Below are 114,401 nucleotides of genomic sequence, written 5' to 3'. Positions count from 1 at the left end.
ATTTGGTCACTCACTTCCTGTCTTTAACTTCCACCCCACACCAGTTGTCACTTGTCCTGATTAGCATCCCATCATATCTCTCCCTCGTCCCTATTTAAGCACTCTGTTTCCTTGGCATGGTGCTAGTTTGTTGCCTTGTCGCATTCTAAACCCTCTTGTCACAGCCTTGTCTACGTGTACCAAAACTTTGCATGCCCTTTCCAATCACTTTTACCAAATGTTGCCTTCGCTGAGTGAGTTAACCAGACCTTGGAACCCTTGCTTGCATCTCAGACCCAGATTGTTGACTGACTTTTTGTGTACCAAACCCTGTCTGAATAAAAACTAATCAAATGTTTTATTTATTTTTTTTTTATTTTATTTTTTTTTTTTTTTGGGGGGGGGGTCAGCGGTTATTTGCATCGTGAGAGTGCCTATTGCTGTGTTTAATAAAGGATATGATTTTACGTTTTCTAATAATTGATCTGATTTAAACAAACCAAAAGAATACACGACATGTAAAACAATCAAGGCTTGATAGAAAACTATGTAACACTTCGTATAGAACACATTTGCAGGATATTCAATTCTAAAACGACAACTGACAGAACGTAGGAAAATTGTTGAGTCTGAAATGCTAGCATACAAAGACCCAATAAATATTCCATTTTATACTGAGAGAGAGTGATAGAGAGAAAAAACAAAAGAGATGGGGCCCATCTCTCGTTATTAACAAATAAGCCAACTTTCATAAAATAAAAACATTAAACAAATCTAACAAAAAGACTGATAAAATCTTTCTAATTTTACCTGACTATATCATGACTAAAATGATATTTTACGTCTCACAGGGCAATTTAAGGACATAATTGCTAAATCCAGTTCACTAAAACTTGACTATGAGAAAAAAATATGTGAACACAACCAGACCTAATCCATAGTAATATGAGAGTTTAAATGCGGATTAAGGTTAAAACAGATTGTCAAGTATAACACAAGTACCATTCACTGTCGATACCAAAAAATGAGACTTCCAGAAACTGAAAATGACTCTCATACAATTTAATCCACTCATATACCCTCAGTCTATCCGATTTTGTCGTATTCTCAGTAGCCTAGATGGTAGTGTGCCCGCTTTGAGTCTGGGAGGTCGCTAGTTCGCGCCTCGGCCGAGTCATACTTAATTGGTAAAATGGCGGCGCCCTCGGCTGCATCTGCTCGCTACAACGGGTCAGGTGTATCGACATTTCGGTCTGTGTACATTGTTACAAAGAATGACAATACAAAGGAAATTATTATTATTAATATCATTATCCTTTAACCTATTTTTTCCTTGTGCGGGATTCCTTGTTCTTAAACATGCTGTGCCTTAAAGAGACTCGATGTTACTATTGTTCCTTTAGACATGCGTATTCTATGTTGAAATTTTAAGTCTTTCGGAAGTCATTTAACAAGTAATACAGCATGTCACTGACTCTTTAGTTCTGTGTGAATTGTTTTATTAAAAAGAAAAAAAAATAATTTAGTCTTTAAGGCGCCCTTGTGGACATTCTGTGTAAAAGCTTTATGCAGATATAATCTGGTGTAATTCATAGATCTCAAACTTAGTTTGGCTCTGGGGCCAGATTCAAACTCCCTGTTCTGAGGCAGTTCGGATTAGTCAAATAATTCGATACAAAATTTTGAGCTTTTTCAGTATTATGCTTTAACATTAAGACTACATTAGTTTCCTACCCTACATATTATAATCTTGAATGATTAGGGATCTTTTGTCAGGACAGGACCCACTCGCGTAACATTTCTCACAGTTTTATTGGGAAGATGGGAAAGGATTGCAAACACGATCCGGTGATCGCTGGTCGCAGGGAGCAGGTCGCTCTGAATGCAGAAGTGGCACTTCCGTTGCGAGCGATGGCAATGTCGGGAGCCTTAAAAAACAGGCCAGTAGCCGGGATAGGAGAGCTAAAACACGGTCGGGATTGGAAACAAGTCGAAAGCCAGGAGAGGAGAGTAGACGTGGTCAAGATCAAAAATGGATCGTTATTCGGGACGGGAGAGCAGACGTGCTCGAGATCAAAACAGATCGTAGCGGGAGACAAACAGGAGCAAAAAACGGGACAGGCGAAAAAGGGATTGCTGTGTATAAAACAGAGATTTGCAGACGGACCGAAAGGGGACTGACAAGACAGAGTTTAAATACTGGCAGGGAGCCAATTTGTCAACAAGTTGCAGCTGGCGCCACACGGCGGGGCCAATTGGGTGCCATGGCAACCGTGACATCTTTTCTTAGGCACTGAACGTGTTAACTGGTTTAAAAGTTGAATTCATGTAGTTTTACACCTGACCCAACTCACCCTGCTATACAAATTCAAGCAGGAGCTATGAATAAATGTAATATTTACCTTAATTGTCGTACTGGTTTAAAATAAATACAAAATAAATACAAAATAAAAGATTAAACAGCTTGCGAGGGTGCCGGTGATGGCTTGCATGAGTGCAGTTGCTAATAGATCTGTAATCTGTATTGGTCTGTAGTCTGTACAGCCCTTTGAAACATGATTTAACATTGCATGGACAGTAAGATTAGACAACCTCAGATGAAACTACTTGGGTGGGGATACTGATAATGGTGATAATGCTGAGAGTATATCCTTTACCGCCCTCTAGAGGCCAAAGGAAGCATTTGGTTTGCATTTATTAAAAAAAAAAAAAAAATCGATAAAAATGACTAAGAGGATCGGTACTTTTTTTGAATTTATTACGGCCCGCATTGAATCACCTAACCGGGCCCTATCCGGCCTGCAGGCCGTATGATTGATATGCCTGTTGTAATTGATGACTATAACTGTCACGGTTGCCCATTGCCCTCAATTGGCCCTACCCATCTGTCATCAGCTGCGGCTCGTTGCCTGATTGGCTTCCCTCCTTTATAAGCTCAGTGCTCTCACTCAACGAAGAACTGCACCCACAAGACATGTGTTTTGACTCTGCTCGGTATACTGCTTTTGTATCCTGTCCGGTTTTAATCCTGTCTATCTCGTCCTGTTTAATATCTGACTCCAGTCTCAAGTGTCTGGTATCGATTCCGTCTGTCTCGCTCTGTCTGATATCTGACTCCAATCTCCAGTATCGGTTATTGTTTCCGTCTTTCTCGTCCTGTCTGGTATCTTGCTCCAGTCTTCAGTTTCCGGTATCGATCCCGTCGTTCTCGTCCGGTCTGATATCTGACTCCAGTCTCCTGTATCTGATATTGATCCTGTCTGTCCTCTCCTGTCCGGTATCGGCCCTGTCTGTCCGGTATCTGCTCGTGTATCTGGTATCGATCTCGTTGGCCTCTGGCTTCCTGTTTTTCCACGCCGGACTTCTGCCTTACTTCTTCCGCCCAGCGATCGCCGAATCACTAGCGTTTGTGTTAACGTGCATGACTGCCCCATTCCCGTAAAATCAAGCTTGTGTGAAAACGTTACGCATCTGGGTCCTCCTTCTGTTCTGGTTCTGACAGAAACCATTATATCTGCCGACGATATATTACCAATCGCTTGGAATATATAGTATTTAGAATAATGCTTTATTGGACATCAATCATTGATCATCATTGATTTATACATTTTTTCTTTCCTATAGAAAACAACCCTAACACATGTACACAAAAACACACAAACTAGATGTTAGCTGATAAAAAGCTGAATCTTAGTATAAGAGTGAATATAAATGATCACAATGACTTGTGAGAAAATAGTGTTAATTTATTGTGCATAAAGTGTGTAGTTTTTTTGCAGACAGAAATTCACGGATCTGATCTTTATTTAGCGCCTCCTGATGGTAAAAAAACCATTCATTATAAACAAAACAGCACTGATTTAAACAATAGGCAAAAATACATATTTTCATCTTTGGCATTGAATGTGTTAACTGGTTAATTTAAACAGTTGAGTGTTTTTACATCTGAACCCACTCACCACGCTATACAAACTCAACACTGCTCTCTAGCGGCTGGAGAGAGCATTTGGTTTGCATTTATTTAAGCAATCATAACTTTTGATAGACATTTCCAAGAAACTCGCTTCTTTATTTGACATACTGAATACTCAGAAATGTATGCCTGACCGGGTTGAATCATTCAAAGGGCCTGATCCGGCCAGCGGGCCGAATGTTTGACATGCCTGCTTTGAGTTAAAATAGGTTTTCCAGAACTTAAAATAATCAAGGAATATTTGTATGATCCCATTTAAAGCCCACAATTACTGAGAAACATTCTTGCTGTGATAAATAAATGAGAATTAAAATTAAATCAGGAAGGATTAGTCCCATGTTGCATTTGTATTGCTAGTAAAGGTACAGACGAATGCTAATCAGATCTATCTCAGTCCTATCCCCCGTTTGAGTAAAATCAGTCTCCGCACAAATAGCTACCAAAGAAACGGTGTCTTCTTCATTAAAACAATGATAATGACTGGATTAAATTTCCAGAATGAGCTCCTCGTACACTTGGCGAATGACAGGAAACGTGTGTTCATGGCATATTTGATTGAAGTCATCCAGGTCCAGTGAAAAGACTGAAACACCTCCAAGTTGATGATTTTGTACATATTGAACCTTAATTCAAAGAGGGAAAAGAACTTTTAGTCATGTGATCTAAAGAGCTAAACTTTATGATCAACAAAAATCATTTGAGTTGCCCACTCAGTGTCAGTGTAAGAACAGTGTTAGAAAGGAATACTTTAACGCGTTGTTATTAAAATTTAGTAACACCAAATGCAGATAATGAATTACAATGTTCTCCGCCCCTTATCCAACTCAAGCAATGGGTGGGGCATGTTTATATCTACAGTAATCCCTGGCTGTATCACAATTTACTTTTTGTGGTTTCGATACCTTTCAATCTGGCATTGTGTCATGCAGCAGACAACACACAGCAAATGCTATCACACGGGCAGAGGGCTGTGTGGGTGTGTGTTGAGTGAGTGTGACTGCCTGTGTGCACAACTGTGATAGGCTGGTGTATGCTGTTCGTTAAACACCAGGGCAGGGACAAAAGTCAATTTGGCCACAAAAAAAAAAACAGTGAAGTATGGCGACAGCTAGCTTTTAGTGGCTCAATACATTGAAAATAATTTCTTTAATTATATCAGGTAAGTCAGAAAACCGCAAAGAAATAGTGATTACCAGCAGGTGCCTTGCGGATTATTATCGGGGCCGGGAAACGACTGAAGCGATGTTGCAGGTCCATCCGACTGCTGCTAGGCTACGTAACAACTCTCACGAACTACCCCTGCCAAGCCTGTATCTCACCAATGCCAAATTCCATTACCCATGAAACAGATGACCTGGAGCTACAATTCCTGGTAAACAGCTATATTCGGGACGGTTGTATTTTAACCATTGCGGGGACCTGGCTCAATTTGAGGGTACCCGATGCTAGCGTGCAGCTAGCCAGCCGCTCTCTCAATCCATTTCTTGCACTGGAAGCCCTTCAATTTCATTGTACCATTTATTCAACTGCAATTCTGTGTTCTGTGTTTTTATTTGTAGATGTATAGTTGTTATTTTGTTTCAGTCTTGTACTCTCAGTCGGTAAGGATGTCATTTCGAGGTAAGTTTGGCGAATTTTTCCTTTTCGCTGCGGGTTCTGGTCCCAGTACACAGTTCACTGAGGGATAACTATATTTTGTCACGGTTGCCATGGCGCCCAATTGGCCCCGCTCCGTCTCATTGACAGATTGGCTTTCCATCTATTTAAGCTCAGTGCTTTCATTCTTCCTTTGTCAGTCCATCAACGAACCTCTGCCCCGCAAGACAAGGGTTCTGACTCCTGTTTACTGTTGGTATTCCCTGTCCGGTATTTTTCCCATTTGTTTTTGTCCTCTTTAATATCGGTTTCCAGTTTCATTCCCGTCTATTTTTGTCCTGTTTACTATTCTCTCCAGTTTTCGTTCCCGTCTAATTTGTCGTGTTTATTTTCAATATCCTGTTTCATTATCAATCCTGTCTGTCCCGTCCTGTCCGGTATCGACCCCATCTGTCCGGTATCGACCCCATCTGTCCGATATCTACTCGGGCAATTGGTATTGATCTTGTCGACCTCTGGCTACCCTTCATTTCATGCCAGACTGCTGCCTAATGTGCATGACACCCCATCTCAGTAAAATAAAAAGCTTGTGTGAGAAACGTCACTCGTTTGGGTCCTGATCCTGTTCTGGTTCATGACATATTTTCACAGTAATTTATAAGTAGATAGTTGTTTTCGGAGTGACCCGCGACTTTTTGGTGTCAGTAATTTGGGGAATAACTTATTTAAAATAACTGTAACTGTAAAAAGTTACAGTTTTTCCGTAACGCGCCCAACACTGTTCAGTGTAGAGTTTGGTGTTTGAGTTAGACTACCTTTGTGTGAATGGACTCTTTGTCGTCAAAAACAACCTGCGTTGTGGTTGCAGGCTTAATTGGTCCGTTCAAGAAAAGGCACAACTGAAAAGAAGACGACCAACATGTTGAAATACAGTATTTGCATTCGTGTCAACCAAAACATACTTTACCTCATAACGGGCCCAGAATCCTTTAGGTAGATCACGTAAAATGCCTCCAACCACTTGAACATTGCCGTCCACGTCTACTGTATATGCTTCTCCAAATGCCCCAATTCCCAAGTTTATGTTTCTGGTCGGTACTCCTGCGCTTTTATAGTAGTTCACAGCAGCAGTCTATTACAGTACATGGAATAAATAGTGAAATCCAAAGTCAACTCTAAACATTCTCTTACTATGTTGTATGGGCCCCAACCATTATATTTAGTAGGGCTGCAACGATTGGTCAACGTTGACAAAAACGTATAATAGAAATAGTCGACAATGATTTTCATTATCATTTTTCCAACAGAGTGAGTAAGGCAACTTACCGTATAACATTATATTGTTGAACTGTTTACTTTTTTTGTGTGAAATACGTTAAATACAGTAGCATATGTCTACTTGAGCAGTTGTCTGACTACAGATTGTGATTTTCTTCTATAGAGTGAAACTCATGTTTTTTTGTTTTACAGTTGACTTTTCTTGTGAACAAAATACTTGAAGTCCAGTAACAAATATCTACTTGACCAATTGTCTCAGGTTGTGAGTTAGATTTAATTTATTATACTCACTTTATATGATTTACTGCTGATTGTCATTTTATTATATTGTTTACTGTTTTTTTTTTTTTTGCACTTCAAGTGTTGGATAGATATGTTGCTGGCGAGGTGCAATAAATACTACAAGCTTCTATACCATAACTATCTGTCTGTTCTTCTATACCCGAATACTGCTCAGAAATTTTTGACATCCAACAGCTTCTATTTAAAGTAACGTAAATAGTTACTTTCCCTGGTATCTCGTCATTATGACTGTAGAGTAATTCAGTTGCTAACTCAGTTACATTTTGGAAGAAGTAGTAAGTTATTATAAACTAATTATTTTTTTAAAGCAGTACTCATTGTTACTCACTGTCTTCTGGAATGAAGTCTCAGGAGAACAGAAAGACGGTTTCCCTTGCAGATAGATGAGTTCAATATCTGATGTCAACAAATTGAAGAAATCTATGTACCTAATGAAAGACAGACAGGTTACTGTGCGGAAAAAAGAAAATGGCTCATTATAAAAACAATTTTAAACGCGTACTTACTCTGCAATGAAATTGACCTCGTAACTCTTAGTAATAATTGATTCCCGGGCAGCAACACTAGCAGTGAGCAGAAGTTTTTTCGCTCCGCTATGTTCTGCTTCTGCATTAAAGGCTTCTTTGAATTCCTACAGACGCACAAAGAAGGACACGGAAGGTAAAATATGCATCCAAGTTAAGGCTGGCCAAAAACTAAAATCTCAATTTTGTAAGATTAAACAGTTGTGATGTTAAGTATTTTTAAACAATAAACTCCATCTAACAAATGTTTAAAGGAAGTTTTTGTCAGGGTTTGGTGCCCGCAGTCCTTCTATTCTTCAAAAGATGGCAGCTTTACCCCACTCTCCAGTCCCTAAAACGTTTCCTCTCCCCAGGTGTTTGCAATTAGACAATCAGCCACCTGTACTTTAAATACCCCGAGCTCCCACCTCACTTTGCTGATTCATTCTGATTCCTAAAGACTTTCACTTGCTCGCCTCCAAAAAAACGCCTCCATGTTCCAGTTTCTCCAATCTAAGACCTGCCACTGAAAACCATCTTCTTAAAGGTATTTCCGAGTCTCCTTTACAAGATTCCCTTTACCCCCAAGATTTCCTCTCAAGATCTCCTCCTCTGCTATCCCGATACCGCACCCCTTTCTCGCTGGTAAAGCCTTTTGTTGTTGCTGTTTAAATAAACGTCCCCCTAGTGGGGTTAGACCACATCCCTTGTGTTCCACTTTTGGGTCTGTCCAACACCTCGTGACAGTTTTATAGATTTGAAAAAAATATATATCATGTATAATATTATCAGACAGAAATTATTTTAAATCGTTTTAAAGCAAACATGACTTTTATAACTTGTTCCCCTCCAAAATGGCTACTTTTACCTTATGTCTTGCCTAAAAAGACACTGTAGTATTTGACCACTAGATGTCGCATCATTTAAAAAGACCCCCAGCAATCCTGCTAAGGGACACTTTTTATGTGTCCCCCAAGCTAAAATGAGTTTGGCATAACAGATAAGATAAGATAATCCTCTTTTAGTCCCACCATGGGGACATTTCTTTTTTTACAGCAGTAAGACAGTAAATGATGAATAACAGCTAGTGTAGTGCAACAGAAAAAGAGAGATACAAAGAACAAGGGAGATGGCAAACTATATATGGAAACTCAAGGGAACCAAACCCTGTCTTTCACATCTATTTAGGTTTTCAAGGGTACCCTTGGCAGCAAGATGTCAGTCAATTGTGTCAGCTCCCCTCTAGATGAAGTTGATGGCATGTAAAATACATAGACATTTCTCGAGCTGTGAGTAGTTTGAAAATGCATGTTTTTGAAATCTCACTTATTCTGGCTTATTATTCAAATCAATATATCCTTTTTTATGAAGGAAGTTTTTTTTTTTTTTTTAAGACTAACGGGCACTAAGATTACACATTGTCCCTTTAGACGCAAAAATGTACTGATTAGTGTCATGGTTACTCATTGCCCTCACCTGTGCCCGCTCGTTTGGCGCCAGCTGCTGCTTGTTGCCTAATTTCATTTCATTGATTCCCCTCCTATTTAAACCCGGTATCCTTGTCAGTCCGTCAGCAAACCTCTGCATACGCAAGGCAAGCAGATTGACTCTCGCTCCCGTCGGTCCCGTTTTCATCCGTATACCATTTGGTGGTTCCTGATTCCCCATTTGTCTCCGGCATCGACCCGTTTTGTCTTTTTGACCACGCTCTTATCTCTCGCTCCGGCTACGACCCGTTTTTGACCACCGACCACGCTCTGATCTCCCGTTCCGGCTAACGACCCATTTTTCGATCCGGTGAGGGGCTTGCTTCCTTCGTCCAGCGAACACCGGATCGCTTGCGTTTGTTTTCCTCTATATATCAATAAACTTGTGAGTAAACGCTACACATCTGAGTCCTCCTCCTGTTCCTGTTTTGACAGATTAGTAACTATTAAATGTTTAGCACCATCTATTTCAAATGAAACTCCTGGATTTCTACAATGTATTTTACAATTCAGCTAATCTTGCAATCGTGGATTTTTAGAGTGAATGATTTTCCCCATTAGATTTGTTGGCCAGCCTTAATCAGAATAGACAAGTATTTGTAAATCATACCTTGACAAGCTTCGTGAAATGTTCCTTTACTGAGGGAAAAGTCGTTCTGTTATCCAGCCACAAAAGGTTCAGGCCATCAAACATATAATCAGGTTCTCGCAAGATTGAGATTGCAGACTTGATGAAATGCGTCCTATATGTTTGTTTGGATACCAGGTATGGGAATCTGTAATATATGATACAAACACAAAGTAAACTACCGGTAGATAGAATGTAGCTCAAGGGTGGGCAAACTACGGCCGGATCGAGTCGCCAATAGATTCAATCCGGCCCTGAGAGAAGCTGAGAGAACCGCAAGAGAAATGAGTCGCATCGTTGATGACCTGCAGTCTTAAATATGTCCACTGGTTGTCGCCAAAGATAAGCTCCACTATTTGTGTTTACTTACTAGCATTTATTAACCAGAGAACATATGAAGAAACAAACCATGTTATTTGACTGTTATAGACGTAGTAGATGTGTTGTTTAAGGCAGCCATGTCCAGAGTACGGCTCAGAGGGCGGTTACGGCCCATGATAAATTGCCTGTCATAAAATAATAATATTTGGCCAGCAGAGTAGTGTTGACCGCAGTATAAAATTTGTACAAAACATTTTTTTCACAAAATGATGGCAGTAACCCTTTGGCAACCCTGTTCCTCGCTTTCTGTAAAAATTTTGGCACACCCCATCAGTGTTCATTTTACCTCTGAAAGGGACTTGCATGCTCAAAAATCTATGGTCCAATCCATTATCATCCTCCTCATAGTGTAACCAGGAATATAATTTAGTCCATTTTGGCAGAAAAGTCCTTTTCTTGCTAGGAGTATTCTTATGTTTATTTTCCTTCGTCGAATCGTTCGCTTCAACACACGTGTTTTCCTTGCCTTCGCGATCTTCCGAAGAATTTCTCTGCCGTTTTTTCGTGCCGATATTATTGCCGTTGTTATCACTTTCTGCATTAAGTTTCGACTTATTACTGACACTGAAGAAATTACCAATTTTGTGTTGATTTTCACCTTCCCTCGACAACAAGCACCACAGCAATGACGTAATCTCGAAGCAACGAGATCTTGTTTGCTGAGATCGGCGTGCAGACGAAAACTCAAAGCGCGAGACCAAAATAACAATGGCGGATCTGCCTGACGAAAAGTTTGGAGTGCGGTAAATCTTTGTTTGAAAAAAATGTAATCGGGTAATAATGACAATTTTTGTGTCAAAAAAGTTGCGTCCAGGGGAAGCACGTTGACTTGACACTATGCGTCACCAGCAAAAATAATGCGTCTAGGACGCAGGGACGCAGGCAAACGAGAACACTGCCCATTTCCGACATGGCGACTGTAAATAAAAAAAGGAAAGTTGACTGTAAGGGCCGCTACTTCCCTGACAATTGGAAATTGGAGTATTTTTTTATAGAAATCCCAAACAACTGCGTCTGCCTTCTTTGCCAAGTGCCTGTGGCTGTTTTCAAAGAATATAATATCAAGAGGCACTGCCAAACAAACCATACTGATTACAAAGAGTTAACTGGAAACAAACTCTGTGAAAAGGTGGGCAACTGGAAGCTGTTTTGATGGCACAGCACCGCCCATTTACGAGACCCTGCTACTCAGATGAAAATGATACAAAGAGCTACAAGGTCATGATACTGATCCCCAAACTCTGCAGGGTGAATTCATCAAAGACTGTTGAAAGAATGCCAGTGTGAGGGCTGACTATTCTAGGGAGCACCATGTGGCTCCAGTGCAAGTGCAGAGGTTGGCGATTGGCTAAACAGAGGAAGCTCCTTTCAATCGGATTGCAGAACACAATGCTCTATGTATTCGTTTCAACATGTATGTTGAAAACACATTGCTAAGAAGAATGCTTTAATATCTTGGTGTCTTTTTATCCCGTGTCCCTTCGTGTGGCCCTATGTAAATATAAATTGCGCTCATGGCCAACATTCAAATTGAGGGCTGCATTTTTCTGCACAAGCTTTTTTTAAATCATTTTTTATCAAGATATTAAATTTCACGCTATTAAATACTTCTGAAGTACTTTAGCTCAATTGCATTGGGGTTCTCAATAGAAATAATCAAATTAAGTGCTTATTCTTCTTCTATTCTTCTTCTCTAAAAGTGAGTTCGAACATTGCTAATACTTTTAAATGAAATTTGTATTTGCGAATAAATGCATTTTTAAATATATTTTGAGTGTTTCTAAACCAATTGGATGGAACAAAGAGAATGAAACGTAAAAATCGATTAGCTTATGTTATCTATTTTTGTCATGTATTGCCGAGGTATTGGATTTAAGACTCTCCATAAACTCTCCGGCATAAACAAAATAATGAAATCCATCTTTCAGTTATTTTTGGGGTCTGGCCCCTATGCAGATTGTTTGCCATTTTCCAGCTTTTGTTGCTTTTCCAGCAGGGCCATTCCCACAAAATGGAGTACCTATACAGTGGCCAGACCAGCAGATGTAGAAATATTTGCAATGTTTTGAAAAAAGAAAAAAGAAATAAAAAAAGAAAAAGAAAAAGCAATAGAGGAAAAGGGATAGGGACAGAGAAATGGAAAGAGAGAGAGCAAAAGAGATATACAGAGTAGGAGAGAAGAAAAAAAGAATGAAAGAAGAGAAGAAAAAGAGGCAAATAGAGAAAGAAAGAGAAGAGAGAGAGAGAGGAAAATAGAGAAAGGAAGAGGGGAAGTGGAAAAGGGACAGAAATGGGCAAAGAAAGGGAGAAAAAGAGAGAATGGAAAAAGAGCAAAAGTAGTTGGCAATAATCTGAGGTCTGTGCAGCCCTTTGAGACTCCTTGTGATTAACGGCTATACAAATAAACATGACTTTTAAAACAATCCGGCCCAGGACTCAAAAGGTTTGCGTTCTCTGACATAACTTGCTTTTTTTGCAATCACAAATTCAGTCTTGTTATCAATTTTTACTTACAGTGGATGTGTAATCAGGTTTACTTCCAGATAGGTTTTGAGATGTGGATTTCTGTTGGATGAAACGTGTTAATCAGTAAACAATACAATACGTAACATTCTATAACGCATTGGTAAAGACAGGATACACTCGCGAGCGTGAGGTTTTACCTGGACTTTAGCTTTTTGATGAGTGTAAATCTTCGTTTGTCTCTATAAGTAGGGACAATCTTTAATCTCAAATTGGGGCAGACAAAACTGTAGATCAGATCGGTACACAATCGAGGGTCGATGTCATCAATCTCAAAACGTGCAGTCCAATGTCGAGATTCCGAGGCGCTGTTGTAGACACACACCACTCTCTCCGCTGAACCTGAGGGAGCGATTTGATTGCTCGAGCTGTCCTGACATTTGAATTCCAAGTATTTCTATTATCGATAATGAGCAAGTACTTGGATTGGATCGATACTATTGTCTTGTCATCCCATTTTAGTGTAAGATTATAACTACATTACAACTATCACTTCTGATCCATTTGTGATTACGCTTTATTTGCAATGCTGACTTTACTTTCAAAGTATTGTGAAATGAAATGCATTTTATCCTATTTTATTTACATGTCGAAGTGTCCTTGGGTAAGACACTGAACCCCTAATACCCCCAATAAGCAGGTTAGCGCCTTACATGGCTGCAAGGCCGCTATTGGGAAATGTGGAGCACATTATAAAGCGCTTCGGGAAGTCATTGACTTGAAAAGCGCTATATAAATGCAGATCATTTCATTTCATTTTGGAGACATTCTTTTACATTATTTGTATTTAGGTTACATTAATCCTTTTTTGGATTTGCTCTACTATGAATCAGTTGTTTAGTATCAGTATTTTTTTTTCATATTATTAAAGGTTTTTTTTACATTAAATTGTTTACACCAGGGGTCTCCAACCCTTTTGTCATGATTACTTATGGCACTCACATGTGCCCGCTCATTTGGCACCAGCTGCTGCTCGTTGCCTGATTGATTCCCCTCCTATTTAAACTCAGTACTCCAGTACCTCCTTGTCAGTCCGTCAGTGAACCTCTGCATACGCAAGGCAAGCACTTTGACTCTGGATCCCGTCTGTCCCGTCTTCATCTGTATCCCACTTGTCTGTTCCTGATTTCCCGTTGTCTGCTCCGATCTCCCACCCCGGCAAATCCACTCACTTCCACATTCCGAACACGCTCCGGTCCCGTGAGCGGCTTGCTCTGCCTGTCCAATGAGCACCGGATCGCTGGCGTTTGTTTCCTCGATATTCCAATAAACTTTTGTGCGAAACGTTACGCGTTTGGGTCTACCATTTGTTCTGGTTCTGGAACTTTTTGATACTAATTGGGGCAAATGCTACGTAGAACCAACCATGATATGATGAAAAATTAATTTATAGACAAATAAATACTTACAAATTAAATTTGGTCAACGTTGTATTTCGTCATTGTTGTATTTTGTCATTTGATTTACTATTTTGTCGTTTTTGCATTTTGTCCTCATTGCATTTTGTCCCAACTGAATATTATTTAAATGAGGGGGCGGGTCAAAGTTGCAGAGCTATTCACCTATTGGTTAATCGACAAGTTCACCAATCAACTGTAATGCATTTCTTTGCTCAGCTAGCAGGCAGCCAAGAATCAGAATTTACAGATCAACCAATAGGTAAAAATCTCAACTACTTTTTAAAACCGTATTTCTATCACCGGTGGTCAGTCCGTCTGCGAACCTCAGCTCACGCTATGCAAGCCTTTCGACCCTGACTCTCTCCTGTTCTGATCCCTGTCTGTTTAGCGGCTCTGACCCATTTTCTGAACTTGACTACGATTTTTGCTCCCCCGTCCCGGCCACAGATCTGTTTTTTCCTGCTCTCGACACTGCCATCGCTCGCCACGGAAATACCACTTCCGCGTCTGAGCAATCTGCTCCCCGGGACCAGCAATCTACGGATCGTGTGTACCATCCTTTCCCTTCTTCCAAATAAAACTAAGAGAAACGCACGCAAGTGGGTCCTGTCTCCGTTCTGGTCCTGACATGTATAGCCCTTAATCACAGAGTCTCAAAGGGCTGCACAGATCAAAGACTATTGCAAACTACAGACAAAAAAGTTAAAAGGTTTTAGTGCCTAAAATCCTTGTGCTGTGTTTATCACAATTATGAACTTAAAAGATTATGACATTAACATGACATTAGCAAAGTACTGCCTTTACTTAGATCAGGTCGATACCGAAATTCCAAGTGTCGCCAAGTCCTAATTTAAATCGACTTTGCAGATGAGGCTGAAACTTACCCAACCGAGCAGCAGTCAGACAGAGCCCTGCAAAGTATATTGGTAAAAGTTACGAGTGTCATCATGGAAATATAAAATTAAAAATACATCAAATGGTTCTATTCATTCTGTGTTAAAGTTCCTTCTCATAAAACTTCACAAATTTGGGACCGTTTTTTTTACTTTGATCACTGAAATGACATTGCTATCTTGCTGCTAGCACATACTTCTGGCTTATTTGAGATGTTACTCTCTACAGCAAACAATATGTTTCTGTAAATTGGCTTGTATAAACGGAAATGAATACCCCCATTATGCCTCATCGATGCGCACAGAGCTTGGCTATGTCACACTTCAATGGGTAGGATGATGCTTCTCATGACAACGCCATACAAACTAATGCCAGCTGCCGTCAATAACAAGGGAAGAAGAAATGCAATGGCAAAGGGAAGCCACTAGAGAGCAGTTTCGGCATTATTTCTAAGCAGACTTTTTACTTTTTTCATTTATTACGTGGTCTATCGAGTCAGACAGCCGAGAAACATGGCAACAATTTCAAGCATTTACAAGCACTTTTCAAACAATCATTAAAATTCAAGCATTTTCTATTATTTTAAGCACCTATATGAACCTGATAATCTTCTTTCAACTATTAAAATAGCACATTTTCGCCACTTACCTACGAGAAAAACAATGTTGTGCATCGTGTTGCTAGAAAGTTATACACAAAAATAAAAGTTAGTAATACAAAAATATTACTACAGAAATATTACGGCAGAAACATTAAAAAAAATATTACTACAGAAATATTATGACAGAAACACTACCAAAAAAACAACTACAGTGATACTACATGAGTACAACATATATAAAACAAATACTATGGAAATACTACAAAAATACAACTAGATATTGAACAACAATACCACTACAGTAATAAAATAATAAAAAAATACTACTACAGAAATATTATGACAGAAGTACCATAATAAAAAAATACGACTAAGAAACTATTACAACAGAAATACCACAAAAATACAGAAATACTACTAATATAATACTTCCAAAAGATATCTACAGAGGTACTACAAAAATACCACAACAGTAATACAATAGAAAATACTTCGACATGAATACTACAGTAATACTATAAAATGATACATACATACCACAAAAAAATAAACTAAAAATAATAAAATACTACAGAAGTGCTACAAAAAATGGTGAAAGTAAGAAAAAGACAGCTTCTAGGAGAGTCTAAAGAGATTAGTGTCAACGTCATTGCTAAGCAGACTTGTTGAGAAACATGGCAAGGATTTGAAGCATTTTCAAGCACTTCAACCTAAATTCAAGAACTTTAAATTCTAATTCCAGTAATACACATTTCAAAGTGCCCTGTTAAGGTGGAGCAATCACCTTTTTTCTTGGGGTTGATGACGTTTCATAGGACAATAGCGTACAAACTAATGCCTTCTACAATTAATCATGAGGGAAGAAGAAATGCAATGGCAAGGCTAAGAGAGCAAAGAGCAGTGTTGACGTAATTTTTAAACAGACTTGTTGAGACACTTGACAGCAATTTCAAGCATTTTCAAGCACTTCACCCAAGCACTTTTATTCTTAGAAACACAACACAACACAACAAAATTCCTGCATTTTCAAACATTTCAAGCACCCATACAAACACCCAAATCATTTTTTTTTTTTTAACATTTTTCCATTTTCGGTGAATACAATTTAGAAACGAATGCCACCTGCAGTTAATCACGAGGGAAAAAGAAATACCACCAGAGAGAAGTGTCAGCGTCATTTTTAAGCACTTGTCAAGACACGTGGCATTAATTTCAAGCATTTTCAAACAATTTACCCTAAATTCAAGCATTTTCAATTCTTGAAAACACTACATTACAATTCAAGCATGTTAAAGGATTTCAAGCATCCTTACAAACACTGAATTCAGTTTTTTTCCCCTTACCTTTTCCCTATTTTGAGTAAGAAGGATTTCCCGGCTTCAGTGACCAAGAAAAATCTGGCTTCATTGTAGACAGGAGATGGTGATCAAGATTAAATATTCAACCATATTTTACTTTAAGCACTAAATTAGAGTTAAATTTAAAACGGCAATTTAGGCATATTTGTACTCACCAGCTCATAAAAACGTCTTTTCGATGTTGATGGCTTGTTGTCTCTTATATAGTCAATCAAAGTGTGACATTTAAGTGAATTGACCTTTTTTCCAGAAACAAACCTTTTCAATTGTGTCGGTACGACTCATCGAAACTGAACATTTCACAAGACTTGAGTTACCTTGACGTCACCGGTCTCGGTTAATTACTAAGGTGGACAGTGAAGCTTTATTACTACTGTATTGTTGCTTTTATCGAACAATAGTGTATTATCACTGTAGGGGGGCTAGGCACCTGAGTGGTTAGCACGTCATGGGTTCAAGTCCAGCTACCAGTCGTCCTCTGTGGAGTTTGCACGTTCTCCTTCAGGGCATTCGGTTTCCTCCCACATTCCAAAACACGGTGTCTCTGTGTGCCCTGCGACTAGCTGGCAACTGGTTCAGGGTGTCCCCTGCCCACTGCCCGAAGACAGCTGGGATGGGCTCCGGCAGCCCCGCGACCCTTCTAAGGATAAGCGGTGCCGATAATATATATACATAATATATATATATTATACACAGACGCTACTTACAAAAAACGGCATATACGATCATTTTTTTCGGGATGTCGATAAATATACGGAAATTGCTGTCAGTTAGATTTTGTAGTGTGTGCATCTTTGTCCGAGTACAGGACAGTACTGTAGTGCTTCTTTCCGCCACTACCGGCATGTGGCGCTGTGAGAGCTCACCCAGCGTCCACCCCGTTGGTATCAATTCGGCTCTTCCTAGATCATGTGTAAACATACTATACTGTACCTACAGCGCGCTAAGAACTTTGGCATTTTTATTTCTTAATATCTCGTGCATCCAACCATGCATTTAATATGGTTGGTGTAAAGAAGAGGCCAGCCGTTTCTTTTGAAATGGAAGTGGAATAAGAAAACTTAATGCAGTTGACAAAAAAGTTGAATCGCTTTTTTTCGGCCACTTTCTATCACGGAGAAGGAAGTCACCTAACTGTTGAAGCTCATCTTCCAAAAGTAAGTTGAACTTAACTTTATAGAGCATATCATTTTAATATATGTTTATTTCTTAGTACAAAACAATACAGGTTACAAGCCTATGTGCATATATATATATATATATATGTATATATATATATATGTATATATATATATATGTATATATATATATATGTATGTATGTATATATGTATATATATATATATGTATGTATGTATATATATATATGTATATATATATATATATATGTATGTATGTATATATATATATATATATATGTATATATATATATATGTAGTGTAACTTTTTACGTGATTTTGTGATGACGAAATCTAACTAGTGTTAATGTATAATCACCAAATGAGTGTGGTGATAAAAATGTCAATGTATGATTGAAAAATAATTGAAAAGAATATTCTTAACATTTAATATCCACGTCACAATGAACCTCTCTTGTGCCTGTTTCGAGAACGTTAACAAGATAACTTCTTTATAAACATGAACAGAAGCCGTACAAAAGTATGTAAACAAAATTGAGGACAAGGTTTAAAGCTCGTTGTTTTTATGGGTGGGATTGGAATGCGAAAGCATGTCAGTTCAATGGGTCTGGAGGGGTGGGGGTTATATTAGTGGGGATTTTACTGTCTTTTTGTACGCTCAATGTTTTTAATTCAGCACTTTGAGTGGCAATTTTTTGTCTGAAAAGTGCTTTACAAATAAATCTAATTTGATTTGATCAGAGGTGCAAAAAAGAATGAAAGTGGGGGCCGGCCCCAGACTCTTGTTGCTCACTCCAGGTGCACGTCCAATTCCAGGTTTTGCACATTATATTGTTGTGAGAGAGTAAGGAGGAGAAGGATATGAAAAGAAAAAAACTTCTCAGAATCTATGAAATATATTATGATTCAAAAATGTGATCATTTTGATGTATTAACAAATGATTGTAATAATATAAGATATATTATTTTTTTTATATGATTAATTGAAGAAAAGCAAACAAATATTCTGGAAAAGGGTCTCTTATAAGCCATATTAAGCCCTTCATACACCCTGTTTGATTATGATGTGTGTGTGGTTTTTTTTTTTTTGCATGTTCAGCTCTACCATCGCTTACCATGATTCCGGAGAATAATCCCCTTTGAGATTATTTAGATGATACTGGTATCAGAGGCTAACAATCTGCCTATGATAATTTCACTGCAGTTCCTCCCTCAGTTTACTTGGGAAGATAGACACTGGCCTCAATGAAACTACATCTAGTAAAGGAAATGCAAATATGGGGAAGACCTCATATCGTTCAGATTTGTGTTTATTTCTTAGTACAAAACAATACAGGTTACTTATACAAGCCTATTCGGTCTGCAACCTCAGTGGAACTGTTTAGATTTAGGCTTGAAACACACTTCTATTCTATTGCATATGAATAACCTATATTTTTTGTTGACAATATCTGTGTTATTTGTTATTGCAACATCCATTGCAGCCTGGTCATCCTGGAAGGGGGATGACCTCATGTGCGGTCCCTTCTCAAGGTTTATTCATTTTCCTCATGTTGAGAATTTTTTAGTTTTTCCTTGCCCTCATGTAGGTTTTAGATCAGGGGATGGTGTCATAAAAGTCTGTAGTTTGCAATCATCTGTGGTCTTTGCAGTCCTTTGAGACTGCTTAAGGGCTATACAAATAAACATGACTTAACTTGACTTGACCATGTGCTTGTCAGACCCATCTACTCTCTCTTGTCTATTTTTTTAATCTGTCACCATTTTCTCCGTCGCTCCTTTATCTTTTTTGTTTCTATATCACCGTTTTTCTATGCCCTTTCTTTCTTTCTTTTTCTCACTTTCTTTCTTCTCTTTTTCTGGGTTTCTTTCTTGTTTTTCCTCCTTTGTTTTCTTTGTCTTTTCTCTTCAATCATTCTTTTTCTCTTGTCTCTCTTTCTTTGTTTTCTCTTTCTTCATTTCTTTATCCATCCATTTCTTCATTTCTCTCTTATTCTTTTTTTTCTAGTCCCCTTTCCTTATTTTGTTTCACTCTCTTTATTTCAATTTTTCTTTTCTTTTTCGGTCTTCTATATATATCTCTTTTCTCTTTCTCCCTTTGTCTCTCTTTCTTTTTTTCTTCTATGATTCTTTTTCTCAATCCCTCATTTTTTATCTCTCTCTTTGTCTTTCTCTTGCTTTTAATTTCTCTATTTCTTTAGCTTTCTTTTACTTCTTTCCTAATTTTGTCTTCTTTTTTTTCTTTTTCTGTCTCTTTTTCTATTGTTTACAGCCGTTTGAGACTTTTTGGGATTAAGGGCTAAACAAATAAATATGACTTGACTTTATTATCATGGGATCAATGTAGGATTAAGAGTACACCACTGAGATAAGCAGATCAACATATTTGGGCAATAGTTTATTATAAAGTAGTTTGTTTGTCATTTGAATTGAAAAATGAAATGAAATGATCTGCATTTATATAGCGCTTTTCAAGTCAATGACTTCCCAAAGCGCTTTACAATGTGCTCCACATTTCCCAATAGCGGCCTTGCAGCCATGTAAGGCGCTAACCTGCTTATTGGGGGTATTAGGGGTTCAGTGTCTTACCCAAGGACACTTCGACATGTAACACGGAGGAGCCGGGATTCGAACTGGGATCCCTTGATCCCAAGACGAGCGCTCTAGCCCCCTGAGCCACTAAATGTACATGTACATAACTGCTGATTCAATAATTAAAATGTATCTCCATTATAACGCCGGTCTAATATAAATTCAGAGCGCAAGCAGAGCAAACAAAGCATTTTTTCTTTCTTGCGTGCGTTTTCTTTTGCGACACAATGCAAACCATGCATGCCAGTGTACATTATTTTTTGCCTCTTAACCTCTTAAAATGTTTGGTGGCATCAGACCTATTCATACATATAGTTTTTAATTCACCTATTTATTCAGCCCACCCCTTAGGACAGTACAACTAAAAGTGACCCCAAAAAAAATAACTTAAACATATACACAAAATGTCTAGGTTCACCTATTTATTACGGCTGTATTTACAGCTTTGAATTAGTCAAAAGATGTTGACAATTTGTTTTTCAATAGATGTCATTTTCCAACAATATCCTCAGTCTATGGTTTGCATTGAAAATTATTATTTGGGCTTTGGCGCCACCAGCTGGTGTAGTAGTGTGAACACGCAACCAAAACTTTTGCATACTACCGTAAATTCCGGACTAGGGACTATAGAGCGCAACTGATTATAAGCCGCACCCTCCACATTTTAAGAGGAAAACCGATTTTGTACTTAGACAAGCCGCACCTGTATATAAGCCGCATGCGCCCACATTAAAACATTTAACACAGTCACAAAATTAGCCCAAACCTGGCTTTGAGTCCCGCGATTGTAACTGAATATAAAGTACACAGTCCAAAAACCACAGCCGGCAAAATTAACAGAAAATGATACCGGTACTTAACGTTTGATGCAGACCTGCAGAGTCCGGGTACCCGTTGAAGCTAATCCAAGGGAAAAAAAGTCTATATTTCCAAAGGTAAGGGTGGGAAAAATATATGTCCACTATTGTCGGCCGGGACAACAGGTCTCACTCACCTTTACCCCACTTCCCGTCAGCCCGCGTTTGCTCCGCCCCTCTTTTTTAATTCGCAAAACATATCAGAATAAGTGTCTCAAATAAATACATTACAAAAATATTCAGGTGCAAATACATATTATACATCGGTTACAGATATTTACAAAGAAAGACGGTACACAGAGAGAGTTTTCAAAGCTTTAATTATAATATTATAACTATCATCCCAAACCGGGCCTGTGAAGGGTAGCAAAACGCTACTAGCAACACGCTCGCAACACAGTAAACGGGTCTGTTAGAAAAAACATACCGTACATGTGGAAACCACGGTAAACCGTCCTCATCTTCCTCCTTATATCTGACGTCATCAGTCGTCTTCCCCAGTATGGGAAAGAGACTTTGTCATATAGACGTCGTCCCACGCTCCCTTATTCAAAAACACGCTGCAGTAGCTTTGTTTCCTTCTTTATCAGGCCGCATCACTGAATAAGCCGCAGGGTTAAAGGTTTGGGAAAAAAGTAGCGGCTTATAGTCCGGAATTTAGGGTACTTTTAACTCTACGGCACTGAATAGAAATGAACAAATATACCGGGAAATGCATTGAAAAACACCAGATTTATAATTGTCACGCGGCGTGGTGGAACTGGAAGGGGTGACCGGACCAGAACGGAGGCAGGAGGCAGGAAGGGAGAACTCATATGCGTTGACGATCATAAGTTTTATTTAACAAAATAAAAGTCGCCCAATACTCCGGGACCAAAACAGAACAATACAGAGTTCCTCCGGCACGAACTCAACAGGACAAGGCATAACAGACGGAAACTGTTTAAACCTAAAACAGGACAAGGCATAACAGACGGAAACTGTTTAAACCTAAAACAGGACAAGGCATAACAGACCTGGGATTGTGTAATGAGCCAGCGCCCGCCAAACCCAAAATCCAGCCTTAAATAGCAGACCAGCAATCAGCTGATCTGCTGCAGCTGAGTTCGGGGGCGCGGCAGACTGGTAGCCATGGCGACCGTGACAATAATATATTAAAGATAATGAGTTCTAATGGGGATATATACTTCCAAAAAATATACATACATGATTCGTACACCTTTTTCATGGGCAAATTCAAGCTCTTTTTAAGCATTTTTAAACCCAATTTTCGAATTTTTCCCAGTTACCATTAAATAAAAAAATAGTGCCGATCAAAAGAACAAGAGCCATCATCTTAGTTTCAAACCCAACTCCTGCCCCAACATTATTTTGGAACCCCAAAATTGATTTAAAACCCTGACTTGCAGCCCAAACCCTAACCCTACACTTAACCGTAGCTCTAACGTATCAACCGTACCCCTAGCTCTAAACTTATTTTGGAACCGTACAATGAGTTTAGAACCCTAATCCCTAACCCTAGTCCTACACCTAAATTTAAGTGTAACCTGAACCCTAAGCATATTTCAGAATTCAGTTTAATACCCTAATAAGTAGCCCAAACCTAAGAAGCATGGCAACAATTTCAAGCATTTGCAAGCACTTCACCAATAATTCAGGCACTTTTCAAACCTTGAAAACAAAACATTAAAATTCAAGCATTTTCAAGGATTTCAAGCACCCATACGAACCCTGTGCTTAGGATGTTTTGTGTATGGTTATTGCTTGGCTCCCAAATACAATAACATATAAATCACAGCACAATGCCATTTTGAACATCTACATGTTCTCACAACCCGTGGGAAATGTAAGCTCCCATGTTTTACTTTTCAAGGCTCTTTCTTTAATTGAAAACTCAAAAATCGTGTAGATGTACATAATAAGTGCCTACGTTCTATGAGGGTTAATAATGACACAAGACTCTATAAAGATGAACCCTGAGGAAGCTACTGGATAACAAACTGCACAACGAGCTCCTCAAAGAGATGTTGGATGACGGGATATTTGCGGTCATGACTGCAGCATGTCCGATTGAAGTCATCCAGGTCCAAAGACAAGACAAAAGCTCCTCCAAATTGGTGTTTCTTGATGTAGTTGACCTTCGAAATCACGGGAGGAAATTATAGTTATCATCCCACAATATGAGAGATTCAAACTACCTTTCGATCAATCGAAGCTATGTCATCAAAGGCAACATGCGTAGTCGAGGAAGCCTCAAGAAGTCCTTGGAAAAAAGAGCACACCTGGAAAAAAACAAATTTTGAATATATTTGTATTTTTTTAAAGTAGTACATCATTATATCATATGTAGGGGTGGGCAATACAGGAAATATTGGTATCAATCCGGTTCGAATAAAAACATAGGATCGATCCATACCGATCTGACACGATACTTTTTAATTGGGTTTGTCATGATCATTGAATAGTTGATCCCGCCCATTAATAATAATAATAATAATAATTTCCTTTGTATTGTCATTCTTTGTAACAATGTACACAGAACGAAATGTCAATACACCTGACCCGTTGTAGCGAGTCGATGCAGCCGCAGCCAACAGAGGGCGCCGCCATTATACCAATTAGGTATGTCTCGGCCGAGGCGCGAACCAGCGACCTCCCAGTCTCAAAGCGGGCACACTACCATCTAGGCTACTGAGCTGGTAGTTTATATTTATGATGAACGCAGCACAAATAATTTAGACACTAAAAAAATTTCATATTTATTAGATAACTACAATGCAAACTTACAGTATAGGAAATGAAATACGAATAATTCTAATACAACTGTTTCAGAACAGAAGCCGAGAGAGTCAACCCCTGCCCGATAACTACTACTAAATGTCGCTGTATTGTGTCGTGCCAGCGAAAACGAAAGCTAAAAGCACAATGGAAGACTACATGATACGGAGACTCAAAGTGACAAAAATGCACGATATTACTTTGGAAAAGACAAAAAGAAAGAAAAAAGGACAAAAAAAAGTAAAAGAAAAAAGGAAAAGAGAAAAGAACAAAAAATTGATAATATTTTTTTGTCCTTTTTCTCTTTAATTCATTTTTTCTTTCTTTTTCTCTACTTTTCTTTTAATTCCAATTTTCTTTTTTTGCCTTTTCCTTGGGCTCATTTTGAGTTGCACTACACATTACAGCACCATCTAGTGGAGAAATATGAAACACTGCCCCTTTAATGTTTTTATCAGCGCTGTTTTTAGGGAAACCCCATTTGGCCCAGGCTCACCCAGATCCTAACTTCCAAGGCCCCTAATGTCAAGAACCAGAACAGGATCAGGACCCAAATGCGTGACATTTCTCACACAAGCTTTTATTTTACGGGAAATGGGGAGTCATGCACGTTAGGCAGCGGTCTGGCGTGAAAAGACAAGAAGCCAGAGACCGACGAGATCGATACCAATTGCCCGAGCAGATACCGGACAGGACGGGACAGACAGGATTGATATTGAAACAGGATATCGAAATAAAACAGGACAAAAATAGATGGGAACGAAACTAGAAACCAATATTAAACAGGACAAAATAAATCGGAACAATACCGGACAGGAAATACCAACAGGAAACAGGACCGAGTCAGATCCCACGTCTTGGACTGACAAAGGGAGATTGAGAGCACTGAGCTTAAATAGAAGGAAACGAGCCAGAGCTGGCGCTACACGGGCGGGGCCAATTGGGCGCCATCGCAACCGGGACACCCAACTCAATTGAGTTGGAGACCCCTGCTCTGTAGGGTGAACCTTTTTAATGTTTATATGTAAATATTTAGATTTCATGTCTAGACTAGCATGGGCCCATAAAACATGCTTTTAGAAAATCTTTTGTCTTGACATTAGGCAAAGGTTTTCGCTGCTCATACTTTACCTCATAACGGGCCAAGAACCCTTCTGGTAAATCTGCCAACATGCCGCCCACCAGTTCAATTTGGCCCTGAAAGCCAAACGTAAAAGATTCTCCAAATACTCCAATTCCCATGTTAATTTTAGAGGTAGGTACTCCAGCCTTATTCCAGAAGTTCACTGCTGAAGCCTGAAATATGGGAGGGAGATATAAACAGAATAAAACAAAAACAACAAGGAATAAAAACTTATAAATAAATTGGATGCAAGTACACTGGGTTTGTCCACCTTTTTCATGGCCAAGGACTTTCAAAGCCAATTTTCCAATTTTTTTAAGTCCAATTCAAAGGAGAAATATGGTGTAAATCATGTATTTTGCCACAAATACCGTTCATCTGAGATTTGCAATAGCGATTTTTAATTGTACACGTGCATTCAAGACAAATGAATTTAGATCTTGAATAAATTGTGAATTTATTTGATTCTGAGACAAATCTCCCCCCATGTAGGTCCATCCATCCATTATCTGCACCGCATATCCTCAGTAGGGTCGCTGGGGTGCTGGAGCCCATCCCAGCTACCTTCGGGCAGTGGGCAGGGGACACCCTCAACTGCTTGCCAGCCAGTCGCAGGGCACACAGAGACAGACAACTCACTCGCTCATTCACAGCTAGGGACAATTTGGACCAGCCAATTAAGCTGACATGCATGTTTTTGGAATGTGAGAGGAAACCGGAGTGCCCGGAGGAAACCCACGCAAGCACGGGCAGAACATGCAAACTCCACACAGAAAGGTTCGATCTTTTGACCTCAGAACTGTGCCGCGGACGCGCGAACCACTCAGCCGCCGCGCTGCCCCCCCATGCAGGTATGTACGTGTTGGGTAAAAACGACAGTCATACGTAGCTTACATTTTCATTTGCAGGTAGTTTTTCCATTACAATTTACCAATGGGAAACTCTACCTTCATTTTTTTGCATGGCCCATAATAAATGTCCATTATTGATACGTAATCCTCGCTCTAATACATATTTCAATGTGCCCAGTTTAGGTGTAGCATGCACCTCTTTTCTTGGGTGCGAACTGTAGGGGGTGATGACGCTTCATAAGACAATGTTATACAAACTAATACCAGCTGTAGTTAATCGAGAGGAAAGAAAAAATGCAACGGCAAAAGCTAAACCATCACAGAGCAATGTCATTTTTAAGCAGTCTTGCTTAATAACATGGCAACACTTTCAAACATTTACAAGCACTTCACCCAAATTTCAAACCCATTTTATCTTTGAAAACACAGTATTAAAATTCAAACATTTTCTATGATTTTAAGCACACGTACAAACCCTGAGTAAACTCACCGCCTTTCTGAATGATTCGTCTGGAGGAGAGAAAAACGGTCTTCCTATCAGAAATATGATTTCGATGTCTGATGTCATCACATTGAAAAAGTCTATGTGGCTGAAAAAAACAAATGTTAATTGCTTACCAAATGGCAAAAATGTAACAAATTGTTTTAAATTGGCTATTAACTTAACAATCTCTTCAACTTCATAGCTGAGAGTAATGACTAATGGCTGAGCGGAAACACTGGCAGTGAGCAGCAGTTTTGACCTTCCGCTTTCATTCGCCTCTATGATAATGGCTTCTCGAAATTCCTGCAGAACCACAAATGCTTTGTGAACCGGACATATACAGTACAAAGCGCTGTGTCCTAACCGGAGATTTTTGAGTCAAACCTTGATGAGCGCCGTAAAAAGTTCACGGTATCCCACTCGTGTGCCACTGTTATCCAGCCATAGAATGTTTATCCCATCAAACATGTAATTTGGATCTCGCAAAGTGGAGATAGCAGAATGGATAAAAGTCGCCCTGTTTGCTTGTGTGGATAGTAGTTGATGGAATCTGTTAAAAGAAAAAAGTGAAAAATAGGGTCAAATCAACCGAGATTTTCGCCCCTAAAGAATTTTCTGTCACTTGGCCATATTTCAGGCTTCAAACTTAAAGCTACAACAACATTTAAGACACAATCATTAAGCAAAACCACGCTTTTAGAAATTTTACATAACATTTACTACAAAAAAGTCGAAAATGCTTTTCCAACTGACTCCAGAAGTTCCCTGATGACTTCTGAATGATCCAATGTCAACCTAAATGACTAAGAATGACAGTACACCCGTGTGTCATTAAGTCTCAGGATGGGCTCAGAGGTCTCCAGACCACATTATCAAGAACAAAAAACCCACCAGGTCATTATCGGATAAGGTTTAGGAAAGGTTCAAGACAGGAATGGGATATAAGAAGATTTGTAACATTTAAACATCTCCTGGAGCACTGTGCCAGGGATAGTATCAAAATGCAGGGTGCATAAAACCACCGCAAACCTACCAAGACCTGGCTATCCCTCTAAACTTCAGATCCACACAAGGAGAAAACTAATCAGAGAAGCAACCAAAAGTTCCATGATCACATTGGATGATCTGCAAGCATTCACAGGTGAGGTGGAAAAATCAGTACATAAGACATCAATTAGTTGCACTCTCCATAAATATGCCCTTTATAAAAAAGTGGCAAGAAGAAAGTCCCCTCTGAAGGAATACCATAAAAGGCATGATTGGCATTTGCAAGAAGCCACATAGGAGACACAACATGTGGAACAAGGTTCTCTGATCTGATGAGAACAAAAGTCAAATTCTTGGGTAGAAGGCAAAGGATTACGTTTGACGTAGGTACCACTGCACATCACCCAGAAAACATCATCCTCGTTGTCTAACATGGTAGTGGCAGCATCATGCGCTGTGGTTGCTTTTCTTCAGCAGGGACTGGGAAGATCGTTAGAATTGGGAAGATGGATAAAGCCAAGTACAGGGTGATTCTGGCAGAAAATATCTTGGGGTCTGCAATTAAATAGTATGAAACCATCAATATTAAGATTTTAGAATGACCAAGCCAAGCTTAGACCTTAATCCTGTAGAGTGTTTGTGGAAAGATCTTCAAACGATCACAATCAAACTTTAAGGAACTTGAAATGTTTTGTAAGGAAGAATGGGCAAATCTATCTGTTTTAAGATGAGCAAAACAGGCGGCATGGTGGAGGAGTGGTTAGCGAGTCCGCGGCACAGTTCTGAGGTCATGGGATCAAATTCAGCTACCAGCTTTCCTTCCTGTGCGGAGTTTGTATGTTCTCTCCGTGCTTGCATGGGTTTACTCCGGGGACTCCGGTTTCCTCCCACATTACAAAAACATGCATGTCAGGTTATTTGGCCGATCCAAATGGTCCCCCGGTGTGAATGAGAGAGTGAGTTGTCTGTCTCTGTGTGGCCGGCGACTGGCTGGCAACCAATTCAGGGTGTCCCCTGCCCACTGCGCGAAGATTGCTGGGATGGGCTCTAGCACCCCTGCGACCCTACTGAGGATAAGCGGTACAGATAATGGATGAATGAATGTGCAATACTTGCGACATACCCAAAGACATGTGGCTGTGATAGCAGCAAAACGAGGTTGCACAAAGATTAACTCCACGAGGGCCAATATTTTTGCAACACCTATTTCTCAATTTTTTCATTTGTTAGCAAAATACAAAATGTTGAATACATTTAGTTTTTTTTTTCCACAATTGCGTCTCACATGTTGTTTATTCTTAGAAAATATTTTGAGTGTTTTGTCCATACGTTTGAAGCCTAAATTATGGCAATACAGAGACCCCTTCGCTACTTCGGTTGTCGCTGGTTCACACCTTTGACGGGAAATAAAAACAAGTACGGTAAAAAAAATAAATTGATGGTTCCGGATGCTTCCCGTACCACCGAGGTTTTGGGGAGCCAAGATTTAAGCAGGTTGGTTGTTCAATTAAAAAAAAGATGGGAAATTCCCGCATCACCCACAGATTCACAGTGATTCCCCAGCACTCTCAAACTTGAGATCTCCAATGCCGATTGGTTAAATTCCTATTATAGCATCTTTTATATTGCACTGAAACCATACAGTACACCTGTTCTGCAATTATTTCTGCATCTTGCTGAAAAGAGTTTTTGTCCGGCACCCTTCATCTACCTGCCTAAACGGTACATCTGCCAAAAACATTTGTTTTTTCCCTTTTTCTTTCTCTCTCTCTCTCCCTTTCTCCCAAAAAACAACAACACATAGACTAATTTAAAATCTAACCTTTTTTTATTTGTTCTCCCTCTCTCTCTCTTTCTCTCAGTTTCTTTCTCTCTCTTATTAGTGTCTATCTTGCCCTCTCTTTTTCTTCTTTTTTCTATATTTTTCTCTCTTTTTCCTTCATCTTCTCCCCCTCTTTTTCTCTCTCTTTCTCTGTCGATACATTCTCCATAAAACATCAACTAATCTAAAATATGATTTATTTTCATAATCAAAACATTTTCTATTTGTTCTCTGTTTCTCTCTCTCTCTTTCTCCCCCAAAAACAAAAAAACAGACTTATTTAAAACCAAACCGTTTTCTATTTGTTTTCTCTCTCTATCTCACACTCTCTCTCTCGCTCTCTTTCTCTCAAAACCCACCCCCCTAAAAACAGACTGATAAAAATCAAACCGTTTTCTATTTGTTCTCTCTCTCTCTCTCTTTCTCTCTCTCTCTCTCTCTCTCTCTCTCTCTTTGTCGGTAAATCACCAGAAATAAAAAAAAAAGTGTGAGACCTCTTCTTGGATGTTCACTTTTTTACAGGTGGTTTTGGTCCCCACTGACCGCAAAAACTGAGGGATCTCTGTATGTCAAAATGTTATCGGGGTGCCAATGGTTTTGCAAGGTTTACTTACAATGGAACAGCAATCAAATTGACCTCCAGAAGGGTTTTGAGATTGGGATTAAAGATGGGCACATGATCAGATCCGGTCTTTAGCCTCTTGATGAGCGGGAATTTGTTTTCATCACTAGAACTTGGTGCGATTCGATATTTCGAATCAATACCAACAGAACTGTAGATCAGATGGGTGCATAGGTATGGGTTGATGTCACCAATCTCAAAATGTCCAATCCCCTGTCGCTGGTCTGAGACGCTGTTATAGAGACATACCAATCTTTTGGCTGAACCTTTAAGATTGTCAAAATAAAACAGCTTTTAAAACATGAAAAATAACTACAGTATTTTGACAAAATTTAAAACTGGATCTACAACCACTGCAGTGACCTTACCCAACCAAGCGGTTGTCAGACAAAGAGCTGCAAATTGACAAATGTAATCAGAATTTATTTTGTAGTTAAAAGTGACATGTTCATCTCATATGGAGCATGTTCACCTTACCTGCACAAATAATGATCTTGAACATCGTGTTGCATTCAAAGGTTTCCTTCAAACGACTCTAATAGGGATGTGAGCAGAGATAATAATTGGTTTCTGTGAAGTCAAATACATAAACGATTTAAAAATTATGAATGACTTTTTCTTTTTTGTCATGACTCTTTCTGTTTATCTTAAAATATTCAGAGATTGGACATAAAACAATGTAAGGAAAAAAAAAATACAAATGACAGAAGACAAACATTTAAATGCTGGATGTACAGTATGCTTGGAGCACGGCATCGAACAGGAAAAAACATACAGAGAGTAAGCAACACAGCCAGAAAGATCATCGGCTGCTCTCTACCCAGGCTAGAAGACATCGCTGGCTTACTGATAACATTTACTATATAAAAGACAATTCCCACCCCAGCAACCAGCTCTTAGACATGTTGCCCTCTGGTAGGCGCTACAGGTTCCTTAAAACTAGAACGAACAGGCTAAGGGACAGCTTCTTCCCCAGGGCCATCACCACCCAAAACAAGCGCACAAAAATGTGAAAACATCTTTTTCGGATTTATCTATTTCTGTTCTTATTGTTGCCAAATGAAACTGTAAAACAAAAGATACTATCAATGAAACTATATATATATATATATATATATATATATATACTCAAAAACCTCAACATAAAGAAAATGAAGAAACCTTGAGAAGAGATCGCACATGAGGTAATCCCCCTTCCAGGATGACTAGGCTGCAACAGATCTTGCAATAACATATACTACACAGATATTGTCAACATGAAATATCCAAGCCTGACAAGAAACAAAAATATATACAAATGTATGCTATACATCTGCAAATATGTAAGATAAAAAGAGAGCCAACATCTAAAGAGAATCCAAATACTTTGTTGGATGTTATCTTATTGTACATTAAATGTTTTTATACAACACTTTGTGTTGCATTTCAGTGTCAGAAAAGTGGTATACAGTAATCACTCGTCGCATTCCAAAATGTCCCACAAGAGTCAAAACCCACAAAGCAGAAACCTTAACTTATTTTATTTTATTTCATTACTCAAAAACAAACCCAATTTACAGGCTGAAGTATTTGTTTAATGAATAAACGTACTGCACTTGATGAATATTTTTTTTACAAATAACTTCTGCACTGTCAAATTATAATTCTAAAAATATTCTTGCTGTATTTTTGCACAACTGTATGGATTAAGGACCCGATCCACTTTATTTTACATGATACTTTGCCACAATCATTTGGACATTAAGGAAAATTGCATTTTCCTCCGGTCCTTTTCGATAGAAAACAATATATTTTTTTCTATTATGAAAAATCGCTAAGAAGTCACATGTGGCTTCAGAGGAAGTTTAGCAAGTGGAGAGGTTAGAGTTTGTTGGCAATAGAAAGCATCTGCCTCTGTTTGGCCAATCAGAATTCAAAACATAGTAATACAATGAAAATCCGCAAAGTAGCAAAACCGCAATAAGTAAACCGCGATCCGGTAAGGGATTACCGTTTAAATAAACTAAGTGCAATAAAATAAGAGCTCAAAGCACCCTCTGCCAGATATAAGTCCTACTACAAGTTTGTGGTGGGATCAAGAGGAAATTCATCGCACCTTCTTATTTGCATTAAATCAAAGTGATGAGTGTCACTTAATAGCTAATGGCGAGTCAATTGTAAAATAGGCTGTCAAGGCTTTCAATAATTGATTTTAAAACGTTGTGTTGTTGCAGCCCTAATTCAGTCATTACAGTTCAAGTTGTGGCTCCTAGTAATCTAGCACGAATCAACTACGAGACACTTGTTGTGAAGTTTGGATTTGCATCTCTTAATATCAAGTTAAGAATTGATCTCAAGTAAAACAATTTGTCAGGTATCCTAGACCAAGCACAGAAAAAAAAACAAATCTAATCTAGTCTCACTCATTTTAATCAGATTGTTTTTCTTCTATTGCTTTTAAATATGAATACAGGGTTTGGATGGATTAAGAGTACAGTGCATTCATGTTTATCATGAATGCAACATGGAAACAAACCATATGTAGTACTGTACACAAAATATTTGAATTGAGATGAGAAGGTCTATGCATGCTATTGCCTGCAGAGGCTCTCTTTAAACAAGATATTTATTGACACAACACTATCTCATAAAGTATGCTAGGCATCACAAATATCAGGGTTTCCTTGTGCAATTATAATTAGGTAACCTTTCACTTCCTGGAACACTGTTAATTGGCAAACATTTTAGGTATCCACGTGATTCTTTTCAATACAATTATGATTAACAAGAAGTATGTCAGATCCCGAACAGACGGTGGACCCAGACGCGAAACGTTTTCATACAAGCTTTACGGGAACGGGTCAGTCATGCGCGGGAAAACAAACGCCAGCAATTCAGCAATCACGGGAAAAGTGAGACAGAGAAGTCAGGCACGGAAAAACAGGAAGCCAAGGGCAGACGAGATCGAAACCGGGATCGATATCAGATACACGAGCAAGATACCCGACAGGACGGGACTGACGGGATCGATACCCAGTACTGGAGCAAGATACCGGACAGGACGGGACAGACGGAATCGATACACGAGCAAGATACCGGACAGGACAGACGGAATTGATACCGAATACTGGATCCACGAGTAAGATACCGGATAGGACGAGACAGACGGGATCGATACCGAATACTGGAGAATGGAGCAAGATACCGGACAGGACGAGACAGACGGGATCGATACCGGATACTGGATACACGAGCAGGATACTGGACAGGACGAGACAGACGGGATCGATACTGGATACTGGATACACGAGCAGGATACTGGACAGAGTCAAAATACAAGTCTTGCAAGTGCAGAGGTTCGTTGACGGACTGACAAGGAGTGAATGAGAGCACTGAGTTTAAATAGGAGGGGAGCCAATCAAGCAAGGAGCAACAGCTGGCACCAAACGAGCGGGCCCAAGTGAGGGCAATGGGCAATCGTGACAAAGTGTGTGTATAAAAGAAGCAAAATATCACAATTTATTTAAATTCCAAGTGTTGACTCCTAATCTAATCTGAAAAAGTACCGTAAAAATCCATAATAACGAATGATGTTTTGTATTAGGTCGTTTTACATCAATAAAAAACTTAATGACAAAAAAATAAAAAGAATAATGAAATAAAGTAATAATCATGATGTAATAGAAAGAGCCCTTTTCTGTTTTCTTTTGTGCATTTAGTACAAGTTATTTATATTTTGATCCTGTCAAGTAATGGGTCTTTTAATTTGACTTGGATTTGATTAGGATGTACAGGACTGTCTCAGAAAAGTAAAATAGTGCGATGAAGTTATTCATTTTCTGTAATGCAATAACAAAAATGTCATTGAGGATTCCCTATCAATCAACTGAAATATTGCAAGGCTTTTAGTGTTTCAATGATGCTTGCTATATCATAACACCCTAATACAGACGCTGCCCTAATTACGAAAGAGATATTCCGGACGATCGTTCGTAAGTTGAAATTTGTTCGTAAGTTGCTTCACTGCTGAATTTTGTATGTTTATGGTTTATATAAGTATGTTTAAGGCTCGTATAAGTAACTTGTATTGTTTTGTAATAATAAATAAACATTTCATAAATAATATGCGCTATAAAGATAAATCAAGTTGAGTTTAACTTTTGGAAGATGGACTTCAAGGGGTCCTCCTCCGTGGTAGAGTGGACGGAAAAAAAAGCGATCCAACTATTTTCTCAACCGCACCAAGCTTTCTTATTCCACTTTTATTTCAAAAGAAACGGCTCGCTTGTTTACTCGAACCATATTGAATGGATGCACAAGATATTAAACAATTAAAACGTCAAAGTTCTTAGCACGCTAGAGGTACAGTACAAGGAGTATGTTCACACACGAACTAGGAAGTAGAAGCAGGACATCTTCTTCGGGGCGGATGCTGAGTGACCTCTCACAGCTCCATGCGGCGGAAAGAAGCACTACAGTACTGTAGTCTACTCGGAAAAAGATGCACACGATACAAAATCGAACTTACAGCAATGACCAGATATTTTTCAACATCCTAAAAAAAATGTTCGGATCTACCGTTTTTTGTAAGTGGAATGGTCGTAAGAGAGGGAAACGTCTATCAGAGTCATTCCTAAGACTTAAAAAGTGGTCGGCGGCGCCCTCTGTTGGCTGCGGCTGCATCGGCTCGCTACGACGGGTCAGGTGCAATCGACATTTCGTTCTGTGTACATTGTTACACAGAATGACAATACAAGGAAATTATTATTATTATTATTATCTCATTAGGTGCACCGGGTGCAAGAGCCCATCCCAGCAATCATCGGGCAGTGGGCAGGGGACATCCTGAACTGGTTGCCAGGGCACACAGGGACAGACAATTCACACCCAGGGACAATTTGGACCGGCCAATCCACCTGAAATGCATGTCTTTGTAATGTGGGAGGAAACCGGAGTGCACAGAATATACAAACTCAGCACAGGAAGTCCGGTAGCTGGATTTGAACCCACACAGGAGGTTCCCAAGACCTTAAAACTGTTCCGCACATGTGCTAACCACTGCGCTGCCGTGAAGCCCGAATTACAGGTATATTTAATTTAAACAAGTAATACTTTGAAGGATTAAAATTTTATCTAAAAGCATTTAAAAGCACAACAGGGGACAATATTGTAGTCCGGTGTGTGTCACTTTTATTTTTTTTTTAAAAACTATTTTCCTCTTTCGCATTAGGTTTGTTTCCGTTTGCTCATTGCTCTCTTCGGCGGTGTCATTCACACAGGCAGTGCACTCAGGACCTGGGTGGGCTAACTAGAAAACATGACTATATGACAACAAAACCTTGCAAAACTAACAGAAAAGTGCCACCTAATTAAAGTGCAATTAACGATAAAACATTAACAAACAAGTATGAACCAATTATATACCAAGAATTTAAATAATGAGTGTAAATTAATGCCAGGGAGCAGGCACCCTCTTCCACAGTCTCCTTCCAACTATCCATTCATTCACTTCATGAACCCATTGTCTTACATTTACGTATACTTAATACACTTATGGATAAAATGGGTCTATCATAAGTTCAATTACTGACACAAGAGAGGCCGAGAAAGATGACAAGAAGTCCTAGAGTGCGTTGGAAATTTAAAAACTCAACATATTGTGTTTAAAACAATATTGGGTTCTTGATGTGATCTTAATGTGAACTAAAACAAAGCATATCTAATCCACCATGTGAAAGAGAACGTTTTATTTTTTGCTCAATACACTATGCTATATTAACCACTATTAATACACTATATTAACCATTACGGTAGTAGGGGCACCATTTCCTGTGGTGTGTCTTGGGCAACTACAGCCTGGCGGCACCCGTTCCTCTGCAGGCCAACAAATGCATTCTGATTACTTTACTGATTACATGATTCAACAAGTAATTAAAGTAGCTGTATCGGATTACATTTTAAAAGTAACCCTCCCAACCCTCCTGAAAATTAACACAAGAGCATATCTGTCAACCTGTACGTTTTTGCTGTACAAAGTATGTTTATTGTGCATTTTACGACGTACAAGAAAGTCTGTACGTAAAAACGCAAATTTGTCAACCCCTATACAGCGACTATCACGAAACAGCAAATCAATCAAGTCCAACGAGTTCGCCGCGGTAGCCTCTATCTTGGTATCGTTTATTTCATTGCAAACGAAGCGAGCGATTTGATGCTACTGTGCGCATGCGTCTGCCGCCTGGGGATTTCCCATCATGCATCATTCCGATTACACGTGAACAAAGTGAAAGCAGAGCAGTAGGCCTACATTAAAACATAGTTTTGAATTTTCTTTGGATACAACCATCAAGTCGCAATGGCCGAACCTGAATTAAAACGCCGTAAGTCATTCTGATCTGAAAACAACAGGCGGGGTTGATTGAGTAAATTTGAAATACATGTGGTCTTAAAAAACATCGGATTTCATGTGGTAGTTGTGTAATGAAAGGAAGTCCGTCTCTTTTTAGAGAACCGTCTTTTTCGGCTCAACTCATTAAAGAGAGACGGCTCTCACGGCTCACTTGCTTTGATGCATTATATTACGAATTATTATGTTGTATAAAGAAGTTAAGAAAAAAGGAAATATAAAAGGAGAAAATGAAAAAAGACAGGTTTGTGGTTATCCCTTTAATCAGTATATTACCAACAATAATTTAATGCAGAAAATGAATTAATAATTTGAATAAGAAAATGTATTATTCTAATTAGTTATATTTGCATGTATTTTTTCCTTCTACAGTGAACGTCCAAGCGACTTCATTTTTGAACTTTTTTTCTATAACAAACCTCATTCATGTCGAGCAACTCAGTATCTTACAACAAAATGTTAATTAACAATATATATAATATAACAAAACACATGTACAATAATATAACATGTTAAACTACATAAATAAACACGTTTGGGGAAAAAAATATAATGGTGTAAGATGATTTTGTATTTTGTAAGGGAAATTACGATTGTAAGGGCATGGAGCCGTGGAGGTTGACAGGTATGCAAGAGGAAAGTTTAAGTAGCTGGGTCAATCAATGTTTGAATTGTATTGAACTGTGACTTACTTTTTTTTGGTTTGAACAATTTTATTGACACTATTAACAGCAAATAAACAATGTGAGGTTTGAACAATTTTTCTGGACAATCTTAACAGCAATTAAGCATATTCACAATTTCGTTATATCTGACAATATGACGTTTTAACCATTTTTTTCGACATTTTAAACAGCAATTAAACACACAATTTCATGATATCATATCCCAACAATACGAGTTTTTATCGACAGTTTTAACAGCAATTAAATACATTTACAATTTCATTATATCATATTCTAACAATATGAAGTTTGAACAGCAGTTAACCAATGTGTAAAGGGCAATACTATTGTGCAAGTAGCTGGGTACATCATTTTAGGGAGACATTTTTTTTGGTTTGAACAAATTTATAAACGAACTCGCTCACGGGCCAAAAACAAATTATTGGCAACGAAAAGTAATTCAAACATTTGAACTAAAACTGCAGTAAATGGGCCGAATGACATCAGTAACCTTCGAATTGCCGTTATACAAAGCTAGCGCCTGCGTAATAACGTCACGACACTCTCGCTGGAATATTTCTCTGAATTTAACATGAGGGCCATCTTTCGCTAGCGCCTATCTTTTATGACGTTTGCGTGACGAACGTATAAAAACCCCCAAGACAGCACCGGAGTCGGTGAAAGTACACTAAAAATCAACTCTCGCCTACCTTGCCGTCAGGAGGAGGTAAACCAGACTGGTTCAAATCAATATCAATAAGGACGCGTCCGCTCGGATTGATGGTAAGCCATTTTCAAGCTTACTTTCTTCTATTTGACGTAAAATGATTCGACATGTATTCAATTATAAGCATCTGAATACCCAGTTCTAGGTCCAGAGTCACTGAAAGAAAATGTATATATTTTTTAAATTAACAACAAAAGCCAAACATGAAATCAGATTAATAAATCAAAATCAACTCAGAGTTTGGACTTCTGGAAAGCCATTTGTTAAGATTTAATTGAAATTAAATGGGAGTAGAATTCGAAACAATTACTGTATTATAGCTGTATGTATGTTGATGATATAGATAAATTCCCCTGAAAACACATGCAGCAGAACAATTAACGTTGGTTCATGTGCTCATTGTGTTCTTAAAGGGACAGTGTGTATTATTTAGCGCCTCCTAGTGATTAAAATGGAATTTAACTTTCTTTATTATCATCAATATTACCCTTGTGAAACGTTGTATGGAACGATATTGGACATGACACTTCAGGCTAAACGTGTAATAAAGACTTTAAAGAGAAAACAAGATAAAAGAGGATCAAAAGCTGTGGTTAGCACATTTGCCTAACACATGAAAGGTACTCAGTTCGAGATTGGGTGGAAACATTTGTTGGCTTAGAAAGGGATGGGTGTCACCAGGCTCTACTTGCCCAACACACACCACAGGAAATGGTTCCCCCACGACCCTAGTGGTTAGGGATACAACAAGCTTAGAGACTGGTCTCTTATAATCATAGTACAATGTTTGTGAACGAAAAATTATAGTGTTTCGCAACAACAGTGCAATGAAAAGACGTGTAGATAGATAGATGGATAGATAGATAGATAGATAGATAGATAGATACTTTATTCATCCCCGAAGGGAAATTCACATTTCCAGCAGCATCCCTGAGCTGAGAACAATACAATAATAAAGCAAAAAGAATACAATATACAAATACCCAGTGTGACGTGCAAATGCCCACTGTAGCGTGTTATATAGAATAACTAAATAGTGCTACACAGAATACATTGCAATAAGATTCGGTAATAAGCAATGTAGGTGGTGTGGTTTACTGTGGGCTTTTACTCTGCCGGGTAGAGTTAAAGAGCCTCATGGCATGAGGAAGAAAAGATCTCTTCAGTCTAATAACAGTAAGTGTAATAACATTTAGCAGCAACAACAAAAAATAAGTCACAAGGAATATTTTTTTCAATTCGTGCAATTACATTTAGATGCAACTACCGTAAATTCCGGACTATAAGCCGCTACTTTTTTCCCAAATGTTCAGCCCTGAAGCGGCCAATTTATGTAATTTTTCTAACGGCCACCAGCAGCACTCGAGTACAAAAGGCAAAATTTAGACCGGTGGAATTGTGCGTCTAGGTAGACTGCATCTGCATCCTCTTAGTTTGCGTTCGAATTGTCCGTATGAGAAAGGTTAGTTCCGATCATGAGGAAAACACCCTTGATAGCAACAATTATAAGGAGAAAGCTGAAGACGATTTAACGTGAATTTCGCAACTGCGGTACGGCTTTTTTTTAACAGCTGCGCTTCATGCGCTGCGAGCGTGTTAGGAGTAGCGTGGTGCTACCTTTCATAGGCACGGTTTGGGATGAAAGTTATATTATGAAAACTTGGTGTACCGTCTTTCTTTGTAAATATGTGTAACCATGTATAATATGTATTTACAACTGTATATTTTTGTAATGTATTTATTTTAGAGACTTATTGTGATATGTTTTCTACGAGCGAATCAAAAAGAAGGGGCGGAGCAAACGCGGGCTGACGGAAGTGGGGTAAAGCTGAGTTAAATCTCTTTATTGTTGCAGCGGACAATAGTGGATATATATTTTTCCCACCCTTAATTTTGGAAATATACATTTTTTCAGTTAAGATTACTTTCAACGGGACCTGGACTTTAAAGGTTTGCATTAAATTCTAACTACCGGTATAATTTTCCATTCGTGTTACAATCGCGGTACCTAAACTCAGGTTTGGAATAAGCTTGCGACTGTGTTACATGTTTAAATGTTGGTGCATGCGGCTTATACACGGGTGTGGCTTGTGTAAGGACAAAACCAATGTTCTCAAAATGTGATGCGTGCGGCTTACAATCAGGTGCGCTCTATAGTCAGGATTTTACGGTATACAGAAAAAAACTCAAAAAAGTCACAAGATATGTTTTCACAGTTTTGCGTGCTCGTTTAGGGTAGTGATGGCCCTAGGGAAGAAGCTGTCTCTATTAGCGCCTTTCAGTAGTAACGAAAACTTCCTTTGTTAAATAAATACCAATATCAATCTAAATGATAAGGAAAAATACATGAAGTATCATGTTTTTTTAAAAACTCTCCTAACACAATTAGTAATGATATTAACATGACATGGGTCTCAACTAAGTCGAACTGAATTAACCGTTGGGAAGTATTTCTACATATTTTCTTTATTATTAAAGAAACACAAAATGGAGGGCAGCAGTAGCTCAGGAGGTAGAGCAATTTTCCTTGGACTGAGAGGTAGGAGGTTTGAGTCCCGAGTTAAATGTGTCCTCACTAAATTTCTAATGCCCTCAATAGGCAGGTAGGTGCCTTGCCTGGCTTCCCCTGGCTATACAGGGAGTGCAGAATTATTAGGCAAGTTGTATTTTTGAGGATTAATTTTATTATTGAACAACAACCATGTTCTTAATGAACCCAAAAGTCTCATTAATATCAAAGCTGAATATTTTGGAAGTTGGAGTGGGGCTTTTTTAGTTTTAGCTATTTTAGGAGGATATCTGTGTGTGCAGGTGACTATTACTGTGCATAATTATTAGGCAACTTAACAAAAAACAAATGTATACCCATTTCAATTATTTATTTTCATCAGGGAAACCAATATAACAGCTCAACATTCACAAATATAAATTTCTGATATTCAAAAACAAAACAAAAACAAATCAGTGACCAATATAGCCATCTTTCTTTGCAAGGACACTCAAAAGCCTGCCATCCATGGATTCTGTCAGTGCTTTGATCTGTTCACGATCAACATTGCGTGCAGCAGCAACCACAGCCTCCCAGACACTGTTCAGAGAGGTGTACTGTTTTCCCTCCTTGTAAATCTCACATTTGATGAGGGACCACAGGTTCTCTATGGGGTTCAGATCAGGTGAACAAGGAGGCCATGTCATTAGTTTTTCTTCTTTTAGACCCTTTCTTGCCAGCCACGCTGTGGAGTACTTGGATGCGTGTGATGGAGCATTGTCCTGCATGAAAATCATGTTTTTCTTGAAGGATGCGGACTTCTTCCTGTACCACTGCTTGAAGAAGGTGTCTTCCAGAAACTGGCAGTAGGACTGGGAGTTGAGCTTGAGTCCATCCTCAACCCGAAAAGGCCCCACAAGCTCATCTTTGATGATACCAGCCCATACCAGTACCCCACCTCCACCTTGCTGGCGTCTGAGGCGGTCTGGAGCTCTCTGCCCTTTACCGATCCAGCCACGGGCCCATCCATCTGGCCCATCAAGACTCACTCTCATTTCATCAGTCCATAAAACCTTAGAAAAATCCGTCTTGAGATTTTTCTTGGCCCAGTCTTGACGTTTCAGCTTGTGTGTCTTGTTCAGTGGTGGTCGTTTTTCAGCCTTTCTTACCTTGGCCATGTCTCTGAGTATTGCACACCTTGTGCTTTTGAACACTCCAGTGATGTTGCAGCTCTGAAATATGGCAAAACTGGTGGCAAGTGGCATCTTGGCAGCTGTACGCTTGACTTTTCTCAGTTCACGGGCAGTTATTTTGCGCCTTGGTTTTTCTACACGCTTCTTGCGACCCTGTTGACTATTTTGAATGTAACGCTTGATTGTTCGATGATCACGCTTCAGAAGCTTGGCAATTTTAAGAGTGCTGCATCCCTCTGCAAGATATCTCACTATTTTTGACTTTTCAGAGCCTGTCAAGTCCCTCTTCTGACCCATTTTGCCAAAGGAAAGGAAGTTGCCTAATAATTATGCACACCTGATATAGGGTGTTGATGTCATTAGACCACACCCCTTCTCATTACAGAGATGCACATCACCTGATATGCTTAATTGGTAGTAGGCTTTCGAGCCTATACAGCTTGGAGTAAGACAACATGCATAAAGAGGATGATGTGGTCAAAATACTAATTTGCCTAATAATTCTGCACTCCCTGTATAGGTGTGTGTGTGAATAGATAAGTGTGAAGTAGCTCAGGAGGTAGAGCGATCGTTTTAGGATTAAGGGATCCCAGTTCGAATCCCGGCTTGTCCGTGTTACATGCTGAAGTGTCCTTGGGTAAGACACTGAAACCCCAATACCCCCAATAAGCAGGTTAGCGCCTTACATGGCTGCACAGATCATGGCTGCTATTGGGAAATGTAAAGCGCTTTGGGAAGTCATTGACTTGAAAAGCGCTATATAAATGCAGATCATTTCATTTCAAGTACAATGTGAAGTGCTTTAGGAGGTCTTCAGTGACTTAAAAATGCTATCTATATAAGTGCAGACCATTTACCATTTAAAAAAGCACATATCTATGCGTAGCTCAGCTCCCTAGAACATTTTGAGTAGTTGGAAGTAAAACAAATCTGAAATGACCAAGTAATAACACTGCAAAGGCATGGACATTCCATGGTCAGAACACCTCAGGTGTCGATAAAGTGATTTCTAACCCCAAGGGTTAATTGTCGGCCATTTTGCTGTTATGGCTACACAGTAACCTCAAAAAGGCTGGGCAACAGAAGTAAAATGGTGTGTCTTGGTCACTTTGAGTTTTTATTCTTCCTTGTGTTTTTAGCACCTACTTTCGGTTGCACTACACCAGGGTTGTCAAACTCATTTTAGCTTTGAGGCTGGGTGATAAGAAAAAAACATTCTCACATTTGGTCAAACTAGTAAATGGCATAAATTGTGCCTTAGCTGGAGGACTGGTCGTCTTTTCGGGAGCTCATTGAGATTTTTTCTTCACTTAGATTTAATCTCATAGTGTTCAGCGCAATTTGTAAAAAAAAAATTAAAAAAAAATAGGAAAACCAAAATTGAATCCTTTTCACCTCATTTTAAACTCATGCAGACTGGAAAGTGACAAATTGCATCCAAAAACTAAATTTAAATGACTTAATGATTCATAAGCCTTTTTGCTTTTTATTTTTATAAAAATGTTTACTTGAATTTGGGAACTCTAAAATATATTAAAGAAAGGAGCTAAAGCTTCTTTAAACTTCTTTAAAGATGCCAACGGGCATTTTTTTAATTTGGTATTTTTCGTATTGCCTTTAAAACTGACTTTTATTGAGTAAAAATATTGGCATGGGTTTCCTCGTTTTCTGGTTGATTAATGGTAGCTATAGTGGCTGCTTTGCGAGTGGCTTTTTCTTTGATCATATTGCTAAATGACAACCAGTGCTAGTATTGACTACCTGTATCTGGTATCCCATTCTTACGGTAATGTTTCAATATGAACTTATAGCCCAATGCTGTGCTTATCTCGCTTCAAGTATGCATTTGTCATAAACATTTTAGGGTAAAACTATGCTAAAGGGTTCTTTCCTCGTAATGCAATCAATTAGATGTAACAGTAAATGACTTGTTACTACCCACTACCGAATGGAGCTCACTAGTTTGGTAGCCAGCTATTCACTGCCCTTATTCGTAATGCCAAAATGTACTCAAGTTGAATACAAATTAGCTAATTTATGTCTCAGAGGTGGAATGCAGACTTAGGGCTGTACCTAACGATTAATTTAGTAATCGATGAAGCTAGTCTATTCGATTATCCGATGAATCCGATTTTTAAAAAAAACATAATTTCCTCTTCTTCCTTCAAATATTAAAGTTTTGGACGAATAAGAAAATAGTGCACAAAACGGAATATTCTACAATATTGAACCATAAATAGTCAGTGCTTGTCAAAAAACTACAACAAAACATACAAGTGTAAGCTATACACCTACAATCATATACTTTTGTTTGACAGTTGCAAAAAAAGGGCATTTTTGTATAAGGGACATGAGCTTTAGCAACAAGAAATAAATGCAAATCTGAACCGAGTAACATGATTTTCAACATTAATCGGCAAAAAGTAAACATGTCCACTATCACATTTGCCCGATAACTCACCCACTCTTCCTTCTTTAGGAACTTTGCATTGCGATTTGAAAATGTGAGCATGTCAATGACGATTATGTTGAAGATGCTCTCAGTGATGACAGCTGCTTGTTTGCATTGTTTGCAGTCTTTAATAATCTGAGAAAGTATTGTATGATTATGTGTTGCACAACTTACAAGGACATAATAATCACTAGACTTTGCCATTAAATTAAAACTTGATGCTCAATCTTAGAATTATCATCACGATTGTGTGCAAGTTTTGATTTTTTTCCATAAAGCACAAATACTGCTTAAATTGACTAGGGTACCAGGGGTGGTTACTCAAGCCTCGGCTTCAGCCTACTCTGTTTTGGTAACCGTTTATGTTTATATTTGTATTAATTAATTTGTAATTGTAATTTGTTCATTTTTGTTAATTAGTGGTATGTTTTTTTCTTTCATTCATTTAACTGAAATAAAAAAGTCCCAAACACACACACATACACACACCAACATGAAGTCATTAATGAGCTAACAAGCATATGCTAGCTTTAACTGCAATAAATAGTATCAAATGAGCGCATTGATGCACACACATGCAGTAATTAATTAACTAACAGACGGATCAGTAAGCTACCAAATACTAACATTACGTTGTCTCACCTAAAAAACTGATAAAAACACAAAATGCAGTGAACTCTTTTCATCCTCGCCGGTGACTCCATGATTCCTTTTAGGTGCTTTATTGTCGTGGTGCTCTTGTGCCATGCCGTTTCACTTTTGGAAAGCTTGCACTTTTGACGCACTTTTGATGTTTAGTTAAGCGTGGAGTGCTCCCTACTTACGAACGAGAGGTTCCGGACGATCGTTCTTAAGAAAAAGGTGCACACAATACAAAATCTTAACTTATAGCAATGTTCAGCTATATTTAGACATCCCCAAAAAAATGTTCAGATCTACTGTTTTTCATAAGTTAAATAGTGTTAAGATGGCGAGCGTCTTTACCGCCTTAGTTTGTACCCCACCATGCTCTGTTATGCTCACTTGTGACGTCCCTTGTGACGTCACTGGCTCTGTGACGGGCTGAGTGACGCATTTACGCATTGATAAACATATTCACTGGATCACTGGGCTTAGTGAAGATATTTGTGAAGACCCTTATTTCTGTTATTTCCTCTGTCCTTAGACAAAATCACTGGGCTTGCAGTAAAAATGTGTATTTTTCTTCCCAGGTGCAAACATGCAAATCTTTGTGAAGACCCTCACTGGGAAAACTATCGTGCTCCAGGCTTTAGACACAGACACCATCGAGAATGTGAAGGGCCAACTTCAGGACAAAGATGGTATTCCCCCTGCTCAGCAAAGACTGACCTTTGCTGGGAAGCAACTAGAAAACAACCATACCCTCTCTGACTATAACATTCAGGAGGAGTCCACGATCCACCATGTAATGTGTCTGCGGGGCGGAATGCAAATTTTTGTCAAGACTCTAACTGGAAAAACTGTCACTCTTGAGGTTGAGGGCAATGACACTGTTGAGAACGTGAAGGCAAAAATCCAGGATAAAGAAGGTATTCCTCCTGATCAACAGAGGTTGATCTTTGCTGGCAAACAGTTGGAAGATGGCCGCACCCTCTCTGACTACAATATTCAAAAGGAATCTACTCTCCATCTTGTCCTGCGTCTCAGAGGTGGGATGCAGATTTTTGTCAAGACCCTAACTGGCAAAACAGTCACTCTTGAGGTTGAGGGCAATGACACAGTTGAGAATGTGAAGGCAAAAATCCAAGACAAAGAAGGCATTCCTCCTGAACAACAGAGGTTGATCTTTGCTGGCAAACAGTTGGAAGATGGCCGCACCCTCTCAGACTACAACATTCAGAAGGAATCAACTCTCCATCTTGTCCTGCGTCTCAGAGGCGGAATGCAGATATTTGTCAAGACCCTCACAGGCAAGACCGTCACTCTTGAGGTTGAGGGCAATGACACTATTGAGAACGTTAAAGCCAAAATTCAAGACAAAGAAGGCATTCCTCCTGACCAACAGAGGTTGATCTTTGCTGGCAAACAGTTGGAAGATGGCCGCACCCTCTCAGACTACAACATTCAGAAGGAATCAACTCTCCATCTTGTCCTGCGTCTCAGAGGCGGAATGCAGATATTTGTCAAGACCCTCACTGGCAAAACAGTCACTCTTGAGGTTGAGGGCAATGACACTATTGAGAACATTAAAGCCAAAATTCAAGACAAAGAAGGCATTCCTCCTGACCAACAGAGGTTGATCTTTGCTGGTAAACAGTTGGAAGATGGCCGCACCCTCTCAGACTACAACATTCAGAAGGAATCAACTCTCCATCTTGTCCTGCGTCTCAGAGGCGGAATGCAGATATTTGTCAAGACCCTCACTGGCAAGACCGTCACTCTTGAGGTTGAGGGCAATGACACTATTGAGAACGTTAAAGCCAAAATTCAAGACAAAGAAGGTATTCCCCCTGACCAGCAAAGGTTGATCTTTGCAGGCAAACAGTTGGAAGATGGCCGCACCCTCTCAGACTACAACATTCAGAAAGAATCTACCCTCCATCTTGTCTTGCGTCTCAGAGGCGGAATGCAGATTTTTGTCAAGACCCTGACTGGCAAGACCGTCACTCTTGAGGTTGAGGACAACGACACTGTTGAGAACGTTAAAGCCAAAATCCAGGACAAGGAAGGCATTCCTCTTGACCAGCAAAGGTTGATCTTTGCAGGCAAACAGTTGGAAGATGGCCGCACCCTCTCAGACTACAACATTCAGAAAGAATCCACCCTCCATCTTGTCCTGCGTCTGAGAGGTGGAATGCAGATTTTTGGCAAGACCATCGCCCCTCTTGAAGTTGAGGACAATTACACTGTTGAGAATGTCAAAGCCAAAATTCAGAAAAAGGAACGCATTCCTCCTGACCAACAGAGGTTGATCTTAGCCAGCAAACAGATGGAAGATACACACTCATACTACAACATTCACACAGAGTCTACCCAAATTTTTGTAAAAACTTTAACTGGCAAGACTGTCACTCTTGAGGTTGAGGAAAATGACACTGTTGAGAATGTTAAAGCCAAAATACAGGATAAAGAAGGCATTCCTCCTGACCAACAGAGGTTAATATTTGCTGGTAAACAGTTTGAAGATGGCAACACCCTCTCAGACTACAACATTCAAAAGGAATCAACCCTCCATCTTGTCCTTCGTCTCAGAGGCGGAATGCAGATATTTGTCAAGACCTTAACTGGCAAAACAGTCACTCTTGAGGTTGAGGAAAACGACACTGTTGAGAATGTTAAAGCCAAAATCCAGGACAAGGAAGGCATTCCTCCTGACCAACAGAGGTTGATCTTTGCTGGCAAACAATTAGAAGATGGCCGCACCCTCTCAGACTACAACATTCAGAAAGAATCGACCCTCCATCTTGTCCTGCGTCTCAGAGGTGGAATGCAGATTTTTGTAAAAACCTTAACTGGCAAGACCGTCACTCTTGAGGTTGAAGAAAATGACACTATTGAGAATGTTAAAGCCAAAATTCAAGACAAAGAAGGTATTCCCCCTGACCAACAGAGGTTGATCTTTGCTGGTAAACAGCTGGAAGATGGTCGCACCCTCTCAGACTACAACATTCAGAAAGAATCTACCCTCCATCTTGTCTTGCGTCTCAGAGGCGGAATGCAGATTTTTGTCAAGACCCTGACTGGCAAAACAGTCACTCTTGAGGTTGAGGACAACGACACTGTTGAGAATGTTAAAGCCAAAATCCAGGACAAGGAAGGCATTCCGCTTGACCAACAGAGGTTGATCTTTGCTGGCAAACAGTTGGAAGACGGCCGCACCCTCTTAGACTACAACATTCAGAAGGAATCAACTCTTCATCTTGTCTTGCGTCTCAGAGGTGGAATGCAGATATTTGTCAAGACCCTCACTGGCAAGACTGTCACTCTTGAGGTTGAGGGCAATGACACTATTGAGAATGTTAAAGCCAAAATCCAGGACAAGGAAGGCATTCCTCCTGACCAACAGAGGTTGATCTTTGCTGGCAAACAGTTGGAAGATGGGCGCACTCTCTCAGACTACAACATTCAGAAGGAATCAACTCTTCATCTTGTCTTGCGTCTCAGAGGTGGAATGCAGATATTTGTCAAGACCCTCACTGGCAAGACTGTCACTCTTGAGGTTGAGGGCAATGACACTATTGAGAATGTTAAAGCCAAAATTCAAGACAAAGAAGGTATTCCTCCTGACCAGCAAAGGTTGATCTTTGCTGGCAAACAGTTAGAAGATGGCCGCACCCTCTCAGACTACAACATTCAGAAGGAATCGACTCTTCATCTTGTCTTGCGTCTCAGAGGTGGAATGCAGATATTTGTCAAGACCCTCACTGGCAAGACCGTTACTCTTGAGGTTGAGGGCAATGACACTATTGAGAATGTTAAAGCCAAAATTCAGGACAAGGAAGGCATTCCTCCTGACCAACAGAGGTTGATCTTTGCTGGCAAACAGTTGGAAGATGGGCGCACTCTCTCAGACTACAACATTCAGAAGGAATCAACACTTCATCTTGTCTTGCGTCTCAGAGGTGGAATGCAGATATTTGTCAAGACCCTCACTGGCAAGACTGTCACTCTTGAGGTTGAGGGCAATGACACTATTGAGAATGTTAAAGCCAAAATTCAAGACAAAGAAGGTATTCCTCCTGACCAGCAAAGGTTGATCTTTGCTGGCAAACAGTTAGAAGATGGCCGCACCCTCTCAGACTACAACATTCAGAAGGAATCGACTCTTCATCTTGTCTTGCGTCTCAGAGGTGGAATGCAGATATTTGTCAAGACCCTCACTGGCAAGACCGTTACTCTTGAGGTTGAGGGCAATGACACTATTGAGAATGTTAAAGCCAAAATCCAGGACAAGGAAGGCATTCCTCCTGACCAACAGAGGTTGATCTTTGCTGGCAAACAGTTGGAAGATGGCCGCACCCTCTCAGACTACAACATTCAGAAGGAATCAACTCTTCATCTTGTCTTGCGTCTCAGAGGTGGAATGCAGATATTTGTCAAGACCCTCACTGGCAAGACTGTCACTCTTGAGGTTGAGGACAATGACACTATTGAGAATGTGAAGGCAAAAATCCAAGACAAAGAAGGCATTCCTCCTGACCAACAGAGGTTGATCTTTGCTGGCAAACAGTTGGAAGATGGCCGCACCCTCTCAGACTACAACATTCAGAAGGAATCAACTCTTCATCTTGTCTTGCGTCTCAGAGGTGGAATGCAGATATTTGTCAAGACCCTCACTGGCAAGACTGTCACTCTTGAGGTTGAGGGCAATGACACTATTGAGAATGTTAAAGCCAAAATTCAAGACAAAGAAGGTATTCCTCCTGACCAGCAAAGGTTGATCTTTGCTGGCAAACAGTTGGAAGATGGCCGCACCCTCTCAGACTACAACATTCAGAAAGAGTCCACCCTCCATCTTGTCTTGCGTCTCAGAGGCGGAATGCAGATTTTTGTAAAAACCTTAACTGGCAAGACCGTCACTCTTGAGGTTGAGGAAAATGACACTATTGAGAATGTGAAGGCAAAAATCCAAGACAAAGAAGGTATTCCCCCTGACCAGCAAAGGTTGATCTTTGCTGGCAAACAGTTGGAAGATGGCCGCACCCTTTCCGACTACAACATCCAGAAAGAATCCACCCTCCATCTTGTCCTGCGTCTCAGAGGCGGAATGCAGATATTTGTCAAGACCCTCACTGGCAAGACCGTCACTCTTGAGGTTGAGGGCAATGACACTATTGAGAACGTTAAAGCCAAAATTCAAGACAAAGAAGGTATTCCCCCTGACCAGCAAAGGTTGATCTTTGCAGGCAAACAGTTGGAAGATGGCCGCACCCTCTCAGACTACAACATTCAGAAAGAATCTACCCTCCATCTTGTCTTGCGTCTCAGAGGCGGAATGCAGATTTTTGTCAAGACCCTGACTGGCAAAACAGTCACTCTTGAGGTTGAGGACAACGACACTGTTGAGAATGTTAAAGCCAAAATCCAGGACAAGGAAGGCATTCCGCTTGACCAACAGAGGTTGATCTTTGCTGGCAAACAGTTGGAAGACGGCCGCACCCTCTTAGACTACAACATTCAGAAGGAATCAACCCTCCATCTTGTCCTGCGTCTGAGAGGGGGAATACAGATTTTTGTCAAAACTTTAACCAGCAAAACAGTCACTCTAGAATGTTAAAGCCAAAATCCAAGACAAAGAAGGCATTCCTCCTGACCAATAGAAGACGGCCGCACCCTCAGACTACAACATTCAGAAAGAATCTACCCTCCATCTTGTCCTGTGCCTTAGAGGTGGAGTGCAGATATTTATTAATAGCCTATATGGCAAGGTATGCACTTTTGAGGTGGAGAAGAAAGACAATGTTGAGAATAGGACAATAATTCAGGACAAGGAATGCGTCCCCATTGATCAGCAGATGTTGGTCTTTTCCGGCAAGCACCATCTCAGACTATAACATTCAGAAGAAGTCCACCCTTTTGCTCACCTTGCGTCTTAGAGGCGGTATGCAGATATTTGTAGACACTCACTGGCAAGACCACAACCCTTCATGTTGAGGATATTAACAGGATTAAAGATTTGACAGCTAAATTTCAGGATAAATAAAGCAGATGTTTCATAATAATGACCATGCCCTTTCCGACTACAACATCCAGGAGGAGTCTACGCTTTAACATGTCTTATTTAAAAGGTAGAATGCAAATCTTTGTTAAGACACTAACAGGCAAAACCTGTTGATAGAAAGTTGATAGAAGTGATAATGTTGAGAATGTAAGATCCAAAATTCGGGACTAGGAAGGCATTCCACCTAAACACCAGAGATGTTTTTAAATTCATAAAATGGGACAAAGAAGACATTCCACCTGTACGACAGGGACTGTTCTTTGCTGGCAAACAATTACACCCTGTCTGACTACCATATCGAGTGGGAGGATTTGCCTTATCTTGCTTTGCGTCTGAATGGTGGCAAGAACTTGTTTGTCAAGACCCTCACTGGCAAGACCATCACCCTTGAAGATGAGGCAAACAAAGAGTGTGAAGGCCAAAATTGAAGACAAACGAGGCATTTCTTCCGACCAGCCGAGATTAATCTTTGCTAGCAGACAACTGGAAGTTTGGAACACAGTACCCTCTCTGCTTACAACATGCAAAAGGAGACTACGCTTCATCTTGTTCTGTGTCTTAGAGGTGGCATGCAGATCTTTGTAACGACCCTAACTGGCAAGAATGTAATTCTGTAGGTTGAGGACAATGCTGATTTGAAAACCAAAATCCAAGACAAGAGACATTCCACCTAAACAAAAGATGTTAAAATTTGCTGGATAGCTGTGTGATGGCCTCACTCCCCTCTACATCTTGTCCTGCATCTTGGAGGTGGAGAATAGACTACTGCAGGAGTTAATGCTTAAACCTCTTATGCAACATATTTGTGTAAAAGTGATTGAATTCAAGAATAAATGCATATTAAAAGTCATTTTAATGTGGTGTTTTTTGAGAGTAACCTTTGAAACTTGAATTTGAAAATTAAGTAGCTGCCATTGTTTACTTTTTACATTTCAGGAAGTCACAGCTGGAATGGTGAAGTCTCACAAGTAGAATTATTTCTGGACTGAGCTGTATTGATAGTGTATGAAAATACGTGTCATCTAGTTGTGAACAAGCAATATCAAGCGTATGTATTTTTGATGTAAACACACTTTACTAGCCAATCAATTATTTTGGGCATGAACAAGTGAACAACATGCTGAGCAGGAATTGGTCTCATTTAAAAAGATAAGCTACCGAGACAAGGTGTGAGCCTTAATTATAGGATGAAGCTACAACCAATTGCAGGTCCCAACTGTTGGCAGATGAGGTCCAATCAGCAATAACAAAAAACTGATATTCTGCTAAAAGATGGGGTGAACCATGGTAGCACATGTAACAAATGATTTGGTTATTTTTGAAGATATTTAAAAAGTAACTAATACAAAAAATATATGTCAACTAAGCAAATACATTTTTTTTCAAAGATTTTCCTTTATTTCTTTAGTGGACATTTTACATTGTATAAGTAAAAAAACTATTAGAATATCTGCAAACTGAAATAGCACATCTTAAAATGCAGATTTTTTTTTCTAAATGTGCATTATGATTTTTTTAATTTCTAAAATTGTGAATTTCATTGGGGCAGCACGGCGGCGCAGTGGTTAGCGCTTGTGTGGCACAGTTCATGTCTTGGGAACCTACTGCGTGGGTTCAAATCCAGCTCCAGACTTCCTGTGCGGAGATTGTATGTTCTCTCCGTGCTTGCATGGGTTTACTCCGGGGACTCCGGTTTCCTCCCACATTACAAAAACATGCATGTCAGGTTATTTGGCCGGTCCAAATTGTCCCTAGGTGTGAATGAGCGAGTGAGTTGTCTGTCCCTGTGTGCCCTGCGATTGGCTGGCAACCAATTCAGGGTGTCCCCTGCCCACTGCCCGATGATTCCTGGGATTGGCTCCAGCCCCCGCGACCCTACTGAGGATAAGCGGTGTAGCTAATGAGATGAGATGAATTTCATTCTTTATAAGCCACTAAAAAATTTTAAGTCTCTTCATCTAGGCACAACATTGAAATTTTTCTGTTGAGATACCCTTTGCCATGACTCTCATTACACAAAACAGACATGAATCTTGGGGCGGCAGTAGCTCAGGAGGTAGAGCGATCGTTTTAGGATTAAGGGATCCCAGTTCGAATCCCGGCTTGTCCGTGTTACATGCCGAAGTGTCCTTGGGTAAGACACTGAACCCCCAATACCCCCAATTAGCAGGTTAGCAGCCTTACATGGCTGCACAGATCATGGCCGCTATTGGGAAATGTGAAGCACAATGTAAAGCGCTTTGGGAAGTCATTGACTTGAAAAGCGCTATATAAATGCAGATCATTTCATTTCATTCATATCAATCTTTTTTTATACACTGGAATTGATGGTATAATTTAAAATGCATTATTTACATCTAGAATAATGCTAGTATATTGCAAGCCACTAATTGCAAATTTCAATAAATTAATTCCACGAGGGATTTAGAACACTGCTTTTTCTATGATCTACCATTTTTCCATTATCCATTCATTATCTGCACCGCTTATCCTCAGTCGGGTCACGGGGGTCCTGGAGCCCATCCCAGCCATCTTCGGGCCGTAGGCAAGGGACACCCTGAACTGGTTGCCAGCCAGTCGCTGGGCACACAGGAACAGTCAATTGACTCGCTTATTCACACCTAGGGACAATTTGGACCAGCTGATAAACCTGACACGCATGTTTTTGGAATGTGGGAGGAAACTGGAATGCCCTGAGGAAACCCATGCAAGCACGGGGAGAACATGCAAACTCCACACAGGAGGATTGGTATCCAGCTGTCACAGCTTTTCTCATGGCTCCATTTCGGCAGTCAAAATAGATAGATAGATAGATACTTTATTCATCCCCTAAGGGAAATTCACATTTCCAGCAGCATCCCTGAGCTGAGAACAGTACAATAATAAAGCCAAAAGAATACAATATACAAATACCCAGTGTGACGTGCAAATGCCCACTATAGCGTGTTATATAGAGTAACTAAATAGTGCTACACAGAATACATATTGCAGTAAGATTCGGTAATATCCAATGTAGGTGGTGTGGTTTAATGTGGGCCTTTACTCTGCCGGGTGGAGTTAAAGAGCCTCATGGCATGAGGAAGAAAAGATCTTTTCAGTCTGTCCGTAGTACAAGACAGTGACAGCAGTCTGTCGCTGAAACTGCTCTTCTGTCTGGAGATAATGCTGTGAAGTGGATGCGATGGATTGTCCATGATTGACCTCAGCTTTTTCAGTGCTCGTCTCTCAGCTACTGTTGTTAGGCTGTCCAGCTCTTTGCCCACAACAGAGCTCGCTTTCCTAGCCAGTTTATTGAGACGAGAGGCATCCTTCTTGACGCTGCCTCCCCAACACGCTGCCGCATAGAAGAGGGCGCTTGCCACTACTGTCTCATAGAATATTTTCAGGAGCTTTTTGCAGATGTTGAAGGAGGCCAGCCTTCTGAGGAAGTAAAGTCGGCTTTGCCCTTTCCTACATAGAGCTTCTGTGTTGGCAGTCCAGTCCAGTTTGTTGTCCAGCTGCACACCCAGGTATTTGTAGGTCTGGACAAATTCTACACATTCTCCCTTGATGGTTACAGGAACCAGGTGAGTTCTGGTTCTCCTGAAGTCCACCACCATCTCTCTGGTCTTGGTGGTGTTTAGGTGCAGGTGGTTTGCGTCGCTCCATCGGACAAAGTCCTGAATCAATTTCCTGTACTCCTCCTCCTGCCCGTTTCTGATACATCCCACGATCGCAGTGTCGTCGGCAAACTTTTGCACATGGCAGGACTCAGAGTTGTACTTAAAGTCCGATGTATATAGAGTGAATAGGAACGGAGAGAGAACGGTCCCCTGCGGAGATCCTGTGCTGCTAACCACAGTGTCCGATGTACAGCCCCCCTTGTTTCACATACTGGGGTCTGCCTGTCAGGTAGTCAGTAATCCATTCTACAAGGTGTGAGCTAACTCCCATCTCTGTCAGTTTCCTACTCAGTAGCAGAGGCTGTATGGTATTGAAGGCACTGGAGAAGTCCAAAAATGTAATCCTCACAGCCCCCTTCGCCCTATCCAGGTGAGAGAGGGATCGGTGTAACATGTATACTATAGCATCCTCCACTCCCACCTTCTCCTGGTAAGCAAATTGCAGTGGGTCGATGGCGTGACGGACCTGTAGCCTCAGGTGGTGCAGCAGCAGCCGCTCCATGGTCTTCATCACATGTGATGTCAGGGCGACCGGCCTGAAGTCGTTGAGTTCCTCAGGTCTTGATTTCTTTGGGACTGGGATGATGCAGGTGTTGTAGAAATTGGAGGTCCGATAATCGAGAGAAAAGTCTTCTCATATGTGGATAAGAGAAATAGACAGGAGCCAGCCTCGTTACGGAGGGAGATGTCACTTTATTGATGCGTCAATAAAGATCTCACAGAGCTAGGAACATGACAATGTATTTAAAGCTGGTAGTGACGATTAGGCTTCGATTGAGTACACCCCAAAAGGCGGTCCTGTATTACGTATCAAGTACAGAGCGTCCTGTCCCTTGCACGCTATCTTCAAGGAAACTTAATGTCTGCCAAGAGTATCTTCAAGGATGTCTACCCGACCGTTTCCCACTACTGTAAGCAAGTCTTTCTAAATTTCTACATGTATGCAAATCCATTCTACATTTGCAAGTGTATTTACCACAACATATCCCCCCCCTTTTTTTTTTTTTTTTTTTTTTTTTTCTTCTGTTACCTTATCCCCCCTTTTGGGAGTCTATACTCCCATTCTGAACAGAAATTAAAATCAAAAATGAATACAGGGTAGTGGTAAAGTATTACAAATCATAGACATCAATACACGGACAGAGTTTACGCGAATCGAAAATAAAATAAAATTCTGGCGGTCAGCCTGCTGTGATCATTCTAACTTTCATTGTTCATGTTTCATTTACAAAAACCCCCAACACTCCAAACATCTGACCCATGCACTAACCCCCCCTTCATTTATCTTCATCCGCACATACTGGATTATACACGTGGACCGTCGACGGTTGATCGGTACGTGATAAAGGTAAATGAATAATTGAACTGATAAGTGATAACAAATTTTGGTAACAGTCGTCGATACATTTCAAGATGAGTGCATGACTGGATAGTGATACAGCATACACATCGGCCTTTGGCCTGACCCCCGTGAACATTTTGAAGACCATGCAATGTCGTATTCGTCAACGGGTGTCGTGAAGTCAGATGTTGGAGTGAGTGTTCATCCCAGCAGGCATCACGCTCAGTTTCCATGCAGCCAAAAACCCGTAAGCGACGATGCATCCTGACCATCCCAGACAGCAGCTTGCTCCCCGGCAGTGTGACATACCAACAAAAGAATCACAATCAGAAACCAATATATTTGTTGCTGTTATTCCTAGTGCTATATAGTGTGTTGCGTGTTTAACAATAGTGCTAATTGATATCGTATTCAGTCCAGATCATCATATGTGTCTCTTTCCGCAGATGCTCCATTTTTTATTATAATGTAGACTGACTATCAACGTTGCCAGATAAAATTCAAGGCGTTGAATTTAGTTGAGTCATCTGTTCTTCCTCACTTAGGAATAGGCTTGGATATTTAATCACTAACTGTGCTCATTGAGCTTCTGCCACCCTAGTATTGCCACTACTGTCATTTGTTCTCCAAAAGTCTTAAGCATTCCTCTTTTAAGAATAGGTATGGCACAGAAACACAACAAACACATAATTATTACGACAGTTAGCACAAAAATTTCCCCTTTCGCTAACAGACTACCCCAGTACCCAAATGTAGACGAGAACCAATCAAAAGAGATACTGTCCTTTTCAGTATTTACTGTCACTTCATTGCTCAACTCACGAATCTTCGACAGTGCTTTTGTGAAGCTTCCTGCTTCGGCTGTGTATAAAGGTATATAAGTACAGCATTCCTCCTTTATCATATGACACACGCCTCCTTTACTGGCTCTCCTACTGCACTAAAGGCCTCGTTAATGTAATTAATAAAACGTCGTTGGTTGTAATAAATCAATAAATGTAATTAATCCATTCTGCGTTCTTTTTCGGAGTTATCCAGATAAATATCGATTCTAATCCAGACTTAATTTCATTCCTAGCTTTAAATTCTTCTGGAATTCCTCTCGGTTGTCCGATGGTATCTAGCTATACACGTCCACCCGGAACATATGCTTTCTTTACTGCGGCCAATTGTCAACAAAAATATTTCATTCAATTACCTTTTCCCCTTTACATTCCTTTCTTTTGTCACTTGCATGTCCCCCTCTTCTCTTTCCCTCAATGCCTACTATCTCTTCCCCTTTTTACCTTCTTTTACTAACTTTTATCTTTCTGTATTTGTAACTTCCTTACTTGCTCTGCCAACAATCCATTTTCCACATAACTTTCCCTTCTCCTACGCCCTCTAACACATGCTCTTTAGCCCACTAGTTTAATGGGAAATTGACATATAACCATCTCACTTATTTATTTATTTATTTATTTATTTATTAATTTTTTTATTTTTTCCAAACCAATTCAATCTACTATCTTAGCTTCACCTACTTAATGTGAAAACGACGTGCATTGATCTACAATGATTCATCTTACTCATTTTTATTCGACTCAATGAATTTTTCCTCCATATTCAATGAAAAGAAAGAATTTACTCACGCTATTCCACTACTTTCGTACAACAATGCTTCCATCTCAAATTACTCCATCCCAATTCACTCAATTGGATTTTTCCTCGTCTTCACATTCCTTAATTTTCCAATTTTGAACTGAAAACTGGAATAGGTTAACCTTTTTCTTTTTGTTATTATCCTATCCTTTCTTGGTGTTATTCTGGCATTAACATAATCTAAAGCACCTAAAATAACCAAACTTAATTTTTCTAGACTTTTCACCCCTAAATTCATCGTCTTCCAACTGAAAAAACATTTATTATTCTGGGAACTCCATAGGCTCTCGGACGTTATGTTGCACACCCTTAGCTTCAAAACGATTTCTAACAAAAAAAAACCGAACGTTTTCGATTCCTAACGAGACGTGCTATCGGTTCTATCTAAAACAATACATTTTAAACCGTCTTCCTCTTTAAAAACGTTTTTCTCGTCTCTTTGAGCACTGTATTGTTCCCTTTTTACTTTTCCTTCGATATTTTTCTGTTAATCCTTTCAGTTACGTGGGCCGATTAAACGCTGGACAACCATATAGACAAGAAAGATAAGAATACAGGAAAGAATACAAACACTTACAACATTGAACAAACATAAAACATAAAACAAGACAAATGGCCCACAAAATTTAATTTTAATTAGTCAAATTAAGTCAGTGCACATTGAGACCATGCGCCTACACAACTACCGAGTTAGGGTTATGGTTTTCCTCTTCTACACAATCTCCCGAATTTTACGTACTGGCCGTGCACTCATTTTTGGCTGTCGGCGTTGTAACCTCACTCTTCAGTGCTGTCGCCGTGGGTGTAGGTTTTTCTGGACTTTGGCGTGTCGGTACCCTTCTCGCCTGTATCGTCACATTAAGGTTTAGCATATTATCCGTCACTTTAGTCTGTACTGTCGTTAACACATTTGGTTTCTGGTAGTCCATCGGCACTCCGACTGGTTGCACGTCTTTATATTTATTTTAAGTGAAAATCAAAATCCCCACTATAAGATGCCCTATCCATTTTGAGCATTCTATCCCAAAATTCTAACTAGAAGATAAACAATTTATTTTTTAAATTGTCAGTTCTAAATTTCAAATTTTGCTTTTTCACTAAATACAGCCACTGGATCAGTTTAACCATTATCCTTGTCAGAATCATTTACCCTGATTTGAGTGTTTGAGTGTTCTCTTTTGTAGATTGATCACATTCGAGAAAAAATTTGTATGCACTTTTTATTTGCATTTTCTTTTGATTTTCAATGTGTTATCTTGCTGTTGGCCATTCCCCTCGAGGCAGATGACCAGGATAGATTGTTAAATTGTCAATTTAACCCAAGAAAAGACGTTTTTATTGTTATGAATCACTCTTTGTTTTGCCTTTTATAAAAATCATAACCTATATATGATCTCTTCAGTAAGTAAACTTGTTCAAAATAACAGTATTTTGCAAAGAAAGCAGGTAATTCACGCTCAAAGTGAATGATTTTGCCAAAAATGAAAAATACCATCCCAAAATGTTCTCAATGTGGGCGATTTGCTAATGGTGAATGGTTATCTTAATTGATTTTTGTTAATCAATTTGACAAACATTGTAAATTTTGTAATATTACAACATTTCTTCTGTGTAATATTTTTCTATCCGTCCAAATTTCGTAATTTGAATCTCAAAAAACAGTTATATGGAGAGCTTATTCAGAAGACAATTTTTCATCAATTTCGGAAAAAACTAGGTTTTAACTTATTTTTACGGAATGTCTCAACTTCCCCCCTGAGTTAAAACCTAAGTTCACAATCTATGTCTCTCTTTCGTCTGACTCATCCCATAATACTCGGAATTTCAGTAATTCAAAACTTGTCTTCTATCGCAATTGCACTATTTATACACGTCCTTCTACTCAATCAAGGAAGCAAGGTTTAGGGCGCTCTGAGGAGAGGGATGACTGAGTATGGGCGCCAAGAGTGGACTGAGAGTGTGATCGTGGCCACTGTGTTGTGCGGTGCAGAGACGATTCAGTTTTATTAAGACGACAGCAGTGTGCGTGTGTGTGTGTCGTCGTATCGATACTAATAACTAAATGGAGTGGAATGGAACTATGATGACTATAACATGAAACCAAATGAGACGTCACGCTCTATAGAGAGTTTATCGACCTATTTCATCATCGGGGCAGCACGGCGGCGCAGTGGTTAGCGCTTGTGCGGCACAGTTCATGTCATGGGAACCTGTCGTGGGTTCAAATCCAGCTCCAGACTTTCTGTGCGGAGTTTGTATGTTCTCCCCGTGCTTGCGTGGGTTTCCTCCGGGCACTCCGGTTTCCTCCCACATTCCAAAGACATGCATTTCAGGTGAATTGGTCGGTCCAAATTGTCCCTAGGTGTGAATGAGCGAATGCGTTGTCTGTCCCTGTGTGCCCTGCGATTGGCTGGCAACCAGTTCAGGGTGTCCCCTGCCCACTGCCCGATGATTGCTGGGATGGGCTCCAGCCCCCCGCGACCCTACTGAGGATAAGCGGTACGGCTAATGAGATGAGATGAGATTTCATCATCGCCTACAATCAGCTCAAAAATTTTTTCCAACATTCTGCTTCTTAAAAAGAACCTAAAAAGAAATCTGTCATTAAAAGCGCAATTAACCACCAGTCCATCGTCCCAGAAACAATGGTTCTAAGTCAAGGGTGGGCAAACTTTTGGCGTCACGAGCCTGGGGACACATCCAGTTTTTCTCATTTACAGTTATGATGTTATATTTCATTATATTTATTTCATGTTTATCTATTTTGTGTATATGTATGAACCCCTACTGAACACCAGCATACCTTCAGGGCAATTGCAGTTGATTCAACAAGGTTCGTTTGCTTTCGGAACGGACTAATCCCGTTTCAATCCAATTGATTCAAATTGATAATGTGTTTCGATTTACAATAGTTTCATCATTCCATATTTACTGCTAGAACCAATTAAACTTATAAGTAGAGGTACAACTGTGTCATTGTAGCTGTGCACGTATGTAGTATTTCTGTCATGTCCAGCATGGTCGCCGTGGCGACCGTCTAATTTGTGTGTGTCCTTCTTAAGGGCTTGCCCGTTCTGAGTAAAAGCCTGTTTTATGAGTATTCCTAGTCTGAGTTCCTGTTTGCCTGTAAGCCAGTTGCTGTTTTGTTTATTCCCTGAGCGTTGGACAATTTTGCTGAATAGAAGTAACCGGTCGTTAAGCGATTGAGTTCTGGTCCGCTCTGCACTTAACTCAACCATTTCTGCAGTAGTATCTTATAATATTTACAAAATAAGATTAAATAAGATTCTGTAATATTTTCGAAGTCTGTTGTAGTATTTTTGAAGGATTTTTTTTTTAGTAGCGCTAGTATTAATGCCGTTGTAGTTTTGTAGCAGTATTCTTGCAGAATTTCTGTAGTTGGTCTTTTTAGAATTATAGCCGTACCATATACTATGTCCCGGTTTCCAAGCTCTATATTCCGTTATCTAGTAATTTCATAGAATTTCTGTAGTAGGATTTACATTATTGTAATACTTTACCATCCCATTTCTTGTTCTCCTTTGGTTTACTGCACATGAATGGCTGGATTAAACCCTAGAGGTTTAATTCTGACCCAATTGTGGAAAAATGTATTTGATAATGTCACTTCCGGCGCCGTCACGAATGGCAGCCACTCCAGCAGCTCCCGTGTTATTTTCGCTACTTTTGTGATTTATTTATTTGTTTATTTAGTTTTGCTTACTTTATCAGTGCCTTGCAACACTTGGATTACTTTCTATCCTATGGATATGGGTTTCAACTCGCAAAAATACGTACATTAAACAACACCACCTACATTGGACATTACCGAATCTTACTGCAATATGTATTCTGTGTAGCACTATTTAGTTACTCTATATAACATGCTAAAGTGGGCATTTGCACGTCACACTGGGTATTTGTATATTGTATTCTTTTGGCTTTATTATTGTATTGTTCTCAGCTCAGGGATGCTGCTGGAAATGTGAATTTCCCTCAGGGGATGAGTAAAGTATCTATCTATCTATCTATCTGATTAATTCGTTCACCCCTGTGCTCAGCATCTTTTTCTATAACAAAATTTTATGTATTGCGTGGTACGTATCTTCTTATTCTAAAGCAAAACAACATGTTATGTCTATGTTTATTTGCCTTCAATTAGATATTGATCCTTTTAATAATTTCCTTTTATTTTCATAGCTTATCTATAAAAATACTGTTATATGTTTTGCACAATGCTGACAACCTTTTTTTTTTTTTTTCACTACAATGACTATTTTTCACCAAATGCATATTTACACAAACCTCAACTGTATGTAACATTTTAAATGCACATTCTTGTGTAAATATTGTATTAATTATAACTATAACCTCATCTCTTCCGATCCTTTACCTAACTCTGAAGATGGAGTGTCATGCCAAATTTAATTGTCAGTTACAATATGTGAACCCGTTTTGTAACTATGTCCGTAAAGGCATATTCCATTCCATCATAAATGGTCTGGATTTATATAGTGCTTTTCAAGACCCTGGGGAACTCCAAAAACACCACCTAATGTGTTGTTTTTCATACTTTTGTCTCAAGTTTTTCATACCCAATTTTCAGCAAATTATCCTTATTTAAATAACTTATGTTGTATGTTTGTCTTAGTGTTTCTTTTTCCTTTTCTTTCAGAATTAAAGCAAAACAATATACTAGGTTAACTTTTTTTTGTTTTTTGTGGAATTCAACAATCTTCGTTTTTACGCAATTCGTTTTTACGCAATTGTCTTAGTTCCCTTTGTTTTTCTTTTTCTTTTCTTTTTAAAAGAAATATTTCATTCAGTGACTGAAATAGCTTCAGCTACGTTATTAATGATTTCTAGTCTCGAATTTTCTTCCCTGTGATAATATGTCGTCATTTTCAAACTTCTTTCAATTTTTGATAATTCGAAATCATTCATACCACTAGTAATCTATTATTGAATATGAGAAAAACTAAGGAAACAATCTTTTTATGTATTACGCCTCTTTTGAATTTGTCCATTTATAACCAACGAAAAGATGGACACTGAAATTATGGACGGTTTCCAGTCGTCTTCTTTGTTTTACTCGCCCTTGCTTTATTAGGAGCATAACTACACGTCTTAAAAATTCTTACCCTTTTGCCATTCGCATATTCAACGAGAGATGATTAGTTTTGTTATTTAAACATTCTTTCTTTTTAAACTATTCTGTATAATTATCTTGTATTATACACTCAGTGTTTTCATTTCACCATGTTCCTGTGTCCCAGATGCATCATCCATGCTGGGGACGCAAACTTTTCCTTTAAATTGTCATTATCATTTAATTCCTCTATAACAAAGATTCAACGCATTACATCATCGTTACTTTGGTCTTGCTGTATGAGATTTTATTTTTCTGCACGCCGACCTTAGCTAATGAGATCTCGTCGCTTCGAGATTACGTCATTGCTGTTGGTAATTGGTTAAGTCAGTCTTTTTCATTGGACAAAACTGCTTTTTTCTCAATTTATTGAAGAGAGCCAGCTCATAAATGCCCTTCTTGCACTTAACTTGGTATTTAGTTCTGTAGTTATTTATTTTTAATTGATGTAGTGTACTATGTCTCTGTTTCAAAGTACTATATTGAATCGTTAGTTTTGTGATACTGTTTAGTATACCTCTAGGGCACAGGTGTCAAAGAGGCTGCAGGTTGAAATATGAAACCCAGGTGCCTTGAACAAAGACACTGTTCTGTATTTCTTTCGCTTTCTCTCTCTCTTTTCCACCCCTTTTCTCCCACTCTGTCTCTGTCTCTTTCACTCTCTGTGTCTCTCTTTTTCTCTTTCTTTGTTATTTTGTCTCTTTCTCTCTCTCTCTCTTTTTAACTTCTTTTGCTCTAACTTCATTTTTTCCTTTCCTCTCTTTTCTCTTTCTTCCTACCCTTCACGCTTTCTTTTCTCTCCTTCTGTCTTTCTATTTCTCTCTGGATTTCTTTCTTTCTCCCCCTTTCTTTTCCCCCTCTCTCATGACTTTTTATCTCTTTTGTTTCTCATGCTCTCTCCGCCTCTCCTTTTCCTTCCCTCTTTTTCTTTTATTTCTCTCTCATTTTCTTTCTCTTGAATCTATCAGTCAGGCCCCCGACAGAATGTTTGTTCTATCGTGTGGCCCCCGAGTTCAAATGACTTTGACACCCTTGCTCTAGGGGCATTTCTCTATTACCGTATTACTGTCGTAGTATTTTTACGGTACTTTCATTTAGCGATTTTAATTTTCACTGTGTGACGTTTTGAGTGTCGAGCGACTTAGAATTCGACTCCCTCCCGCCGTCACTTATGAGTGCTGAGGCTCATTTTGTCTGTCATCTTGTCTCAAATTATTGATTCAAAACCTGATGCAAGCCAAGTTATTTTGTGAAAATGTCAAAAATTCCTACAACTGAAGATACTTACGTATATACTTTTAGCACAGGCGCTGGGCAATGGAGCAAAATGCGCATGTCCTGTTTATAGTTCCTAACACTTACCCAATCAAAACGTTTGAGTTTCTTTGCTACAGGTTCTGGATAAAACGTTCGTTCTCGGTTAAGGTTTTTTCCTGCGAGTTTTTATTAGAAATGTCTTGATAGTGAACCTAAATCGTTTAATTAGCTTTCTTATAAAGTATTTTTAGCAATTTACATCCAAAGCAGGGACTGCTGGTGTGACTACGTGACTGTAAACTAGAGTTACTGGAGTTTTCCATAACATGAGCATCACCTAGAGGCAGTGGATATGACACAATAATTAAAAGAAAATAGTGCTTCTTTGGGCACTGTGACTCTCCTTATTTATCCTGTTCAGCACTTTTATTTCGGTTGCACTCCACAATGCAGAGACTTCTTGGGGTCAATTTATACACACTGTCCCTTTAAAAGATTTCGAGTGCATGTTTCTTATGAAACCATATTCTAAAAATTATATTTTACACATTTTCGTCATATCTCACATTTTTTCTTTTTTCCTGTAATATTTTTGATTTTGGTACTTTCGAGCTTCCATACCTCAGGGCCATTGAGCCCTTCATGAGGTAAAATGTACTTGTACTTTCCAAATCCTCAACCGTTTTGGCATGTTATACAGCAGTGTCACACTTAACCGGGCCGCTGTCTCTAGGATGCGTCATGGTCTGCAACTGCAGCGTCGCTTTTTGGATCTCCGGTTGCACTCTCGGACCCACAATTTCCATTCGACGCTGCGATTTCTCGAGCTCTGCTCCTAGTAACAATCATATCAGACAATTTATTATCACACACAGCTTTGTCATCCACATCTTGTTTTCCTAATTTTAACGTTACTGCCCTGTTGATCTTGCTTGGTCTCGTTGACGGTGGCAGCGTGAGCCGTGGTACCGCGGTTCAGATGGTACCATTTTGAGCTGCCCTCGACCTGGACTGCGGCCAGCGTTGCCCTCACGACGGTGTACGGTCCCTCACGCCTCGGATGGTTCCTCTTTCGTCGAAACCTTGATGTAGACGAGATCCCCTGGGACGTCTTTTCAAATGGTTGTTTGACCTTGGGCTCTTGTCTCTTAACCAGCCAGTAGATGACAGCCGTCAATTGTCCCATACAGTCTCTCAGTTCAGTTTGTAGTTGCTCAAGTGGCGGCCCCTTATAGGGACCTCCTAGATGCGGCGCTGGTCTGCCTGTTAGCATTTCATGCGGTGTTAAATGCGTGATCCAATGAGTTTGCATGCGATAACTCATCAGCGCTAACTGTAGCGCATCCCCTCAGTTGAGCCTAGTACTCACAAAGATCTTGTTTATCTTTGATATTAATATTCCATTTACTCTTTTCCACCATCCCTTGACTTTGTTGATAAACCTCACCGAACCGTTGTTTAATGTGTAGTTTTTGTAAGATGCCCTTCACGACCTTTTGAACAAATGTTATCCGAGCTTATTTCTGACGGTATGCCAAATCGCGGAATAACTTCTCTAATCAAAAACCTAATTACTGTTCCCGCACCTAGATCTTTTGATGGCACTGCTCCTATTATTCCTATTACTCCTATTATTATTATTCTCTCCGTCTACCGTGGCCTGTAAATACGGAGACCAGTAACCTTGTTTTTTCAGCTATTTCACACCCCCCCCTTGCATAATATTTTTAAATTGTGCACTTGTATCTGATATAAAGTCAAAGGTATTCCCCTGTTACCTATTCCCCTTAATAATCCTCCTGATGCTCCTGCATCTGGAGACACATCACCGTTTTCCTGGAAAGCAGATTCAAAATACAATTTTAGCAGTATTTCTGTGTTAAAAATAAAATAATTCACAATCCAAACGTATCAATATTCCTCAGATTTGTAAACACTACGTCAATCAACAAGATTCTAGCGTGATTCAATGCAGACTCGTGTTGTTCGTTATCACCGCCTCGTCGACGGCCTTGGCCGTCTGGCTCAGTCCATCGTGACGTTCCACTCGCAATCCGCTGTAGGAATGCGCGCATGAGCTTTATCAGTGCCACACTGACCTTGGTGCCCAGTTGTCTACCTCTTTCTCCTCGAAACTGGCTGCAATCAGTTCAGATTGCCCCCTGCTCACTGTTTGAGGACAGCCTGGATGTGCTCCAGTGTCCCCACGACCCTGCTGTAGACAAGCGGCGCAGACAACGGATGAGTGAACGTCTTTGTTTGTTCTTTGCTTGTTTTTCTTTCCATCTTCAGCCTTTTTCAACAGTGCGTCTGACTTCTGAATCCTGTTAAATCGGTCATGTTTACAAACTCGGATGTTTAGTCTAGGTTTAATGACCATGAAGACATCACCTTAGCAATTAAATTCTTAAATTTTTCATGGTCTTCCTCAAGATCGAGTAATCTGCTCCTCATTGTCTTTTGAAAATGCTTGCCAAATTGTTTCCTCAATTTACCCAAACTATACTTATCACGTTCATCGGAACAAGATCTCACAAATCAAAAGGCCACACGCAAACGGAGCACTTGACGAACTAAGTAATCCCTCCACTTTTTTTTTTTTATTTTCCATACAGCAAAGGAGCGAAAGACGGGGGAAAGACGGGGGTGGGGCGGGAATACACACGGTTGAGCTCAACTCACACAGAGCGAAAGACGGGGGAAAGACGGGGGTGGGGTGGGGGTGAGCTTTGGGGGCGAGAACAACTCACAAAAAAGCAAGACACTTTAACGCACATACAAGACCGTAAAATGTAGAATAAGCAGTCACTCCATAATTCATCCATGCTTCCTTAACTCCTCTCCCAACGCCAAACAAAAAAAAAAAAAAAAAAAACAAAACAGTTAAGTATAAATCACCCGCGCACACTCACTCAGGCGGGCGGAGGAGAAACCGAACCGAACAGAACACACATCCACAGACAGAGAGACACACGCACAATTAACGCCAGCTGGCACACACACCAACATTTCCGAATGAGACATCTCCCAGACTGAAAACATGTCAGCAATTCTCACACATTCTTTGTATCGCTTGTTTCTATGCGAATATATCTTAATAATACAACATCTGATTACTGCTCATTTTTCTAACGTCGGTATAACCTTTCAGATTGTAGAAAATGGCGAGGTTCCATGCACCACACTTCTTCTTAAGTGCAAGGTTACATGTCCCTCCCAAATCATCAATCGACTAGGGAAACACATAAAACATGCCCCGTATTAACCATACATAGATCGTCTACTCTCGAACTGTCACTTCAGCAAATGATGACGTCTTATCACAGCTTCACACAGATCTCAAGACAATCATAAATATACAAATACCGACGCCGCTGCAACCTCTTATCCAGGTTAAATTAGCCTTTTTCCGTTTTCAAGCAGCCTATGTCCCAAAACAAACAGGACTCTCTGAGCTCAGAATCCCGTCGGACATAAAAATCACAACTCAGTCTATATATCTCATCCGTCCGAACTTGGGCCTGACTATAGACAGAAAATTCCACGTGCACGCATTTTCATAATTTAGCTCCGACGTCACAGGCTCCTGTCCTCCCACGAATCTCGACAAGCAAACCGAAATAAGGAGAGAAAAAGCTTTCCTTACCTCACTCGCTCATTTGAGACCGTTCCACTGAGAAGTCTTTTCCCTTTTCTGTTTATTTAAGTGCCAAATCCACGTTGGGGCGCCAAATGTTGTAGAAATTGGAGGTCCGATAATCGAGAGAAAAGTCTTCTCATATGTGGATAAGAGAAATAGACAGGAGCCAGCCTCGTTACGGAGGGAGATGTCACTTTATTGATGCGTCAATAAAGATCTCACAGAGCTAGGAACATGACAATGTATTTAAAGCTGGTAGTGACGATTAGGCTTCGATTGAGTACACCCCAAAAGGCGGTCCTGTATTACGTATCAAGTACAGAGCGTCCCGTCCCTTGCACGCTATCTTCAAGGAAACTTAATGTCTGCCAAGAGTATCTTCAAGGATGTCTACCCGACCGTTTCCCACTACTGTAAGCAAGTCTTTCTAAATTTCTACATGTATGCAAATCCATTCTACATTTGCAAGTGTATTTACCACAACACAGGATGTTTTCCACAGCTGAGGGACCCTCCCCTGTTCAAGGTTCAGGTTGAAGATGCGCTGTAGAGGGTCTCCCAGCTCAGACGCACAGGCTTTCAGCAGTCGGGGGGATACTCCATCCGGACCAGCTGCCTTGCTGGTTCGTAGCCTTCTCAGCTCTCCACACACCTGGGCTGAAGTTATTTTTAGTGGGGGGATGTCTTCCATGCTAGTGTCCAGAGGGGGAGGGGGAAGGACAGCTGCATTACTCAGGGGTGAGGATGAGGCGGAGTGGTCAAACCTGTTGAAAAAGTTGTTCAACTGGTTGACTCGCCCCACATCTATATCCACAGCCACACCCTGCTTGGTGCTGCAGCCAGTAATTGTTTACATCCCTTCCCACACCTCCTTCATGTTGTTGTTCTGCAGCTTTTTCTCCAACTTCCTCCTGTACTGCTCCTTCCCTTTCCAGAGCTGGACTTTGAGCTCCTTCTGTACTCGTTTTAGCTCCTGATGATCACCATTTTTAAAGGCCCTCTTCTTTTGGTTCAGAAGGCACTTGATGTCGCTCGTGATCCAGGGCTTGTTGTTGGCATAGTAGCGTACAGTCTTTATAGGAACAACATTGTCCATGCAGAACTTAATGTAGTCAGTAGATGTACGCTTAATTTTTTAATTTAGTGATTTAAGGGAGATTATTTTAAGGTCGCCCGTCATGTTGAAGGATTCACTTCACATTGAAAATTGCGCCATTGACCACAGCAGCAATACATTCCCTAAAGGTACAGTATGTCATATTTGACCACTTGGTGTCACAATCGTATAGTGCGACCTGAAACAAGTTCTACAAAGCAGAAGGAAGAAGACCCAACTACGGAGAGTCTGGTGACCAAAATATATAGTTACCAGGCTATCCATGTGAGCCATCTCGGGAGATTCTCCAGCACGCTCGGCTAATGTCACACACGACTTCAAGTATTCTCACAAGTATTGAAGTCAGTCTATTGTATTTATTGCACATTCAGTTCTCATTTATCCCTGGAGAAAGTGAATGATATACGTTAGATATACATTATCTGAAGAACACTGCTATTGATGTTAGCGACCACTCCAGAAGGTGATGTTTTTTTGCTATTAATACATTCAAAGCCTTTACTCTGATGCAGATTTATTAAACGATTTGCCATCATATTGAACAAGTTGGTTTTCAGTGATCTCCAAATTATAACACCAAGTTTAGAACGTCAAATTTGTAAGCAAATTTACTTTTGGTTGAAAGGCTAAAACATTTTTAAATGTTTATATATTGCTATTAAATGTTTTTTTTTTACATCTTAAGAGGCTTAGGTTTGTTTGCTAAATCTTTGTACAATTATCTTCTGGCAGAGTCACTGGAAATGACATTTATTTAAAACAAGACCGGTAGATGAGGGAACCTATGAGTTTTTCCAAGCTCCTGTGTTAGAAAAATAAACTACCAGTTTCCAGTTTACCTGGGATCTAATTCCAAAGCAACAAGTAAACATCTATTGTAGTCATATTTTATGTATTCGGAATAAACACTATTTTGGGGTCAACATGCAAGTGAAGTGTGTCATTCAATGCCCTAACACTGATTTACTTGATCAGAAACATATCATTGTAACATTTGTCAATCTCAACAAACAGTATGAATGAATGAATGAGTCAATGAACGCCCTTTATTGTCATTATACAAGTACAGCGAAATTGGAGGGCTTAAAGACACAATATATTAATGATAAAGAATATATTTATATTCACAGTGGCAGCTGTATAGTACATTAGAATTAAAATTGCCTTTATTGTCATCAATATTAACGTTGTGATACATTTTATGCAACAGAATTGTACATGGCACTCCGAGTAAAACAATACAGATATTTTGAAGAGAAAAGAAATAAAAATAATGTTTATTTGTACAGTCCTTAATCACAAGAAGTCTCAAAGGGCTGTACAGACGATCAACAGACATAATTAACAGTAAATATAGGTAATAACAGTATGTCTAGTTGACAGCTTCTTAGGGTCAACATTTATTAGCAATTGAATAAAAGTGTTTTAATCCTAGATTTAAACACTTCCACTAAGGTTGCAGATTGAATCTCGGAGGGAAGAGAATTCCACAGCACCGTGGCCAGATTGGAGAACGCTTTCAGACCTGCAAATTTCTTCTTGGCTCTTGGGATCACTATTAGACCAGCATTTCTGAGCAGGAACATTTAGAGAATTAAATTCTTGTAAGATGAATACAATTTTCTCTATCTAAGGTAATAGTGGTATGATAGTAGTTTTGCTTAGTATTTAAATCTATGTTGTTGGGTTTTTTTTTTACGAATGAAAGTTTTTTTGTACCAAAGGGAGGCACTAAATGGAGCATACTGTCCCTTAAATAGAGATGTACAGAGGGATAATACGTTCCTGGCGAATGGATTGAGGTGAATAAAAATGACAGCTGCCAGCAATTCTACAAAAGTTGTGGACAGAAAAATAACAGCTAGAGAGAAGCCGTGGATTTTTTAAAAAACAGCACGGAAATAAAAAAAGAAAAAAAGCGGCACTGCAGCGTGAGTGAAGCCTGGCCTGAACTTGTGATTGATATTTCAGGCCCGACCTGAATTTTGGGTTGGATATGGTTGGGTTAGCGTTTGGGTTTGGTTTGTTTTAACTCTAGTATTTGCTGACTACCATTTTCTCAACCATATAACATTTGAGGAAGTCATGGACACGCTGTGTAAGGCAAACGATCGCACTCACCTGGATTTTAAAAAAAAAACATAAAACAATCAAAAATAAGTTTAAAGGAGCTTTAGCTTCTTTCTATAATAGATATAAAATCTAACAGCTAAGTCGCCAAATTCAGGTTAACATTTTCATAAAATTAAAAAGAAAAAAAAATACTTTTAAATCATTACATCAATCATTTACTCACGGGTCCTAACCCGGCCTGCCAAACGAATATGGTAAAGGTTTAAAGCTAACATCCATCTGCACCGCTTATTCTCAGTAGGGTCGCGGGGGTCCTGGAGCCATCTCAGCCATCTTCGGGCAGTGGGCAGAGGGCACCCTGAACTGGTTGCCAGCTAGTCGCAGGGCACACAGAGACCGAAAACTCACTCGCTCAGTCACACTTAGGGACAAACTGGACCGTCCAATTAACCTGACATGGATGTTTGTGGAATATGGGAGGAAACCGGAGTGCCCAGAGGAAACCCACGCAAGCACGGGAAGAACATGGAAACTCCAAACGGGGAGGCTGTGGTAGTTGGGCTTGAACACTGAACCGCCCTTAAAGCTAACATATGTTAAAAAAAAGTACTTTGGGGGCCTCCATAAAAACTATACTCCTCATTCCGCTCATGGCCAACATTCGAGAAGCTGGCTGAATTTTTCTGTATTTGCATTTTCAAAATCAATTTGATTTATCCAGATACTCAATTTCATGGAATCAAACACCCATAAAGTAACCCCATTGCATTGAGTTTTTCAATACAAGATGATCGAATGTAGTGCTTAAATATCTTAGATATTCAAATCCTTTATGTTTAATTAAAGTTTTATTTATAAATAATTATATTTGTATCTCTCAAGTGTTTCTAAACCAATTGGATGAAACGCAACCTTTATGAAACAATAGAGAATGAAACATAACTTATAAAGGTAAATTTAAACAAGAAAAAAAATAATTGTCTTATGTTATCTCTTGGTCTGGAGAGGGATGGGTGGCACCTGGCTGTACTTGCCCAAAACACACCAAAGGAAATGGTGCCCCTACTACCATAGTGGTTAAAGAATCCAACAGACAACACACTGACATTGTCGAGGTATCGAATTTACGAGTCTTCATCACACAGGGTTGGTCGGTCGGTCGGTCAGTTGGTCGGTTGGTCAGTTGGTTGGATGCTCTAACCACTAGGATCGTAGGGGCACCATTTCATGTGATGTGTCTTGGGCAAGTACAGCCTGGTGGCACCCATCCCTCTCCAGGCATAAGTTAAATAAATCACTCAGCCAGTGTTTTTCCCCACAGCCCAGCCCCTGTGCGAATACTTTTAAACCAATAGGGCCTGCAACTCAAAAACTTAAACTAAACACATTCATATTAACTATCATTTGAACTTTTTTTTTTTTTTAAATACTCGCAGGTCGAGAAATGTGCATTTATAGTACAAGACACAAGGCTCACTCAGGGGAAGTTGACATCATCGTCCGCCATCTTGCTGCTACAGGTACCCAAAAAAAAAAACCTAGTGAAAGGCTGGGCAATACAATGAGAAAAAAATGGTGCGTTTTGGTTGCTTTGAGCCTCAGTAGTTTGTATCCTTCGTTGCTCTGTTTTTGTCTATTATTGTTTATTTTGCTTCTGACTGAATATTAAAACCATTAAAAAAAATAAAAATATTTTAAAAATTATGACATGTTTAACTCTACACAAGTGGGGCATTATTAAAGGAACAGTGTGTAATATTTTGTGCCTCCAAATGGTACAGAAAACAATTTACTTCCGTTAAAAAACATTGATTTGAATACTGGGCAAAAATACATAGATTATCATACCAACGTTAATTTTTTTTATAAATATCAATTTACATCGAAAAACTTGTATTTCTTTGACAAAGTGGAATCCCTACCTAGAAGTTGCGGCCATGTTTGCCATCTTGCTGCTAAGCTGTGCTCTGTGGCACTGGTTTTCGTTGGAATTATACAGTAAAGTTCCATTTAGTGGTCAAATACTACAAAGATGTAAACCCCCAAAAATTTTTGACATTTTTAAAATTAGAGTTAAAAAAGCTAGTTCCTATTCCTACATAATATGAGATTTCGTCATTTTTGTTTTGTAGTTCAAACATAATATGATATCTGAGTAAGTTCTAATCAATGTTTATATTATGGTTTGAACGTTTTTTGTACCATTAGGAGGCACCAAATATGACATACTGTCCCTTTAAGAAAGAGGGACAAAGGGACAATAAATAACAATGCCCAATTGTTTTTTAAAAATGCAGAGAAAAGTAGAGATTAAAGTGTGATCTGGAGCTGAATGTCTGGCCAGAACTTTTGTAAAAATGGACATAAAAAGGACATATGGTCAGCGATTGTAAACATGTTGGCTTTTGACGTGCGCTCCTGATTATTGCACGATACAATACAGTGACATCTAGTGGTCAAATAATACACACTTTCAAATTCTTAAATATTTATTTTTATACATTCTGAAAAATGCATCCCTGTCAACTTCAGCCAATTGCTTTCTTTATTGATAATCATTATTCCCCACACTAAGGGATTTAAAGAAACTTACACAAACACAACGCTGCACCTATTTACTCACAACAAGACAGACTATGTAGAATGAAAACAAATGTATTTTTTGTTAACAGGTTTATTTTATTGACCAAATAACTGCTTTATCGAAAAATACATTTGTAAGTGTACTGCAAAAATGTTAGCAATGGGAAGACGTTATCATCTACCAGTGACCAAGACGATCCGGATTAAAGTCAAGTCAAGTCATTTTTATTTGTACAGCCCTTTATCACAAAGAGTCTCAAAGGGCTGCACAAACCACAGACTATTATTACAGACTATTATTACTCCATCCCCTGGTCTAAAACCAGAAAAAACTCAAAAAGCTCAACATGAGGAAAATGAAGAAACCTTGAGAAGGGGCCGCACATGAGGTAATCCCCCTTCCAGGATGACCAGGCTGCAATGGATGTTGCAATAACAAATAATACACAGATATTGTCAACAAAAAATATTGGTTATCCATATGCTATAGAGTAGAAGTGTGTTTTAAGCTTAGATTTAAACATTTCCACTGAGGTTGCAGATCAGATCTCAGAGGGAAGAGCATTCCACAGCACACGTGCTCAGATGGAGAACGCTCTCAAACCTGCGGAAATCTTCTTGGCTCTTGGAATCACCAGCAGACCAGTGCCTTCAGAACGAAGGCTCCGGACCGGAACATAGGGGGAAACTATATCTGAAAGATATGAGGGAGAAAGTCCATGCATGATTTTGTATAATACCAAGAGAACCTTAAAATCACATCTTAAGCTAACAGGGAGCCAAGGCAGGTTAGCTAAAATCGGGGTAATGTGATCAAACTTTCTTGTCTTAGTTCAAAGCCTCGCTGGAACATTTTGTACCAGCTGAAGGATCTTGATTTTGGACTTTAGGAGACCGGAGAGTAGTGCCTTACAGAAATCGAGACGGGAAGTAACAAACGCGTGAATTATAATCTCCGCATCTGATTGAGACAGCATAGGACAAAGTTTACATGCTTCCATGTATATGACCTGAGAGACCAATCCATTTTCCAAATGTTCTAGTAAGATATTATGGTCTACAGTGTCAAAAGCAGCACTAAGGTCTAGCAGCAGCAAGAGCAGGACAAAGACTAGGAACCTTAGGCGCCTTGAGTGACTCAACAACAACAGCAGCAGCAAGAGTGATGAAGCGCCAGAGTCCATTGACAGTAGAAGATCATTGGCTACCTTATCCGGGGCTGTCTCAGTAGAGTGGTTAGCCCTGAATCCTGATTGCATTGATTCAAAAAGATTGTTATCGAATATAAAATAACTTAGCTGCTGTGCCACAACTTTTTCAAGAACTTTAGAAAGAAACGTTAGTTTTGATACAGGTCTAAAGAAATTCCCATACCGGGAGTTGAACCCGGGCCGCCTGGGTGAAAACCAAGAATCCTAACCGCTAGACCATATGGGATATGAACCTTATGCTTGTAAGACAACATCGGTGTAACAAAAACAAAAGTCTTTAAAATGTATTTCATTAAAGAGTCCGGTTGAAAATTTGCTTAACCTCGTACACAGTTTAAATTTATATGTAAAAAACAACGTTTAAAATAACGGGGAAACGTATAGCCTAAATATATGCATTTGTTTTTTATGTTTGGCAGTCCTGCAGCTGTTTCAGTGAGCCTATTTTAACTCCACGTTAAAAAGCTACAACCTGATAATAACACAATACACGGATACGATCTTTTATAAATCGAACTGTTAGCCCTGGTTTCTAATCAGTGACATGAAATTAGCTCTCATCTTTTAAAAAGGGTACGTAGGTAATACACAGAACAACGTTTACGCATTCGATTATTGTACAGGCAGCTTTACGGCGGCTCTCTGAAAGGGGTCCTTCTACTGGAGGTGACATTCAGTCGGTTAGCAGCAGGCTTTCAACCAGCGCACGCAAATTCCCGTCTCAAAATGGCACAGGCAGTGCAAAAGCTCGTCGCTAAAGTACCAACTCTGGTTGGTGGTAAGTTTTGTTTTTGCAGTTTAACAACGCTTTACGAGTCATTAGTTGCTACTTTTATTCTTCCTAGGTTTAACTCATGACAGCAGTTAGCACGACCTACAGTATACTCACCGGTCGCTAACCACATAAAATGGCGGTAGTTTATCACGTTATGATGCATAATGTGCTTATTCTGATGATGGTTTGGGTAGTTGGTTGATTTTTAGTTTGTGTACCACCGTTTTTATTGAAAGCTCAGTGTTAACTTTGGCAAAAAAAACTGTCGGTGTGGTAAGCTGGGATAACGTCAGTGGTCAGAAAGGATATACAGAGAGTAATCAACAAAGCCTAGAAGATCATTGGCCTCTCTCTGCTCAGTCGGGAGGACATTCCCGGCTTGTGGTACAGCTGACGAGCCATGACAATTAGAAAGGGCCCTTCTCACCTAAATGAAATGTCGCCCTCTTCTATGCGCTACGGGTCCCATACATGGACAAACACCCTCAGAAACTGTTTTTTCCCTAGGTCCATCACCAACCTAAGCACATTTAAAAATTAAACATCTTGCGTTTTATTTGGTAAGGTTTGTTGCTACGAATTCCTATTGCAAGACCGTTTTAATGCACTTTTCTTATGATGAACTTTTTTTTTTTGCACTATGGTTATGACCTAAGACAGTCTCTAAGCCAGGAGTGCTAAACTAAATTTCAACAAGGGCCACAGAAGCCTAATGGCTGTTCTCAAAGAGCCTTATGTCACTTGTATATTTAACATAACTAATTGGTATGTAAAATGAATGTAACTACTCCTTTGCGTAAAGTAACTCTGAATTTAATTATTATGTAATTCACAAACAGTACAGCTCCGTTGCGAAATAGGTCTACATCTATTAAATATGTAATGAATTAGATAAAGTGATATTCTCTAGATACGAGTTATGAGAAATTCTAAATATTTTTCAAGCAAACATTTTGCCCGACATACAAAAGAAAAGCCATGTTCTGAAAATTTCCAGGCATTACCACTAGAGACGAGGGCTTTTAAGTCAATCTTGTCATATTTATCTTATTTCTGTATTTTTATGTTCAATTATGTTTTGAATGTGTTTCATAGCTATTTGTTTATCTTGGATTCTTTAAGGTTGAAAAATTTGTTCGAGATATCAGTAGTTCCAGAAAACAAGGGTGATTCGGCACCAAATTAAACCCGTATGTAGAGGTATAAATGTACAAACACTGCCCTACTTACGAACAAAGTTGCTTCAGTGCTATATTTTGTATGATTAAGGTTTATATAAGAATGTGTAAGGCTTGTATAAGTAACCTGTATTGTTTTGTACTAAAAAAAATGAAAAAAATCATAAAATAATATGCTCTATAGCTTTGGGAGGTACTCAGTGACTTTAAAAGCACTCTATAAATGCAAACCATTTACATTTATAAAGCTAAAGTTGAGTTTATCTTACTTTTTTGAAGATAAGCTTCATGAGTTCCTCCTCCGTGTTAGAGAGTGGCTGAAAAATGCGATCCAACCATTTCCTCAACCGCATCAAGCTTTCTTACTCCACTTTATCTTCAAAAGAAACGTCTCGCCTCTTCTTTTCACTTTACACCAACCATATTGAATGGATGCACGAGCTGTTTAACGATAAAAACGTCAAAGTTCTGAGCGTGCTGGAGATTCGGTACATGTGGCACTGTATGTTTACACACAAACTTGGAAGTAGAAGCCGGATTTATTCTTCGGGTTAGATGCTGGGTGACCTTGAACAGCGCCGCCACATGCCAGTAGTGGCGGAAAGAAGCACTACAGTAATGTCCCGTACTCGGAAAAAGGTGCACACCAATACAAAATTTAACTTACAGCAATGTCCGGATATTTTTCGACATCCCCAAATTATTTTTCCGTATCTACTGTGTATCGTAATTTGAGTGGTCATAAGTAGGGGAGCGTCTGTATAACAAAATAACAAAACCTTTTGGGCATTTTTAGGATCACTTTTATTTAAATTCCACTTATTGTCATCAATACTGAAATACAGTCGTCGAGTGGAGCTGTCACTTTGCAGATAACATAGTCAACACGGATCGTGGGAAATGTAGTTTTTGGTCAAAGCACGCTTTTGACCTGTTTATTTTTAGGCGGTCAGACATATTAAGCTCTTGCAAACCACATAAAATTATGGTGCTGGCAACGACATTGACACATGGGCTCTAATCACTACAATATAAACATCTTTGACTATCTTAACAGTGTTTTATCTTATTTTGCTCTTAAAAGTCTTATTGCGTGTTTACCTAAAAGCAGTGGTTCTCAACAGGTCTGAGATCCAGACCCACTATTCCAACCTAATTACCAGCCAGAGAATATTGTGCAGTTAAAACCGTACAAGGTCTAATATGTTCAAATTTTTAGGAGTGACCTGAAAAACTAACAAAAACTAAACTACTTCAGATAATAATACTCCCTCTAGTGCTTAATTAACTGTTTTTAATGAACTCCAAACCGCTTCACTTCTGTGGTTTTGTCTTCAGGATAATAAAATACATATGTCATATATTCTCCGTTTTATCTGCGTTTGGCCATGCTCAATATTCAGAAACAGGTGTCAACTCAGAATTGCAGAAATTTATTGCCTTCTACTGCTCAAGCGTTTAACTGACCCTCCTTTACAAGCACTATTTTGCCAAGGTAAAGGCCCGCAACCCATTGAAAACTGGTCCGCAACCAACTTTTGGGTTCTGACCCACCAGTTGAGAAACACCGCCTTAGAGTACTATATCCAATCTCGTTGCATACAATGTTTCACTACGTAGTTATCAATGACAATAATCACAATTTAACAATTCCTGTTTACTGATGGTATGTCCTCATCCCTCAGCCGCTGTCACCTATTCCAAACCTCGGCTAGCAACCTTCTGGCATTACGCCCGCGTTGAACTTGTTCCACCCAGTCCGGCCGAGATTCCCAAGGCAATCGAAGGGGCATCCAACATGGTCAAGGCTTTCCAGACTGGACGCCTTGGACAGACAACGGTCAAGGTAGTTTTCATGGCTTTTACAGAGGGCAATGGTGTGTGCTAATCAAGATCATTGACGTGCAGTAAGGTACGTGTGTGGTGAGGTAGTAAGATTTAAAAATGAACCTACATCTTATTCATCATTTGATTGGCAGACCAAGAAAGCGTTATATACACCAGCACAGAAAAAACTTTAAGCCAAGTCATATTTGTTTTGTATAGCATATTCACCAACACTCCTGCTTTTCTTCCCTTAGAAATACCTACCCAGGGTTCCTTCGGGTTCTTGCTATTCTTGAAAATGCTTGAATTTTAATGTTGTGTTTTCATATTCTAAAAGTGCTTGAATTTTGGGTCAAGTTCTTGTAAATGCTTAAAATTGTTACCATGTTCCTCTGCATTCTGACTTGATAGACCACACAATAAATGAAGTGGGGGGGAAACAAGTCTATAAATGAGGCTGACACTGCCCTCTGGTGGCTTAGATCTGCCATTCCGTTTCTTCTTCCCTCGTGATTAACGGCAGCTGGCATTATTTTGCATGATGTTGTGATGTGAAACCGTGTCTTGTGTCGCGCTCAAGAAGACTGGTGAAAATACTAAAACGTTAGGAGGCTACGGGTTTTAATGCACCAAGGTTATAAAATTGAATATGCAAACAAGGGCTAAGACATGGAACATATCCACACATAGCATATTGCTAAGTATGCAAGAAGGAGATCCGTGCTCTCCTGTCATATTAAGGGTATGTACTATGATTTTTTTGCTGAGCGTTTGCCACACCTCAACAGGGTACTAGGAAATGATTAAATGCGTATTAATGCAACGATTACGTATCACGGCCAAAACGACCCTTACCTTTATAAATAAAAATTGGTGCATGCACTGTCGGACACAGAAGGCTGGCGGGCTGGTTGAGTAGTTGTTTTCAGAGACGGCCAAAATGACCTTTACTCCTCACAAATAAAATGTGAAAATTCAGATTTACTTAGGGCCCGGTCTTTCAAATCTAGTTAATCGTTAGGGCTATTCCGAGCTTTTATACCCGTGGGCCGGGTCAGGCGGGCTTTTTCATGGCTGATCTTACCTCTCAGATATACCAACTTACTCTACATGCACTTTTATTCTATAGCTTATGAATGACCTGTATTTCATGGTGACGATTTTGCATCACAGAAAACGACTATCACGAAGTTTTTTGATACAGTCCTGTATTTTTGTCCTTAACCTTTTGATGATGTCACGCTACCGCAAAACTACTCGGGAAAAATAATATATTGCAGGGATGTTAAACTCAATTTAGCTCTGAGACCAGATCCAGACTTTCTGTTTTTGTGCAGGCTGGATCAGTAAAAGAATGTCGACTCCAAGTGTTTTGTCAGTATCATGTTTTTTTCTTTCAGTCTACATTAATAACCTATAATACATACTATAATCACAGATAACAAGGAATGTTTTCTGACCAACACATTTATTCACAAACAATAGGGACAAGAGATGTTCATTTTTTTTTTTTTCAATGAATGCGGTAACTGGTTTATTTTAACAGTGGATTGAATGCAACTTTACACCTGAATCTACTCACCACACTATACCAACCCAACACTACCCTCTAGTGGCCAGGGAGAGTGTTTTGTTTGCATTTATAAAATAAAATAAAAAATCACATTTTTTTCATGCCGGGCCAGATTGAATCATTCAATTGCCTGCATCTGGCCAGCGAGCCAAATGTTTGACATGAGGGATTTAGTGCTTGCCTCCAGACTGAAGATGCCTTTGACAGCCATTTTAAGTTGCCTCTCACTTGGCACTCATAGCCTGAAGCAATTCTTATTGTTACTTCGTTTTCATATGGCTAAATATAGGTGTGGGAATCTTTTTAGATTCCGGGAGTATGACTCGATCATTAAGGAGATATTTAATCGACATATTTCATGAATAAAGCTATTAAATTGATCTCATTTTGTCATTCTGTCTTTGCAGGACGCTATAAGGAACGGGCTTGTGGCTACTGAAGTACTGATGTGGTTTTACATTGGAGAGTGCATCGGAAAAGGAGGAATTGTTGGCTACGATGTCTGATCTCTTGGACTGTCATTTTTCCTTTTCCATTCGAGCGTCATACGCTCTAAATGCTACAAAATGTTTGGGAACAATAAAAATGTCTATTATTGAAAAAGCAAACCTTTTTTCTCCTTGTGCTTTGTATTTATTGGCTCTTTTGAGTGTCTGAAAATGGAAGAAGAAAGCTTGGCAAAAATGATCAATATATAAATAAAAATTGAAAAAATAAAAACGGATCTAAGCTATTGATTCTTCAATTTAATACATGGGTGACATACTAATTTTAGCTCGGGGTCCCTGTGTGCCATGAGTTTGACTCGTGTGCTTTAAAGTATGTGAAGATAGAGGACCAAAACTGAAAATGATCAATAAATGTATGAAAGATAAAAATGAGAATAAAAACGGATATACAGTGGCTTGCGAAACTATTTGGCCCCCTTGAACTTTGTGACTTTTTTCCACATTTCAGACTTCAAACATAAAGATATAAAACTAATTTCTTGTGGAGAATCAATAAGTGGGACACAATCATGAAGTGGAACACACTTTATTGGATATTTTAAACGAAAAAGTGGGTGTGCAAAATTATTCAGCCCCATTGAGTTAATGCTTTGTAGCGCCACCTTTTGCTGCGTTGCAGCTGCAAGTCGCTTGGGTATGTCTTATCAGTTTTGCACATCGATAAACTGATATTTTTGCCCATTCCTCCTTGCAAAACAGCCTGAGCTCAGTGAGGTTGGATGGAAAGGGTCAGCTTACTTGGCTGGTCCAAATAGTCCCTAGGTGTGAATGAGTGAGTGAGTTTTCTGTCTGCGATTGGCAACCAGTTCAGGGTGTCCCCTACCCACTGCCTGAAAATAGCAGGGATGGGCTCCAGCGACCCTACGGAGGATAAGCGGTGCAGAAAATGGATGGATGTTTGGCAGCACGTATGAAAAAGCTTGTGGCCCGCCGACTGTATTCTGCCCATCCCTGTTAATGGTGGTCTGTTTGCTACCAAAGTAGATTCTAAATTTCGCCAGCAGAGGGTGCTGGAAGCCTTGAGTATCACCATGTAATTTATTTGCACTGACCACCATTGCACCATCCTCTCATCTCAAACCTACATGGAAAAACTCAAAAACCTCAGCATGAGAAAAATAAAGAAACCTTGAAATGGGGTAATCCCCCTTCCTGGATAACCAGGCTGCAAATAATTTTGCAAGGGCATCAACAAACAATACACCAACATCATCAACATAAAATATAGGAAATAGCAGAATGTCCACATGACAGCCTCCCGTTCCAAAATTATGACCGAGCCTGACAAAATGTAAAGTTAAGAGTCACAAGACCCTGCCTGACATCCAGATCTATTATTCTATGTTGTCAGATGGGAGCGTACAAAAATAGTGGAGCAAAGGTGCCCAATGAGGGTTGAATTTACTGTCACATGCTCTGAGATGAGTTTTGATTTTTTTTTTCTAATTAAAGCAAAAAGAGTTGTTTTAAAGGCAGATAGTTCCGAGGACTTTCACAAAAGTAGTAGCCTCCTACGGGCTATCAACGAAGCAAAGGCTAAAACGTTATCCTGAATAACAGTTGTGGAGAGATCGTCAGGGAACCAGCTAAAGATGGCTACGGCGATGGATTGATATCCATCCATTATCTGCACTGCCTATCTTCAGTAGGGTCGCTGGGGTGCTGGATCCCATCCCTGCCGTCTTTGGGCAGTGGGCAGGGGACACCCTGAATCGGTTGCCAGCCAGTTGCAGGGCACACAGAGACAGACAATTCACTGGCTCATTCACACCTAGGGACAATTTGGACCAGCTAATTAACCTCGCAAGCACGGGGAAACACGCAAACCCCGTACAGGGAGGCCGGTAGCTGGATTTGAACCCATGGCCTTAGAACTGTTCTCAGCTGTCTTGCTGCCCATGGATTCATACATTTTCCTAAAATATCGTGAATGCACCCAAAGATGATCTCCAATATTCAATAAGTGTAGGGCACGACCAAAACATGATATAGGAGACAAGGACTTTGAGAGCATCTGCTGCAATGCTCACCACTTGAATTGAGGAACAATTTGCACTGACCACCATTTTAAACTTTTTTTAACCAATAAACAAAAGTGGGTGTGGAAAATTATTCAGCCCCATTGAGTTAATACATTGTAGCCACCTTTTGCTGCGATTACAGAAGTCGCTTGGGGTATGTCTATCAGTTTTGCACATAGAGAAACTGATATTTTTGCCCAATTCAAGTGGTTTAAGGAGTCGATGTTTGCTATAACGTAGTCTGTGGAGCACATTAAATTCAATAAGAGCCAACCTTGCACAGCACAGGAATTAACATCTCTCTCCCCCCCAAAAAATCTAAATATTTTGCTATAATGGCTCTTTGGGTCAAAAAGTTTTCTGACCCCTGATGTAACGTATTAGTAGGCTGAACATCTTCAATGCACAGTGATGCATGCATGTCTCTCACCTTGTGGCAGAGGACGATAGTGAAACCAAGGATTCAGATTCTGCTCACCCAAAAATTTAATTACTGATAGTATTAGCAAGCTAACAGCAAGTCAAGACATCAAGTAATGCTTTTCTGGTTGTATCGGCACTCCTTTCAGCATGAAAGATGGATAGATTGTCTGTCTGTCTGTCTGTCTGTCTGTCCTTGTTTTTAAACAAGTGGGACGTAGCCCAGCTGCATGCGCATTGTTAAGGCAGAACGGCAGAATACATGTCAAATGATACCAGCCCATTTACAGAAAAAGATCATAGGTAGTAACAACTCAAATAATTATTTCCAAGCAGCAAGATAGCAACTTTATTTCAGTGATCAACAATAAAAAAACGTTTTTTTTAAACAGCGCTACACAGAGATTGTGCAAGTCACTTTGCACGTGAAGTTTTTTTCCGCGGTCGTATGAGAGCCATGATGGACGGCAAAAGCAGCTGAGCGCACGTCATTTGAATAAGCAGTTAAGTTGAAACAAATATCAAATACCATGGCAGAAGAATATAGAGTATTTTTCCGACCATAGGGCGCTCTGTGTTAAAAGCTGGTTGTATTTCTGTATTTATCACTACGTATGGCGCACCGCACAATAGGGCATGCCGTACAATTTGAAGCAAATCAGAAATTTCTACGTGCTCCTTATGGGTTGTTAAGGTACGGTAACGGGGATTTTTTTCTAATGGTGATTTCTTGCTGTGCCGTGGGCTGTGACAGAAGACGGCGATGGATATCTGAAATCAATCTGAGGGACTGGCAGCCTTCAAAGTACCCTGAGGATTTGCAGCAAGCATCTTTACAAAGTACATTTTATTTATTTCCGAGCAAATTTATGCTAAGTAGGTACGAGTCCCATCAAAGACACCCAGTGTAGCTACCAATAAGTTAGCTGGTGCTGCTGTAGGCGAGTGTCTGACTTTTGCTGTGGATAAACGCATTTCGTATCTATTCTTGGGGGAATGTAACTCAACAGTAAAGCCCGGAGAATTTGCACCTCGTATACCGTGTAATCAAAATCACTTTTAACAAGTTAAAAATATTGACTTTGGGGACATAATGCCTTATCTTCTGAATGTTTGTCTCCCGTTGAGGGTTTGATAGTTCGCAAAATAAGCGTCATGGTAGACCACATAACAGTTTTCAGTAGATTACTGTCTTGAATCACCAGTTAATCACAATGAAAGCAGCTCGTTTGTGTGTCCATCGATTAGTAAACAATAGCGTTGTCATTTAGCCAAGGTCAATATTTCGTACGAGGTATATAAAGTGCAAATTCTATGTGCTTTACTGTTCTACTACATTCCCCCAAAACTAGATACAAAGTTGTTTTAGCAACGTTCGCGCGAAAGAAGACATTTCACGCTGGGGGTGCATTTTTCAGCACGACACAGCGCAGCAACACGTACAAAGAACTGGTAAGCATCCAGACTTTTATAAGCTTCTAGATCAACATCGCTGTGTGGGAATACAGTGTGACCTCGCTACTTCGCGCTTCGACGTTCGCGGATTCAGAGCTTCGCAGGTCTAAAAAATTATAATAATAAAATAAAATAATTTAATTTTTAAGGATTTTTGAAACTTCCTCAGCCTCCCCAGGACGTACATTTGCTGTTGAGATTTCCTGACCAGCTGTGTAATGTTGAGGGTCCATGTGAGGTCCTCAGTGATGTGTACACCCAGGTACTTAAAGCTCCTCACCTGCTCTACTATAAGGTCCCGGATTAATAGTGGCTGATGAGGTCTCCGTCCAATATCATCTCCTTTGTCAGTTGTCTGTATATTGTTAACTATTTTTCCACCATGACCAGGCGTTTTATGGCTGGTAGATGGGGAAGCCACCTGGAGAGCCACATCAAACATGACCCATCAGTAACCCAATTCATTGCCTCTCTTGCAGCCATCACGTTTAATAATGATACGTAACCATGGTCTTCTTACAACCGTGAGTGTAGTAAATCCAGGAGAGTAAAATATTTACAAATACAGAATAGTAAAAAATGTTTTCTCTATGCCGTAGTGCAACCCAACGTGTGATTCACATTCATCTTTTTCGGACAATTGCAGGCTTTGTTTCGCCCCTTTAGCCTATGCGAGCCTGTTATTGATAAAAAGGATCCGCCCCCTTTACCTCCGAATAACTTTAGCCAATAGTGACTGATTCAAATGATGATTGACACATTGGTTAGGAAATGAAACGCCGGTATATAAATCCCAGCATACACCGCGGACTATTTCGCCTTCAGGGGAAAATCTAGTCGGTGGCTGCTTGCCTTAGTTGCAAGACTTTGCGACTTAATATTGTTCCATATACAAGGCACACTGTATTATAAGGCGCATGGTCAGCTTTTGAAAAAAAATAAAGGCTTTTGGGTGCGCCTTGAAGTGCGGAAAATACGGTACTTATTCTGCCCCGTATGAGTGATTTCTTCTCCGTGATCGTGTCTGTGAGATACCATTGTGGGAAGTCGCTGTCACCTTGTGGTTGTTTTGGAGAACTACCATGATTCACTTTGCCCAACGGTTGCAGAGTTACGGTAATTTAAATAGCTCTTGTAAAACGGGTGCTTAAGGTAAATGGACGCAAAAGGTGGCCCAGATGACCAGTTCATATTTACAGTATCGGTAACTTAGTTCACACAATCACACCTAAGGTAAACTTAAAAAGAATGGACTTTTCCTTGGTTTATACTAGGGGTGTCATTTTAACACGGGGGCCACACGATAGAACAAACATTCTGTCGGGGGCTGGACTAGTAGATTAAAGCGAAAGAAAAAGAGATAAAGAATTAAGAAAAAGGGGAGGAAAAGGGAGAGAGGGCGGGACAAAGAAAGAAAAAGAGAGAGAGGGAGAGAGCGTGAGAAACAAAAGAGATAAAAAGTTGTGAGAGAGGGGGAAAAGAAAGGGAGAGGATGAAAGAAATCCAAAGAGAAATAGAAAGACAGAAGGAGAGAAAAGAGAAGAGAATGTGCGAATTGTAGAAAGAGAGAAAGAGAAAAGAAAGAAAAGGAAAAAAGGAAGTTAGAGCAAAAGAAGTTAAAAAGACACAGGGAGAAAGAGACAAAAAGACCAAGGAAGAGAAAAAGAGACACAGAGAGTGGGAAAAAGGGGTGGAAAAGAGAGAGAGAGAGACAGACAGAAATAAATACAAGTACAGTGTCTTTGTGAGAGGCACCTGGCTTTGGCAACATCAAGTTGACATATTTCAACCTGCAGCTTGTTTTTGTCTTGCGCTTCTCTGATTGTTGTCTCACGGGCCGGATTCAATCCCTTAGCGGGCCTGATCTGGCCCGTGGGCCGCCTGTTTGACACCCGTGGTTTATACCTACTTTAAATGCATCGTTAGTGTTGCTGGCATCAATAATAATATCTCATCTCATCTCATTAGCTGCACCGCTTATCCTCAGTAGGGTCGCGGGGATGCTGGAGCCCATCCCAGCAATCATCGGGCAGTGGGCAGGGGACACCCTGAACTGTTTGCCAGCCAATAGCAGGACACCAATAATAATACAATGATCATTAATATATGATTATTATATGAAATACGCATGAAAAATACTATTATTATTCTTATAATTAGTATTTTTCAAACTTTACTATCTTGCAGCAGTTGTAACAAAAGTCTAAAACAGGCATTGGTAGCGAACACATTTCCCAGACACTTTATACTTACACCTTAGCCATTAAGTCAATTTAAACCACGATAACTTACAAGATATGAAACGGGCATCGCAAATGTGTACTTTCCAAATGAAGTCCTCAGTCCAGTCAGTTAGCTTAATGTCTTGCAACCTTGAACCCCTCTCTGTTTCAAGATGTGCAAGGCTGTATCCTCTTGGAATTGCCAGACAGCTGGTCATTTTGTTTTTGTAATTTGCGACTTTCAAAACGCAACTCAACGTAAAGATCTTCACTTGCTCCATTTAAAATCGTACTGGTACTCCTACCGTTGTGGGTCAAGAATACTGGAAGGGGGTCTATAGATTATTTTCTTGAAAAGGAGCTGTGCAAAGACTTAATTTATGAAACAACAAAACAAAAAGTTTTCTATGCTAGTTTATATATCACTTTCTCGTTCTGCCCATCAAATGATGAACAATGTTGTGGAACGGCGTCATTTTTTCCATAACAGCCTAACCTATTTTTTTCCCGCTGTTACTGACAGTCAAAAGCAGTACACTTCTTTGAATAAATTGAAGAAACTACCACCTGTAGTGAGTCAAAGAGAGAATGAAAGGGGGAGAAGTAGACAGAGAAATTGGATAGTCACTTTATATTGTTTTACTGGTGACTTTTGTTGTGAACAAAATATTTGGAGTGCAGTTGCCTATTTCTACCTGACCTGTTGTCTCAGGTCGTGAGAGTTTGGTTTGTTTATTCTACACTGCAGTGTTAAACGCAATTCATATTGTTGAACTGTTTATTTTGTTGTGTGAAAATACTTGAAGCATGTCTACTTTAACAGTTGTTTGACTAGAGATTGTGATTTTTCTCTCTAGAGTAAAACTCACTTTATAATGTTTTACGGTTGACTTTTGTACTTGGAGTGCAGTAGGCTATATCTACTTGACCTGTTGTCTCAGGTTGTGAGCGTTAGATTTATTACACTCACTTTAAACTGTTTACTGCCTATTGTTATTTTTTTAAAATATTAATTACCGTTTTTTGTGTTGTACTTCAAGTGTAGAATAAATCTGTTGCTAGTGAGGTGCAATACATATTACAAGGTTCTATAACAACCACCGGTCTTTTCTTCTCTATTTAACTGACTCAAATAATGCTCAGAAAATAAGAAATGTTTCGACATACAACTTGTTTTTGAAGTAATGGAAATAGTTACATTCCCTGGTAACTAGTTACTTTTACTAAAGAGTAATCTAGTTACTAAGTCATCTACTTTTTGGAAGAAGTTGTCAGTAACTATAATAACTTTTTTAAAGTATTGTGCCTAACTCGGATGATGAATAAGATGTAGATTCATGTATTTGTGATCCTGATTGTGCCTCATTGCCATCACTGGCAAGTACAGACGCTGCCCTACTTACGAACGAGATAGGTTCCGGACGATCATTCGTAAGTTAAATTTGTCCGTAAGTTGCTTCAGTGCTATATTTTGTATATTTAAGGTTTATACAAGTATGTTTACCCACGAACCTACTGAGGATAAGCGGTGGAGATAATGGATGGATGGATAAGTATGTTTAAGGCTTGTATAAGTAACCTGCTTTATTTGTACTAAAAAAACATTGATAAAATAATATGCTCCATAACGTTACAAAGCACAGTACTGAGAAACAAAGCTACACATTAGGCGTTGAAATTCTGTGGTCTGTGAAGCCCTTAGAGACTCCTTGTGTTTAAGGACTTGACTATAAAGATAAATAAAGTTAAGTTTAACTTACTTTAGGAAGAGTTAGGAGACTTCCTCCTCCGTGGTAAAATGTGGACGAAAAAAGTGTTCTGACCATTTTCTTAATCGCATCAAGCTTTCTTATTACACTTTAATTTCAAAAGAAACTGTTCGCCTCTTCTTTACACCAACTATATTGAATGGATGCACGAGATATTAAACAATAAAAATGTCAAAGTTCTTAGTGTGCCAGAGATACAGTGCAGTGTGTATACACACAAACCAGGAAGTAGAAGCCGAATTTCTTTTTCGGGGTGGATGCTGGGTGACCTCTTACAGCGCCACGCGCTGGAAAGCAGCACGACAGGACTAACCTCTACTAGGAAAAAGGTAAACAGTACAAAATCTAACTTAAAGCAATGTCCGGAAAAAAAAGTTCATAAGTACCGTCGTTCGTATTTTGAATTTTCGTAAGTAGAGATACTGTACATAACTATCGGTATGTTTACTCAGCAAACATTATCGGGTACCAAACCTTAGTTTCTGCGTCATGTGTACCTGCATAACCGTTACCTTGAGGCTGAAAATAGTCTTTAGAATTGAGTTCTTTATTCAAAACTATAAATCTGTTCAAAATATATATATATTAAAAAAAAAGAAAACATTGGGAAATGGGATATGAATTATATTCAACGTTTTCATTAAGTGAACATGCATAATATTAAATAAAGGTTAGTTGAATTGTGAAAAGGCAAGACATCAAAAAGATACATTTGTACAGATGAACATTACAAAGTCGAAAAAACTCAACGTATCCAGTTATCGGTTTGATCATAGACTTTCGCCCAACCATCTTATACTAGATAAATATCTGAATGTGATGTACTTATGCAGTTAATAACTACAGGTGCTAAGCATCTAAAAGCATTTTTTGGCAGTGATTTTTGGAGGCTTTGGTTGTGAATATTACATTACAGTATGTGATGTGAGTATACTCTAAATCTGGGGTGGGCAAACTGAGTCTACGGGCCACATTGGGTTAAACAATTTGACTAAGGGGCTGATCCTGGACACCGATCTAATTTTTCTCATTTGCATTTATGAATAAATATATATGCAGACTTCCACGAGTTATATATGTTTTTATATTTCTTTTAAAATTGATGAGTTCATCTACTTGGTTTTAAAAGGCTTGCACTCAAAATATATGAGGTCCCTGTTTAAAGCACTAGTAGATATTCAGAAGTATTACTATTGTGTATTACTGTTGTTGGATTTTTGTAGTATTCCTGTAGTAGTGTTTTTGTAGGATTCCTGCTGTAGTATTTTTGTAAGATTTATGTGGTAATATTTATGTAGCATTTCTTAAGTAGTATTTTTTAAGTATTACTGTAATAGTATTTTTGTGGAATTCTGTAGTATTTAAGGAGTAGTAATTATGTAGTAGTAACTTTATAGTACTTCTGTAGTAATATTTTTGTACCATTATTGTAGATTTATGTAGTATTTTGTAGATGTAGTTTTGTAGTCTTCTATATAGTTTTCATCTGAATACTGTAGCAGTATTTTTGTAGCATTCCAGTAAGAGTACTTTAGTAGTATTTATCAATTCTAGTACTAGTACTGTCGTAAAAACAATTTTTAGTACAGTATTTATTTTATTTTTAAAACAGAAGCAACATTATATTAGTTTTCTTGTTTTTAAGCACCAAATTTGATGTGAAGTTTTGTAGTTATTTTGAAGTACTCTTTTTTTAGTAGCCGGGCTACATGATGCTTGAGGGCCGCAGTTTGCCCACCCCTGCTCTAAACAGTGTAACATCGATTTCAAAGTTAAGCAAAAATCTATATTCCAAAAGCATCGTATAAGATGGTCAAGGTTCACTTGACGTTGCAGATTTTGACCGAAGTCCCGACTCCGAAGCCCGGGTAAAGGGGCTCGGTGAAGGCGGTCTGGAACCTGTGCAGCAGCGTCATGCTACTTCCGATGCTATAAAACGCGAGCACCCCCGCGCTGTGGTCCAAGTAAACGCCGATCCTCGGGGAGTGAGGCCCGCTTACGGCTTTATCGACTCTGTTGTGCCAGGCCGAGTAGCCCGTGTCGGAGCAGAGCAGGCTCCAGGATTTGTCGTTGTAACCCAGAAGGCACAAGGAGCCTTTTCCCTTCCTGCTGATGCCCTTGTAGGCCACGCCGATGGAGAACTCTCCGCTCCACTCGATCTCCCAGTAGAATCGCCCCCCGGAGAGACCTTCCCGGCACAGAACTTGAGCGAAACTGTCGAACCTCTCGGCGTTGTCGCTGTACGGCTGGAGGTCCCTGGTTCGGATGACTTTTCGGCTGTGCTCGGAGATGTACAGCTCCTTGTAGGCCGTCACTGGATCCAACTTCAGCTGGTAGAAGTCTGTCGCGAGAAGGAGCATACTTAAACACAGGGTTCGTTTTCATGGTCAAATTCAAGCAGTTTTTGAGATCTTTCAAGGCCAATTTTCAATTTCTCCAGTAATCCCAGACTTTTTTTTACAGAAACCTAAAATCTGTTTAAAAACCTAACTTGCAGCCCAAACCCTTGATCCTTACCCTAGCCCTAACCCAGTTTCAAACCGTAAGCCACATATGTCAGAGTCAAGGCCCGCGGGCCACATTAGGCCCGCGAGAGGGTTTTACCTGGCCCGCGTGACGATATCAATATATTATTAGATCCGGCCCGCAGGCCGCTGCAAGCCAGCAGCCCGCAGTACGCATGAATACTACATTTCCCACAATGCAACGGGGACGCGCCGAGCGGGAGAAAAGCGGGAGGCAGTTTGATTTATTCAGCAGTCGATCAGCAGCAGTCATTAGCATAACAGCAAAAATTAGCCCACAGATACCCATCAACAATGGCTAAACGGAAGGTGGAAACTTTCAAACAAGGTGGGAGTTGGAGTACATGTTCACGGAGGTAGCTGGAAAAGTATCAGCGTCAGCCTCAAACAAGTAATGTAGAGTTGTAGTAATACAGTACTGTATATAAATGTATGTAAATACAGTAATAATACAGTAATGTTTCCTGTGCAATTACACATTTGAAGTTTTTACTCCGCACATAAAGAAGGTCTTGTTTTTTGTTGTTCCCCTCGGGAATTTTAAAGCTTTATTGTCTATGTTGACTATGTTGTTTTTGTTTGCCGACTCTGTCCTGGGAGTGTTTCTTGTTTTTCGGCTTTTCATGGAAAATAGATCTTGATGTGGACAACAGTCTTTTGATAAAATTGTCTCCTATTTAGCAGAGAAAATGACTTTTGATTGTTATTATTTGTTAATCAGTAATTCCTTTTTTTCACACTAACCCAGAGAAAGCCCAGAAAGGAAAGTCAATGTACATTTGAGCAGGACAGATGAGGTCCAGTGTGTTGATTGCTATTGGTTTTAAGTAACAAGAGATTTTTGCACTTTATTTTATTGTATTTCGAGGCAATATTTCTTTTTAATAATTTCAGATGATTGAATGATAGAAAATGGTTATGAGTTGTTGTTATGAGATATGTTATGAGTTTTTTATATAAAGGACATTTGTATTTTGTGCCTGCTGAAATTAAAAATGACTGACAGAGTCATAAGAAAATATTGCTTTATTTATACAATCATATTGTAATATATTTGTTGTGTTTTCAGTAGGTTAAATCTTGGTTTCAGTAAAGATTGGACAGTCCGGCCCTCGGCTTGTAGCCAAATGTTTTATTTGGCCCTCCGTCCATTTGACTTTGACACCCCTGCCGTAAGCCAAGCCCTGAACCTATTTCGGAACCCTGCATTCACGTCAGAAACCTAATGTTAAGGTCAAATACTAGTTCCTGACCCTAAACCTACACCCAACAAACTGTAACCCTAGCCGTAACCTTATTTCAAAACTTTAAATTCTGTTTAATACCCTAAAAAGGAGCCTAAACCTTATTTTGAAACCATAAAAGACATTTCAAACCACTTTTTTTGAAAGCTCAAATCCTAGCCCAACACCTAACCTAAGAAAATTGGCGACAATTTCAAGAATTTACGAGCACTTCACCTAAAATTCAAGCACTTTTCAAACTTTGAAAACAAAACATTAGTGATCCCAAGAGCCAAGAAGAGACCCGCAGGTTCGAAAACGTTCTCCATTCGGGCCCCGGTGCTGTGGAATATTCTTCCCCCTGAGATTCGATCTGCAACCTCAGTGGAAATGTTTAAATCTAAGCTTAAGACACACTTCTATTCTATAGCATATGAATAACCTATATTTTATGCCGACCATATCTGTGTATTATTTGTTATTGCAACATCCATTGCAGCCTGGTCATCCTGGAAGGGGGATTACCTCATGTGTGGTCCTTCTCAAGGTTTTTTCATTTTCCTCATGCCGAGGTTTTTGAGTTTTTCTTTGCCCTCATGAAGGTTTTAGATCAGGGGATGGTGTCATAATTAGTTTGTGATTTGCAATAATCTGTGGTCTGTGCAGCGCTTTGAGACTCTTTGTGATTAAGGGCGTCACAAATAGACTAGACTTGACTAAAGCATTTAAGGATTTCAAGCACCTGTACAAACCCTGAATGAAAGACGTAATTTCAGCCAGGAAATGATGAGGTCGACAGATCGTTCAAACACATAACTGTCTTTAAAAATACATATTTTTGCAAAACAACGCATGATACTTACATCTGATGAAATCTGCTCGGCTCCTCGGTTCGGGTGTGGAAGGACGATTGTCCACTGTGGTCATATTGTGATCTTTACCTGCAAATTGAACAGCAACACATGGTTTCTTTACGTAAGTATAGTTTGCCTTTTGAGTTAATTCGTTTTTTTTTTTTTTTGTGGGAGGTCTTCAGTGACCTTAAAAGTGCTATATAAATGCAGACCATTTAAGTTATAAACCTTGATTTAACAAAATCTCTTTTCCTTTTGCATCTTCAAAATATGTTTTGAATTTATATAGAGTTTTTATGATATCTAAAACTATTATCACCTTGTCAATAAAAATGTATGACCAAAATTTATTTTCATCAGGGCACATGTGTCAAATGCATGGCCCGTGGGCCAAATATGGCCAGTCTCATAATTTTTTCTATGGCACAGGAGACAATATTTAGAGAAGCACACGAGAAAAATGAGCTGGACGCGTCAAACAATGAAAGTTTTAAATATGTCCACTGAAAGTGGCCAAAACCTGGCGCCACTCGCAAAGCACCCACCGTAGCTGTATTTGCTGACTATCACTAACCAGCCGGAGAACATTGAAGACATCCATCCCAGTGTTATTTTACTTGTTTAAACACCCGGATATTTTTGCAGAAGTTTAAAGAAGCTTTAAGTCCTTTCATAACAGATATGAAATCCAACACCAAAGGTCTCATAGTCACGTAAACATTTCCATAACAAAAAAAAACAGCAGAAAGACTCAATAATTTTAGTGTTTGTACTATTTTTGCGTTACTTTCCAGTCTGCATGATTTTCCCCGGGTTAAAGAAACTGTAGTTTAGTTTTTGTATATATATTTTTTATTAACAAATGCATGTTTGAAAAACACTACCAGAATAATTCTTAGTAAAGGAAAAAATATTGGAGAAAAAAACCTTCACTAATCATTTTATCCTCAAATCTTACATCCCCGAACTAAATTAAATTGTAAACCTCAGAAAAGACCCCCAGTCTTCCAGCGAAGGCACACTGGTCCCCGTGAGAACATTTTTTTCTACCATGTGCCCCCTGAGCTAAAATAAGTTTGATACCTCTGCTATATGCGATCAAATATAATATGAAGAGTATAGGAAGGTAACGAAATACTGTACATTTTTGATTGTAAGACTCATAAGGGCAAATGTAGATATTTATTTACTATTATTTATACAAGTTTGAAGTCTGAAGGAAAATCAAGTCAAGTTTATTTCTGATAAAACGAATTAACACTGTGTTTGTATGAAATGACTAAGGCAACAAAAATCCACCTGTTTTTATCCATAATTGTATGTAGCCATGGTGTCCCCTTCTGTTGACTGAAAGTAAGGTTCTCAAACTCACACAATTATTTGAGAATTCATGTATTTTTGCTTATTATTTATAACAGTATTGTTTTATTAATGAATAATGTTTCTTTTTACCAGTAGGAGGAGCTATAGCATAAGCTTAGTCCCTTTAAAATGACATTGGCGGGCTCGTAAATGTGTCCGTTTAGACAATGTGACATCATATTCAAGTCAACAGCCATTAGCAGCAGAGGGGAAAATGGTTTCTCTTTGAGAGAGAAAATGTGTGATGGATTTAATTTCAAGTCAAAATACTCTATTCACACTATTATAAAGAAAAATATGACTTCAAGCCAAGAAAAATCCTGTTTGACAAATGGTTTTGCACAGCGGCTTTACCTCTGCTTCTTCTGTCCAGGGTTCGACTTTCTGTGGTGTACACCGGGACGTCATTTACTGTAAAGCAAAGCACGCGTATTTATATACGTTTTGAGCTTAATACAAATAATTGCGATATTTCTCTTGTTAGCATCAGACAAACCTGTCTTGGAAATCTTGAGAAGCTCCTCCCTGCCAAACTCTTCCAGACGGTCTTTGATCTCGGCCACGGCTTTTCTCACGGCGCCGAAGGAGAAATCCGGGTTCACAGTCACCTTTGGTATGAAGCCGTCATCAGTTGGGGTGCACAGGTAGTTGAAGTTCTGGGGGAAGTGACCAAAAAAATAAATGTTATTGTGTCACCCCTTTCTGTAGATGGGTGAGTACTGATTCAAGGTATCAGTGCCGATACCAGGCTCTTTTTTTTTTCTTTTTTGAAAAGGTACTCGCGACGGTAGTTGATGAGTTTTTCTATCCATCAAGAGCCTGGAATTAAGAAATAGTAAATTTTAATTTCATAAATAAATTATTAGGGGGGAAAATTTGAAATGTATTTCAATAAAATAGTGTTTTCCATACTTAAGACTCTAGCGGGCCACCAGAGTTTACTTTGGTCCTGCCAGAGTCTTATAAACTTCTTTATTAAAAATATAATATTTTTAAATACAGTATATATAAAGGCAAAGTTATTCAAACTAATTTGATTTCTCATTATATAAATGATCGCAAACACCACAGTGTGTATTTGTGCAGTCAGTCATAAAGAATCTTTGTCACTCATTGTGTAACTAGAGTCAATAGTTTACAATGATCATATGTGATCTAGCTCCTTGATTTTTCTCAAAGAATGCACCAGATCGATGTATTTGAATTTAAAATGTACACAATTTTCTTGTGGACTCTTCAAGACAGTCCACCTGCCAGGGTCTCACAAAATTATATGGGAAACTGAAAAAGTCATTTTTTGCATAGGAAGGGAAATTTGATCTACCATCATCATTGATAAGTTTAGATGTGTGTTTTTAAAAAATGTGGTATCCTTTCAGTAACAGGTCTAACATTTTAAACAGTCTTGAATTTTATGAAGTGAATTAAAAAAAAAACAGAAACAATGTTCAAGGATTACAACCTGTTTTGCAACCGCATTCAAAAGAGATGCTTGTAGTTAAAAGTTAAAGGGTCAGTGTGTACTATTTGACCACAAATATAGCTGTATTGTGTAGTGCAACCAAACTCTGCAATACAATGCACAAGGAATAATAACTCAAAAAAACTGCACATTTTTTTCTTCTCAATTTTGTGCACAGCCTTTCACAAAGTTCTTGGGGCAACCCGTAGCAGCAGAATGGCGGACAACAATATCAGTTCCCGAGAGGTGAGCCTCATGTTATGTTAAATGAATACAAATGTCCTGACCCAAGAGTATTTTAAAAAATGCAAGTTCAGATGAAATTGAATGCATTTTTGCTTATTACCTCAATCATATATTTTTTTTAAATGAAGCTTTTTTACCACTACGAGGTACTAAATTATACACACTGTCCCTTTCAGAGAAGAGTGAAGAACTAACAAAAAGCAAGTGTATGCAATACTTATGAGCTAGAAGTCAATCATTTTGAATCATTGGCCATTTTCAAAAGGTGCTAGAATATAATACAATCAACCTAACAGGATTAACTAGTTTTTCTTTTATCAACTTTAGTTTAATCTATTTTTTTGCGTTAATTTCCAATGGAAATGTAAAAAGTGTAGGGTTTATCGTTTAGCGTCTCCTAGTGGGAAAACAAATTTCATTAAAAACTCTACATTTATTTAAATATAAGTATGAATGCATGAACTATTGTTTGAACGTAGTGCATTTTTTGAATATCTTCTCGGTTTAAAAAAATTGATTTTTTTTTTATACAATATGAGCCTTGTCTAATGGAAGCTGACATAATTGTCCACCATCTTGCTGCTAGGGCAACCAAAAACCTTAAAAAGGCTGGACAAAATTTTTGTAAAAGTAAACTGGTGTGTTTTTGAGTCTCCATAGTTTGTATTCGTCCTTGTGCCCCTTTGGCACTTATTTTCGGTTGTATGATAATACAGTGACATCTAGTGGGCAGATGTTACATACTGTTGCGTTAATGAAAAAACTATCACGGTATTTAGATGGGAATTAATAGATAAATATTTGTACTTTTTGCTACTCCACTGTGACATGAAATCTGCGTTGATCATGTTTTTTCTTTATTCCTTTAATGATCCTTTTACTTTTACATTTTATTTGTACTGTGTTCATACAAACTGTACTGTACTGTACGGCGCACTTAAAAACACAAAAATTGACCAGAAATTTGAAAGTGCGCCTTATAATCCGGTGCGCCTTACTTTGGATACAATTAGAAATGCATTGTTAAAATTACACACGGTAACTGTTCTACCTTTGAGAAACATATAGAGCGGAGTAGCCTCTTGTGGTTAATGTGTTAATCGTGTTTTGTTGTTGCTTTCAACAATAATTGTAAGCAAAAACATATTGTGATTACTTGAATGAAGATTTGTTTATGGTAATGCTTTGTACAAAACGACGTACTCGTTTAAACTGTTGTTAGCATGTCTTTGCTTAGAATGTACCTGTATAGTTGGCGGCCATACCACCTTGAAAAAGCCCGATTTGGGAAGCTAAGCAGGGTGAGGCCTGGTTAGTACTTGGATGGGAGACCAACTGGGAATACCAGGTACTGTAAACAGGTCATTTGGTGCACGCTCTGCTGCGATAGCACAGACTGCACCCCCGAGATGTATTTTAAATATAAAGCAATTAAAAAAAGAAGAGGTTTTCTTATTTGAGACGTCGTTTACTAGCTGTCTCGCTGGTGAAGAGAGGGATTATTCAGAGTGAAGAAAGTACAGTAACCATTTATGAATGAATTAGTTTTAGTGGTGAAACCGGATGTCAAATCATTTTAGTTTAACTGTATTAATTTGTTTTTTTACGCAGCCTGAGCTCTGACTGTAGTTTTTTTTAATGCGTCTTATATGCGCAATGCGCCTTAAATACATTAACTATACCACAATCACAACAGACTATTTTTGGGGTGCACTTTATAGTGCAGAAAATACGATAGGATTTGTAAAATAATAAACAAAGGTCTACCTGCAAAAAATGAATGTGGTCGTCCGTACTGTAGAGCTGCTTCAGCCCAGACTCCTTTTTCTTCAGCTCATCGATCTCCTGTTCCAGACGCTCAACCAAAGCCTCGGCTTGGTTGAACGCAGCCTTCTCGTTGATCCCGATTAGCTTGGTCACCTCAGATCTCATCCTCTCGATGGAACGAATCATGTCCTCGAACATCTTCTGGCTTTCGACCATGGCTCGCTGGGCCGAGTTCTGCTCGACAACAGTCGATAATGCAAATGACTCAAATGCGATTTAAAGGTCATACGAGGGGACTCAAAACACCAGGGGCGAGCAAAGGGATTTAATCTATCCCGGAAGACAATGATATGTCACTTGCAAAGCGACTCCCTGTAGCTGTATTTGCTGACCAGAGAACATTAAGGTAACCCATCCCTATGTTATTTTACTTAAAAGTAATGGGCATGCTGTATAAAGCAATACAAAAAGATTAAAAAAAACACTGGGTGTCTTTGGAGAATATGAAACCCAACAGTAAAGTTTCCAAATTCATGTAAACATTTTCATTTAAAAAAGCAGTAAAAACACTTTAAAATGATCAAATCTATCATTAAACCCAGGAGTACGTAAACTAGGTGGTCAAACAAAAATGGTGAAAAATAATACTAACAAAAACAAGTTATTTAATAAAACAAATAAAAGTACTACTAATAATTGTGTGTTATTTTGATGTCTTTTTTATCCTGTGTCCCTTCGTGTGCCACCATAGAAAAATATTTTTTTCAATGCGCTTTTAGCCAACACTCAAATAGTTAGCAACTTTGTTTTCGGTTTTTGCTATTTTTAAGATCAATTTTATTTATCAATATTTTTAATTTAATGCAATGAACCCTTCCGAAGTAACCTCATTGCATTGGGCTTTTCAATGCAAATGATCAAATTTGGGATCTAAAAAGGGAGATATTGGTTTGCTTTAACTTTTGATGAAAGTTTTTTTTCTTTATAAATAAAAATATTTATTTTTTCAGTGTTTAAAACTAATCAGATGATTCTTTTTACAAACAAACGGGAACAAATTGATTTTATGTATTGCCAAGCATATTTCTGTAGTGCAGTGGTTAGCACATTTGCCTGACACACGAAAGGTCTCCGGTTAAGACTGGGTGGAAACAGATTTTGGCCTGGAGAGGAATGGGCACCACCAAGCTGTACTTGACCAAGACTTTAGTGGTTAAGGGATCCAACCAACCATAACAAATTAATTGAATCCAAAAGTCTTATTTTCTCCGGCCAGGCCCCCCAAGCAAATTTGTTAAACCCAATTTGACCCAGGGCTCAAAATGTTTGCCCGCTCCTGCACAAGACAGCCCCCTTTTAACTTATTTTTCCATAACAAGAAATGAGTCGTGGTACTGCTGACATATTGGGATCTGGGTTTCTGCAATAGAGTTTACCTTTAATGAATCCACCGCAGTCTTCAACTCTTCCAGCTCCTTCGAACGCTCTTGGCATTTTTGTCGAATTTCAGATGTGGAGATTCCCAAGAGTTTCTGTAAAAAGTTAAACGTCTCCTCTCAGAAAACATTTTTACAGTTCTTAAAATATTTAAATGTTACAATATTATAACAATTTTACAAAGAGCAATCATGATAGGAACATATCAATGAAACCCATCAAATATCCTGAAACCCACCCACACCCCAGTTAAAAAAATAATAAAAATATGAATTGAGCATTTGAAAAAACAGACCTCAAAATTTGAAGCCCCACACCCATCAAACAGTATTCCGAAAGTGACCATTTTTGTCACGGAGTTTAGAATAGAATGGAATAGTCTTTATTGTCATTGATAACTATTAGTGAACATCGTGTGAAACTGTATTAGACATGGCACGCCAGGATAAACAAGATCAACACGTAATAAAGACTTCTAAGAGAAAATTTAGATTACAGGGTTCATACACCTTTTCCAGGCCAAATTCAAGCACTTTTAAAATCAATTTTCCAATTTCCCATTAAGTCAAATCAAATCATGTTTATTTGTATAGCCCTTAATCACAAGGAGTCTCAAAGGGCTGCACAAACCACAAATTATTGCAAATCAGACTATTACTACACCATCCCCTGATCTAAAACCTACATGAGGGCAAGGAAAAATTCATAACCTCAACATGAGGAAAATGAAGACACCTTGAGAAGGGACCGCACATGAGGTAATCCACCTTCCAGGATGACCAGGCTGCAATGGATGCATTACAATTTGTCGCTGGGAAACGTTACCTTAATTTTTTTAATGGCCCATATTAAATGCCCATAAACGATGCGTAATCCACTAATACACATTTTATAGTGCCCTGTTTAGGTGCCCCTAGGGGGCGATGATGCTTAATAGGAAAATGCCATACAAACAAATGCCAGCTGCCGTTAATCTCGAGGGAAGAAGAAATGCAATGGCAAGGCGAAGACACCGGAGAGCAGTGTTTGCATCATTTTTAAGCAGACTTGCTGAGAAACATGGCAACAATTACAAGCACTTCACCCAAAATTCAAGCACTTTTCAAAAACTCAACATTAAAATTCAAGTACTTCAAACACACGTACAGACGCTGGACTAAATACCCAAATATATTTACAAGGTAGTGCTTGAAGACCTTGTTTGCCCCGAGCCTTAAGGTAATACAGCATAAGTTCAAAGTCAATCGGATAAATTGTTTACGACAAGGGGGCAACAACCTCTCAAATGTCCAAAAATGGCCCAAATTTGGACATTCAAAAATTCATAACTCACTTCTTGTAAATTTTAGGATATGGCCACAATGGAGTTATTTTTTGCATCTTAGGGTCCTACACATACGTGCTGATTTTTGTCACTTTCAGTGAAACATGCCGGGATTCCATTTTGTCATGCTGCTAGAGAGGGCGCCACCAAATTTTTACATTAATTTGAATGTTAATTTTAGAATAGGTATCATTTTTGCCATTCCTAATGAGTAAGTAACATAAGGTGAGTTTAAGAATGTTCGTTCCTCCAAAAAGTTACCTCATTTGTGAAAATAAACAAAAAGAGCAAAACAAGTCCCTGCGGCAAGTTCCTTAATCAAAAAAAAAACACAGGATTATCGGAGAACCAAATAAAGAAGCATGTGCATCTCTATTTTGCACATGGTTTAAAGGAAGATTTTTTTAATTTATCACCTCTTATTTGTAAAACAAAAAAACAACAAAAACAAAAACTTCATAAAAAGACAAATATGCATATATTGATTTAAAAACATAAACTATCATACAAACTTTGAGTCTCCGCAGTTTGTATTCTTCAGAACAATTGCTTAAAAGCACGAGGAAGAACATAAACTACAGAACCTCAATATGACCAAAAAGCATAATTTCACTTCTCATTCTTTTGCCCAGCCTGTTATACGTAGCAGCAAAATTGTGGATAATGATGTCAGCTACAACTAGACAAGCCTCATGTAATGTAAAATAAATGCAAATTTCTCATCCCAAGCGTATTCTAAATAAGGAACGTTTATGATGATAGCTGATGTATTTTTGCTTATTATCCAGATCAATATTTTTTTCTTATACATTTATTTTCACCAATTGGATGTGCTAAAAATGCACAATGAAACTTTAAAAATGACCAAATGTCACCAAGGAAAATCTAAACTTGACACAGTTCCGAGTGCAAAATAAAAAGGCGCCCACACTTATACCACATCTGAAAGGCAAGTACATATTTTCATTGTTGTTGGAAGAAATGCAGGATCATATTCAAAAGCTTAGTACAGAAAGGCAACTCGGCAGGCCTATTAAAGCTTTCTCAAAGAAACTTCTCAATACAAGCTGTTTTGATCTCAGGCAGGGGGGGGGGTCCGACATGGAATTCGGACAACGTCGGGAATGTGAAGCCACCGCTGAGTGACTTTTCTTTTTCACGGAGATGTCTTAAGGTGTGCGCCATACTGACATGGCGAAAGAAGGGTTTTTCAAATTCTGCTGGATTTTTAAACTCACCCAGCCATTCTTCAAGATAAGCTGGTGGAATGCGGGGAATCTGGCAGGAGTGAGCATGGGAGGGGGATGGGAAACAGGAGGTGATGGTGTGTGATGGGAGAAAATCTACACTAGCCTTCGAAAGTTTGGGGTCACTAAGACAATTTTGTGTTTTCCATGAAAAAGTCACATTGGACAAATCATAGGGTTATTATAAGTGTATTTGTTCTTTTGCCCATCTCTTCCTTTTGATGGCCGGTCTCACATATAGGTTTTTCTTTGCTCGCATCTCTTAATCACCTCTTCTTACTCTGTAGATGTTGACACTAGCGTTTTGTGGGTACCATTTAACAAAGCTTTTAGTTTAGGATGCGCAAGGTGTCTTTTTCTCAAATTAGATACTCTATGATACGTGTCCTCTTGCTTGGTAGTGCCTCTCACTTCTTTTTCTACTCTGGAAAGAGACTGTTTATGCTCCCCTCTGATTGGGAGTATTACACACCCTTGCATGAGTTCCTTGGCAATTTTTCACATGAAAAAGCCTTCATTTCTCAGAACAAGAATAGACTGTCAAGTTTTACACAATGTTCTTTTTTCTGCCAATTCTGAAAGTTTAAATCATACCCATAAATGTGATGCTCCACATGCTCCACTACATCAAAGGAAGGTCAGTTTTATAGCTTCTCTAACCAGCTGAACCATTTTCAGCTATGCCAACATCATTGCAAAATAGTTTTTAGCATCCATTAGCCTTGTACCCGCAGTGATTCATAACCTTGTCAGAGTGACCGAAGCTTCATATGCGCATTAACTGAACTCTACTTTAGTATAAAACAAAATCTGTTTTGTTTTGCAGAACAAAACCAAAACAGTGTATAAACTCATAAATGACACAACTGAAAGTCATTATGACCTCAGCTGTTGCCTTTTAGAGACCAGTTCAGTTTAGTGCTACTTTCATGTAATTTTCAAGGCAAAGTCAGTTCTTTTTGTTTTTATGTCCAACATCCTTGAAAAGGAGTGCTGGCAAAGATGTCATGACAAATGGCATAAAAAAATATCTTTGCTTTCTTGGCAGTAACTGGCAACTTTCTCATTTTTTGACACTAAAACGTTTCTACTCGAGCATTATTGTTCTGAAGAGTTGCTGTTGAACCTGATTCTGCAGAGTTTCAGTGATTTTGTTAAGGTATTCATCATTGACTTCTGTGACCTTAAAATCAATCATGAACGGTTGTCTCCCCCAACTGTATACGACTCTCATGCAGGGAAGTATCTGCCGAAATAGACATTTTGAGTTAGTGTGCCTTGACCTCCATGACAGAGGCTCCACCGAACCTCTGAGAACTCAAACCCACTGTTTTAACATAATTAGCAAACAGGATGTACTATTAGAACAATGAGTACTGGTTGCTGGAAAATGGCCTCTTTACACCTATGTAACATATTATTATTAAACATATTATTAAAAAACTGAAATTTGAAGCTCAAATATTCATTTACCACATTGCCAATGTACAGGGTGTATTCCTGATTAGTTCCAGGTTATCATTATAGAAGAAAGTGCTTTTCCTTAAAAACAAATACCAAAAAATCTCTAGGCGACTCCAAACTTTTGAATGGTTGTCTAATTAAAAAACAGTCCTGATTAAAGAAAAGCTTAATCTCTCTTGAGAGGGGAGAATATAGTTAATAAATAGGTGATGGATGTATATTGCACCACAATTCAAAGAGTCTGTATTTCCTCAAGGCGCCTGAGCTGCCTTGGTTTTGTTTGGCTGTGATTCATGATCCAGAACTGAAAACCTTGACTCCCTGAAATTCCAGTATCACTCCGGGCCACCTCCCACAGGTGGGAAATGGCATCAGAACAGTTTCAGTGTAACCATCCCACAGATGGAACACTGCATTCTGTGAAAAGCAACTTTCAGTGGTGATAAGCGAAAACAAAACCCCCTCCTCTCCTTCCTCCAGCTAATCAGAGAGCCACATTTGTTTTGGCGGTGAATGCCTGCCAATGTAGCTGATAGCGTTGAAAAGAATAGAGCAAAGTACGTGCGGCAGGAGTTGAGGAAAATGGCCAGACAATCCGGGGGGACAATATAGACTGCAGTATGGTTTCAGATCCTAACACCTTTTCGTACACAATTAAATTAGCAGTGTTAAAACATGTTTTTATACGTCCATTTATAGGTTATTTTAACAAATTGTTACATGTTTTTGTTTAGGGAAACTAAAATATAGCGCCTTATTATGATGTATTAAGTTTATTAAAATAAAAACAAATATTGATTTGAATTATATACAAAAACACATAAGCTCATAAACCTGTATTTTTCCAAAAATACCCAAAAGGTCTATAATTTTCAATTTGTTTTACAGAACATGTTTTCTGCCATTTTGCTGCTATGGGTTCCTTCAAAAAACAGAGGCATTGTGAAAGGCAGGGCAAAAAACATAAGAAAAATGGTGCAAACTTTGACTGTCCGTAGTTTGTGTTATTGTGCTTTGTAGCACTCGTTTTTGTTGCGCTACACAGTACAGTGAAATCTAGTGATCAAGTATTACAGTGTCCCTTTAAAGAAACACTGAACAATAGAGGTATAAAAACTAGAGAAGGGGAGCGACCAATTATTGTTTTTTTGTTGCTTAATAAATGAATCGGATAAACCAAAAGCATTATCAATTCCATCCCTGTATTCTGTAACACTACATTTATTTGAGGTAAATAGTAAAAAAACAGTAAGGCATTTATTGATTCTGTGCATACCATGACAGAAAATGGGCAAAAATGTGATTATGTTCTTAAGTAATCACTGGGGATAAACTATAAATAGCTTCAACAAAAACTTTTATTCAGACTCATATCTAAAAACAATAGAACATAAAGACTTCCGAAACAGCATTTTTTTAAAAATACAAAATGTTGATCAACAAAGTCAAGTTTCAATGTCCCTGAAATGTTTTACTTTGAATTAAAATAAGTTTTTCATCAAGCCAACTTAAAAAAAAAAAAAAAAAAAAAAAAACAACAACTCCTAATTACTAGTTTGGAGGGTTTCTAATCAAAAAATGTATTCAAACAATGAATGTATAATTACAACAACAGGTATTGGATAACTTTTATGTAATTAGTTCTTACATCTCTAATGTGGAGTATCCAAGTCTTGGAGTAAGACAAGTTCCGTGTTTTTACACGGTAAAAACAAAAATAAAAAAAGGTGTTAAATTGACCAATGTGGACGCGAACACTTTATAATGTTAATCGGACACTGGGAAATTTTGCTGTCTACATAAACTATGAACATTTTTTTAAAAGGAACTGTACGGAATTCGGATCTTTGTACTCGCTGCCGCCATCTCCTGCCTTGTGTTGTCATTGCAGCGCTGTCAAGCTCCTTATGTTGCATGTGCAAGTACGTGCATCAAACTTTTTTTTTCATTTTTTCTTGGGGTTTGGGTTGGCGTTTAAACTGTACTTGAAACAGCCCTTTCACCATTTTCACAGCATACTACAAATACTATGGGTACCAAAACAAACATGAACATACGTCTCCCTTCAGCACTCTTGACCAACCCTCCATTCCTCCTGCCTAATATGTTCCGCCCCAAACAGCTTTACCCAAAGCATGATCAAAGCAAATAGACGCGGTGGTAAATAAAGCATTACGGCGCTTTGAACTCAGTTGGACATTGTTAACATTAAATTAAGATAGAAAATTATCTACCTTTAACTATATAAGGACATCTCAGGCCACACACCCCACTTTTAAAGAGGGCACAGAGAATGAAATACACTTAATGGAAGCGATGCGTAGAACCCTGGATGAAATGGACAGCTGTAGGTCAACCATATATTGCAGTATCCCTCTCGAAAGGAAAAACAGAGCTAAAAAAAAAAAAGACAGGAAAAAGGGACTAAATGACAACAAAAATAAGGGCTACAAGACGTTTACGATCAAACAACAGCTAGACTGAAATGAAAGTACATAATATTCTTCTCCGAGGCTATTTGCAAATCTAACAGGTAGCAGTAGTAATCGTGTGCTTCGAAAACAAAAAGTCAAGCAGTGCCCTTATTTTCTGACCTGTTTTTCGCTCCTTTCAGCCTCCGCGGAAACGATGTCGTGGCCTTTGTGTTCGCTGACCGTGCAGATGGCACATATGCACATTTGGTCGGTCCGACAGAAAAGTTCCAAGGACTTCTGGTGCTGCGGGCAGATCTTCCTGTCCAGGTTACCCAACTCATCCACCAACTTGTGCCTTTTGAAAGTGGCGGACTCATAGTGGGGCTTCAGGTGCTTCTCACAGTAGGATGCCAGACAGTTAAGACAGGACTTGACAGCCTTGAGTTTCTTCCCGGAGCAGAAGTCACAAGGGACGTCGCTCGGACCAGCGTAGCCGTTCCCTTGGGCAGCCAGGACGTTCAGGTTCAAACCGCTCTTTTTGATCTTCTCGGCCACCATGCTCAGCGTGGCGTTGGGCCGCAACACGGGCCTCTGGGTGAACGTGATCTTGCACTGGGGGCAGATATAAATCCCTGTGTAGTCCGCCTCATCCCAAAACCCACTGATGCAGTCCATGCAAAAGCTGTGGCCACAGGGAATAGCCACGGGATCCCTCAGGAGGTTGACGCACAGGGCGCAGCTGAAATAGTCTGGGGATGTGTGATCAGCCATTGCGGCGGACAGCAAGACCTTTTCTGAGAAAATGCCGGGAGTGAAGCGAGCACGGCGTTGAGCCTGAGCGATGGGCCCGCCCTCTTGAGTGTAGTAGCCTGCCACAGACAGGACCTACTTGTATTTCTGAATTCCACAGGTTATTGATTGAAAGCAGGCAAGGCCCGCCTCCCGCGCTCTGAGTGTAGAGGCCCTGCCCTGCACGAAAGAGCAGGTTGAGCAAGTGTGGAGAGAAAAAAGGAGGGAGGGAATTTTAGCGGGCACTGCAGGCTGGAAAGAGAAAACTAAAAGCCTGAAAAAGCCAATGAATGAAATGTGAAAACCTAAACAGAAAAGAAATACCCTTACCAACGCCTCAGTTTCCCCTGCAGTTTACTTCCAATTCCTCCTGTGATTCTTCTGGGGATGAATTGCGCACACGTAGCAACAGCTGCATTTCCACCTATTGTTGTGGGACAGAATTGCCATTGTCTCAAACCGGTTACAGTCCAACAAACACAAATGCACAGTTAGGAGCTGACTGAATTCAAAGGACCACCCAATAAACAAACACAGAAGAGTTTTCAGGGAAAATATCCCCTTGTGCTTTTTTGATCAAAGGTAAACTTATTTTGCAACAAGTCAAACGCACTTTTGAAGGTCAATATAAAACTGCATCCATTCGTTCTGCACATGCATTCGGACGCAACAAAGCATTCCTTTAAGATTCAGGTGTGTGTAGATGCTTGACATACTTGTGTGTTACCTCACATGGAACACTGCCTACTCCACGGTTAAAACCGTCCAAATGAATCGTTCACTGACATCATAAAACTTGGATTAGCATTTTTTTAAGCCTGAATGAATGTTAGTGGTGGATGAGTACTACTTTAAAAAAACTCAAGTAAAATAAGGAATAAAGGTGGAAATTAGGCCAAAAGCTTTTGTTAAGAGGCATAATTAAGTTAAAATACAAGTGTTAAATTTAAATAGGGACAATTTGTACTATTTAGCGGCTTGAAGTAGTAAAAAAAACTAGAACTTTTGATTAAAGAAGAAAATATTGATCTAAATGACACATGAAACATTATCATCTATACAGGCATTTTTAATAATACTGGTAGGTCAAGAAATAACCATTTATTTTACATAACATTATCCTCACCTAAAGGGAGTTGCCATATTTGACAGCCATCTTGCAACTATGGGTACCCAAAAACCTCCAATAGACTGGGAAAAATACGTAATAAGTAAAATGGGGACGTTTGGTCGCTTTGAGCCTCTGTAAATCATTATGTCCATTTTGTTTTTACGCACTTGTTTTCAGTTGCACGACACTACCTTTGACAAACTCAAAGCCCGACGACCAGATGTGGCCTGCCACATGGTTTTATATGGGCCGTGAGAGCCTAAAATTAAAACAACTCAAGAAAGCTTTCACTTAAAATTAAATTTTCAACAATGCCTGTTGACTACAACACCGACCAAGTGACGGCTCAGCGTCACTACACGGTGTAATTATCTTTCTCCATGCAAATGTACTGTGTGTAAAAAGCCATTTTACATTAAAGGTGGGGTGCACGATTTTAAACTTTGTTACCCTCTGCCACTATTTCCTGTTTTAGGCACCTTTTTCATGATGCATGTGCAAGTACGTGCATTTCATAGACGCAAATAAACTCAAATAAACTCTTCCTTTGGGGTTTTGGGGTTAGCGTTTGGACTCAACAAAACAAGGCTTTTTCTCATTTTCACATTATTCGTGCCACATTGACAAATATAAATTTGAAAAAACCTGCGGGGTTAAGCATTATGACACTGTCCAGCACTTCCCTGAAACCCCCAATCCTCAAATCTAATGTGTTTTGCCCCAAACAGATTCAGATTCAGATTTGATCCAGAAATATTAAGTAATTACAGACCTGTGTCAAACCTACCTTTCCTCTCTAAAGTACTCGAAAAAGTAGTGGCACAGCAGCTGAATGCTTTCATATCCGAGAATAACCTTTTTGAATCCATGCAATCAGGATTCAGGGCTAACCACTCTACTGAGACAGTTCTGATCAAGGTAACAAATGATCTCCTAATGTCAATGGATTCTGGCGCTTCATCACTTTTGCTGCTGCTGGATCTTAGTGCTGCTTTTGACACAGTGCACCACAATATCCTACTAGAACGGTTGGAAAAATTGATTGGTCTCTCAGGAACCGTCCTCTCGTGGTTCAGATCCTACCTCTCAGATAGGACGCACTGTGTTAAATATGGTGAAATGACATCTGAGCCCTTTAATGTTACCTGCGGTGTTCCGCAGGGTTCAGTGCTTGGCCCCCTTCTTTTCAACATTTACATGCTTCCATTAGGTGACATTATTCGCAAGTACAATATCAGCTTCCACTGCTACGCAGACGACACTCAACTCTATCTTCCGTTGGAGGAATCTTCCACACTAAACTGTGGAAATTTGGAGGCCTGCCTCACTGAGATAAAAGAGTGGATGTCACTCAATTTCTTGCGTCTTAACTCTGAAAAGACCGAAATGTTAGTCATTGGTCCATCTAAATGCCGTGACTTATTCTAAAAAACTGCTGTGAACATTGTCAAATGTCACATCACACAGAGTGACTCAGTTAAAAATTTAGGTGTCATATTTGACCCTGATCTAACCTTTGAGATGCATGTAAAGAAAATTACTAGAACCGCTTTCTTCCATCTTCGTAACATTGCCAAAATCCGTTCAATACTGTCTCAGTCTGATGCGGAAACTATAATTCATGCATTTGTTACCTCCCGTCTCGATTACTGTAATGCACTACTCTCCGGTCTCCCGAAGTCCAGAATCAAGTCTCTTCAGCTAGTACAAAATGCCGCAGCGAGGCTTTTAACTAGGACAAAAAAGTACGATCACATAACACCGATTTTGGCTAACTTGCACTGGCTCCCAGTTAGCCAAAGATGTGACTTCAAGGTTCTCTTAGTATTGTACAAAATCATACATGGACAGATCTGATCTGCCCCTATGTCCCGGTCCGAAGCCTACGATCTGAGAGTGCCGGTCTTCTGGTGATCCCGAGAGCAAAGAAGTGTTCTGCTGGTTCGAGAGCGTTCTCCATTCGGGCACCGGTGCTGTGGAATGCTCTTCCCCCTGAGATCCGATCTGCAACCTCAGTGGAAATGTTTAAATCTAAACTTAAAACTCACTTCTACTCCATTGCATATGAATAATAGCCTACTCTTCTTGTCGGCTGAAAAATAGTCTGTGTAACATAGTGTACTAATCTGTGAAGCCTTTAGAGACTTATTGTGATTAAGGGCTATACAAATAAAAATGACTTGACTTGACTAGATTCAGATCTACTTTATTGTCATTCTAGTAAGCAGATAGGTGCAGTGGACAATAAGTCATAAGGGGTCTCTGAACTCAGTGGGGCATAGTTAATACAAACCTAATAGAGAAAATCTTTAACTTTCCTTTATTTAAGGACACCTCAAACATTGCAAAACACCTTTAAAAGAAAAAAAGGTCTAAATTATAAGCAAAATCACAGGAATTTTTAGAATTACTTGGGTCAAGAAACTGGCATTTATTTTACACAAAATTAGCCTCACCTAAAGGTAGCTGGCGTATGTGTCCGACATCTTGATGTAATGGGTAATCAAAAGGACTGGGCAAAAAAAAAAAAAAAAGAGGTAAAATGGTGAGGTTTGGTCACTTTGAGTCTTTGTAATTTATATTCTTCCTTTTGCTTTTTAGCACTCGTTTTCAGTTGCACTACACTACACAGTAACATCTAGAGGTCAAATAATACACGGTCTACCTTTAATACACAATTAATCTGCTCATGATTTTCTGGAATAATCAAATGATGACATACATAAATTGTTTTAATTCAAGTCTCTGTATTCTAAATCGGGTTTGTTTGAAATGAGCATTGCTAAAATAGTGCTGCCAAAAGTTATATAGAGTTAAGGTTTAAACACAGAGTTTAAAATATTCTACTCACTGTATTTTAAAACAGAACATTGATTTAACTAAAATGAAAAACTGAGTAGTTTTGTCATAGGCAAAACTAAAAAGCCAGGATAATTAACTAACTAGTTAATTAACCTTTTATAAAATATGTAAATGATAGCTCAGAAATTTACAAACAAATAGCATGAATGGCAAATACATGGAACACAGTTTTGGCATTATACTATACCGTATTGTGGAAACCAAAACCAGCAAATGACTATAATGAATTTGTTAGTCGTGGAATGTACTTCATAAAAACAAGCAATTCGACCAAAATTGGACTAAAAGTTGAAGAAAATTATTGCCGGCATCACATTCGAACTTACTTGAATTTAAAACTTTGACGAATGCCATCCACAACAAGTGTCAACAGCAGTCAGACACTCGGCCAGGAAGCAGGTAGGCACCGGCTAGCAAATATTGAGTGCCAATTGGTGGATGGACAGTATTAGTGATTTATGATTGGTTGTCAGCGTCCAGGTGGTTTCTGCGCGACACTAGCCGTATGCAACAGTATGGGCGGGACTTCCGGAAAAGACGATTTAATGCAAAAACGATCATGTCCCTGTACCATGGGCGTAACCAGCCCGTTTTGGAGGGGGTGCTTGAGCAATTCAACTTAAGCACCCCCCAAAATTATAGCACTTTTAAAACCATCTGTTCCTTAAATAAAAGACAGTAATGACTTAAATATGATGAAAAACGCTAGATTAAGAGATAAAAAGTAGAACAAAAAGTTAACAACGCAGCGTGCCTTAAAATGGTTCAGTCCGTTTGGTTTTTAATACCGCCCTTGTTCCCCTCAACGCTCCTCTTTTGGCTCGGCTTGTGTCACTTGAGGCATAGCGGCAGAGTCTGTGGAGGCACCAGTGTATACAGTAGTTATGTTGAACAATTATTTTACTACCTAATACCATAACTTTGTTAGCATCAACAGTTATTAGTCCTCATTTCAGCGGCATTGAATCGAATGCAACAGTTATGAACCTCACTTAATTAGGTGTGTGTAAACTAAGTGTGTAGTCATCCTCTGTAAAGTGTAGGGCGGAATTTTAAAGTGTTGAATAGAATGCATTTTTGTTTAATAAGTACCATTCTTCTTCTTCTGTGTGTGTATGTGTGTGTATTCATTTAAAAATAAATGAGTAAAAACTGGGCATGGCGTGGTACAAGTGTTTCTGCTAACCACAAAGTGAAATGTGATGTTCACAAATGGAAAGTGACACTCCTAAACAGTGTTGAATGGGCCTAGATTCCTTCGAGTAAAATGAATTGGGATTTTTTTTTTTACCACCCAGACAATATGAGTGCTCAGCACTCCCAAAGCTCTGAACTTAAAACCGCCACTGTTCCTGTCGCCCTTGTTTATGAAAAAAAAAAAAAAAAAAAAAAACCTTTAAATTAAAATGTACGTCAAATTGTAGTCAAACTAATTCATGGAGGTATTTTTTTCTAATCACCTTGCACCCGTCACATGCGGTGAGGTTCGGTCTGGTGAGGCACAGTCGGATTGACAAAAAAATGAATTTAAATCTTATTCATAATTTCATTCGCAGAGCAAGCCATTTATATATAAAGCGTAACATAAAAAAAAAAAAACATTTCATTTTTTTCCCCTCCATTTTTATAAGAATAAAATAAAAAGAATACTTGATTGCTGAACTCGCTGTTAGCTTGCTAATGAATATCAATAATTTAATTTTTTTGAGGCTTAGGTGTGACCAATTTAGAATCCTTGGACTCTTGTCGCCCCCTGCCACGAGGCAAGAGAATTGCGTGACTCACTCTGCATTTGCATATGCTTCGCTCAGTAATATGTTACATCAATTCTGCAATTTTGAAAAAAATCTTAGAAATGTGAAGTTAAATTAGGAAGAACTTTGACACTAAATAGATACATTTGATATATTCAATCATGATCCACTGATAGCAAAATGTCGCGACCAAGATTAAATATTTCTAAAGACGGGGAAAATGTAACACGTGTTCTAAATACAATTTAAGAAATAGTAAGGTAAAAATCACACGTATTATGTGGCAAAGTCAAAATAAAAGTATTTTTTAACAAATTTACCATTCCAAATTACTCTTAACAGGACTGTGTGTAATGTTTATCTCCTCTTAGTGGTAAAAAAACAAAAACTTCATACTTTAAAAAAAACGTTTTAAATAATGAGAAAAATAGATGAAATATCCTACAACCGTGCTTTTTTAAAAAACACTCTTAGGTCGAGAAATTTGTATTTATTATACAAAGCATGAGTGCCACCTGGGACAGTGTCAAACTCGTTCAAACACATTCTCACGGTGGCCAGACTAGTAAATTAATGACATACAAAGTGTGCCTTAGCTGGAAGTTTGGGAATTTTCTGGAGGCTCACAATTAAATTACGATTCACGGATGTAAGATGTTATTATAAAATTATCATAAAATTATTGATGTTTTTTGTTCTTAGTATGTTTTCCTTCACTAAGAATTATTCTCTTTTAGTGTTTATCAATCGTGCATTTGTAGAATAAAATAAAAGAAAAGAAAAACATCGATTGATTTCATTTCCACTACTATTTTGTGTTTATTTTTGTATTGCCTCCACAGCGCATATGTGTTTTATTTTAGGTAAAATAACACTGGGATGGGTTTTCTAAATATTTTCTGGTTGATTGATATTAGTCAGCATAAACAGTGGGTGCTTTGCACGTGGTGGCTTTGGTAACATCCAGTGGAAATATTTCAAACCACAAGTTGTTTGGTGCTATGCAGCTAATCTTTCTCTTGTGTTTCTCTTAGCATTGTCTCAGGGACCACATAAAATGACTAGGCAGGCCACATTTGGCCCGTGGGCCAAGTAATGTTTGACACATGTGACCTAGAGGAAGTTGTCATGATTCTCCAGCATCTTGCTGCTGTTGGTACCCAGAATCATTGTGGAAGGCTTGGCAAAAAATGACGGCATAAATGGTGCAGTTGGCTCACGTTAAGTCTCCTAAATTTGTGGTTTTCGCACTCGTTTTGCACGACACAATATGGCGACATCTCTTGCTCAAAGACACACTCTCCCTTACAACTCTATAGTTTTTAGGTATTCTTTTGATTGGTCCGCTTAAACCTAACCCTGTTCAAATACATTCCTTTTGAGCCCATTGGAAGTACAGTATCCGCTTTTGACTCCGTATCCTGCATGACTTCATACGTACAGTATTACTACACCATATTAGGTCAGGTGGTGATAAGCCACTTTTTCCTTTCCTTCCTCCAGAGTAGAGGGTGCACCCTGCGATTACAGATTAACTACCTGGAGCTGTTGTCGAGGGAAAAAAACACTTAACACACTTCTGATGCAAAAACAGGGAAGACTGCACAACCACAAAGTCTTATTGTACTCAATGAAGCTCCTTTATGTTTGGTATACAGCTCCTTTTTAATGAGCTTGAAATGAGTTCTGTTTTGAGCAAACATACTCCCTAGTCATCTTTTGCTGAAACCGAGTTTGGGGTGAAAGGTCAGCCTAGATTTGGACTGAGTAGGCGCGCATGGTGATTGCGAGTGATCACATACCCTTATTTCATTGGAGGAAACAAAGTTCAAGTTCGCCGAGGGTGTGTTGATAAAAACAGGAAGATACTATTCTAAACCCTCGTTGGCGCAAACACAAGACTGATTGCTCTTACGTACTTTAAGTAAAGACTGATGAAAGTTACACTGGCTAAATAAAACGGTCAATATCGAGATACTATACAAAGCAGGGGTGGGCAAACTCATTAGACATTTTAATCTGGCCTGCCAAATGTCAAAAATACAATAAAAATATTTTTTTTAAAAGAATACTACTAAGTAAACTAAGTAGATTTAATGCATTTTTTTGTCCCCAGTGTCCCCAACATTTAAATAGCTGACTACAATTTTATCTACACGTTGTTTCCTTTCTATGGGGTATTAATTTTATCCATCAATATGTTTTTTAAATTCAATGAAAAAAACCTTTCTAGCTAGGTGTATTGCATTTCGAGTTTTTTAATGCATACTGTCAAAATAATCTTTCTGCTGGATTGCATTATACCTTTGAAAATAATCTCAGGACATTCCCTTACTTAAGATGATATTTTGTCTCCATCATGTGGGCGTTATGAAGAAAACAAAAT

General features: G+C 39.1%; 3 protein-coding genes, 1 non-coding gene and 1 pseudogene across 6 annotated transcripts; 2 read left to right on the top strand and 3 right to left on the bottom strand.

Moving 5' to 3' along the window:
• Positions 1-3,944: 3,944 nt before the first annotated feature.
• Positions 3,945-38,305, bottom strand: LOC148349602 (putative chitinase 10). The gene is made up of 21 exons (XM_088321698.1): positions 37,919-38,305; positions 30,636-30,693; positions 30,527-30,553; positions 30,151-30,424; positions 27,112-27,277; positions 26,906-27,030; positions 26,734-26,833; positions 25,401-25,565; positions 23,690-23,773; positions 23,481-23,629; positions 16,890-16,943; positions 15,594-15,625; positions 14,936-14,962; positions 12,792-12,993; positions 12,643-12,693; positions 9,730-9,895; positions 7,636-7,760; positions 7,458-7,557; positions 6,516-6,680; positions 6,364-6,447; positions 3,945-4,575 (listed from the first exon to the last, which is right to left on the bottom strand). The coding sequence occupies exons 2-21, from the start codon at positions 30,658-30,660 to the stop codon at positions 4,438-4,440; spliced, it is 2,259 nt and encodes a 752-aa protein (XP_088177824.1). The 5' UTR covers positions 30,661-30,693; positions 37,919-38,305; the 3' UTR covers positions 3,945-4,437.
• On the top strand, positions 37,836-51,600 carry LOC148349601 (polyubiquitin-A pseudogene; annotated as a pseudogene). Its single transcript, XR_015847209.1, has 2 exons — positions 37,836-37,991; positions 45,280-51,600. The product of XR_015847209.1 is annotated as a polyubiquitin-A pseudogene (transcript).
• A 22,979-nt stretch (positions 51,601-74,579) lies between these two features.
• trnae-uuc (transfer RNA glutamic acid (anticodon UUC)) lies at positions 74,580-74,651 on the bottom strand. Its single transcript has one exon. It is a non-coding gene; the product is annotated as a tRNA-Glu (tRNA).
• Positions 74,652-75,048: 397 nt separating this feature from the next.
• atp5mg (ATP synthase membrane subunit g) lies at positions 75,049-80,386 on the top strand. Its single transcript, XM_088320913.1, has 3 exons — positions 75,049-75,203; positions 78,064-78,224; positions 80,186-80,386. Exons 1-3 carry the CDS (start codon positions 75,152-75,154, stop codon positions 80,282-80,284), a joined length of 312 nt encoding a protein of 103 aa, XP_088177039.1. The 5' UTR covers positions 75,049-75,151; the 3' UTR covers positions 80,285-80,386.
• A 7,583-nt stretch (positions 80,387-87,969) lies between these two features.
• On the bottom strand, positions 87,970-110,718 carry ftr82 (finTRIM family, member 82). Of its 2 annotated transcripts, XM_088321733.1 has the most exons (10): positions 110,588-110,664; positions 109,856-109,911; positions 106,619-106,712; positions 105,680-106,468; positions 99,050-99,145; positions 97,614-97,847; positions 94,635-94,794; positions 94,493-94,549; positions 92,786-92,863; positions 87,970-90,515 (listed from the first exon to the last, which is right to left on the bottom strand). In XM_088321733.1, the coding sequence occupies exons 4-10, from the start codon at positions 106,268-106,270 to the stop codon at positions 89,995-89,997; spliced, it is 1,737 nt and encodes a 578-aa protein (XP_088177859.1). In that variant the 5' UTR covers positions 106,271-106,468; positions 106,619-106,712; positions 109,856-109,911; positions 110,588-110,664; the 3' UTR covers positions 87,970-89,994. The 2 variants fall into 2 exon arrangements, with proteins under 2 accessions (XP_088177859.1, XP_088177860.1); XM_088321734.1 differs by lacking the exon at positions 109,856-109,911 and having other exon boundaries at positions 110,588-110,718.
• Positions 110,719-114,401: the final 3,683 nt, after the last annotated feature.

This window comes from Urocampus carinirostris, chromosome 17, assembly GCF_059441175.1.
Source record: "Urocampus carinirostris isolate Australia breed hairy pipefish chromosome 17, RoL_Ucar_1.0, whole genome shotgun sequence".
Taxonomy (NCBI): domain Eukaryota; kingdom Metazoa; phylum Chordata; class Actinopteri; order Syngnathiformes; family Syngnathidae; genus Urocampus; species Urocampus carinirostris.
This window is presented reverse-complemented; position numbering and strand designations above follow the sequence as displayed.

Excerpts from the sequence above, each read along its gene's own strand:
- LOC148349602 (XM_088321698.1), bottom strand. The coding sequence starts at position 30,660 with ATGTTCAAGATCATTATTTGTGCAG. Across the intron at positions 27,031-27,111 it reads TTTTTACGGCGCTCATCAAG|GAATTTCGAGAAGCCATTAT; the intron begins GTTTGACTCAAA and ends GTGGTTCTGCAG. Across the intron at positions 16,944-23,480 it reads GTTGTGCAGTTTGTTATCCA|ATTTTTCTTGGTCACTGAAG; the intron begins GTAGCTTCCTCA and ends CAATGAAGCCAG.
- atp5mg (XM_088320913.1), top strand. The coding sequence starts at position 75,152 with ATGGCACAGGCAGTGCAAAAGCTCGTCGCTAAAGTACCAACTCTGGTT. Across the intron at positions 75,204-78,063 it reads AGTACCAACTCTGGTTGGTG|CCGCTGTCACCTATTCCAAA; the intron begins GTAAGTTTTGTT and ends CTCATCCCTCAG. Across the intron at positions 78,225-80,185 it reads TTGGACAGACAACGGTCAAG|GACGCTATAAGGAACGGGCT; the intron begins GTAGTTTTCATG and ends CTGTCTTTGCAG.
- ftr82 (XM_088321734.1), bottom strand. The coding sequence starts at position 106,270 with ATGGCTGATCACACATCCCCAGACTATTTCAGCTGCGCCCTGTGCGTC. Across the intron at positions 94,550-94,634 it reads TCTCAAGATTTCCAAGACAG|TAAATGACGTCCCGGTGTAC; the intron begins GTTTGTCTGATG and ends TTTGCTTTACAG. Across the intron at positions 92,864-94,492 it reads CCTGGACAGAAGAAGCAGAG|GTAAAGATCACAATATGACC; the intron begins GTAAAGCCGCTG and ends TTCAATTTGCAG.